Source organism: Tubulanus polymorphus, chromosome 6, assembly GCF_964204645.1.
Source record: "Tubulanus polymorphus chromosome 6, tnTubPoly1.2, whole genome shotgun sequence".
Classification (NCBI taxonomy): Eukaryota; Metazoa; Nemertea; class Palaeonemertea; order Tubulaniformes; family Tubulanidae; genus Tubulanus; species Tubulanus polymorphus.
Window position 1 is genome coordinate 12,759,947 of NC_134030.1, and position 101,059 is coordinate 12,861,005.

The following is a 101,059-nucleotide window of genomic DNA, read 5'->3' on the forward strand; positions in this document are numbered from 1 at the left end:
AATGGCTGCCAGTCAGCCATCTTGATTCTTACTTTTTAAAAATTCTTACTTTTCTAGCCCAATTTTCTGTTAAAAAGCACAACTTAGGGTTGTCAAAAGTGCGTTTAAGTGCTCATAATTTTCCTAGGGCCTAGGCTATAGCCTAACAACTATCATCGGTCGTCAAGGGATTCGAACCCACTACGCTAAAGCTGTTCCCCGAAACCCGTTGACCTCATGAGTCGTTGGAGTCGTTACTAGCCGACCAGAATCCGGTCGTACCAATCGCAACGCTTGTAACAAATGACATTAGGTCCTGTTGGTTTTCCCGTTAAATGGACCAATCAGCGAATGTTTTACCGGACAAGGAAGTATTTCGCAAATCGATATATGACGTCATGCCCAACAGCGCCGGTAATGAAATCACTCTTCGTGAGGCCAGGGGGGCTGGTGAAAGCGAGTTCGGGAGTGATACAAGACCCATAGCAAACGAGGATGTACAACTATGAACCCTGTTTTGACCTTCAGTCAGTCTTAAGTTGGTCAATACAAGACCCTGCTGTTTTACTAAAGTCTATCCCAGTGGTTATGACCGCCCGGCATTTCACTCTCAAAGAGCCAGTATCAACAACAATTTAATTGATACTGACAGCTTTAAGTGGTCAAACTCACCATGAGCATTGCTGACTCGCTGGACCCCAGCTGCTTGTTACTATGGTTACAGGCAAGAGTGAATAAAGAGCAAAACTTTTCCACACTTAATCCAAGAAAATGAAGTAATAAGCAATGAAAATTCAGTTTTGAAGTCTTGTTGCATTCAAGAGTGAATATTTTCGCTGGATGCTGAAGTCAGTGTTTACATTATGAAGTGTCAAAACCAATTTCCAAGTTGAAAGATTATATTTAGATGGTTTTTCAAGCAAAACAACAGCACTCGACTCATGAGATGATTCCAGATTATATATGCTCACACTCTGAGGAGTTAATAGATGTACAAAATCAATCAGATTGAATTTGCCACATGACATGATTATTCCAAAAATGAAACTAAAAATTCAAGAAAGGATTTTGTAAAAATATAAAAATTGGAATTTTATGTCCTTTAATGAATGGCCAGTTGATGGTATATTATTCACTCTTGAATGCAGTAGTCGCTTGACCTCAATTACTCGTATGGCTGAGTGATAGAAACCACAGGGATCCCGATATGTTAGTGTAACAACTCCTTGATGCACCGCGGTCATAACTTCTGGGATAGACTTTAAATGACCTGATGGCTAAAATGATTAATGAAAACACTGGTTAAGTGTGATAGCTTGTAAGACTATTGGAAGATGGTGCCAGCTGACAGAGCGCTTACAGAAAATTATTTTCAATGAAAATGCTATGACCTGAGGTGACTGTGGGTCACGTGAAAAAAGGTTAACAGGGTTATATTCTGCCAATGAAGAAGATCAAATGGAATAGGCCTAATGGACGTTGAGATAAAACCTATTTACTTACTTGTTCATTCTAGGATGATGCTGAATGGAATGATTTTGAGGAGGAAGATACCAAAGACTATTCCGGTTTGAGGATACAGAATTTACAATTCAGGTAGGCGATGATCTGATTTTGGACACTTAATTCAATTTGAGAATAGACTTTCTGCCTTGCTGGTTTCGATGTCCTAGAAGCCTTTGAAGACTCTTCATAATAGTCTTACATCGGTTTTTAGCCCACTTGGGACGCAAGCTATGTCGTTCTTTGTCAGTTGTCCGTCCGTTCTTCCGTATACAGGATCCATTTATCTTGTGAAGTATTGAAGATGCTTCAATATAGGCCTAATGTCTTGTTATTTGGTTTATACATGTATCTACCCTAGACACGTCTTCAGCCCAAAAACTGGCCAGGTCAGAATGAAGATAGCCACCAGGCAGCCATTGTTGTTCCCTGAAATTAGCACTCATTTTTAAAGTTCTAGAGGGAGATTTTGAAAGCCCTTTCCATATTCACATTTGGAAAATGGTGTTAATTTGAATAACGGTTTTTCTCCCCATAACGTTTTGATCTCTAAATTTCTCGCTTGTTCTCTTGTACCCCGTTATGTTAAAACGCTACATTATTCGAAGTTTCTTTGTTATTATCTGATTATCCCCTAATTTGTCCTCCTTTTTAATCACTTTAGTTTGTGACTTTGTTTTTAAAATACTTCAAATTAGCCTACCCTTAATTTGCTATTGCTTACTTAGCTAATCTTTTCCAGTCTTATTTTTACATTATTTGAATCTATATTTTACTTTCAACTTTTTAATCCTTTACTCAGTTCCTTTGTTTTCTTAATGTATAAATAGCCTGTAAAATTATCCTGTTCCCAGTAGGCCTAAGCCTGAGGATGGCTTATAGTCTTTAGCCGAAACGTTGCACAACAGGGGGGATCTAGCGAGTCAATTTGACTATATTCCTAGAAATTACTGCTCAATGATATGCCAACGAAGTAGCAAGAATTGCTCATGTAAAGCTCATTAAAAGGGGGTGTGGGGTCTTCCCCAAGAAAATTTTGGAAAATAACTTCCTTTGGAAAATAACAAGTTTTCCTTGTATCTGGGGCATTCAGATTATGTATTTCTAATAAATGTGTTGGTCAAATATTTTTCTGACTATATTCCGTAATACAGTGGAATATAGCCTTGATCCGCCCCTGCTCAAATATATAGGCCTATACTCTTCTATTCAAGAATTCTCTTTTTGGCTGAATTAGGGTGGAATCTTTCATGTTTACCTCCAGGCATATTTTGTGGTCGCAATCCATTGGCATTGCAAAATTGTAGCTCGTGACCTGTTCTATGATTGTGGTGAGTATCAAGGTCATTGGTTTCAGTAATTTATCACCAGGTGTGATGAATATTGAAATCTTTAGATTGTTGAGCATTTGGAACCACTCCCCAAGTGGGCATGGTTTCTGGCCTGCCCTAGTTTGGTAGGAAGCAACCTAGGGGCCAACATATACATGTAGGCGTACTAGGTATGTGGATCAATATATGCTACTAAGGCCATTCCAAAATGATTATCTGTTTGCTTTGCCATAACAGGACTGCCCTGGCCCAGTGAGAACGTTTTCTGGGATTCATTGAAATAATACTATTTTTGACAATAAACGGCTGACCCATTGCCGATGTATCAGCTATGTATGTTTGTTGGCTAGTCAGTTTGTGGAAAATGTGCCTCGACACAAGGCCTAGTTTATGTTTTCCAGGAAATTGGCTACGTTCCAACAAGGGCAATCATTCTAGCAACTAGGGTAAAGCTGGTAATTTTATAGAACTAAAATAGAACTGGAGTTAAAACTGTAAAATTATTCTTGATATCTACTCAAGGCTTATAAATCAAATATACTGTGCACAACACTGGTTTGTGATATTGTGTCTCATGTAAAGAAGATGATAAAATTGCTTTTATGTCTTACAATTTTGTGATAGAAAATTATTATCTACCTTACCGGCCCACCCTGAAAACATGTTACGGCGAACAGACAATTAATTTGGGATGGTCTAAGTACATAATAATGCTGATGTAGGAAACATATATGTAAACATATATTTTATAGAGATGAAGATGACTCGGAAGAGAAGGAAATCGCAGGTCAGAATGAAAACGATTTAGAAAATGGAGGAGACGCAGAAGCAAGAGAAAAGGAAAGTGGTCCTTGGAGGCTAACAGTTGAAACAACTAACCAACCTTTAGGTACAAATTATAGATGAGAAACGGGTGTTTTTGACATGGCCTATCTTTATATCGAAGATGGAATAGCAACTAAATGATTTTGCTTCTTTGCTAAGAAAAGCTGAGTACTATGTACCACTGTATGCCACCAGTGGCCCTAATATCTCCCTATTTGAGTCAGACGCACAGTGAATTTCATGTTTCACTCAAGACATTACACAACATAATGAAATTCATCTATTAGTGAGAATTCGCTCGTTTATATCATATATGATATGAAGTTTATATCATGATGTGAAGCTGTTTTGAATGGCGTAACTAGCTGTTTGAGTCACGGATTGACTATCAGAGGTGTATTTACTGTTAACATCAGACTCCGAACCATTGCACCATCACTGAATATCTACTGTGTCAAATCTTAAATTTTAGCCTACAACTGAGAGTCTTCAATTGAGAGCATTGAAACCTCAGCAAGTAAATGTTAGATGATGTTACATTCACTAATGAAACTAAGTCAAAATGCCGTCTAAGATGGCTGTTTCGTGGCCATCTTTGATTCCAGATATGTAAGGCCTACTATCGTAACCTAAATATATTTAATGGAGAGTATCAAAACATCACAACCGAAAGTTAGATTACATTATGTATCAGTAAATAAATCCAGGTCATAATGCCATCCAAGATGGTCAAATGGTGGCCATCTTTGACTCTAAAATATACATTTTGGCTTTTAACTATCAATATATTTCATATAGATCATTGATTTTATTCAGTTGATGATTTAGTATATAGGCCTATCAGTGGAAATCTAGGTCTTAACTTGCTGTAGGCGGCTGCAGTCGATTCACTGGCAAACTGCCGTAGGTGACTGTAGTCGACAGCCCGACCTATCCCACATTAAAAGTATACTTAAGTCTCATGCTCCTTGCAGCATGTTGAGACATAGCTCTTAATGCACATCGACTGCTGATACTCGAGAATCCAAACTTGGAAGTAATTTCACATTCTGATATTTTGAAGAATTTTGACATCAGAAACGTCCGGTAAATTTGATATCTTTTTAGCAGGGCTTTTGATGAAGGTTCAAACATTTGACTTATAAGCATAATTAAGGCTGAAACAGTTGATATAGAAATCTAGGGTGTTTTTATTTGTGAGTATCGACAATGTACCATGAAATTGTGAGTATTCTCACTTTCTAGGGAGTTATTTTGCACTGGACCTCCAAAAATGACCCCACCCAATAGAGTGATCGAAGGTTAAATTTTTCAGGACCATTCCATATCCATGACCACTACCATGGCTATGGAATGGTCCTGAAAAATGTACAATTTTGCATTGACAATTAACTACTGCTTCGATGCCCTGTATCCAATAGTTTGGAGGATTTAATGCATAAATTTCATTTACGTACAAATCACCTGGCACAAACAGGTGTTTTTTTAGGGCCGTGGGCTATGTACATTTTGGCCTATGACACTATGGTCAGCCTCTATTTAATATGGTCTTGAATAAAATTCTGAGCGGTGATAAGATAATTGAGTCAATAATCGATTATGCAGGGATGAGAATTTCCCGCGGATTTCGGTATTGAAAAATATCAATTTTCCAAATAGTCCGAAAATGATTTCATTTAATTGGTCTGGTGCGATTGGTAATCAGGTGAACCGTAAAAGCGTTCAGAGCCTGTTTTACTTATCGTCGCGTAAAAGTATCGCATTTCAATGCATATTCATTGCAACACTGATTTTGTATCTGAGTGTGTATGTATTTTATCGATCGGTTGCAGACACACGCGCGCACAGAAACAGGTCAGCCTCTATTTAATATGGTCTTGAATAAAATTCTGAGCGGTGATAAAATTATTGAGTCAATAATCGATTATGCAGGGATGAGAATTTCCCGCGGATTTCGGTATTGGAAAATATCAATTTTCCAAATAGTCCGAAAATGATTTCATTCAATTGGTCTGGTGCGATTGGTAATCAGGTGAACCGTAAAAGCGTTCAGTGCCTGTTTTACTTATCGTCGCGTAAAAGTATCGCATTTCAATGCATATTCATTGCAACACTGATTTTGTATCTGAGTGTGTATGTATTTTATCGATCGGTTGCAGACACGCGCGCGCACAGAAACAGTAGTAATGTACATAGGCCTAGTGACTGTTGCCGCACGTGTGTGGCGAACGCCTTCAGATATTATACATTACTGGGTGATGATTTTTAGTGAGCATTCATCGGCGCGTTTTAACTGCAATAATTCAGGGCTCGACCCGTAATGCATAAGATGCTGAATGTCATCGAATGATGATGTAGGCCTACCACATTGAAACTAGCAATTACCTTCCAAAATATAAAAGTCATTCATGGGTTCAAGATCGCGCTAAGTGTTTGGAAAACGCTTTTAACTTCTAAAATTTTCTTGGGGGAGGACCCCCAAACCCAGAAATCGCTTCGCACCTTCGCCGCTCGCGAGTGCAGCCTGTTCCCGTGTGCAACTCAACAAAAAAAACGCAGATTTTATAGGTTGGCGTTCTCATCTCTGATTATGGCTAATGGAATCATCTGATCTTATCTAGCCTATTCATCTTATCAACAGTTGCATTGTATTCATTATTTTGACAGTATTTTTGACGCCGTCTAAAACGTTACCATTATGAAACCTAAACAATGTTAACCATTCAGCATCATTTTACAAACGACAACCATAAATCGATGTGCAAAACGTCACAGGTCTACGTGTATACATACAAGCTATTTGGCAAAATATTATTGATAAAGATGTAGAATGGCTTCCTGTGATTATATAATGAGCTCTATTTGAACGTCGAAATATCATATTGCATTGAATATCAGTAGAAGACATTTTGTAATAGTAAATGATGTATGATTATATCTGAAACGGCAGGCATAAATAGAAATGATAAGTAAATCGGATTATTCGGTCAAATGTGGTCTGATTCAATTCAATTCTATATTGATCCTTATTACATATAAAATTCTGGGATGAAATTCCCAAATTTGATAAAGTTACAAATTTTAGAATAAGAAAATACAGCATACAAGACACACGCGTAATTCATACCAAATAACATAAACAAGTTATTTTAAATGACTGTCTACTTCAACCCAGACTCAAGAGGATATCGAGTGACAGCCAAACCGGGCCGGCTAGGCCACGCGATATGCTCCAAATTCATGATGAAGCATACTTCAGAAGAGCTCTTTCCTCAACCATGGAGGCAATGAAATTGCAGACCAGCTTAGAGGCAAAAGTGAATGAAGTCGGTCCCAAGTAATCAATTATTGACAATTTTCAATAAAAAACTTGAACCAGTACTGTACAGTCGAAGACCTGTATCACCTGCCAAATCTCATAATTCCCCAAATTTCTTAAAACTTCGATTTCAAATTAGCTTATCCCAAAAATTCTACTTTTTTTCGCAGGTGTCAAATAATTTATTAAGATTAATTTTCTTGGTTCTGTCAGTTATAAGATGGTAGTGAGTCGATGACGTCATTTTTATGTCAACACTTATAATTGTTGGTGGGAGTTCAGACAAAGATTTGTCAAACGAATAAATACTTTAGTCTTATTAATGCAGAGTGTGAAGTTTGGCTTTTTGGTTTACCTTTGTCAGCGATATGAAGTTGGCATTGAGCCAATTCGTGTAAAATTGCTGTACATTTTTTTATGTGAGCATTTGTTTCATTGGTTCTCGGCTTAAATAACGTATAATCGATGCAATTGAAGACATGGTGAACCTCCGTTCGATGACATGGTCAACTTTGTTGAAATTCTACGAAAACCTGTTTTTGGCAGGAAAAATCTACGCTCTTGCGTATAAAATTGTGATCTCGATTGTGAGCTCGATTGGGGGCATTGTCTCCATGAGCAAATGTGATTGGCTGTTTTATGGATATATCGGGAATTCCGGCGCCACTAAAATAGTTATGGGAAAGCCGAAAGCCATAGAATGGCGTACGTTTCATTGGACTAGGTGCCCTATACGTGCGAATTTTAAATGCTCATTGTTGGTGAGGATGTAATTATTTCACACATCCGCCATAGGTATTGTTTCATTTTAATACCCGATGATTGTTTTGATTGACATTGAAGTGTAAGCGAACATTCACTTACACGAGGCCTCCACCTGTCCGCGCAGAGTGCTACACGACACACACACAAGCTCGTACAGTACACTACTCAAGGTGATGCTGTAACGCGTGCGCGTTTGACATGAAAATAGGCTGAATTATTGTGCAGAAGATGAGCGCTGTGTTTTCTGTTCGATAGAATTTGTAATGAATTGTAATTTCTTGTGACCTGATAATATTGTAGTCGTAAATTCCAGGATTTAAAACGATCTAATAACCGATTTCTTCTGTACCGGTATTTTAACTTCCGCGGCCAACATTGGAAGAGGTTTCCATGACCCAATATTCAGCCACCCTCTGATATGTGACATCATATGAATTTTAGGCCATCCCATATTAATGGTCTGTTTGCCGTAACCCGACGGACCCGACTTCAAAGGTACCGAGTGAAAACTTTTTTTCTGGGATTCATTGAAATAAATTTTATTTTTGATATAAACGGCCGACCGACCCAGTGCCTACGTATGAGCTACGTCTTATATATGTTTGAATTCAAGTGTGCATCGTGTGATAACATGCCTTGTCAATGTGGCCTAATTTAAGTTTTCCAGGATACTGGCAGTGTTCCAATAAGCTGCCATTCATTCTCATAGTGACTATATCAAAGCTGGTAATGTAAAACCGCGCACATATTCAATGTACTGTTTCATTGTTAACATAGAGATGAGCTCTGGACGCAGTTATAATTTTAGAATAATTCTCGAAATCTACGCTATTAGACAAATTTCCCGTGCACAACGTAGATGATTTTAGCGATATTGTTTCCATGTAAAAAGGTGATAAATTTGTTTTTTTGCCCAAAAATTTAAAAAAAAAATTTTTTTCTTGCCTACCGACTCATCCTGAAAAGTTGAGTCGGTGTTACGGCAAACAGACAATTATTTTGGGATGACCTTATTTGAATATTTTTTTCATATTGTGAAACATATTTTTTTGGAAAATATGAAATAATTTCCCTGCCACGCCTACCTGTACCCTACAAACTTTTGGACGTGGACCGTAACCAAATGTATATCTTTGGTCTTATTTGACTACAAAATAATTCTTTAAGAAAGATAAAATACAATGTAAACTTGTGGAACTTTGAAGTCACGAATTAAAAAGATTTTTCAAGCAATGCCCTTACTCCAAACAACCTCTAGCTTTCAAGGTAAACCACACTTTGCCCATGGGCAATTTATTTCAACCGTGTTTTGGCCCTTGTCATCCCTAACGTTGGTATAAGCCCTTCTGATTATAAATAGCTTACCACCAACGATTAGGTAACTAACTAGATATATTATGTATTTAATGTATGTATCCGCCATACAGTATTATGTAATTGTGTTGTATCATAAAAAAAATAATATTTTTTGATACAATCAACTAACAATAGTTAACAAACATTCAGATTAAGGTATTCATTGAACAATAACAACTGTCCAATTGCCTAAGGGAATGTAGGTAAAAATGTCCCGGATAATATGTTCCTGGAACAAAATTTCCCCGGAAAAATGTCCCATAATGTAGAAAAAAATTTCCCAGTCTATCACTACTTATTTAGTAAATTTCCCACAGACCTGCCAACTGTTACGATTTTCCCATAATCGTTACGGATTGACCGTACAAATTACGGTGCAGTGGGTGTTCAAAAATACGATTTTAGTCTATTTTCAATAAGTTCTAGGGAAAACTCTATCTAGCGTTGTTACAATTCTTAAAAATATGTAAGGATTCTTTAAATATATGTCACGAAAGAAGTTAAAACATGTTGATTTTATTATCGGAAACTAAAAATAGGAGTCACTTAGCGCACGCCGCGCATTCCGATAGTTGATATACGCGTCAAGTATCCAATCAATAGCACATTTACACAGACCGCTGGCATACACGTGGCTTCCTGCATGCACTCAATACAGTACATCTATCAGCTGGCTGTCACCTGGGCAACCTTCTTCTATTGATCTATTGTATACAATACTCTCTAGCATGCCTTTTAAAGATACAGCTGTAAAAATAACAGCGACGGTTGCATGCATTGAATCATTTTTTGGAAGTAATCCGACTTAAGTTAATTTATTTGTTTATCAATCCATGATTCTGCGTTATTTATTTGTTCAAAATGAAAAATAAATTAGAAATTAATATTGGTTAACCCTTTCAGTGCGTCTACACCGCAGTGCGGTGTATAAATCAGTGGTGGATTTTGCTAGTACACCGCACTGCGGTGTATTGATGTAATTAGTAATCAGTTTTTAGATCTACTGAAAGATGGCAGCACCTGTCAAACATAGTTAAATACTAGTAACTAACGATACACCGCGCCGCGGTGTAGACGCACTATAGTGGTATTCCCGTTATTCAACACACTAGGGTGGAATTTTTCAAAATTTTCACATTATCCCCAGCACTATGGGATAATGATTAGTCAGCACTGAAAGGGTTAACAAAACGACCTCCCACCGCAAACCAGTCGCATCGGTTCTCTGCTGTAATCAGTGTGTCTGTTATAAACGGTTACCGCGATGATTTCATGGATTTAGACGTCATTTTATCTGATATAAGTGATGAACCTAATCAATAACGAACCGGGCAACAAAGAGAAGGAAGCCCACCGTTTTAAAGATGTTACACAGTAATGAATCTTTCGTAATCGTAATTTTGCATGAATCTTTCTTAATCGTAGAGCATCACACTCAATTTTTTGTACTGACTAAATGACAAGTATTATAATGTGTGGAGTTGACAATTATAATCTACACGTCTCGCCTCATGCAGGTAAGCCTGTTACAAAGGTACAATATCATATTGACAATTGAAACAAAAAACAAAAGAGTAAAGCAAAATTAAGTTAAATTAAAGGGTTTTTTCAATCCAGCGTCATTTTATATAAATTACATGCTTGTTACTGAAAAACAAAAAACAAAAGAGTAAAGCAAAATTAAAGGGTTTTTCAATCCAGCGTCATTTTATTTAAATTACATGCTTGTTACTGAAAAACTTCAGATATTACTGAAAAATTATGATATTGTTCTGATTTAGTCAGACATGAGGTTGGCAGGTCTGTTCCCATCGAAATAACACCAAAGAAAAAACTTGGTAATAGTGTAAATTGCATACTAACCATAAAAAATAATTCATTGAGTGACCATGAGAATTAAAGGCCTAGAATTTCAACAATTATTAATTTTGCCTATTGAGAAGATGGGAACTCAAACATGATATGTCAAATTTAAGAAGATTTTAAATTCATAATTCAATTCATAATACAAATAATTAAATCAAAGTAGAGCCATTTCTTTATATAATGTTAAAATTGTAATTACAATGTATATACCAAGTGTGTCCAAATTATATTTTTGGACCTGAACTGGAAGCTTTTTTCTTGTGGCGTTACACTTGAAAGAATACTGATACACTCAAGAAAATTTGTGCTGACAACATTTTTCTTGTTGGCAGGTCTGTAAGATTTTAGCTGCCAGTAGGTTAAGGGTAAGTGCCATGTAATATGGTGACTATCTGATTCAAAAATGTACATTTATTGTTATTAGGATCAACTGTGTTTATCCTTACAGAATGGTCCTGAGAGTAACTTTGTTAGCTCTGTTAGCTCTTGGCACAAATTGTAACCACTGGATATACACCACTGATATTTTGTCATTAGGTGGAAAATAGATGGTGGAATTGATATGGCGGTTTCGTTCATCAGCTCTAAGCCGTTTGGAAGTACTGGGAGAAAATGTGCAAAATTTCAATACATTTTTTCCCATTCTACTAATCGGTGCTTAAACTAGTTTTATGACATCACAGGGAAAGCCCTTCAGAAGGGCATCACTTGCAAATCCCTCTAGAAGGGCTTTCCCAGTGACATCATTATAGAGAACTGTTCTACCATACTTGTGACTCAAAGGGAAAACCCATTACCATGTATATCAACTAAGTTGAACATGCTTACTATACAGTGCACCATGATGATTTCATCTTGATCAGCTGTTTATACAATTGCAAATTTCAAATCCAAAAACAAATTGATTTTTGTGCTCAAAACAAAACGTACTCAGTTGATCCTATTGGACCCATGGTCCTTTATTAAAATTTCGCATGAGAATGTATCATGACATCATCAGAAAATGAATCTAGGTTGTATTACCATCCGAGATGGGTGACTGGTGTTCATATTTGGTTTTAAAGCTGTCCATTTTGGCCTGTATCTCTGTAGGCCTGCCTATTTTATGTAGAACATAAGTATTTCACATTCTACACAATGTTAGATGATATCATTTTCATTTATCAGGTTATGAATCAAGGTTATTATAACCATGATTCATTAATTAAGATATTCTGATAAAGATAATATCTGATAGATAATGATGGCATTATATTATAACTTATAATGTGATGCCATCCAAGACACCTGACTAGTGGCCATCTCTTTCCACAAATGTACATTTTGGCTTATAACTATGAATTTATTTCATAAAGAGCAATGGTATCATATGATTTCAGATGATGATGAGATACCCGAATACTGCATAGTAATTTTCAACAAAAAGCAATGTTTATGCCTGGGTTAGGACCTGGGTTTGGGAGGTTATTTTTGGGATGTCAGGGGGACACATCTGTTTGCAAAGCTAATGCATAAGATCTGTTTTTCTTTTCTTAATTAGAAACAGACAGTGATGTGCCAGTACCAGCTACAAGAGAGGAAGCAGTTGTGCTGAGTGGAAAGTATGTCCCTCCCGCGGCTCGATTTGCTGGTTCCATGAAAACGAGCTCCAATACTCCTGGCAAAAGAGGGAAACGTGGTGCTCCCTGCATTAAAAGTGAAGTTGATTTTCCAAGTTTAGGTGGTAGCGTCGAAGATGCAAACATGCGTAAAGAAAAGTAAGTTCATGTGATGTATGTGTATGAGAAAATAATCTTGCTTGCATTTCAGTTAAATCTAGTTTAATAACTAGTCTTCAAATTTTGATCCACCAATTTTAATCAGGGCTTCTTACAACCCGTCTATGGTAGAAATCCACTTAATTTTTCTTCATCACGCAACTCAGTATCATCATCATCATCATCATCATATGGTTATGTAGTTCGTAAACCTAATCAAGGGCGTGCCCTATAGCCGGAAACGTTTTTCCATCTGTCCACATGGTTGTTTGAAAGTGTTAATATATCATCTGCTGTGACTATCTGTGAGGGTCCTGATGTCACCATTGTACATGTATTGACAAAAATTACACAATTGAAATGACAGAATTGCATCCAGGTTTTAACATATAGTCTTGAAATTTAGCTTAGAACCCCTATTGATTTTGGAGATAATTGCCTGCAAGATGCTGGAGCGATAGCCATATGGATCTGTACACTGTTCCTATCTAATAGGATGGGGCAGTTTTGGAATAAGAATTATAGTTTTGATATAGGCCTATGTGGTATGTTGCGTATAGTAGTCTAAAATCTTGTATTGCTTGTTTTCAAGATGTCTAATTGGTGGCCTTATTGAACCTTGAAAATGCACTCTCACTATTCCTTAAAGTGCAGTTTTTGAAATGAAGTGAATACATAACTTTACAAGAGATATATAGCTTTAGAAATCTATTGATTTTGGTGATATTTGCATTCAAGATGGCTGTTTGGCAGCCATATTGGATCCTAGAAATATACTTAATCCTTATAATCATTGAATTATTTTACCCTTCTGGCATTATTTCCTCTGGCATTTTTACACCCCTGACATTTTTACCCTTGGCATTTTCACTTCTGGCATTATTACCTATGGCATTTTTACCTCTGGCATTATAACCGCGTACCGTTTAGTAGCACCTTTGATTTAGTATGTTAAATGTATAATACACAGCGTAAGGTACCTACGGATTTCGGTTGCTTCCATAGCACTCAATTTGTCAAAACCAGATTACACCAGGATCAAGGCTTTTGAGCCCTCTAAACAGTTGCATCATACTGCTGTTATGAAATGAAGAGTTGTATAATGAAGTTCATCCATTAGCCTTTATTGTTGTTATCAAATGTAATTTTCCCAATTCTCTAACACTTAACCAGCCACACTTAACACGCCATGGTGTGCATGGTGCCTCAGGACTACCAGATGTTGTGAATCAAATTATGTGTGCATGTACACTCATTTATTATCAAGGCAGGCTAACTGTTTGAATCAATCATCCTTTTCCTGAGTAATGAGGGAAAACATTTTAATTTTCTTATCTATTTTTAGAGATACTGGTTATAATCGTTATGAATCAGTCAAGAGTGGAAATCGATTGACACAGGAAAGTGATAGGTCGTTGAAATTAGAACTGGGTAATAAGTTTTCTGCTCTCACTAAAAATGATTGACATTAGTTTAGTTGTGAGTTTGATTTGTATGCAGAAGTATAAAGAGTGGACAAATAAAATCATTTACCTCATTTCATGTTATTTTCATGCTATCTTTACCTTAAGTCTCCATTAGCTACATTTTGCGAGACGTCAATGTACTTCAGGATCCAACCTTGGCCAAGTGGGCATGTCGGAAGTGGTTAGCTGCAGAATGCCCTGGTTAAGTAAATCACTATAACAGTGGCAATTATTTGAATCTGGTGAATATTCTACATACAAAGGGACTAGTCACAAATAATACATTGAATCCTAGATTGTCCGCCGTATGATTATCCACCACTCTTGCTAACGACCATATAAATGTCATGGTGCAGATTTCCTCAGTGCTGTTTAGCCCACTTGAGAAATACAAAATTACTGTTTTAAATACTAAAAGTCCACACTATGAAATCAGTCTTTGCTTATTGGTTACTGTTAGTGCTATATTCAAAGCCACCTACATGTATATGACCATATTTTAAACAACATTTAGATATTCTTCCATTTCCATTGATGACCCACTTTCCAAAAATGCATTAACTATACTTTTCTTGTGTCTTTTTTTCTAAAAGCTGCGATGGGTCTTGTGCATCATTGTATCTAAAGACTAAATACATTACAAACTCACAGTTACCTTAATGTTTGGCTTTTAAAAGTCTCTTTAGATAACAACTTTGAATTTGATGCATGCCATGTCCTCCAAGGCCAACTTGGATACAAGAGACTGGAAAATTTTCAGCATTTATAATTTTGCACTAGATAAATTGATCTTATGGAGAAACAATACTCTGCCACTTAGTATCCTATCCTAACCATTCTGAACATGGAGATACAATACTGCTGCACTCGTGTATTTATACTATAAAGCAGAAGTGATGGTATTTACCGCGACGCATTGTAGGAAAATTGATGCACTTATACATCATTTTACTGTTGCTTTATGTCAGTTTTTCCCATCATCATGTTACATATTTCAAATAGATTGGTGGTCCGAGGGGGTTACAATATGCATTTTAAGCCTGAGCTTAATTTTGGTTAAAAAAGATGTGTTCGCCATCTAACAGTAAAGTAGCGTGCTAATCATACCCAACCTAACTTTTAAAATAATCAAACCTTTAGAAAGGAGGGGTATCCCAGTACATGCCAGTATATCCAAGCCCAATATCTAAGGGAATCCTCCACCGTGTTTCGTATCTTACTCCAAGCAAAAAAAGTCCAGGGAATCTCTTATTTCATCATCAATCTGTCTCTCAGGATAAATAGATTTCATACATATAACCGAAATTCGTTACCAATCCCATTTGCAGAAATTATGGCAACGTTTATGGGGGACATCTACTTCTTCACTCTAGGTACTATTTTTGGGGTCCGGCCCTACGCATCTTCGAGCTACTAACCTTATTGTGGTCTGACGCCTGACTAGTTCCAAAACTTAAGAATAGCATTATTTTTTATACAGCTTTAGAAAGACTGGGGATACCCTAGATATACAATGCAATGTAATAGCTCTCGTCAAATTACATGGAAATACATACTAATGCACAAATCGACCATATGCGACAAAATCCAAGTTTTCTATCAATATCATCAAAGTCAAACATTCATTTCAAAATATGAATAAAACAATTATACAGCATTTTCTGAATACTTGATAGGTTTTTCACTGATGGATATAAATATATGGCTATGGATAAAAATCAGAAACACAATTTTAAAACATTTTTTGAAAAAAAATGCCTTTTTCATCACCGAATTGGCTGAAACCTTTAGATTTGGCGTTTCTTGCGCTGAAGGCCTAATTCGAATGCACCCTACTGCGTCCACAGGCCTTTGACCGGGACGAATTTTATATACCAAGTGTAGTTGTCACCAGTACTAGTTAGGAAAAATATCACAACTGGCCTCTGACAATGTCCTTTCGGTTGCCATGGTTTCAACAAAAATATGCATTTCCCCTACCCCTTTAATTCCTGACAGTATCTGGCACTAAAAAGTCAGCCAAACTAGAAAACTAAATCAAAGAAAGCTGAATTAATGTGATTATTCTGTATGGGCAAGGATGGCCTTTATGACATAAACTTATGAGCCTAGACCGAGCCTCCTATGAGAAAATATCTGACAATTCATGCCTAAATACTGACCGAAATCTGCGATTCTTGCTTTTTACAAGTAAAACTTACCAAGTCCTACCATGAAACTGATTAATATCAGCGAATTAGGTCTCAATGAATGCCTCAAGACAACTTATATGTGCAAAAGATGTATAAGATAAGAATTATTTGTGAAATTTCATCAAAACCTCAAAATTTGTCATTTTGGCGGTATTGGCTGTCATAGCTCAGACCACTATTCCAAAATCTTCTATATCTTATAGTAAAAACAAGAAATTCGAAAGTTTAGTTCATAAGCGCATAAATTCATGGGAAATCATGCTTATGGCTCATAGACATAGGCCAGCATCTTAGCTACGCGTTGAAGTGGTTTTCGCCTCACATACCCAACCTAACTTTTGAAATAATCAAACCTTTAGAAAGGAGGGGTATCCCAGTACAGGTATGCCAGTACATCCAAGTCCAATATCTAAGGGAATCCCCAACCGTGTTTGGTCCCCTTACTCCAAGCAAAAAAAGTCCATTGAATCCTTATTTCATCATCAATCTGTCTCTCAGGATCCATGGATTTCATACATATAACTGAAATTCTTTACCTATCCCATTTGCAGAAATTATGGCAACATTTATGGGGGACCTCTTCTTCACTCTAGGTACTATTTTTGGGGTCCAGCCCTACGCATCTTCGAGCTACTAACCTAATTGTGGTCTGATGCCGAACGTAATTCTGGTAGCCACCCGCGACTCAATGACCTTGATTTAAACTTGATCAATTCAAAATTTATTTATTGACGCTTTTGGTTACATGAACTGATAAGCAATATACAAATGAAATAACCGGAATAACAAGAAATCAATAATATAAAAGAGGTAACAAACAAATGCCCGTAAACCTGTCGGACTCGCGAAAGCCGGGCTCGTAAACTCTTTGACTCGGACCCGCTGAGCAATAAATTCATAGAATTGACTTTGAAATTGATTGTGGAGAAGAGAGGGAATAATTCGATAGCTCTTCCTCAAAAAGAAGAGAGAAATGTCAGAAGAAAACACAACATGGCTACTAATTGAACGCGGCCAAATTTCCGATGTTCACGGCTCGACAGTGCCTTTATAACGTGGATTTATCAAAATTCCCATGCAGTATCTGGAGATTGAAGTGAGCGGAAGGATATCATACGGATTGTATCCGCAACAGCGGTAAGGTAAGGAAGCCTTTGCACTTTTAACAAAAACTGAGTGGAAAAGGGAAAAAAAATAATCAAGCGAATCTCAATAGGGTTTTCTGTGAAGAAACAGACAACCCTAATTACTTGGCAGTTAGAAACTATATATTTGTGACCTCTTTTTCTTTGGAATTTATTAAATTCATAGTTATACTTCTACCTGCTTTATTGATACTCATTTAACTCATTTTAGGCGAATTTCTTATTTTGTGTAAACCAAATGAATCATATATTCCTTATATAGAAAGTCACTTCTGTTTATTAGATTTCAAGTTTTAGTGAAACCAGTCATAGAGAAAGTGGCAATGAACATGGATCAGACGACGATGACGTGAAAATAACTGGAACATCAACTACAGAAGTATCGGTGGCAAAACGTAAAAAAGGATTATTAGTGCGAATGAGAAACAAGTAATAAAACGTGGCGAATGGTTGACTGATGAATCAATAAATATAGCACAAAATTGCTTGGCCAACCAGTTCCCCCACATTGAAGGGCTGGAGGATACTCTATCAGGCCCCAACTTACAATTTTCTGTAGCTAATGGAGAATTTATTCAAATTCTCCATTCAGGTGGTAACCACTGGGTAGTCGTTAGTAATATCGGTTGTCAGTATGGTCATGTTAATTATAATGATACTTTATTTTTTGGACAAATTAAGAACAATGGCCAGAAACAAATATCAAATATCATGTTTGCTGATGATATGCATGTTATTTAGGTAAATGTAATGTCTGTTCAAAAGCAATCCAATGGTAATGACTGTGGTGTTTTGGCCTAGACTATAGCCACTGGTTTAGTTTTTGCGGAAGATGTGACAACTGTGACCTACGATCAGAGTCTTAGTAGGGAACAGTAATAGGGTAATTGTTGTTTCATACCAGAGGTCGAAAGGTTGAGCTCATAAAAAATAAAAAATAGATTCTCACACGCTCGAATTTATTTTTTTTTCCCACTCACTCAACCTTTCAACCTCTGATATGAAACAACACTTACCCTATTTCTCTAATAATATTCATGTATATGAACATTATATTATATTTATGAAATCAATTTTAATAAAAGATATGCATAATAAATGGAGAGTAAACAAATACACAGTGAATTCTTAAATAGAATTAAAGATACTACAAATCTCAAATCTGTAGATTATAAATTCAAAAGGTTAAATGAATTAACATAACATAAGAAATATTTAATCACTAACATTGAAACAGTTACTAATAGATATGGAAATAAATTAGTTATTCACTTAGAATATGAATGATTAAAAGGAAATAAATATAAATTCAGAACATATTTACCAGATAGATTTCATAGATTATCAAGTGAAGATATAGAAGAATTATGTTCTGGTGATTTCTATTTCATATATAAAGGTAGGAATGAAAAAGGATGTCATGATATAGATTTCGAATAAAAGAATATGTAAAATAAATGGTTGAATTAAACAAATATAGAATATTTGTTGATTCTAGAAAACTTACAAATTATAAATCTCATAATTTAGATAGAGAATTTAGAAATTGTGTTGATTTAAAATGAGTAAATATAAGTTTATGTAACTCATTTTACAATATATCGAATAAAACTATTGAACATAGAGCCTTTTTGATTTTAAATAATATAAATAAAAATGAATGGTTCTATATATATTTAAGACCAGGGTTATATAATTTAGATACATTATCTCAAGAAATTAATAGAAAAGCCTTGCACAAATTAGTTAATGATTCCGGATTTAACATGAGATTTTTAAAAAGTGATAGTTCGGATTGAATAAAGATTAGGTTCTCTCAAAGTGAAAAACATAAATTTATGGTAAAAAAACCTATAGCTAAACTGTTAGGAATTCCTCCAGATAGATCTTTTACAAATATTGATGCTACACCAAACTTTACACACATTTCTATATTTATTGCAATTTAATTGATCCTACAAAAACATTCGAAGCAACTGAAGATACAATTTGTAATTCTAGTATATTAAATATTTTACCATTAAAAATGTTAATCAATTTGGAACGCAAATAAATTATAATTTAGCTGAATGGGATTTCAAAGCTTGTATTCCACAATTTGATAATTTTAAATTAGAAATAAGAATTCATAATGGTTACTTAATTGACTTAAATAATTTTCTTGTAATTTATGAATTAGTTATAAGATGTAAAGAGTAATTTTTTTGTTATATAGATATGAAAATAACAGTAGGACCGAGTATATGTTTTGGATTTGATTTTAAACGCGAGAAAGAAATGAAATTGGATATTAATGATATAATAACACGTATTAAAAATATTGCATTTTTTAATGAAACAACATTTGATTATGAAACAACAATAAATAAAGAAATTTATAATGTAGATAAGATAACTGATTTAATTAGAAATTCTTTAAGATTTTATGAATTAGATGATGATTTTATTATTGATGATATTAAAAGAATAATAACTGAAATATATAAAAATGAAACTAATAATATTATAAATGTTGAAATTATTATAACTATGATAACTAAATATTTTGAAGGAGATTTTTTTGATAAATAAATGGATCAAAAGTGGGTAATAAATGGATTATCTAATGGAGCATTATTATCAATTGGAACTGTTGGATATACAATGATATTTAAAAAAGTATTTAAAATGGGAAGTATTAATGTTGATAGATTTGATATCAATGATATTTTAAAATTAACATTAGCAGAAACTTTACCTAATTTAACAATTGATTATTTGGAAAAACAAAAATATATTCCTATTGACGCGTAATTTTTTTACCAAATAAATGGCATCTGCAATAATTATAACTATTATAGAATCGGCAATTGTTAACGCTTTAGCATTTACTGGTGGCGGTTATTTATTTAAGCATATTGATAAAAATGGATCATTATCAGAACAAAAAAGACATAACTTAGCATTAGAGAAATATAATAAAGCAGCGGAAGAATATAGAGAAAAGAGACAAAATTATATGGATTATATTAATAAAGAATTATATAATCAGAAAATTTCAATCAGTCAATGATGCAATGAGTTTATATAACGCAGCAACAAATAAAGAAAAATTACATCCATATAAACCTACAATATCAGATTATTATACGCCAAGTAATGAACAGAAGAAATATGAAATAATTTGAATTTTAGGTGGAACAGTTATTGTTATATTTGTAGCATATAAATTTACAAATTGATTATATATTATTTTTTGTTAAATAAATGGATGATAAAGTTGATAATATTGATATTGTTCCTCACGATATCAATAAAACTAAATTAAAAAAATATTTAGAAAAAAAAGTTAAAAAGTTTAAAAGTTAAAAAGAAAAAATATTTAAAAAGCAAAATTATATATTATCTTATTATAAGTGGTTCGGTTACAATTAGTTCGGTGATAACATTTTTAGCAATATTGTCACCATTAACACCTTTAGCTATCTCAATTGGTGTGCTAGGTTTAAGTTCAAGTGTATTAAACGAAATAAGTTCAATATTAAATATAAAGTGTAATAATGAAAAAATAAAATCTAATATAAAAGAAATAAATAAATCAAAAAGTACATTAGATTATAAATTAAGTTTAAATGGTAATATAACAATTGAAGAACAAGATAAATTATTAAAAGAATGAATGCGTAATTAATTTTTAGGACGTTCGTTAGACGAACGTCTTTATGTGATCGGTTTGTCGGTTGATGACGCACTTCCGATTTGGTTGACAGACGTTTAAGGTCGTTTTAAAGCCAGTTAGTTAGAGATTTCCTCAAATTCCGCATCAGAAATGGTGTCTTCAAGTTGGGATTGAATTTGGTTAAAAATAGTTGGTTAGTTTTTGCTGTGCCCTCTTGAAAAAATGCTCTTCACGCCGTTTATGTGACATCACACGTCACGTGTTGCTTATGACGTAGAGGGTATAGTGATCGACAGAAGTGCCATTTTTAAAATCGTTGTATCGTGGATGTTAACTTTAGAGGACCGTACGAAGTCTCTTTAAAGGTGAGTGTCAACATATATGGTGACTTAACTTAATTCCTTGTGAGCGCACAGAGGCCCTGTGAGAATCTAGAGACGTTCGCAGCATTGAAAATCCCGCAATGGTCCGCTCGACGCACACACATGCTGTCAGTTTGACCTACGTGACTAAATACAGCCGCCATGAATCAGAAGCAATCCACTTCAAATTTTATGAAGTGAATATCATAATTATTATTTATCCGATATACACAAAAAAACCTTTAAGAGAAAGGTATTTGGCGTCGGATTCTGTACCGAAAATCCCGGATTGTTACACTGCATAGTTTTTTTAGTAGGGTTCTTTTGACATTCGGCCTTTAAGCCATTTGATTGACACGTGGGGCGGGGCTTGCGATCTGCCGATGACGTCAGATGTAAATAATAATATAACCACGTGCATCGCGCACATTTGTAAACAAACCTGGCAACAAATTAGATTTTTTGGCGCCAAAACTTTTTTGATTTTTTCTTTTGTCCAATGATTTTTCAACTGGAGCTTGTACAATCAAGTATTCACGTTTTATAGACTCTCTCTGAAATAATTCTTGTCCAGGGGACATGTATTGAAATATCTGTTGTTTTTGTTTTTTTTTATTTTTAGGATATAAACAGCCTAGAAAAAACATCATCTGGCAGACACACATTTGACTACAGATCATATCCTGTTATAAAATGTGTTTAATAAATATTTTACTCAAGTTTTCTTGCCATTAATACTTCCGGACTACTTTTATTTTATGGTTATCTAAGTGCAAGGCAAACATTGGTGGGGTTCCTTTGGCCCTCCGAAGATATAGGACCAAAAGGGGTATTTTATGCCATTTGAATTTATTTTTGCTTAGAAAATCTATTCAAATACTTTTTGGCGGGCACATTCAAATTCTGAAGGGTAGGACTAGTCCAACCCCTAAATACACTTGCATTCAGTCTCATGAGAACTAATTTAAAACGTTAAAACCTTCACCGGCCTCCTACTCAATTTTTTGAATAAATGTAAAACTTATGGCAGAATTTATGGTTGATTCCTCAATTTTTGAATCCCAAAGAATAATTTTTGAATTACGCAGTAGGATGACACTTGAATAGCCGGTATTCAAATTTTCCAATCAATGTGGGAGGTGTCTGGGTCTACATGCGTTTCACAAACGAACGTCCTCTTTTAAAGTTTCTTTCTAGTTTTATTATGTAAATGGGTTTTCCAAAAGCTTTCCAATATAATAAATCAATTAAAAATAATATTCCTGCAATAGATTTTAATAAAAATATTTCATATAAAAATTTAGTTTTAAATTCATTTATTAATTTAGAAATTTATGGAGTTTTTTATTTCTAGAATGGAAAATATATTTAATACATATGAAGTTACTTTTACTCGAGATGAATATAATATATGTAAAATAAAATCTAATATGAAATATTAGGAGAATCAATTAAATCTTGCTGTTTATTGTGCAACAACCGGATGTGGTATAAGTTGGAATAATCATTTAAATAATTTAGATAAAAATTTGAATTATTCTGATTTAAAATTAATTCATACAATATTTAGATTTCACACGTATTTTCAATTTAGAATTATATCAAATAAATTAGAATGTCCTTTACCTGGATCAAAATATTTTAAAGAATTGGATAAGTTTTACAAAATATGTAATGAATTTAATATAAATATAAATAATTCCGATTTTTGAGCGCATGGTAAATAACAAGGTGTTGGTGAAGAATTTGAAATAAAAAGAATTGATTATATGCATAGAGTTGGAGCTTATCATAATTATGAAATTGATAATAATAATGGTTGGATTAAATTTATTTTAGAAAATAATTAATGTTTTTCCAAACCTGGTATACAAAGAATAAATCGATCTATCAGATTATATTTGATTTGTATATTGGGATTACAGGTTGAAACAAGATCACCAATAGTTGGAAATGATAATACTTCATTTGATGCACAGAAACAATTCAAAGTAGTATTTGACGATTCTATTTATAATGATAGAAATAGATCGATTCCAGAAAATATAGTAAGATATCAAAATTATTTAGATAAATCTCATAATTAATAAACTCTTACCATTGTATAGTGTTGCTACCGTTGTATATGACATGATAATCGGATATCAGTGAGTCGCGCTGTAGGTCAGTGAATACGGTGAACAAATAGTGTTTATTTTATTGATTATACATAGGCTACGCGTAAAAGCGCGCACACGTGCCTGTGTTGTCATAGTTAACATCATAAATAGCACCACCCGTGGGTTGAATATGAACTATACGTACGAAGTGAAGGATAAATAGATGACTATTCCGCTAACTATTACGGCTAATTCGTGCTCCTTTTTTGAATAAGTAACATCTCAGGTCGTTATATGTATACTAACGTTTCTTCAGGTAAAGAAATCGCGGAAAGTACAATTTGACGGCAGTTGCCCTTTAAGGTTAGAAAAAGATATTGATGATTTAAAATATAATTTAGAATTACAGAAAGAAGAAAAAAAATTATCAAAATCATATAATTATTGTATTAATAGATTAAAAGTTATTTTTAAAGATTTGTTGACAAAACCAAATTCGAAATATCATTAAAAGATAGAATAAAATTATTATTTAAATTAGAAGGTATAACAATTCTTTCAATTCGAACAGCTGTAACTATGGTATTTACAACAATTGGTTTAGCTATATCAAATTCATTAAAATCGACACCAAGCCCTAAACCACCTGATAAACCACCAAATGATAGTTATGAATCCGAAATTTAATAAAATGAATATATTAGATTATCGGTGGTATAGAAAAATATTTATAGATTATTTCTCGAGTAATGATATAGATGATATATTGAAAATGTTAGATAACTTTAAACCAAATATAACTCATGCAATGAATTTATTTGAACTTAAATATGATGATTTTAGAGAATTTTTGAATAAACATCCATCTTAAAATGAAATCGAAAGTTATATTCCAAAAATATTTTCAAGAGCAACATTCAATAAATATAAACTCAGGAATTATGGAATTATAACAATGGAAACGCAAAGGAATGTATAGTTAGAATATTATAATCTTATAGAAAAATATGAAAATGAAAAGGATTAATTTCTATACAGAAATTTCGTATACATATTGATGTACAAGTGATATATATATATATATATATATATATATATATATATATATATATATATATATATATATATATATATATATATATATATATATATATATATATATATGTTACTTTTAACATACCAATTGGAAGAATGGTACGAGTATGAATATAATTGATAAAATAACTTAAAATCAAACTCGTACTGTTTTTAAAATGAAAAATATATATAAATTATATACGTTACACTCGTACCATTCTTCCAATTCTTCCAATTCATACACTCGTATACTTATACACAATTCTAAATTCTATCATATTTCAAATTATGATTTTATTTTATAAATTTATATTCATATGGAAATTGTAGTCTCAGTAATAATTTGGACCTTTATTACTTTTTAATTTATTCGTATATTCATCATGTAATTCAGTAGGTATAATTTCATTTTCTTCCAATGATTGTTACAAAGATTTTCTATCTTTATTGTAGAATCTTTCACAATCGAATTATATTTTTGAATTAACACCCATGTTGCTATCCCAAAATGTCTCTCAAAGAAAGCTAAATAGCATAGTTCACTTTCTCTAAATTTTGAATCATGTAAATCTGCACAATATATCTACAATAAATAATGTATTCGTTCCTTTATAAATATCTAATGCAATTCTAATACAATTATCTAAGTTATTCTTTACAGAAGTAGGATTTAATATAATAAATCTTTTATCTTTAAAAACTATATCTCTATTATACGTTTCATTCATTTCATAAGTATGGCAGAAAAATATAATATTATCAAAATGATTTTTATAAATAGTTTCTAACAAATCTAATATAAAATGTGTTTTACCACAGTTGGTTACTCCAGTAACTAACATATTATGTGGTTCAAATATAAATGAATCTTTACTATTCATTTATTTTTTTGATTTTATTTAATAAGATCCATTCATTAAATTTATCATCATACCCTTTATATTTCACCAAAGAATATTTCTTGCCATGTAATGTTTTTGCTTTTTCTATTTTGTATTCTATATCATCTGGATTTGGTACAAGTGATAATTCTTGTTCGTAAAAATATTTCTTCGTCCTTTAAATCTTCTAAACAAATGGTTTAGTTAATATAATTCTTTTAATTTTAAATATTTCTTCAGTAAAATTAGGAGTATAACCTTTGTAAAATGTTTTTCTATGTTTAGAAATTCTAACATGTTGTCCTATTTTAAATTTAGGTTCTCCGAAATCATGTGTAACAAACACACCATATAAATTATTCCAAACAACTTCTGAATTATTTCCTTTTCTAGCGTGTATAGGTTTCATATCTATAGAACTATGTTTAGAATTATTATAACCTTTCACTAAATCATCTAATACATCGATATATTTATATGTTTCATTAGCAGTAAAATATTTCCACATTCTAGTTTTCAATGTTTTATTAAATCTTTCTATAATAGATGCTTTTTTATCTGAGTGCGTTGAAAAATATTCCACATCGTTATCGGATAATAATTTTTTTAAATGTTTATTGTAAAATTCTTTACCTTCACCAAGTTGTATCTTATCCGGGATAGCTTTTTTAAATATATTTTTAAAAGCATTAGTAACTTCTATACGAGTTTTATTTCTGATTGGAATTGACCATGCGTATCTACTGAATATATCTATAACATTTAATATCCAGAAATATCCTTTATTGTATTCTTCTAAGTTTTTCATATCAATTAAATCTGCTTGCCATTGTTGATCAATATATGAAACCATAACTTTTCTTGTTAAATGATTTTTATCCATCTTCGTATGTATTTCATATGTTGGATTTTGTAACCATAATTTTAATTCACTATATTTCATATTTTCATTATCATATTGTATTTTATCCCATAATTCTGAAACACTAGAATATGATACTTCACTCTCTGGGTCATAATATAAATCTTTTAAATATTGATCTTTTTTCATCTTATTTTAATCCTTTAATGATAATTTGGATTTATTTTCAATGATTTTATCATTAGGGTTTTCTGTTATTTCACAGAAAACCCTATTGATATCCGCGTGATTATTAGGGTTTTCTGTTATTTCACAGAAAACCCTATTGATATCCGCGTGATTATTAGGGTTTTCTGTTACATCACAGAAAACCCTATTGAGATTCGCGTGTTTCTTATTATTAGGGTTTTCTGTTACATCACAGAAAACCCTATTGAGATTCGCGTGTTTCTTATTATTAGGGTTTTCTGTTACATCACAGAAAACCCTATTGAGATTCGCGTGTTTCTTATTATTATTATTATTATAATTTTTTTCCACACATTTTTTGTCAAAAGTACATAGGCTTTTTTACATTACCGCTGTTGCCGATACAATCCGTCTGATATCATTCAGCTCAGTTCGATCTACAAATACTCCATGCGAATTTTGAAGAATCAACGTTACAAAAGCACTGTCGGGCCGTAAACTTCGAAAATTGAGCCCCATTCAAAGAGCCGACATATTTTTCTAAGTCGTCTTTCCGAAATCTACCGCACGTTTCTTGTCACATCGATTATCAATTCTAGCATAAATTAACAAATTTATTACCGAAAGATTGCACAATCTGTCGCGGTTTTTTAAAAACTAATTTTAACAGTAACCCATTTTCCTCATCAAATTATATTACTGATACACAGGAAATTTACTACTTTAGATTTTAAAAGCACTGTCGAGCCGTAAACATCGACAAATCGACGTGTGTCACTACATCGTCGTTCCGGGAATCAGCTGCGAGTTTCTCTCATTCTGAGAATCAAATCGAGTACAAATTAATTTATTACTACCAGTGATTTGGCTGCGGGCGTCAAGCAGTTAATTTAGCGATACCTATTTTTCTTTACCAAATTTACCGTGTTTTTACTAAGATAAATCATAAGTGTACCGGGGAGTCGTAGGCCTAAACTAAACACGCCGAAGAGATATAGCGGAGAAAAGCTGTTATGTCGACGAGGTATCAAAATTAAAGAACATATTACTTTATTCGGCCGCGGCCCTCTTTATCAATACCATCAATACTCTATATTTCCTACAGTACATACCGATCATTGTCAAATCCACAAGGTATTTACTAAATACAAGTATATAACACACTCCTATCCGTATGCTGGACTCACACTTGACATTCGGAGTAAGCGTTCGCTGTGGGGGAAAGGAGATCGTTCGCTGTGTCGCTTGAAGTGTTTATCGAGTTTTAGGTGACCTTAAAGCTTTAGTATGGTGGCTGATAAGATAAATAACACGAATATGCAAATAAGGGCGACATTACGACAAAACTAAAATAACGCGACAAAACAATGATTTTGATTTTGTCGCCCGCGAAAATTCATTATTTTGGTTTTATCGCCCACGACAATTCATTACTTTAGTTTGATCGCCAGCGACAATGCATTATTTTGGTTTTGTCGCCCGCGACAATTCATTATTTTGGTTTTATATTTTGTTTTTGTCGCCCGCGAAATTTTTCTTTTTTGGTTTAGTCACCCGCGACAATTTAATATTTTGATTTTATCGCCCGCGACAATTCAATATTTTGGTTTTATCGCCCGCGATAATTCATTATTTTGGTTTTGTCTCCTGCGACAATTCATTATTTTGGTTTTGTCACCCGCGACAATTCAATATTTTGGTTTTGTCGCCCGCGACAATTCAATATTTTGGTTTTGTCGCCCGCGAAAATTCATTATTTTGGTTTTATCAACCGTGACAATTCAATATTTTGGTTTTATCGCCCACGATAATTCATTATTTTGGTTTTATCGCCCACGACAATTCATTATATTTGTTTTGTCGCCCGAGACAATTCATTATTTTAGTTTTATCGCCCGCGACAATTCATTATTTTGGTTTTATCGCCCGCGACAATTCATTATTTTGGTTTTGTCGCCCGCGACAATTCATTATTTTGATTTTGTCGCCCGCGACGATTCAATATTTTGTTTTTGTCGCCCGAGACGATTCATTATTTTGGTTTTATCGCCCGCGACGATTCAATATTTTTGTTTTATCGCCCGCGACAATTCATTAGTTTGGTTTTATCGCCCGCGACAATTCATTAGTTTGGTTTTGCGCCCGCGACAATTCAATATTTTGGTTTTGTCGCCCGCGACAATTATTTTTCAGTCCACTTGGGACTTTAGTCCCAGCGGGCTATTGCGTTCACTTTTCGTCCGTCCGTCCGTCCATAGACGGAATCCAGTTATTTTGGGAAGTTTTGAAGACGCTTCAAGGTAATGTCTTGATATTTGGTTTATACATGTATCTACCCTAGACACATCGTCAGCCCAAAAACTGGCCCTGTCAGATTCAAGATGGCCGACTGGCAGCCATTGTTGTTTGCCAAAATCGGCACTTTTTAAACATTTTCGAAGTTTTCGTGGGAAATTTTGAAGACGCTTTGATCAATTACCTTGATCATTCGTTTATATTTGAATCTACCAAAGGCCCATCAGCATAAGAAAATTGGGTCGATCTGACTCAAGATGGCCGTCCTATGACCTTTTTAGTGCCCAAAAATGTCAATTTTGGCCAGAATTCTAGGTCACGTAGCTTCCTACTGGTTTGCCATTTCTCATTGCAATTGCTGATGGGTATTCTTCAGAGAGGGATGTTTTATACCTGGGACAGGTATCTTTGATCAGCCAATTATGACGCAATTGGCGGCCATCTTGGTTTCATCAGTACTCATTCGTAGGTGGGAAAAAGTTTTTCCACATTAAATTGATACCTAAGCATATTGTGTTACTATATTCAATTGGAAAGTTGTAGCCCATAACGTGTTCTATGATTTTGGTGAGTTTCAAGGTCATTGGTTTTTGTATGTGGCCATCAGGGGGCGTTGAATAATACAATAACTTAGTATTGCTATATTTGTACCAAGGCATATTTTGTTACCATGATCAATTGCAAAGTTGTAGTTCATGACATCGTCTATGATTGTGGTGAGTTTTTAAGGACATTAGTTATTCCATATAGTCACCAGGGGGCGTTGAATAGTAGAATGGCTTAGTATTTCCTCATTAGATTGGTACCTAGGCATATTTTGTTACTATGATCAATTGCAAAGTTGTATTTCATGACATGTACTACGATTGGGGTCAGTTTTAAGGTCATTGGGTTTTGCATATGGTCACCAGGGGGCGTTAAATAGTAGAATAACTTAGTATTTCCATATTAAATTGGTAACGAGGCATATTTTGTTATCACAATCGATTACAAAATCATAGCTGCTGACATGTTCTATGATTGTGGTGGGTTTCAAGGTCATTGGTTTTTGTATATGGTCACTAGAGGGCGTTATGTATTGAAATTGTTAGATTGTTGAGCATTTGAAACCACTTCCCAAGTGAGCATGGTGTCCCTGGACCCCTAGTTTGGTTTTGTCGCTCGCGACAATTCATTATTTTGGTTTTGTCGCACGCAACAATTCAATATTTTGTTTTTGTCGTCCGCGACAATTCATTATTTTGGTTTTATCGCCCGCGACAATTCAATATTTTGGTTTTATCGCCCCCGACAATTCATTATTTTGGTTTTATCGCCCGTGACAATTCAATATTTTGGTTTTGTCACCCGCGACAATTCATAATTTTGGTTTTGTCACCCGTGGTTTTGTCGGAACATTAAGTTTTTTGGTCGAACAGTGTATTAAGGTCGTTTTGGAAATTTACTCGGTCTGGTATATTTTGGATTACTGTGTATGTCATTTGTCAGGACATTAAACAGAAGACGACTTAGGATACTACCTTGCGTGACTCCACTAGTTAGACCGTCTCATTCCAAGATGAGGCGTTCCGTTGATTTCGGTTACAAGTTTCCGTTCAGAGATAACTGCTGAGCCATTTGGGCGACCTATCATTGATACTGTTTCCTAATAGCCTGTTTAGTAATGGCTGATGTTGAGCCTTATCAAATGCTTTGTTGAAATCCACCGTTGAACAGGATTCTAAGACTGTGCAGAAAACCCGTTATCGCTGCTTTGCAGCTATATTTCAGGTTGGTTTGCCCTTTAATGTCAAATGATCTTGGATAATCATTTTTATGTAATTACTCTCCATTTATTTTCTTTGTTTCAAAATTAGGATGCTATGGACCAAGTAGCCGACGAATGGAATTCCCATACAATCCGAAAAATGTCTGGAAATCATATTATATCAGGAGTCCCCGCGCAACTTTATAAGTACCCTGAGCTGTTTGGTGGCGGGGATGTGCTTCGGGGACCGTTGACGCGAGCTGAAATAGATGCGTGTGCTGAAGATTGTATACTAAAGGACGATGTCACATGCAAAGATCCAGCCATACTAGATGCTGTGATGGAAATCATGCAGGATCACAATTATCATATTCCCAGCGATGCATATGATACTGTAGAACTGTACAACTTTTTGAGGCAGGAAATTAGTAGGATGCTTGTTTAAGTTCAACTTTCTAATAGTCAACTTTGTAATGTGTTGATTTTCACAATCAAAAATAAGTGGCCGATTTTATATTACTGTCTTAAATGTGCATGTATTTAGGGTGTCTGGTTTTAACAGAAACAATACAGTCCTCAGTTTCAGACAGGGGTTCATTGTACTCTGGTATCCGTTGACTTGCGTAGCCTTACAAATCTGACCAATTTTAGAGTCATACAATCAGGTTAGTCTGTATGAATGTCTGTATCAAATTTCTGAAAGCGCAAATTTCAGCCCACAATATAAGCAAAAAACAATTAATTGAATGAACCAAACTTTTTATTTGATCATGCATAGAACTGATTTGTTCAGAAAAGATCTCTACAAAACTGAAAAACGGGTCCAAAGTAGCCACTGATGATTACGAAAGAATTGATACAAAAATATAATCTATAATCATGCATACTGTTCTATAATTTCTACACTGTCAACAGATATTCTATTGAATTAACTAAACAAATTATAAGAAAGAATTAAATTTGAAAGCTGGCTTTTTCAAATTATTGTCATGAAAACAAAAATATTGCTATTAAAATACTGATTCACAACCCATCTTAAAAAACTATAATATATAAACATGCATACGCTTTTAAAATTTCAACAATGTTTATAGATATTTAATGTATAAACTAAACAAATGATAAAAAATTAATGAATTCGAAAGCGGGGTAAAAATTAAGATTGCAGGCTAGGTAGCGACTATTAATTTCGGGTCAGCCTCTGAACTCAGAGTAGTTAAGAACACAATGAAATGCATACGGTACATAACTGTGCAGTACATGATTGTGCAGTAATTGTTATGTGTTCATTTGTCCGTAAAAGACAGACAACTAAGAATCGCAGCAAGCATGTTTTGCTGAAATTCGTCGTATTCGCTTAGAACTGGTAAATGCAAAATATTGGCGCAGGTATTTGCAATAGGGTAGTTTCTTGTCCACTCATCATTTCCATCCGATGGATGTCGAAACCGTATACACACTGGTGGATCAAATCCAAGAGTTGGGGGCGTGCCAACCCTGTAGTGAATATAAGAAGGTCTTCCAGGAAACCACGTTCTGAAAAAGAAATATATGTACATGTATGTGTTTGAAACAATGCCTTAACTACTTACAAGTAATGCCAATGGATATAGATAATCAGATAAATAATGATAAGGGGAATTTGACTATGCGTACCTCCCAGATGCTCGACAAAATCATACCAATATGCTAGTGTATCAGACTCGGCCCTCCTTTTATTTGAACCTTCCGGGCTTAATTCTGGTGTCTGGAACATATCTAGTATCTGATTGGCATCAAGACTATGAATGGGTTCCAGAAAAAACCTCTCGCATGAGATTTCGGTTTTCTTGTACCGCCATTAAAAACCCTAAGGTTTCCAAACCACTTTTGAACCTGAAAAACAGAGAACATCATTACTGCAAGTGATTTCTCGAATCTCAGTTTGATTACAGTAGTTCATTTGCGGATTCATTTCAGATTTTTAACATTTTACATCTTATTAAACTCTCCATGCATTGAAAGTACAACATTTGACTGATAATTCTTTACAGTGAATTTTACTCAATGGAAAGGAGGATGGAAAAGACTTACTGTTCAATAGCAGAGTTAGTTCTTTGAAAAATGTACCAGTGTGCAACATTGCTTTCGCTTTGGACAGCTTCTTCTAGGCTGTTTATAGGAAGAAATCCTACTAGCGCTAGAATGTCAATTCCGCGACACTCCTACTGTACAGACGTACTTTCGGCGCGCTCGTTTCAATCGACCTTTAAACCAGTCTTCAACTCAGTATGGCTTTACACCAGGCGAAAGCATTTAAATACGATAATTCGATGGCTCAGGATTTCGAAAATTTCTTACTGATCCCTAAGATTAGGGTACAGTATAACAAACTTGATACTTCACAAATCTGTGAAATTCTGGCGACTGACGATACAGCTCGGCAGTGCGTTGAAAAAGTGATCGATTTCAACGCTTATAACGTAGGAGTATTCTGTGGTTCCCCGGAGAAGTGCGAAATTCTAAAAAAACACGGGATTACATTCAGAGGAGCAACGATAAATTTCCGATCGGCACTTGAAACACCAACCATTGTCAGAATCGAGGGTATTCCGGCGATCTGCCCTCATGAAGCGGTAGATAAGATGATCCGGCCATATGGAAACATTCTTACGGGATCCTATCACCCGACGATAGGAAAAACAACTTTCCAGAACGGGGAGAAACGCGTACTGGAGGTGGCAATTACATCGCCAATCCCGAGAAACATTACTCTGGATTCCAAACGTTATGGTTTACTCCTTGTACGGGTCTACTATAACGGACAGCCCGAACATTGCGCTATATGCGGACAATTTAACCATACCTGGGTTGAGTGCAATGTTACATGTACCCACCCAACCCATACACCAGATCGATGCCGTCAACTCCACTTTCGGCAGGCTGTTTCTTTACAATCGATGAAAAGAAGAAACCCAACACCAGCGGAGGCAACGGAGGAGAAGGATGAAGCGACGACAGAAGTGGATGTTGTCACTGAGGAGTCGAGGAAGAGGCCACCCTCCCCAACTGAACTGGTACAAACTCCGAAAAAATCACAAAAATCAAAGCCGCCCTCGGAAGGAGAAAGCTCACCAATACTCGACGTACAGAAGCCAACAAAAAACGAACACGAAGAAAGTGACACGGACGATACGTGCGAAGTTGCTGCAAAAACAACAAAACCAAGCACTGCGCCACCAGCACCAGTCCGAATGCAGAAAAGGAATCAAACAAAGAATGGAACTAAATCAAAGACCAAAAAAACTACTTAAGGTGAGGTATTCATAACGTTTTACTAATGTAGGCAAATGAGACATAAAATGGCGGACGTGTTAGAACGTATTAGATTACTATCACTAAATTGCAACGGCTTAGTTTACTCGAATGCTCGAATTTTTGGCATTTTTGAAAGACTTAAAAACTATGATATCATTTTACTTCAAGAAACTCACATATCGAATGACTATGAAGTACAAAAAATATTTAAGCCCTTGAGGAAAGATTTTGAAATTATATCTAATATTATAAACGAAATAAAATGTGGGGTAACCATTGGTATTCGAAAATCTTTAGACTATACAATTTTAAATAAGACTGTAGATAGACAAGGGAGATTGATATCCTTGAAAATATCCCTATTCAGCCAAATTTACAATATCGTTAACATATATGCCCCAAATAAGGAACGTGATAGGAAAATCTTCATAAGCTATATCAGTAATTATCTTAATATAAACCCTAATGAGCATACAATAATAGCCGGAGACTTTAATTGTATAGAAAGTCCCATAGATCGTGATTCAACATCCGTCAAATCATCAATACGTAGTGGTTCAGAACAATTAGCTAATTTATGTCAACAAAACAGATTAACAGACGCTTACAGACTTAAAAACCCAGACACACCAGCTTTCTCTCGAGTAGCAAAACGCAATAACAACGTCATTAAAACAAGAATAGATCGATTCTATGTATCAGACACTTTACAGCCAGACATAGAACAGGTGAAACATATCAACTCTATTCATTCCGATCACAAGATAGTCGAATTGACAATTAACACTTCTCAAGTCAAACGTGGCAAGGGATACTGGCATCTCAACAAAGAACTACTTAAAAACCCTAATTACATCACTATGATAACAGAATTTTGGAATCAATGGCAAAATCACAAACAGTTTTATGAATCGATTATTGAATGGTGGGAAGAGGGCAAAATTCAAATAAAACAAAGATCTATAAAATTTGCATTAGAACTCCGCAGAATTAAAAACAATCTTAAGAAATCATTAGAATCTGAATTATTCATTCTCGAAAAACTTTCTGATTTAGGAGTAAACACTAACCAAAATCAAATTGAATATCTTACCAAGCGTATTCGTGACTTCGACATTGAAAAAGCAAAAAGTGCAATGATAAGATCTAAAATTGAGTGGAGAGAATTTCGGGAGAAAACAAGTACCTTCTTCGCAAATTATGAAAAACAACGCGCTAAAAAGAATCACATCAGGACTCTCAAAAATAATCTGGGTGAAATTAAAACTGGTCAAAAAGACATTGAAAAAATTCAAATAAAATTTTATAAAGACTTATATAGAAAAGAAGAAACGGATTTAGGAACCCAAAATCTATTCCTGAGTAATCTACCTAAAATTTCTAATCAAAAGAAACTCTAGCATGACTCCGTAATAGATATCGATGAATTAACAAATTCAGTCAAATCTTTCCAAAATAATAAATCCCCTGGTATAGACGGACTACCTATTGAATTTTATAGAATATTTTGGCATACTCTCCAAAATGACTTTCTACAATTAGTACATGCGTGTATACAAGAAAATAGACTTTCTAAATCAATGCAAACTGGTATTATTTCATTAATTCATAAGAAAAATGACAAAACAGACTTGAAAAATTGGAGACCAATCTCATTACTATGTACAGATTACAAAATATTCACAAAAGTTCTCGCTAACAGATTAATTAACTGTCTAACAGACATAATACACCCAGACCAGACATGTAGCGTAAAGGGACGTCGAATTCAAGACAATGGTCATATCATAAGAGACTTAATTGATTACGTTAATAATGATAATTTAGAAACATTTTTAGTGACCATCGATCAAATGAAAGCTTTTGATCGTGTTGACTGGCAATATATGTTTAAAACTTTAGAATCTTTCGGTTTTGGAGGAAATCTAATTCGGTACATCAAGACTTGCTATTCAAATCCAAAATCCAGAATTAAAAGTAACGGCTTCTTAACTAAACCCTTCACCTTAGAAAGAGGCGTAAGACAGGGATGCCATATGAGCGCAATACTCTACATAATAGCAGCGGAACCATTAGCAATTAAAATACGCGAAAACAACAATATCAAAGGAGTAAAACTACCAGATGACACAGAAATTAAAATCAAACAATTTGCAGATGACACTACATTATGTCTAACCGACTTAGAATCATTGAATCAAGTCCTTACAACCTTAACTCTGTTTGAAAGAGCATCAGGTGCAAAAATTAATAAAGATAAAACTGAGTGTATGTGGATAGGATCTTGGAAAGCTAGAAACGATGAACCTTTAGACTTAAATTGGAAGAAATCAATGAAAATTTATGGAATTCATTTCGGCAATGAAAATACTGATGATTTAAACTGGAATCCGAAAATAAATAAAATTCAAAATATCATAAATCTTTGGCGCCAAACTAAATGATCTTTACATGGCAAAAAGGTTGTCATAAACTCTTTTATACTACCTATATTATGGTACACTTCCGAGATTTTTCCAATTCCAGATAAATATATCAAAATCTTTGAACCAAAAATCATCAATTTCCTATGGGATAATGGAAAACGCCTTGTCAGTAAAGACATAATACATAAAAAGATCGAACACGGAGGTCTCGACTTACAAAACATTAAATACAGACAACAAACACAGGCAACTAATTCTGTCTGACCAAAATTTAGATCCCGATGAATTACCAAAAATCTATGTACAATTTGGTAATATAGTGTGTACTATAGGAAAACTTTTATCATCTCAAATTTATCGAATTCTATTATTAAAAAATCTCCATCAAATCACACCGATAGGGCAAACCAAAATTACTGAAATGTTAAATGCTGATCTGAACTGGCCGGAAATTTGGAATGAAGTTTATAATAAACATATTGATAGACGATTTAGTGATATTCATTGGAAATTACTGCATAACACTCTGGCAACAGCTTCAAAACTAGTACTTTGGAAAATAAAAACTGATCCAAATTGTAAAATTTGTGGACGCGCGGCAACGAATGACCATGTAGTATTCTCATGCACAGAAGCACAGCAATTATATTCATCTATACAACCAATCATTCAACGCATACTAGACACACCAATAAATATCACTCAAGACATCGTCTACACAGGAATTACTAAAACAATAGAAAGAGATTTCTTCAAACGCACACTCGCGAAATACCTTTTGTTTCTCGCACAATCCATTTTACGGAAGCCCCTAGCCTAGGTGACATACGAGAAAGTTTTTTCACAATTTCGACTTATTAAGTCGAATTTCGACATAATAAGTCGAATTTCGACATAATAAGTCGAATTTCGTGTTAATTAAGTCGAATTTTGACTTAATAAGTCGAAATTCGACATAACAAGTCGAATTTCGAGTTAATTAAGTCGAATTTCGAGTTTTATTTTCATGTCGATTTTCGACTTATTAAGTCGAAATTCGACTTAATTAACACGAAATTCGACTTATTATGTCGAAATTCGACTTATTAAGTCGAAATTCGACTTCTTAAGTCGAAATTCGACTTATTATGTCGAAATTCGACTTAATAAGTCGAAATTATAAAACAAATTATCTCATATGTCACCTAGGGGCTTCCGTACCATTTTGTACAAAAATCACTACAATTTAGAACAAGGCTCTGGCCGCATGAACACAATAATTTATTTCAAAAACTCGCTAATAGATCGCCTAAACCAAGAAATCATGCTTCAACAAAACCTTCATATTTGGACTCTTAACAATGTACTTATACACCTGGATGCAAACGGACTGAACGTAGTAAACAGAATCACAATCGACACCATTAGCGTAGTCTATTAATTAAACCCAACGCCTTTTTTTATTACTTACACCTACATATCCCGACTTTGACACTTGAGGTATGTTCTGATTTAGATCGAACAGGGATGACGGTCTATCAATACGCATAGAACTGTCTGACCACTTTTGCTCTATATCATCACATACGCATTAGTTTATTAGTTTACTGTTTCTGATGTTTTGACTGTAAACTCAGTCTCATTGCCACGATAGCTGGAACGCTGCCTCCGTTTGTGACCTTAGGATAGCAAGCTCAGTCTATCTACGCGCAATGGTGACTGGAAAGTTGCCTCTTGACATCAGTCTCATTAAAAGCTACCAAAAACCTAATCGTGACAATGTAAATAAAACCCGATCAAGACTGTATATATGTAAGTGTACAAACATGTATTCAATATTCACGTGTCTGTGCCGCTTTCTTACTGACGGTCTATCAATACGCATAGCACTGTCCGTTTGATTGCGATACATTCACGGACCTAACTCACTGTATATTAGAAACACATAACTGCTCCCAGTGTAAAACTTATACTTTTAGGCAAATTCAGCACCAGATGTGAAGTACCAACTGCGCACCCCTTGACGGAGAAACCCATCCTCATTGGAGCTGCACCGTCGATGTCATACAACTACACTTCGGATACCCCAGGGCCATACTCTCATCTGGAAAATTTGCGTTTCGAAATGTGCTTTCTTCCTATCTAGTCAACACGTGGGATCATCAACTTAGAGAACTTCTACATCAACATCTACCCGAGAAAAAAAAACCACAATAAACTATCGGACTATTTACACGTAGAAAACGACCAAAAAATATAAAAATGGACAAAATGATCTTGTAATATAGCTATTTCCAGAATCTCATTGTATTAAATTAGGCAGCCAGAAAAATTCATCCCAATCAGTCGCTTGCCGGTTCAGACTGAATGGAAGATTGTTTGGATGAACCGGAACCGAATTTCCAATTATGTACTTCGATTTTAGAATATTCTGTTAACTCGACCGCCGATCACACATCTATATCTGTACTTCGTTTTCCGATTTCAAAATCAAACCCCCTGTTTCGCTCCCGGCAGGTGTGGTGGGTCTGTAAGGGACACTCAATCGAAAAATCAAACAAAATTTACCTGCCAAATAAATAAATAATGGGGACAATCCCTATTTTAAGATCAGAATGTCAATGGCATCATCTACTGCATGACGCAGAGATTCTTTGTCTGTTGCGTTAGCAAGCTACAAAATAGTAACATACCATCTTAAACTAATTTGTGAGAAGGAATTGGTTGGAACTCGCCAGCGACTCGTAAGCCAATGGCCACCACTATCGGGGCTTGAAAAACAATTCATTCAGTTTTGACACCCAAAGTAGTTTAGTCAACAGATTTTATCAAATGGTAAGGCCAAAAAAATAATGCCTTGTTTCTCATCACACTTATGCTTTTTACCATGACGAGGGCGGGCGGTTTTTATTTTTATGTACTTTTTTTTTTAAAGTAGAAATAAAAAGAACTGTTTGAATGTTTTTGAGATGCGGGAGGTGTCTTTTTATTTTTATTATAACAATGAAAATATCCCTCTGACATATTCTCTTCAGATATGCGGGAGGTAGTGTTTTTATTTCTATTTCACTGGAAAATCACTGCTTTGAACAGATATCAACATCGTGCACGAAAAATAAAAGAGAAATCGCTTCGAAATGAGAATCACGCCAGAAATCAAACCCGGAAGGCATTTGACATAGGCCTACGGTAACCGACTCCATTGATATGGGTTCGAGTCACCAGTGGTGCCGATGATATTTATACGATCAACTTTTCTCGATACGTTCACAGAGAAATAAAATGATAAAAAGATGACGATATGCTTATTATATAGATGCGGGCGGGCGGATTTTAATGTTTATAAAAACACATTTATTTTCGAGCTATGATGCGGGAGGGAGGACTTTATTTTCATCGATAATTTGCCGATAATTTTTCCGATGCGGGCGGGATTTCAAAATCATGAGAAACAAGGCATCATTTTTTTGGCCTAAAATATCAATGTAAAAACCTACCGCTTTCATTTTTGCTCTGACATCTGTGTCCGGTACATCGTCAATTTTAATCTTTGCATATCCTCCACTCACATGTTCATACATCTGTGGGTGGAGGAACTGGGGCAACGGCCCTCCATGTACCACATAGTACAACGAGTTTACCAGCAATTATATAGCGTTCCTTATCAAGAGCTACAAAGATATTAACATTGATAGGAAACGACTTGTATATCACAAATCATTTTGCATATATAACACTAACTATTGGAATCGATCGAGATTGAAGCCACTGGCAAAAGTAATTTGTTTCTGGACAAATATATATTCTTACCTTTTGCATCAAGCTCTAAAAACTTCTTATTTTCTGAGCCCGTAAACAGATTGCTCCTTGATAACTGTATCAGGGCAAGCCGGAGGAACTCTCTGGAAAGACCACCCGTGTCTATACCTTGCTCTCCATGGAATTTTACGCTCAGTAAATTATTAGCACTGAATGATTCACGGGAGAATCCTCTGTATGCCCCATCGAGCACCTTCTCTCGTGTCACGTTAATCACATTTTTTTGCCGTCTCGGTCAATTGGTGAAGAGAGTCCTCGGAGAACTTCTTCGATACTTGTTGGAATTTGATTTCTGAATAATATCGTAGGTGTGCCAGCTTGGACAAACCTATGAAAAATGAAAAACGACTGAGAAATATAACGCAACTAGGGATGCACTTGGTGAAATGCTTGAAAATCTGACAAGTTTAATATATTCAACGCCCCCTGGTAAACAAATGCAGAAATCAATGATCTTTAAACTCACCAAAATCAATCTCAGTGATGTCATGAGCTACATGTACAGTGGAACCTCGTTACAGCAAACTTCAGGAGACCAGAAAATATGTTCGTTATAACGAGGTTCCACTGTACAATTGATTGTGGTGCCAAAATATGCATAGGCCTACCCTGGTAGGTACTAACTTGAATAGTCAAATTGTATATAATTTCATTTTCAATCATAATGAAACTTGTCAAACATACGGAAGCCCCTAGGTGACAATTTTGACTTATTAAGTCGAATTTTGACATAATAAGTCGAATTTCGGGTTAATTAAGTCGAATTTCGAGTTTTATTTTCATGTCGAATTTCGACTTATTAAGTCGAATTTCGTGTTAATTAAGTCGAATTTCGAGTTTTATTTTCATGTCGAATTTCGACTTATTAAGTCGAAATTCGACTTAATTAACACGAAATTCGACTTATTATGTCGAAATTCGACTTATTATGTCGAAATTCGACTTAATAAGTCGAAATTATGAAAGAAATTATCTCATATGTCACCTAGGTACGGAAGCCCCTAGTTAGTTACCTCATCGTTGGTGGTAAAGCTTTTTATAATCGGATGGGCTTATACCATCTGTGGTTTGTGAAAATATCCGATTGTGAAACTAAACCACAGACAGGTTACTGACTAGGAAGCCCCTAGTTGACATATGAGATAATTTTTATAATAAGTCGAATTTCGACTTAATAAGTCGAAATTCGACTTAATATGTCGAAATTATGAAAAAAATTATCTCGTATGTCACCTAGGGTCTTCCGTATATAGGTGATTCAAAATTAGCGCCAAATTTCGACGAAACCGGAAATTTTTACTACACTACTCCCAAGGTCGTTGAGCTTGTCAAAGAAATAAATTTTGTTGCTCAACTTGCAGCGCTCAACATGCGAACAAATTAATACAGGCAGTTCGATACGATTATTAAACTTGGATTTGGTTGTTTCTTTTTGCGGTAGGTGCCGATCCGCAGCTTTTTGCTTATCCTGGCTTCAGATCTTCACAATTATTGTCCCATGATTGCGTAGGCCTAAGTTAGCTATATCCAAAGGGGTTTGGCGATGGGCTTGGATTTTATTTCCGGGTTGTTGATAATCTCGCGAGAATGGCGCTAAATATGAACTGCGAATAGATTCAAAATATTATAGAAATACCTTGTGTTTATATTGTTTATTTATCCGCTATTAAGTTCCGATAAACAATTGGTCGTTAAGGATCATTATCAGACGGTCGTCACGCTACTATATAAAATAACAAGGGATGAAACGCAGTTCAATTCGTGCCAGCCAGAAAGTTGGGACAGTCACGTGACAGTCGCGCTTCTTATTTGAATGAATGCAAACCCGAAGCATCTAAGATGGAAACTATGATACGAAAAATATTTGAGAATAACTTACATTCAAATGAATTGGTTTTCTATGAATTATATATTTGATCACAATTTATTCTTTATAAATTATTAATTTCATATGAATCATAATCTGACAATTGATACCGGTCTGTGAATATGTTAACTTTTCATGTTAAAGTTTTAAATGTGATGACATCATCAGAATGTCACGTGACTGTCCCAACTTTCTGGCTGGCACAACTCTGAAGGCGTTTCATCCCTTGTTCTTTTATATAGTAGCGTGACGACCGTCTGATAATGATTCTTAACGACCAATTGTTTATCGAAACTTTATAGCGGATAAATAAACAATATAAACACAAGGTATTTCTGTGATATTTCGAATTTATTCGCAGTTCATATTTAGCGCCATTCTCGCGAGATTATCAATAACCCGGAAATAAAATCCAAGCCCATCGCCAAACCCCTGTGGCTATATCCATAAAAAATTCAAATAGCTCCAATCTTACTGAAAGAAAGCTTGTTGGAATGGGGAGGGCTCAAATAACAAAATGCTTTTAAATTTTTGAATTATCTTCAGTAGTTTTTGAGATATCGCAAATTGGGTGCGATTCAAGAATAGGGGACTATAGTAATATATGTAGTGATAGTTATCAATTAAGTAATAATATTAGTAATTGATAATGATGATATATAATGATAGTGATGTATATAGTAATTAATGATAATTAGGGAACTAAACCTAACCCTAACCCTAATCCTAACCCTAATCCTAACCACTAGTCCCCTATTCTTGAATCTTACCGCAAATTGAAGTTTGAAAATTTGAGCGAAAAGTGTCTTCATGTTTCAATACACAAGAAAAACTGTGATCTAAGAAGGCAATATTATTATTATTATTAGTTTATTATATCAAAAAAATATAAATTTTTTTTATGATATGACACAATTACATGATAATGTATGGCGGGTAAATAATTCAAGTATATAAATGCATTGAATAAATAATAACTCAAGTATATAAATACATTGAATACATAATATATACCAAAGGCGATTGAAAGCCTTTCCACATAGATTTATGACATACATGGCATATATCTATGTGGTCACACTGTACATAGTTGGATTACCCATTTAATAGTTGAAGCCGAATATTAAAGGCTTTCCTAAGAAAAGTGGAAAGATTATATAATTTAGGCCTACTACTGCTGGAAATTAGGTGGATGAATTTTTCTATGTTCGGATTTGTCCAGTAAGATCTCGATATATAACTTAGTCTTAAACCATAGTATGCAGGACATATTAAAACAAAATGGTACTCGTCCTCGATTTCATTCAGATTACAACATTTGCAAATACGATTATTATAAGGTATCTTAGGTCTGGCCCAGCGTCCAGTTTCGACTAACAGATCATGACTAGAACATCTAAGCCTTGCAATCTTTGTGCGTACCTCCTTAGGTAAATCTAGATATGATTCATAGATTACTCCCTTCTTGAATTCACGAAAGTATTTTGCTTTAGATGAGTTTTGTAAAAAAGTATGCCATTGCTGTTTGAACTGATCAAGCATTCTAACCTCGATTGAGTGCAGGAACCACTTTTTGTTGTCAACTTGCTGGTCTAACCAGAATTGACCATATCCTAGGCCATTTAATAGATCTCTAACCAAAGAAGCCCAATTAATTACACGGTGATCACGTATGATATCATCTAACATTTGATTGTACATCAGCTTAGTTTCTCGGGTTTAGTTTTAAGTATATTAAGCCAATATTTCACAATTAGCATTCGATGCTGAATATGTATTGGATATTTACCAATTTCACTAAATACAAAGTTATCAGGTTAGTCAGCCAGCCAACCTTAAAAAACTATCCTAAAATTCGACGATCACGGCATTTTTTGTTACAGCTTGGCATCCGGGCTCATTTGATAGCAGAGCATGTGGGCTATCATGTGTGGTGGATGCCTTTTACAATTTTTTCGTTTTTTGGCCTACAGGGGGCGTTAAAGTCAGACATTTTGAAATTAAAACATCTTCATTTTCATTCGTCAAGGAAATACACTTTAAACTACTTTTGCTAAATAATTCGAATATCTCATCTTAGGTTTGGAGTAATTTTACAATCTAAACCTTTTCTGAGTTGGGGGATTGCAGCGCATATAGCACAACGTTAATTTTATGCATACGTTCATTTGTTACCTAGTTACAGCAGCAACAATCGTGTAATATTCACTTGAAAATAGCAATTTCATATGAAATATTCATTTTAAAGGTTATTAGCTCAAATAGTGATGTTGTTAATGTTTTTTGTTGATTATTTTGATATTTCTTTAAACTTACTTATAACTCGTATGTACTTGGTCAATATCGGGATTAACTGTTTATTGGTTTCTATGGTAACAGCAATTCAAATCTGCGTTCTTCATCCGTCAGGTACCGGTATTTTGGGCGTTGGGTCTTTCGTGACATTCCAAATGTTCTCAAACTTGCCTAAAGTCTTCGGCCATGTATTGGACCGCTTATTACTACGTCTTGCTAACAATTGAATTGCAACAATGGTAACCATTGTTGCAATTGCAGAAAAATCGCGTAATTTGTCCACATTCTTAACGTCACCAATGGATTAATTGAGGATGTGTTAATATAAAACCATATCTAATCTCTTTTCTTTAAAATTTTGAAATCATTCCATATTCGTTCACGAGTAAATTATAACTAAACGTTGTCACCATGGTAACCATACATTATATGCGTTTATTTGAAAAAATTCTTTTTTTCCCATAAGATTTTCTCCCATATCTTTTGAACCCTTTCACCGAATTTGTCGAATGAAAGCTCATTTTTGAGGCAATTCCTTGAATTTTCCTTACTTCTAGGGGATGATACTAGTTAACCTTTAGTAAAACTAATATTCCCTTAACTGCAATTTACTTTTTAGCCCACTTGGGACTTTAGTCCCAGCGGGCTATTGCGTTCACTTTTCGTGACTACTTTTCAGCCGAAAAACTGGCCCTGTAAGAATCAAGATGGCCGACTGTCAGCCATTGTTGTTCGCTAAAATCAACACTTTTTACACATTTTTGAACTTATTGAGGGAAATTTTGAAGACGCTTTGATCAATTACCTTGATCTTTCGGATGTATGTGAATACCCCCCAGGGCCCATCAGCATAACAAAAATTGGGTCGATCGGACTCAAGATGACCGTCCTATGACCTTTTTAGTGCCCAAAAATGTCAATTTTGGCCTGAATTCTGAGTGCTGTAGCTCCCTACTGGTTTGCCATTTCTCATTGCAATTTGTGATGGGTATTCATTGAAAAGGGATGTTTTATACCTGAGACAGGTATTTTTTATCAGCCAATTATGACGCAATTGGCGGCCATTTTGGTGTCATCACTACTCATTCGTAGGTGGGAAAAAGTTTTTCCACATTATATTGATACCTAAGCGTATTTTGTTACCACAATCAATTAGTAACTTGTAGCTCATAACCATGAGCTCTATGTGTGTTCTATGATTGTGGTGAGTTTCAAGGTCATTGGTTTTTGTATATGGCCACCAGGGGGCGTTTATTAATACAATATCTTAGTATTTCTATATTATATTCGTATCAATGCATATTTTGTAACCACAATCAATTGCAAAGTTGTAGTTCATGACATCATCTATGATTGTCGCAAGTTTTAAGGCCATTAGTTATTCTATATGGTCACCAGGGGGCGTTGAATAGTAGAATAACTTAGTATCTCCTTATTATATTGGTACCTAGGCATATTTTGTTACCATGATCAATTACCAAGTTATAGTTCGTGACGTGTTCTATGATTGTGGTGAGTTTCAAGGTCATTGGGTTTTGAATATGGTCACCAGGGGGCGTTGAATAGTAGAATAACTTAGTATTTCCATATTAAATTGGTAACGAGGCATATTTTGTTATCACAATCAATTACAAAATCGTAGCTGCTGACATGTTTTATGATTGTATTGAGTTTCAAGGTCATTGGTTTTTGCATATGGTCACCAGGGGGAATATTGAAATTGTAGATTGTTGAGCATTTGGAACCACTTCCCTAGTGGGCATGGTGTCCCTGGACCCCTAGTTTATCATTATCTAGGCAGTTTTTGTGGCAACAGCCACATGCAGATGTACAAGTGACATAATTCTTTCTGCATTTACAGTTGGCGCGGCTGCAATCAGTCTTGCATTTACAAGAAACCAATTCAGGACATGCTGAACATGCATTTTTGCTTGATAGTTTGCACGGGCTATATGACGTTGTAATGCATCTTTCTACTTTTGATATTGATAGGGACTCAAAGTGCCCTTTCTTGCTTTTATGGAACTAGGAACGACTGAATGTACCATTTTGTACAAAATTATCTACCTCCTCTTGTAAAAATACTTTAGCCCGAAATTTTCCATACTGCCAAATTGCATTATAATAATCTTATAAAGCATTCCAAGACGCAGTACTACAATACCAGGATTAGTGATGCAGGGTTCGGATGGAAAAGCTATGCAGAAAGTGTTTGATGAACTTCTTCTGAAAGATGTTAGTAGAAAGCTGCCAGATAGTGATGATTGGGAAGAACTTGCAAATAGATTTGCAACTTTCTTTGCTGACAAAATTGAGAGGATTAAACTATCTTTCTCAGACTCGTGTTTGGGTCCTGAAACGATGCATTTCGGAGATTGTGAGTTAGCGGAATTTGAGCCAGTCTTGGAGAAAGAGCTTGTATCAATAATAGGGTGATCGCCAAGTAAGTCATGTGAGCTTGATGCTTTGCCTACTTGGATGCTGAGAGCCATCCTACCTGCTGTCATTCCTCTCTATTTGGACATTATTAACAGACCGTTGTTGGAAGGATACGTTTCCGTGTCTATGAAGACTGTGTTGATAACCCCGCTCATTAAAAAACAGAGCTTAGATACTTCCGTTCTCAAAAACTACCGTCCAGTCAGTAACCCCCCGTTTATCTCCAAGGTACTGGAGCGTGTTGACGCTGCTCGTATAACCGCTTATATGGATGCTAACAATTTACATGATAATTACCAGTCTGTGTACAAAACCTGTCACAGCACCGAGGCAGCTCTTGTCAAGGTTCAGAGTGACATTCGTAACATGGTTGACGCTGATGGTGCTGCCATACTTTTCCTTTTAGACCTGAGTGCTGCCTTCGATACTGTGGACCATCTCATCCTTGTAAATCGACTTCAGGTAGTGCTCGGTATTCGTGGTTCAGCACTTCAGTGGTTAATATCGTACCTTGAGAATCGAACGCATCGTGTCGTTATCAACGGACATTACTCTGATTTCTGTAAAGTTGAGTATGGTGTGCCCCAAGGCTCCGTGCTGGGGCCACTATTGTTCCTCATTTATATATTGCCCTTAGTGCAGTTATTTGAGGATAGCAAAGTTTCACGTCATGGTTTTGTGGACGATGGTCAACTGTATATGGCAATCAAATGCAAATCATTGGACATCAGTAGACAAGTAAATGTTATCGAGCTTACATGTTCTCAAGTCAACAAGTGGCTTATTGACAATAAGTTGATGTGCAATGTGGATAAGTTCGAGGCAATGTTGTTTGGAACAATGCATATACTGCGTTCAATCAACATACGTAGTATTCGCGACTGACGACTTTGAGATTCCGTTATCGAATAAACCTATCCGAAATCTTGGAGTAATTTTTGATCCTCAGCTCAATATGGAGGCACATGTTAGTAGTGTTGTCTGTGCTACGTCCTATTATCTTAGGGCGATAGGTAGCATCCGGGACTACTTGTCTGATGCGGCTGCGAAACTGTTGATGCAGTCCCTAGTTTGGTAGAGGATTGACTACTGTATGCTTGGCAGGATCGTCTTTTTCTTCTCTTCATAGACTGCAATTAATACAGAACTGTGCCGCTCGTATTGTCACCAAAACAAAGAAATATGAGCATATAATACCTGTGCTTAGGTCCCTTCACTGGTTGCCTGTGAAACAGCGCAAAGAGTTCAAAGTTATTCTCCTTGTTTTTAAGTGCCTCCACTTGTTGGCTCCAGTCTACTTGAAAGATCTACTCGTTCAGTACAATCCAGTTCGTGCACTAAGATCATCATCTCAAAATTTACTGTCTCCAGCCCATTACAACCTAAGTACTTTTAGTGGACGTTCATTTACTGTAGTTGCTGCCTCCCTTTGGAATAACATTGATAACCACCTGCGTAATATTCACGATGTCAACCAGTTTAAACGTTCACTAAAACATCTACTCTTTCAACGTGCCTATATTTAGTGACTATGAACCATTGCAGTGCGCCTGTGAGCTTATCTTTTAAGAAACAGGCGCCTTATAAATGTTTATTATTATTATTATTATTATTATAATTATTATTATTATTAGCCCGAAGACCTTTTTAGTCTGCTATTGTGCCCTATATACCACTTTGACAACATTTTAATTGATTCTGGTTATTAAAACTACGTCAACGAACTTAGTAATGTGAATGGTATACGGATCACATGTCGGACACGGAATGTGGAAGGTTTTTTGAACGTTGAAAATTTGAAATGGGCAAGTTCACCTATAAGGGGGTTCCTCCAAACCCATGTACAGGCCTAAGTCTGCAGATTTAAACACGGGTCCACCGACTATCAGTCAGTGAAGAAACATGACTTTAGACAAAAAGACAAAGGAATTAGTGCAAGCTGCTTACGCTGTATAATTAAAGGTTTTCTAGAGATCGAGCAAATTATTCAAACCCTACCGCCTCAACTGCGTCATTTCGCTTATGATTTAGAAACTATTGCTGGCCAGGCCCGGGCCGTGCTTGGTCTATATAACATAGTGATAATGATTTGGGGTTTTCAGCAACAAAAATGTCCATACATTGACAAAATCAAATAGTATTATATATAAGTATTATATGAGGCCTGCCTACCTATTAGTTATAAGGCCTATTATCCACTCAAATATCTTAGAATTCCACCCTTCCTCAACTATTGAATCCCATCTTTTCCTAATCATAGAGTCTCATTCCTTCTTCATGACATTTTCAAGCCAACTCTGACAATTATTGAAGCTGTTGCAATTTCTTCATCAAAAATTGATCAGTCAAGCTACAACTATGAAATATTTCATTGACACAAGTTTTGGTGATAATGAAGTGTCTATTATTCGAAAGACAATCATTTTCACTGAACAGCATATATCCTGACAAAAATCATTCAAGACACTCCAACGTTAGAATCATTAATGTCATGCCCTAGAAGTAAAGAAAATTCAAGAAATTGCCTCAAAAATGAGCTTTCATTCGACAAATTTGGTGAAAGGGTTCAAAAGATATGGGAAAAAAAGAATTTTTTCAAATAAACGCATATAATGTATGGTTTCCATGGTGACAACGTTTAGTTATAATTTACTCGTGAACGAATATGGAATGATTTTAAAATTATAAAGAAAAAAGATTAGATATGGTTTTAGATAAACACATCCTCAATTAATCCATTGGTTACGTCAAGAATGTGGACAAATTACCCGATATTTCTGCAATTGCAACAATGGTTACCATTGTTGCAATTCAATTGTTAGCAAGACGTAGTAATAAGCGGTCCAATACATGGCCGAAGACTTTAGGCAAGTTTGAGAACATTTGGAATGTCACGAAAGACCCAACGCCCAAAATACCGGTACCTGACGGATGAAGAACGCAGATTTGAATTGCTGTTACCATAGAAACCAATAAATAGTTAATCCCGATATTGACCAAGTACATACGAGTTATAAGTAAGTTTAAAGAAATATCAAAATAATCAACAAAAAACATTAACAACATCACTATTTGAGCTAATAACCTTTAAAATGAATATTTCATATGAAATTGCTATTTTCAAGTGAATATTACACGATTGTTGCTGCTGTAACTAGGTAACAAATGAATGTATGCATAAAATTAACGTTGCGCTATATGCGCTGCAATCCCCCAACTCAGAAAAGGTTTAGATTGTAAAATTACTCCAAACCTAAGATGAGATATTCGAATTATTTAGCAAAAGTAGTTTAAAGTGTATTTCCTTGACGAATGAAAATGAAGATGTTTTAATTTCAAAATGTCTGACTTTAACGCCCCCTGTAGGCCAAAAAACGAAAAAATTGTAAAAGGCATCCACCACACATGAGAGCCCACATACTCTGCTATCAAATGAGCTCTGATGCCAAGCTGTAACAAAAAATTCTGTGATTGTCGAATTTTCCATGATTGGCTGGCTGACTAGGTGTTGAGTTTTTAACTCCCAGGAGGTATTTATAAAATTTGAGAGGGATTCTCTCTAGTTTTCTTTGTTCTTTGAAACCCCATATTTGGCAGCCATAAGTTAAGACAGGTACCACGAGGCTGTCAAAAAATTTAATGGCTAGCCTGGGTGTGACTTTTGGATACTGCAGAAGGTATTTTCTGAAATTATAGTATGCTGATACTCCCCGAGACGCCAGACTGTTGATAGTTACATTATGTTTTCCATTGAAATTGAAATCCATACCTAAGTATGTAAAACAGTTTACACTTTCTATTACTTGTCCATCAATCTTCCAAACAAAGTTTCTTACATTGACAGCTTTTCTAAAGACGACAATTTTCGTTTTTTCATAATTAATTCCGATATGCATTACATGACAGTAATTAGAAATATTATCAAGGGCACATTGAAGTCCTTCTGGCGTCTCGGCGAGTATAACCGTATCATCAGCATATAAAAATAATAAGAGTTTGAATGTACCTAAGTCGATTCCATCATAATCATTGCTTTTAACATGTTCTTCCATGTCATTGATAAAAAGATTAAAAAGAAGAGGAGATAAACACTCTCCCTGTCTTACTCCAATGTTACATACAAAGTACTCAGTGAAATTGTTATACTGCTTTACACACGATTTCGTTGTTCTATACATAGAATGTATTATTCTAAGGATTTTACCGGATAGCCCGTTACTTTGGAGTTGGTTCATCAGAATTGACCGATCAACTAAGTCAAAAGCTTTAGAAAAATCTATGAAAGCAGCATAGACTTGGTTACCCTTACTAATAAAATGATTTATAACTGAATTTAGGACAAACATTTGGTCTATGGTGCTGTATGATGGTCTAAAACCTGCTTGTGATTCTGAGAGAACTGAGAAAGCCTCACACCAGGAAGTTAATCTTGTATTTAGTATGGTTGAGAACAACTTTCCAAAAACAGACAGTATAGTAATACCTCTAAAGTTATTCGCATTAGAAGTGGGCCCCTTCTTATGGACTGGTACTATATATCCCATACTCCAACTTTCAGGGTATATGCCACTCTCAAAAATTAAATTAAATAGAATAGTTAATTGACTTAAAATCGATTCACCTGCTACAATAAATAGTTCCCCTTTCAATCCATCAATCCCAGATGACTTATTTCTTTTTAATTTCTTAATTGCACGTTGAACTTCCTCAGCACTAATTGGGCCATCCAATATATGGGCAGTCTGATCGATATTGGCATCATGTTCAACTGGGTTGTCTGCAGAGGAGAGGTTTTTGAAAGGATTAAATAAACTGTTTAAATCAGGTAGTTTACATTCAGGTGTAGAACCTTTAAATTTTGTCCACAGATCTCTATGATTATTGTTGTCTAATGAATCTAACAAATCTTGTAAATTATTGTTATCAAAATTTTCTTTCGCTTTACTTATAGATGTCTTATAGTTTATTCGAGCTTCTCTTAAAAGGATACGATTTACATTTGATGCATGCAGACGAAAGCGGCGGGATGCCCGACTAAATTGGTTTCTGGCTCTTTTACATGAGTCGTCATACCAGGATGACTTATTTTTTCTGTTGACCCTATACGAGGTGACAGAGCCATGTACATTATTCACTATTTCTTGTAGGTATTGAGAGAACTTGTCAACTGCCTTATTAATTGACTCATTACTATCAGCATGCAAGATAGCATCATTTAGTACATCAAATAATCTCTGTTGAGTATCATTAGTCTCGAGCTGTTCAACAACTACGCCTTCTCGTTGTTTACGCCACCGAAATTTCAGACATGTTGTTTGGTTTGGGCTATTATTTTGTCCGGCTGCCTCATTGGTTACTGTGTTATCATACTGTGATAACAAATTGATAGATACATGTAGCATGGCGTGATCAGAAAAAGGGAGTTCCTCCGATATATGGAAATCACATAGTTGTGAAAGTATATCATAATCACATAGTATGTAGTCAACCACACTTTTACCTAGAGGGTGATGACACGTAAATTTACCAAGGGTTTTATCACCAAATGCTCTACCATTGAGAATTAACAGACTACATCCAGCACAAAGCTCAATCAAATTTTGACCTCTTACATCCAGTCTAACTACATTATCTTGTGACACTCGTTCTACATTATAATAAGTACTATATTCAAGTAAGTTGTATACATCAAGATCGATATTGAGGTCAGGGATGTTCCCATTTTGAGGAGGGGTCAAACCAGGATGAGCATTTGTTCTTCCATTGAGGTCACCAATAATCATGACGTGACTATCTAATTGATGTGTAAGTATATTACAAGTAAGATCGTTAAAGAAATCCACTGTATTATGGTTATCACATGAGATATATATTAAACAGATTATCATATCTTTTTCAAGAGAGAAATAATTTTTACACAATTTGATCCACATGATATCAGGATGATTACTAGGGAGGGATGCTATTCCATCAGTGAATTCGCTTTTAAAGAAAAATAAAAGTCCGCCAGAATTTCGCCGTGCACGCGGACTCTTTTTCCTAACCCTTTGCAAATATGAAAAACCGTGGGGCACTGGAAAAATATTATCAGATGAATTCCAGGTCTCAGCTAACAGGATAAAATCTGATTTATTAAAGACCTGTTTCATTTCAGGTGTATCAAGTTTACATACTCTAATGCTCCTATTTCTACTAAATAAACCTTTGATATTTAAGAAACATAAGTTAAGTGAATTGTATTTGCTATCGCTACGTAAATCTACAGAATTATTTACATTACTACATTACTTGGTCGCCTCATTTATTCCGCTGTCCGTATCTAATGTAACCCGCGCATTACGCAGTTTCGAATTTCCAATGGGAAGTCTTCAATAATACGGTAACGTTTGTTTATGTCGTTGAAACGTGCGCGATGTACCATTTCTCGATCTTTGTAGTCTCGAAACGCTACAGTTATTGTTCGCTGATAATTACGATTTCCGTTCGGGTTTCTATGCGCCCGTTGAAACACCATTCTATCGACGTGTTCGCTATTAATATGTAGTGTATGCTTGAGTATATTTTTGATAACCAATTCACAGTCCTCGTTTTGTTCTTCAGGAACCCTTAGGAACACTAGATTATTTCTCCGTGACCTTGCTTCCAGTTCGATCGCTCGTTCCTCTAATTGATTAAACTGACAGTTCTCCTTAATTTGCTGAGGGATTGATGACCTTACGCTGTCTATTTCGGACATTAATTTCTTTTCGGCGTTTTCGATTTCCCTGTTAAAATCGGCACGTAATTCGCCCTTGAGTGCAGTAATCTGATGTTCCATAAATACTTGCAACTCGTTTTTCAATGAGTCTATTTTGGAGTCAATTTTGTATTCTAGCGAGGTTTTTAGGCCTCTGAATTCGCAAAGTAAAGTATTCATGGGTACCTCCGTGCTGTTCTCCGATTCAAAGCTGTTTTCATCCACTTCAGCTGGTGCTGCATCACTCGCTTCAATTGATTTCCTGACCGGGGTGTTAGTATTGGTGTCTGAGCCACTCGACCGGCCACGTTTACCTTTATTGGAGTTCTTCCCCGGTGGATTATTACCTGCCGGCATGTTGTATTCGACTCTTAAAAATCAATATGGCCGCCACTACGAGATGCTAACTGCTTCGAAATTATCGAAATTATCCTGTTATGTCCTAGTACAGACTGCCTGTTATCTCCAATGTTATCAGCGACATGACAGAGATGCTATTACATAAGTTAGTGTTAATACCTTCACTCGTGGGTTGAAGAATGCTGTTCCTAGTTGAATATAAACGGAGCGCTAACTCGCACGTCCTACATGGTCGCCGCCATTTTGTATTATATATATATTTCCTGTAAACAAACTTCAATATCTCTTAAACTAAAAGAGATAGACTAGAAATTTAAAGAGCAATACACTCATAGCACTTTCAGGTGACAGTTGAAAGACCCAAAATTTTTATCTGATCCCAAATGCCTACGGTTTCCATGGAAACCAGCCGAAAAATGGTAAAATAATGAAAATATCAATGTTTTATCAAAAGTTATCATGTATAAAGGGGATAGAATAACTAGTTATCAATAGTTTATGTTTGCCCTAAGGCCAAATAAAAAAAATTAGTTGTTTATCGTCCCCGCCCGACCCTACGAAAAATACCCGACCAAATTTTTATTTTTTTATTTTTGTGTTCTATTTTGGTTCCAATCGAAAATATTTGCCATAGCTACCGTTTCATGTCGATTGTAGGACAGTATAGCAGCAAACGAAACGATTCATCGATCGACGAAGTACGTTCACTGAATAACAAATTGAAGTCAATATTCGGTTATGGAGCGTACACAGCGTGGATTTCCGGTTGTGGAGCATATTTAGATCGATTTTAAAATCTAAGTTAATAAAGTTCTATGAATTGAATTGTATTTCTATCGCTTGTGGCGCCACACATCCAGTCGATGGAAAACATGCTTTATTTTATCAATCGTATATCATTTTCAACACTCGATCTAAAATAAAAAAAAAAAAAAAACCTCCCGGCCGACCCAAGCTTTTTGGAAAAAAGGACGATAAACAACTAATTTTTTTTATTTGGCCTAAGTTTATCTAGGAATATCTTTTATTATATAGATTATTATTATTATTAGGTTTCCATGGTAACGGCAAGAAAAAATGTGAAATATTGAGAAATATTGATATGATTTCAGATGAAATTATTTTTTTAACTTCATAATTTTTGAAATGAATAAACATGATTATCAAGGCCTGTCAGTTAGGTCTATAGCCATAGGCTCCTATTGCAAATTGATTTAAATATACCAATTTTATATATATTTGTTAAATGTATTTTAGTTAAGAAAAGCAGAAAATTAGGCTTGGCCTAGCTCAAAACGCTGAAATTTGAAATATATTCATGATATCATAGTAAAATCAATCAGGTTAGAAACATAAACCAAGCAATAGTAATAATACTACTAATAATAACTAAATAATAATCCATTTGTTTTGTTTTGAGCTAAATTTCAACAATATTTTATATATATTTCAATTTTGCTGCGTTTGGAAAATCCCCTCGGGAGCCTCACTGTTCCATCATGTGCCTCTATTTTTGCCCATCACAAGCCTCAATTCATCCCATTAGACGCCACCCTCTTTCAACAGCCGCTTTACTCACGGGAGCGTAGTGGCGGTCCGCGCGCGCAAAAAAAATTTTTTTACCCATCATTTCGCTTAATCTGTCCTAATATTCAGAAATATAGTGATGAATAATTATGAATCGGAAAATAAATACAATAATTCACCGGTAGACCGATGAATAATTGTTACATATTGATCTCATCACGAGCAACGCGGCCCATCGTCATTCAATAACAAGTGCCGGCCGCCATTTTGTATCGCTCGCTTCAACGCAAAACTTAGACATCGACTTTTCCGGCAGCGATCGCTCAGCCCTGACACGAAATAAAATCATACGGTCTTCAGTATTTGAATTTTAAGATCCTAAACCTTCCGATTCCTGATGATTCGTCGCTTATTCCAGGTCCAAAGCTGACGAATTTTGCACTTGAAAAAGGGTATTTTTCGATTTCTATTTTCTTCGACTAAAATGCGGATTTATACACTAAACCAACCCCCAAGTGATAAAGATCGAGCTTATTGGTTGATTCCGAAAGATTTCAGCTCATTTGCATTGATAGACATCTTTTATGAATGATTTTACTACGCGATATCAAAACGCGTAGTAAAAACGCGCATCACACTTTTCCTAATCAATAATGGTTGTCACAATCGATAAAGGCGCCCCGCGCGGACATGAACATACCTACCTAAGTAGGGTAAGATTCAAGAATAGGGGACTAGGTTGTAAACACAACTTATATCAACCCGCCATCTAAATAGTTACCTCCACTGTAATTTGCATTAATTACTACAACAGCCGACGATTTTTGGTCAAAGTAATAGACTACCGTTACTTAGAAACCAAAACAACCCAAACTAATCCGTCAATATACTCACAAATAAACGAACACGGCCCACCATGATGTCACACTAATTACCACCAAAAACCGTCTGACTACCATCATGTGAAGCGGGGTGTTCAGCGGGCGCAACAGAAAAACAGCCAATGATACAATTTCAACCTGTAATTTAACACCTGTTCTTTCGATAAATGGAAAACAGCATTACGGTGACAAAATCAGACACCACACAAAAATGAAGAGACAACAAATAAGGGGGCACCGCCACATTCCCAATTCACATCCCAAAGAACAAGGACTTGGTGTAGATATTCCCAACCCCCCCCCCCCCCCCCCGTACGGTACATAAAACACAATTAATACAATCATCAAATTTAATGCATCAGATTAAATAAGCAATCAAACCTACGATCATAACACACACTCCAGTACCGTACACACTCACAGTACACACTTACACTCACACTAGACACTCTCATTCTCACTCGCACTCAAACTATACACTCACTCTCACAGTACACTCACTCTCACAGTAACGTACACGCTTACAGTCACTGACACTCACAGTACACTCTCACTCAAACACTCTCACTCACTGACACTCACAGTACACACTCACCGTACACGCTCACAGTCACTCACACTCAAACACTGTCACTCACAGTACACGCCCACTCTCACCGTACACACTCACTCACAGTACACAGTACACTGTATACTGTACACTCACTCATCTTTTATCTTAATCTGTTCAACATTTTTTGAGGTGTAGTCGTAGAGCTGTAGAGTTGTCTGTACATGTACCACGTGTACCTCGACTATATATTTATATTTGCCAGTTGTTGATGTGTATAGCTGTAGAGTTGTCTGTACCAAAGCCACGTTCTCTCTTTATATTTGCCAGTTGTGGAGGTGTATAGCTGTAGAGTTGTATGTACCAAAGCCACGTTCTCTCTTTATATTTGCCAGTTGTTGAGGTGTATAGCTGTAGAGTTGTCTGTGCCAAAGCCACGTTCTCTCTTTATATTTGCCTGTTGTGGAGGTGTAGAACTGTAGAGTTGTCCGCCCCAAAGCCACGTTCTCTCTTTATATTTGCCTGTTGTGGAGGTGTAGAACTGTAGAGTTGTCCGCCCCAAAGCCACGTTCTCTCTTTCCCTTTTTGATTGCTAAGTATCGCCAGGTACCATCTATAGGGAGCTACCACCCTCTATAGTCCCCTATTCTTAAATTGCACCGTAGCGAGTTACCTTATCGTTGCTGGTAAGCTTTTAATAATCGGAAGGGCTTATACCAACGTTAGGGATGACAAGGGCCAAAACACGGTTGAAAAAAGAAACACTTCAAAAATATACTTTCTATTCACATCAGTCCACAATTAATGGCTTTATTCACAAACTAACACAGTTAACTTTCGAAATAATCCAATTTTATGTATGTTTCAAGCGATTAATCAACATTATTTTGAGAAATTAATTAATTTCTCCATTAATTTTGCCATTGGCCGCCATTTCTCTGTATTGCATTCATGTGGCATGATAGACAACGTGACCTACAAGGATTTATATAAAACTTCCAAGACGAAACGACAATTTTTATTTTTGATGGTTTTCCAACTTATATTTCAAATCTTCGTGTTTTCCATAATAAATAATGCAAAAATAAATTCTGGTTAAAGAAAAATGTGAATAAGTGTTGATTTCTTAATTTTTTGAATTTCGTCGTTTCGTTTCGTTAGTTTGTGTTGTGGTCCTGGCCTCAGTCCACAGGTGCCAGCACCCTCCACACATTTTCAAAATGGCCGCCGTTGAATCGACGTTAATTTATGGCCGATTTGCACGTGGATTAAGATAGTCAGGTGAGGTGTTATCGGTATCAAACAAACTACGAATCTGTTGTGCGTTGATTACAACAAAAATTAGACGGATATCTCAAAAAACCAGAAAATGCCAGGCAAATTACTCATGAGTCAAATTGACTCAATACGATTTCATTGAAAAATGACCTTCCCATTCCTGACTGTGGTTTGTGAAAATATCCGATCGTGAAACTAAACCACAGTCAGGTTACTGACTAAGGCCTAAGTATTTCACGTGATATCTCCATAATTAATATCGGGGACTTGAGTAGTCTAGTAAGTACCTAAAGCCGGGTAAAAGTGCAGATCCGCACTTAAACGCCTTCCTTACCCACGGGCTTTAGTTTTAAGGTTTGAGCTAGTAGTAAACATATATAAGTACGTTGTGATCCTTCGTCGAACATAATATGGCCGGGTGTGATTTCCCCTGACTCATGGTTACATCCATCAGCGACTGCAGTTTTTAGGAGGGTTTGTCTCAGTTTATCCCTGCAAAAACAGAATACTGGCCAGTAACTGATTCCCATTGTACATTAGAGTTGTGGACCGTCCCTTGAGGTGTCTCCTTAGTATTCAAGGATTTTACAGTTGTTGATGGATTCGTGGATGGATTAGTCACTTAACAATAAGCACAAATGCTCGTGTGGTGTTTTCTATGACATTTGAGGCACCTCTTGGGAGACCGGCAATCAGCAACTACATGTGATTTTTGTAAACAATTATAACACAGACGATTCTGTTCCACAATTTTACACCTTGATTCTACATCTTTAACGGTAGGTTAATCAGTAGAGTAATGCTTATTGGAACAAAAAAATATTTAATTGTAAAAGTGCTTCCTTTGTGTTGCCTGTTTTTGCCGATGACGGTACTAGATACCAATTGCAAAGCAGTACCAATACTCGTGGTATTGAGTCTATATAACATACCAGCCTCCATCACCATTACTTCTCATAGAATTGAAGCCATGAGATTCTCAATATCCCATTCACAGTCACCATGGGTTCTAGCCAAATCACGTTTAATTTCTATAGACAACTAGCAATATTGGAACTAGCATAGTGCCTTTAGAATCTGGTGATTTATTGAGGGACTCTAGACCCCTGATATATGATTCAAACTTATCATAAAACCTACGCATTGACATAACATTATAACTAGGTTCTGGAATCTCAACTAGAGAATCTATGAGCTTTTGAACAATTTTTATGTTCTTGTCCAAAACGAGCTTTGAGCAAATCGATAGCCTTTTGATAGTTTAAACCTGTAAGAAGTAAGCCTTCAACAGTTAACTTGGCGGCTCCTTGGAGAACGGATTTCAAATGAGAGAACTTCTGAATGGGACTCAGCTTATTATTGTTATGTATGCACGCTTTGAAAAGATCCCAAAATGTTTTCCATTCTAAGATATCTCCATTGAATTTCACTAAATCGATTTTCGGTAGTATAATACCCCGTTCGGCATAACCAGTGTTCTCGGCATCGAATAATTCATCTTTTCCACTATTGATACTCAATTGTTTTACAGCCAAATCTGATTCATATATCCCACAATTCAGCTTCGAAAGATATTCGTCTGATTCCATGATATACGCTTCTAACGCATCAGTTGAAGAAATGTGGCATTGTTTATCACATTCTGATCTAACTGTTGTAAGTATTGATACTTACTTACTAAATTCTCGAAAGTTGCATTTGCCTTCACAGCTGCATTTCCTCGAACATGGGCATCGCATTCTTTGAGTAAAACAGTTGCCCTTCCTCTGTTGGCTCGTCTGACGACCTTCACTTTCTCGATATCGACGTCGCTCATTTTGACTCTCGTCTCCCCGTTGCTTCTCTACTGCTTCGACTTCTATCTTCTAATGCACCAGTTTCTATCTCCATCCTAATACATTCTCATCTCGGCTGCATATCGGTTCTCTACTAATTTTGGCATTCGAGGGACCATGTCTTCACTTCATACGGCAGAGACCTAGAGAGGACTCAACACATCGTATGCTATTACAGAACTGAACTTTATTTGCATTCTGGACAAGTTTTATACAGAATATGTCACATGAGTGAACACAGTAAGCAAAGGCTTGACTTCAAATATAATAGTAGCAACAACCCTTCAGGGGCGGATCTAGAGGCAGACAATGACAAGAGCACAGAATTAAAAAAGGGCAATTCATTAGAAAAGGCACTATCCATGACAGGCGACGGCGCGAAGCGTTCGCGAGGCGTCTGAATTTTTGAATTTCAACCCATTTTAATGCAATTTCCAGGCACCTGAGACATAGAAATGACATTCTGCAACAATTCTTTAAGAGATGGGAATTTATTGATATGGAAACAATGTGATAATGAACTTTATAGAATGAAAAATTTTTTTCGCACTTTTTTCAAAGAGGGCACTCAGAGTTTGCGACAGGAGCACGTGCCCCGCTTGCTCCCGTCTAGATCCGCCCCTGCCCTTTATATCCATAACAACTGACATGAATATGTAGATAAATATATTTCATGACAGAGATACTGGGGAGATTGTTGAAGGTAGTTAAAATAAGAAGGTTGCTACACTGGATTTAGAAATCTATAGACACAAAACCGGCTTTTTAATATAGTAATGAAACAATGTGCAAGATTGGGATATGCTAATTTGAAATATCGTAAATAGGATTATCTTGAGCTGCTATATTATGGAAATACTACATAGTTTATAATATCAGAAATATACCAATGAAACGTGAAACTATGAAACACACTTTTACAATCAGTATTAACAATGAGAGATAACTGTAAATTACTCAGACTACTGAATGATATTGCCAATGACCAAAGTTTAAAGTTTAAGAAATTTTGAAACACCATTGGCAAAATTATATCCGCCGGCCCTCTTGAAAGTAGATTTTTAGCCTGGATATTGTCTCGAGATCGTCACGATTTTTGAACCAGACGCCATATTGGATGGGTAAATCTAAAGTGAAGATTTGTTTAGAATATTTGCCGTGGCAAGTTTATGAGAACTAATGACAATGTTAATAAACATTAGGCTTTCAATTAAATGATATCATTTATTTTTAATGGGGCTAAAAGCAATTAGAATCGGTATAATGAGTTCAGAAATTTGATGAACTTACATTTAATTTCATTACATATGATGAATATATCAAGAACTATCATGAAAGAACTATCATGCAAGTGGGCAATGGATAAACTTAATAGTGATAAACTTAAACTTAATAAATCAACTAAATTAATATTTCAAAACATCTTGGTAAGCTATTGTAGCCCACCTAAGTGAACGTGTATCGAATCAGACGTAGAAGCATTTTGGAGGTTTATTGAGCATCCTGTAGTCGTGTCCTCTGTGTCTTTATTTTTTAGATTAGCAATTTTATACGTATATTTACATCATCTTTATACGTATTTAGTTATAGTAATGTTTCCTAGCGCAAACTATGCTACACGCCATATATGTATCACCAGTCACGCATTGACCTTAGTTGGGAGTGCTTTCCAGCTGAAATGAGCAAACTTTGATTAATGGTTTCATTGTTTTTCTGAAAAGTTGAAAGATCAATTCTACTACAAGGGTAACATTAACTTGTTTGCAAAAATTGTTCTATTAAAATATTGAATTTCTTTCTATTTTGAATATTGGTTCAATATTCCAGTGTTGCAGAATATTTTTACTATAAGTTTGCAGTCTATGCATTTGTAAAGTTTTCTGTAGCATCAGTACTTTTAAGCCCACTTGGGACTTAGTCCCAGCGGGCTATTGCGTTCACTTTTCGTCCGTCCGTCCGTAGACGGAATCGAGTTATTTTGGGAAGTTTTGAAGACGCTTCAAGGTAACGTCTTGATATTTGGGTTACACATGTATCTACCCTAGACACATCTTCAGCCCAAAAACTGGCCCTGTCAGAATCAAGATGGCCGTCTGGCAGCCATTGTTGTTCGCCAAAATCAGCACTTTTTACACATATTTGAACTTTTTGAGGGTAATAAGATAAAATCCCACTATTTACAGATTAAAAGAATTTAAAAACAAGAATTATTTTAGATATTTTAATATTTTAGATTTAATAAATAAATTCTTGTTTTTAGATTCTTTTAATCTGTAAATAGTGGGATTTTATCTTATTATCCGTTCACCACGTTCGAGTGTGGTCATCGTTCTATTTTTTTAGGGTAATTTTGAAGACGCTTCAATCAATTACCTTGATCTTTCAGATATATGTGAATCCCCCCAGGGTTCATCAGCATAACAAAAATTAGGTCGATCGGACTCAAGATGGCCGTCCTATGACCCTTTTAGTGCCCAAAAATGTTAATTTTGGCCCGAATTCTGAGTCCTGTAGCTTCCTACTGATATGCCATTTCTCATTGCAATTTGTGATGGGTATTCTTTGGAAAGGGATGTTTTATACCTGAGACAGGTATTTTTCATCAGCCAATTATGACGCAATTGGCGGCCATTTTGGTGTCACCAGTAGTCATTCGTAAGTGGGAAAAAGTTTTTCCACATTATATTGATACCTAAGCGTATTTTGCTACCACAATCGATTAGAAAGTTGTAGCTCAATGTTTTCTATGATCGTTATGAGTTTCAAGGTAATTGGATTTCGTATATGGCCACCAGGGGAGCGTTGAATAATACAATATCTTCGCATTTCTTTATTATATTCGTACCTATGCATATTTTGTAACCACAATCAATTGGAAAGTTGTAGCTCATGACATCATCTATGATTGTTGCGAGTTTTAAGGACATTAGTTTTTCTATATGGTCACCAGGGGGCGTTGAATAGTAGAATAACTTAGTATTTCCTTATTATATTGGTACCTAGGCATATTTTGTTACCATGATCAATTGCAAAGTTGTAGTTCATGGCATGTTCTATGATTGTGGTGAGTTTAGAGGTCATTGGGTTTTGAATATGGTCACCAGGGGGCGTTGAATAGTATAATAACTTAGTATTGCCATATTAAATTGGTAACGAGGCATATTTTGTTATCACAATCCATTACAAAATCGTAGCTGCTGACATTTTCTATGACTGTGGTGAGTTCCAAGGTCATTGGTTTTTGTATATGGTCACCAGGGGGCGTTGAATATTGAAATTGTTAGATTGTTGAGCATTTGGAACCACTTCCCAAGTGGGCATGGTGTCCCTGGACCCCTAGTTGGAAAATAGGAACTTTTATTTGGCTATCTGAGGGTGAACTCCAGGGAGGTACTGGGTGCGGTAGGAGTCGGGGAGTTGTTATCAAGATTTCAGAGAGGAAGGTCCTCAAGAGGCTTCCCGAAATCTTAACGAAAATTACTTGCAGAAAGCAGGAATTATTATATTGTTAAAGTTAAAATTACTGAAACTATTTTGGATCTGAGGTTAAACTCGAGGGAGGTACTGGGTGCGGCAGGAGTCGGGGAGTTGTTATCAAAATTTCAGAGAGGAAGGTCCTCAAGAGGCTTCCCAAAATCTTAACGAAAATTACTTGCAGAGCAGGAATTATTATATTATCAAAGTTAAAATTACTGAAACTATTTTGGAGATGTTCAACTATAACTCTACATCAATTAGAGGAATATTGGAAGATATTTATTAGGCCTATCTATGATTGGATCGAGGTAGCTGACAAGAACTGGTTTGCGCAGCTGTATGTAACTTTATTTTAATTCCTAGTTATGGTAACTAAAAGTTAAGAATAACTTTTTTACATACTGTTAACCAACATGAGAGTTAACAAATATTTTTGCGCTGCGTAGTCACGCAAAGTAAAAGATGCTAAAGTACTGCGGTTATCAGTCTGAGAACTGATGAATCGTTAATTTCGCTTGGAGGAGTGACTTCACTTCCAGATTCAACTGAATGCAAAACTTCATTTCGAGATTCAACGGAATGCAAAACTTCACTTCAAAATTCAACTGAATGCAAAACTTCAGTGAGATTCAACATCGCCGGGACTTGACGCGGAATCAACTTTGATTTCAGTTAAGTGCGTTAACCGTCTGTTTGTTCGCGAGCGTTGAGCGTGGAAACTCTGCCGTAGTTAATAACTTTTTATCGCGCATTGGAGACAACGAATTCAATCGTATCGTTCACGAGGACCGTTAATTTTTATTCGACAATTGCGTGCGTACCGTATGTATTGAACTTTGAACTCTCAATCTGACTTTTCAATTTAGACTTCGCTTTAAGTTCGATATTAATCTTAATTGATTTTTTTGGGTTTCTTATTTCATTTAATTTCTAAATTCTGCAAATTACTGTTATATTTGTGCATGCTTCACTGAAAATATATATTGTTCATATCCATAGTTCAAATACTATTACATTGTCAGTGTGTCATTTAGGGATTTATTATTCGAACTCACCCGCACAGTGGCTATCTTTGGCAAGTGCGGTTACACTATTGGGGCACAGGCTATCTTAAATCATCAAAGGTAAATGCATTGAAATTGTGTGGTAATTTATATAGCAAACTGGTATAGTGTCTGATAACATCGAAGTGAGATATGCTCATCATAAATTTACCTAACTAATCCAGAAATAGATCTAATAATCTCAAAAAGTGACATATCAAAACATCAATGCATTTGATTTCTATTTAGTCAATGAAATGATGGTTAGTTTTCTATTTAATCTTCCTTGGCCTTTTTTTTCCGTAGCCATTTTTTCCTTGTCCATTTTTTCCGTTCACCATTGAAGAGTTTTTTTAGCATCTTCAGTTGATTGTTTTAATTCGTAAATCGTCGTCTGACGACAAGCTAGATTTCCTTCATTCTGATTGGCTAATTTATATTGCACATGCGCACTTAGGTGCATGACTAATTCTATAGGGTTATATCCCTGATGATATCTATGTCTCGCACGGGCATTGACAACCGTCATAAATATAAAATTGAAGACTGCTTAATGGCGTAAAAATAGCCTATTCATTGATTTTTGGCTCGCGTTAGCGAACCTATGTCAACGCTCTGGCCGATCGATAATCATGCGTACGCTAAAAGCTATTTTTAACACTCTTAAACGCAAGTTCATTAGCCTCTAATTTCACTACTAATGGGTGAATTGAACGGATTAAGCAAAAATGTATTTCGTAATTGGTTTTTAGCCCACTTGGGACTTTAGTCCCAGCGGGCTATTGCGTTCACTTTTCGTCCGTCCGTCCGTAGGCAGCTATTGTTGTTCGGCAAATTCAGCACTTTTTACACATTTTTGAATTTTTTGAGGGAAATTTTAAAGACGCTTTGATCAATTACCTTGATCTTTCATATATATTTGAATCCCCAAAGGGCCCATCTGCATAAGAAAAATTGGGTCGATCGGCTTATAACGTGTTCTATGATTTGTTGAGTTTCAAGGTCATTGGTTTTTGGTTTACCTTTGTCAGCTCTCGCGTATAAAATTGCAATGACCTCGATTGGGGGTGTCGTCTCTACGAGCGAATGGGATTGGCTGTTTTTGGGATATACGGGGAATTCCGGCGCTACTGAAATAATTATGGGAGAGCCATAGAATGGCGTACGTTTCATTGGAATAGGTGCCGTATACGTGCGAATTTCAAATGCTCATTGCACAGGGGCTTGTCACAATTTGATAATGAATGGATGATACCAGTATCCCTATATAAAAAAGAGCTAACTAAATCAACTATCTGTACATTACTTTCCCAATTCAATCGACTGTCATTTCCCGAATTTTCAACCGATTTACACGAAATAAACTCTTATACAAACTAGAAGACTTACTTTTTTCAATGAGCCTATGACTATCGCTCTACGATGAATATTTCACGTCGAAATCGCCGTTTTCCTCCAGAAAATCTGCCAAAATAACCCAGCACGGCAAATGGTTTCGACGCGGTTTACAGGCGAATGCGCGCATTAAAGTGAGGAGACCTTGTCCGTTTCAGGTATTAAACACCACAAACTATACATCAAACAACGCACAACAGTCTTATCTTTCAACTTGATGATGATTCCAGGATATTTCTAAACATTTGGAGGCGTTACAAGCACAAATTCTCGAGAAACTCTGGTAACGTAAAAGCGTGCACATATTCAATGTACTGTTTCATTTTTAACACAGAGATGATGCTCTGGACGAAGTAATAATTTTAGAATAATTCCCGAAATCTACGCTATTAGACAAATTTCCCGTCCACAACGTAGATGATTTTTACCATATTGTTTCCATGTAAAAAAGGTGATAAATTTTTTTTTTGCCCAAAAATTTTGCTAAAAAAAATTTCTACCTACTTACCGACTCATCCTGAAAAGTTGAGTCGGTGTTACAACAAACAGACAATTATTTTGGGATGGCCTTATTTGAATATTTTTTTCATATTGAGAAACATATTTTTTTTGAAAATATAAAATAGTTTCCCTGCCGCGCCTACCTGTACCCTACAAAATTTTGGACGTGGACCGTATTCAAATGTATATCTTTGGTCTTATTTGACTACAAAATAATTCTTTAAGAAAGATAAAATACAATATAAACTTGTGGAACTTTGAAGTCACGAATTAAAAAGATTTTTCAAGCAATGCCCTTATTCCAAACAACCTCTAGCTTTCAAGGTAAACCACACTTTGCCCATGGGCAGTTTATTGTATATAGCCACCAGGGGCGTTGAATAATACAATAACTTAGTATTTCTATATTATATTTGTACCTATGCATAATTTGTCACCACAATCGATTGCAAAGCTCACAATCGATTGTAGCTCATGACATGTTCTATAATTGTGGTGAGTTTTAAGGACATTAGTTATTCTATGTGGTCACCAGGGGGCGTTAAATAGTATAATAATTTAGTATTTCCTTATTAGATTGGTACACCTAGGCTATGATCAATTGCAAAGTTGTAGTTCATGACATGTTCTTTGATTTTGGTTAGTATCAAGGTCATTGGGTTTTGCATATGGTCACCAGGGGGCATTGAATAGTAGAATTACTTAGTATTTCCATATTAAATTGTTAACGAAGTATGTTTTTTTATCGCAATCAATTACAAAATCGTAGCTGCTGACATATGCTATGATTGTGGTGAGTTTCAAGGTCATTGGTTTTTATATATGGTCACCAGGGGGCGTTGAATATTGAAATTGTTAGATTGTTGAGCGTTTGAAACCACTTTCCAAGGTGTCCCTGGACCCCTAGTTTATATATTTTTTTCTTGTTTAATTTTCAGTGAAATGATTTTTTGCATACCGGTAGCCTACGTGACAAATTTTTTACTTCACACCAGTTTGGCGAGCCATTGGACCATTGGTCCTTTATTAGATATTAGTTCTGTAATTGTTATTTTTATGATACACACAGACATTACTGGGTTTGGTACTGGATAGCGCCAGTGCTTCATCTAGCCAAAAATGGAGGGGCGGTCCGCCCCGCCACCGAAAATAGCTGCCCTTGTGCCCTCCAGATGTGTCCCATGCTCGCCCTTGTGCCCTCATCACTTGCGGTAGGTCTGCCCTCCTGTCCTCGTCAGTCACGAGTAATGAGTCAGGGCTTTCAAAATAAGCCGTCGCATCCGACTGTTAGTAAGAATCCTGCGACGGCTATGAAATATCTCGCATGATATCAATGATAGTGGCTCATGTGGTCAGTGGTCATATTTAAATGTACTGTAGTCAGTGTGCATCGTGTGAAAACGTGCCTCAGACGCGTGGCCTAGATTGTTTCATTTTGAACACATCGTGATGCTCTGGATCTTCTTATCTAGACTATTAGACAAATTTTATATACACAAGGTGAAAAACTTTGTTCGGTGAACTCACAGAGAGACTTGCAGAGACAATTAGTTTGTGTAGCCTAATAGCAATAATGTGTTCTTAAGCTGGCTGCTTACCAATTACAACAGTTACTTGCCAATCACTAACACTATCGATTTAAATCAATTAATTTGATATTTCTAAGATTAAAAATATGCAATTTCATTTAGCCCTATACACTATACAGCTGGCTATTTTCGTCGATCATTTGCTTTTTGAGATTGCTTTTTTCTGCCATTTTTTGTCTGCAACTGGTTTTCCAAATAATTTTGAAAGCCCTATCTATCATTGATTCACTTTTGTTCATTGACAGGCATAGGTGTAAGGATGTACTGTGGTCAAGTGTATCACTCATGGCAAAATCAGAGTGAAACATAATATCTAGTCCTCAATTGTAGTAGGGGGTACCTCGATTCTATGCAATAGGGAACATTGCAGGTTGCCCCTAAAACGGACGTGAGTGCATTATTATATGCCCTTGCTCGAATGGAATCACGGGCACAAATGCCCTTATTTGAAATCAGCACCCTGCCCTTTTTTAATGATAGATGAAGCACTGAGCGCTGATAATGACATAAGGGTTACATGCTGAATTCAAGCCAGCGCAAATTTCTCATTTCAAGTTGATATACATGGTATTCGAAATGTTAGTTATCCCTCTTTATCTTATATGACTGTCTTTGCTGTATGGTACATTCATCAGCATGTGGTCTATGCCTTATAGGGGTTTAGGAAACACTACTGATGATCGTAGTAGTTGTGTTTTCCTTGTTGGCTAGGCCTACCGCGCTGTACTGCGCTGATTGTTTATAATTTAAGGCAAGTGTTCACTGTGGCATTAGCAGTCAGTACTCTAGCATTATATAATAAGGCAAGTGAACATTGTGGCGTTAGCAGACGGTACTTAGGAATGATTTAATACGTCAAGTGAACACTGGAGCAAGTAGTCAGTACTTAACTTTCCCATGCATTGAGTTAGATTTCCTGTCTGTGAATTTTAAGAAACATTCATTCAGGATTCAGCTCTCCTCACCTGAGCACAAGATAAGTGCTTGATTTTAAGCTGAGATGCTAAAACTTTTGCATGTCCCTTAAAAAAAACTGATCGCTGTCCTGAAAAATACAGATCTCTGTCCCTCAAAACAATTGTCAGGGGTTGGCTGCTCTGCTAAATGATTACAGTTCTGATGAAAATAATGATAACGCATAGCAAGTAGTCAGAGTGTGTTCAGAAAATGCGTGCACCTGTTATTCACTGGGTTAGTTATCTATTCAGTGAGATTATAATTAGAATTTTGATGAATTAGCACACTTGATCTTTAACTACATATGCACTTATTGAAGAAATCATGAAGGTGCCCACAGCACCATGCATCCATCTAATATGTATGTTGTTTTTATATTTAAGAGACGTACCAGAATATGGAAGGAACATCTGTCCTATCAAGACACACATTTATTCGCAATCTAAGTCCGGCTACTAAACAGCAATTGGAGACTTTTTTAGATCCCAATGATTTATGGAAAAAATTGATAATAGAAATCAAGCTTCCTGGTGGAGGGAACAAATATTCAAGTAATCATGTCAAGTAAGCGCAAGCTAATTATAATTAACCCCTATCATTCACTAAACTGCTCCTATAAGCCCTGAGGAAGTATAAGCTTAAGGAATTTTTAGCCCACTTGGGACTTAAGTCCCAGCGGGCTATTGCGTTCACTTTTCGTTCATCCATTCGTCCTGTCCGCCCTTAGACAAAATCCAGTTATTTTGGGAAGTTTTGAAGACGCTTCAATTCTTGATATTTAGGTTGAAAACGCATCTACCCTTGAAACATCTTGAGCTCCAAAACTGGCCCTGTCAGAATCAAGATGACGGACAAGCAGCCATTGTTGTTCCCCAAAATAAGCACTTTTTACACATGTTTGAACTTTTTTCGTCTTTCGTATATATTTGATTCCATCAAGGGCACATCAGCTTGAGAAATATTGGGTCGATCGGACTTAAGATGGCCGTCCTATGACCTTTTTAGTGCTCAAAAATGTCAATTTTGGCCCGAGTTCTGAGTCCTGTAGCTTCCTACTGGTTTGCCATTTCCATTGGAATTTGATGATGAGTATTCTTTAGAAAGGGATGGGATGTTTTATACCTAAGACAGGTATTTTTGATCGGCCAATTATGGCACGATTGGCAGCCATCTTGGTGTCATCAGTACTCATTCGTAGGTGGGAAAAAGTTTTTCCACATAATATTGATACCTAAGCATATTGTGTTACCACAATCAATTGGAAAGTTGTAGCTCATAACGTGTTCTATGATATTGGTGAGTTCTAAGGTGATTGTATTTTGTATATGGCCACCAGGGTGCGTTGAATAATACAATAACTTAGTATTTCTATATTATATTTGTACCTATACATATTTTGTTACCACAATCAATTGCAAAGTTGTAGCTCATGACATTGTCTATGATTTTGGTCAGTTTTAAGGACATTAGTTATTCTATATGGTTACCAGGGGTCACCATGCATTGAATAGTAGAATAACTCAGTATTTCCTTAAAAGATTGTTACCTAGGCATATTTTGTTACCATGATCAATTGCAATGTTGTAGTTCATGACATGTTCTATGATTGTGGCAAGATTCAAGGTCATTGTGTTTTGCATATGGTCACCAGGGGGTGTTGAATAATAGAATAACTTAGTATTTCCAAATTAAATTGATATTATTAAAGTTATCACAATCAATAACAAATCGTAGCTGCTGACATGTTCTATGATTGTGGTGGGTTTCAAGGTCATTGGTTTCTGTATATGGTCACCGGAGGGCATTGAATATTGAAATCTTTAGATTGTTGAGCGTTTAAAACCACTTCCCAAGTGGGCATGGTGTCCCTGGACCCCTAGTTCTATATGTCCACTCAGGGGAATGAAATTTTGAAATTTTCAGATTGTTGAGCATTTGAAAACACTTCCTAAGTGGGCATGGTGTCCCTGGACCCCTAGTTAGCTCTCGAGGAACGAGAGAGCTATTATGACGATGCCTCGAAATCGGTTGTGTATGTTGCCTGTCGTGCGAAGCACACACGTGTATGCATGCGCGCTGAACAAATAGTTCCATAATTTTAAGGCTAATATACATTTTGGTAGTAATGATTCCGGAGTGATTACGATGTATTATGAATAAATGAATTGTCATGATTAAACTATTTTTCGATTAGTGAGTTGTTTATGCATTCGTGTCTGTGCGGATGAATATAACAACAATGTAGTCAGCCGTAAGCATTCCACTTTTTTTGCTGTGTGAACGATACAGCACGTGTCGCCGGTAAGTGATCCTTTTTAGCTCTATATCACTTAGAGGCACGAAAACAGCAAAATCGTTTCTAGAGAAATAACATTGTCCTTGTGGAAAAAATAAGTTTAAAGAACCAATCAGAGCCAAGCAGCAGCTGTTCATGTTCACGTGAAACCGGTGGTCGCGGTGTCATCGTCTTAATATAATACACTATTTTACTTTCGGGTTCGTTTTACGTCTAAAATTAGCATTTCAAGTTTGATTTTTGTAAAATCTTGAATTGACTTAGTTTATGGAAGGACTTTTCAAATGCACAACAGAAAATTGATCTTTGACGATTGTGTAAGGGTTGGGTAAAATAGCGTTTTCTCAAGTCGCTGCCCTAGGCGTATATGTTGTGATATGCTAATTAGCTATGTGCTTACGAACATATTCAATTTGATTTTATTCAGCAAAAAATTATCAAACTAATTTAAGCTTTGTTCAGTATAAATCAATCTTTGAGAGGAAAAATAATTGATTTAAAGCATATGCTACTTCTTGTGTTACTTAAAAAGTCAAATTTGTACTGTGTTAATAAAACAGGAGCTCGAGAGCACTGGACCTTTGGTCCTCTAGTTCTATATGTCCACTCAGGGGAATGAAATTTTGAAATTGTCAGATTGTTGAGCATTTGAAACCACTTCCCAAGTGGGCACGAATTCCCTGGTCTACTTTGTTTTTTAGTGTTATCGAGTGTGAAGGAAACAAGAAAGAACAAAGTCCCACTAGAATTTTACTGATGGACTGGGGTACTACTAATGCAACTCTTGGGCAGCTTATCACAGCATTGGCCCACGCTAAAATTTACAGCGCTGCAGACTTCCTAAATGAAGAAGTATTACAATGTACGTATGTATCTTGTTGCAACATGCCCATGTGCCTAATACATGTTTTTATCTCAATAATGTGCTTACAATTTGTGTAAACGTATTGTGTGTTTTACTTTCACCAAGATTTGTTCATACCGGTTTAGCAAAGTATATTTAGGTGCTATCACTTTCTCTACTAAACAAATGAGAAATTTCCTAGTATTCATTCTCAAATCTACCAACTGTCTGCAAAAGCTTGTTTTTTTCTTAACATCGATTTTTATCAATTTTGCAAGGGTATCCGCTTCATGCTGAAACAAAATCTTTCATCAATTGATACAGAACCTAATGATTATCATCAGCCAAAAATGGCAGCAGTAGCTCATCTGTCTGGTACACTGTCAAGAACGGTGCGATAGATTTTGCCATTGAAACATAAGTGTGTAGCCTCGGTATCACCATGCTGGATACAGCTAGGTCTTTGTACGATACGGTTTGGATGTTGGTATATCTGCTTTCTTTGATGTCTGTAAGTGTTCCAAAAACATAACAATGAACGGTAAAATTTCAATAGCATGTTCTGCTGCTTGTGGATTGCATAGCCTCCTGAATAGATAATCATTCATGGAATTCATTTGTTCGATTTAAAGTGCTTATTTCACCACGGATTGTTTTAAAGCTAATAAAGCTAAGTTCATTGTTTTAAATCAAATCTATTGGTTGGCTTCGCTATTCATACAGCACAAAAGTTTATTATTCTTCAGTGGAACGACGCACGTGGAAATGTGTGTTTGACTACAATGACATCAGCAATCGTGGGTTTTTCACAGCAAACGCGCACCTGCTGTGTATGGTAAACTGGTGAAAATAGCCGACTTAAAAGTCTTATTTCTCAGTAATGGCTTTACTTAAATCAAAATTAGTATCACACTTATCATTTATACATATATCACATTTAGAAGTTTTACACAATATTCTATTTAGAGGGGACTTGACCTTTAAGGAAACACATTTGTAAATGTGACGGAAAATGTATCAAAAACTTAGTTATGTTTACTTATGTTTTCTTTGCATATTCTAGGCTGTGTATCTCTTATGATGATGCTATAACCTGTCAATCGAAATTACCTCAGCATGGAGCCATATTGGCTGTTTCTAAGGGTATACTAGCTGATATACTACCCTGATATACTAGCACATGGTCTTGTGGGTGTTACATATGTTGGCTATTTCATCTTGCAATAGTTCATAAAATTTCTAATTTACATTGGGTCCATCTATAGATAATTGAAGAAGTTTTGATAAGTCAAGATCACTGACAAACACTCAGTAATGGATCGAAGCATATCTTCCACTTAAGCTTGGCCAATAATGTTTGATCCATAATATGAAAACCGAATTTGGTCATAGACTCGGCATCTTACCAACATATCTGATTGTTTTGTTTGAGCCTGTTGGATTGGATAAGTTAAGACATATTCTTGGTCCTTGATATTTTTTCGCATAAGGCCTTTTATATGAGGCAAAATCCCAAAACGCAGAAGGTACGAGATTTTACGTTCACTAAATGAAAATAGTGCTCTTCTACTGTCCGGTAAACATTCCTTGACTATGTTGTTGAATCCAGAACAAGAGTTGTCGCTGCGGTAACTATTTATCAAATTTAAAGCAAACAAAATTTCCGATTTCAAGACAGCATCTTTCGAAACACATGAATCCATTGAGTGATGAAATAAAATAATATCAAGATTTCATATTTTCTTTTTGCAAACTAAACCCTTTTAATTTGGAATAAAGGTCCAATGGCCCTGTGGCTCACCATTAAATCATTTAGTGCATATATTGTCAAAAATATTATACTAAATATAAATTAATTTGGATTGAAGATGTATGAGGCTGACAATATATGCGCCTGCAGATGTGTTAGAGTTCTGTGTATACTATCATTGCCGAGTCACTGTGCTATATATAGACTCACTCAGGTGATTACTAACACCCACACCCATATACTGTAACCTATATTCGCAGGCGGCTGACTGCGGACGCGGGTATATACAAATGTACTAGCGACACAGTATAAGATTGGCCGCAATTTCACAAGTCAGAATACATCCATCCACAGAATGTCAAAAATATACAAACATATACAGACTTTTTTTTCTAGAAATAAAAAAATACCGGCTATGATTGGAAGACCCACTACGAACCCTGTCATTGGTATCGTCATACTTGCTAGTTCAGAATTGCAACTGAATTGAATAGCCTACTCGCTTATATTCGTGTCAACAAACAAATTATAAGCAAACGTACGATACCTAATCGAATAAAATGTTCGCCATTTTGTGTTGGGTTTCACATTAGGCTTTCCAATTACATCAGAGACGCTGAAATTCCTGGAATTTCCCGTATATCCCACAAACAGGCAATCACATTCATTGTAGCTCAGGTTACAAGGTCAACTCAAATAAATAGAAGCGAGGAAATTTAGGGGGTTTATAAAGTGAGGGCCTGTAGGTCGAAAAGTACCTTGATATCAGTCGAACTAAAAACGGCGACACTTCCAGGAAGGATTGAACTTTTATATATTTCAATTTCAAGCATGCAAATTGTCATATATAAAAACGTGCCATTATTAAGTGCTAAAAAGCAGGGTTTTTGCGTGTTTTTCAAGAATAAGTCCCCTAAAAATAACTCGATCACTATGAAATTTTTGTGGGCTCGAGAACTCATTAAGCCAAACCATGAAACCAAAAATCAACACAATCGGTTCAACAGCCAATGTTTGTGCCTTGTTGACACACTGGTACTCAATTCATTTTCAATGAAAACTGCTTCATCAGACCGTTTGCATAGGCAAACCTATGGTTCGCCAAAAATTATATGAAGCATATGTAGATACATTTAACTTGATGATAGTTTAGGGTAACATGCAATTGCTGTCAAAACTGTATGGTTACTACTCGTAGAACTTGAAAGCATGTTATTCAATGATGTCGTAGATTTTGTAAATTCAATCGATGCCAAATGTCATTTCCTTTTCATGTGGCTTTTTAAAGCAGCTTCTTCCATGTTACTTATACTGAAACTTTGCTGGCATTTTTAGCCCACTTGGGACTTTAGTCCCGGCGGGCTATTGTGTCCACTTTTCGTCTGTCTGTAGTCTGAAACCAATTATTTTGGGAAATATTTTGTTCATACATGTGTCTATCCAAGATACATCGTCAATTATTTTGGGAAATATTTTGTTCATACATGTGTCTATCCAAGATACATCGTCAACCCAAAAAATGGGCCATTGAGAATCAAAATAGCAGACTGGTGGCTTTTACATATGTTTGTGTCCCCCAGAGGCCCATCTGCACGAGGAAAGTTGGGTTAATCAGACTCAAGATGGCCCTCCTGTGACCTTTTTTGTGCCCGAAATGTCAATTTTGGCACAAAGTTTTTGAGGAAAATATCAGCAGGTGTTAACTTGTAGTCTCTTCACTTGAAATTGGGATCACCCGATTTTTTTTCCTGCCACCAAGGCGAGAGAAATATTGAATAATATACAATTTGTCTATTGGCACCTATGCATATTTCATAACCATGATCAATGGCAATGTTGTAGCTCATGACATGTTCAGAATCCCACAATGTACAAAGAATTTTAAAATCGAGAATTTATTTCTAAAATGAAAAATACACGACGTTTCGATCTCACATTAGAGACCATCGTCATTTTGACGATTTCGATGCCAGGGCACTTGAGAATGATATCGATGATCACGAATTACGTAGCTTCCTCGATAACCATGTCACACATTATAAACCACAGACTATAGACCACAGCACCATTTACTGAAGAATGCCTACCAAATAAAAGCATTACCACTCACACATAGATGTCAATGAATAAATAACTAAATAAATCAATGAATAAAGAAAACACTGAAACCATCACAGTCAGGTTTGAGATTATCACTAAAAACACAGGCCGAGGGTATATATACAGGGGAAAACAGGTTAATTGAGTAAAATAGTGAGTGAGTAAATAATAAGTGTTTGGCAAGGCATGAAGTAATATACTTAGAAGGACTATGACGTCATGCCAATGCTAGTAAAATGGATCGAAAGTCGAAAGAAAGCGCTGACTCTTTTCATTTTCATAGTAACTTCAAATTGTAACTCTGTTCTTGTAAAACAGTGGACTCAGCTGAAAAAAATGTGACTCAAAAATGTTTCAATACGCGTTATAGGCCTCACTTTCATTACCGGAAGTATGTATCAGTTTTCAGAACCTGTCAATTACAATCCAATAAAAATCTGTCGCTTCAAAGGTTCAGTAAGCATTTTCTTATAGATTATACACTCACTCACCTTTTCCAAGATATGCCAATAACAACAATGTGTAAAAGATTTTCAAATAGCGATTGGTTCCGTCAAACACACCTAACATATAAACCAGAGCCAAAAACAAATGAAACGTCAGTCGATTTCGATCGTCGCTTCATCTTGGTTTAATTGTGTATTGTAGGGTTGTTGCCGCTACGTGTGTTTTAAAGAAGGACAGTGAAGTTGGGAAAGGGCCAGTGAATCTTGGAAATTGTTCAATTAACTTCAAACAGTTTAGCCTAGGCGTAAATGAAATCATGCAGCATCCAGGTTTACACCATGCATGTGGAGAGGGTCAATTTGAGTAATTGGGGAAAACCCACTACCGTGTGTATTCGTGGTGATCATCATTTTGCAGTTGCGTGTGAATACTACATGTTTAGGGCTTCAAGGAGATCATGGCAGTATATTTGCCATTACATGGGCAGTGCATGCAGTGCTTCATCTAGCCAAAAATAGAGGGGCGGTCCGCCCCGCCCCCAAAAATAGCCGCCCTGGTGTCCCATACTTGCCCTTGTGCCCTCATCACTTGCCGTAGGTCCGCCCTCCTGCCCTTGTCAGTCGGCTTTCAAAATGAGCCGTCGCATCCGACTGTTAGTAAGTATCCTGCGACGGCTATGAAATATCTCGTATGATATCAACGATAGTAGCTCATGTGATCAGTGGTTATATTTAAATGTACTGCAGTCAGTGTGCATCGTGTGAAAACGTGCCTCAGACGCGTGGCCTAGTTTAAGTTTCCAGGAAAATGGCTGACTTCCAAACTACTGCCAATCATTCTAGCGACTGCCGCTGTAAACCTGGTAGTGTATATTCGATGGATTGTTTCGTTTTGAACACATCGTGATGCTCTGGATATTTTTATCTAGACTATTAGACAAATTTTACATATACAAGGTGAAAAACTCGCAGAGACAATTAGTTTGAGTAGCCTAATAGCAATAATGTGTTCTTAAGCTGGCTGCTTACCAATTATCAACAGTTACTTGCCAATCACTAACACTATCAATTTAAATCAATTAATTTGATATTTCTAAGATTAAAAATATGCAATTTCATGTGGGCCTATACACTATTGCTGGCTCTTTTTCGCTGTATCATTTGCTTTTGAGATTGCTTTTTCTACTATTTTTTGTCTGCAACTGGTTTTCCAAACTGGTTTTCCAAATCATTTTGAAAGCCCTATCAATATTGATTAACTTTTGTTCATTGACAGGCATAGGTGTAAGGATGTACTGTGGTCTAGTGTGTCACTCATGGCAAAATCAGAGTTAAACATAGCTTTAAGTCCTCAATCGTAGTAGGGGGTACCTCAATTCTATGCAATAGGGAACATTGCAGGTTGCCCCTAATACAGACATGAGTGCGTTATTATGTGCCCTTGCTCCAATGGAATCACGCACAAAAATGCTCTTATTTGAAATCAGCACCCTGCCCCTTTTTAGCCCACTTGGGATTTTAGTCCCAGCGGGCTATTGCGTTCACTTTTCGTCCGTTGTCCGTCCGTCCGTCCGTCGTCCGTCCGTCCGTACGTCCGTAGACGGAATCCAGTTATTTTGGGAAGTTTTGAAGACCCTTTAAGGTAATGTCTTGATATTTGTGTTACACATGTATCTACCCTAGACACATCTTCAGCCCAAAAACTGGCCCTGTCAGATTCAAGATGGCCGACTGGCAGCCATTGTTGTTCGCCAAAATCAGCACTTTTTACACATTTTTGAACTTTTTGAGGGAAATTTTGAAGACGCTTTTATCAATTACCTTGATCTTTCGGATATATGTGAATTCCCCCAGGGCCCATCAGCATAACAAAAATTGGGTCGATCGGACTCAAGATGGCCGTCCTATGACCTTTTTAGTGCCCAAAAATGTTATTTTTGGCCCAAATTCTGAGTCCTGTAGCTTCCTACTGGTTTATCATTTCTCATTGCAATTTGTGATGGGTATTCTTTGGAAAGGGATGTTTTATACCTGAGATAGGTATTTTTCATCAGCCTATTATGACGCAATTGGCGGCCATCTTGGTGTCAGCAGTACTCATTCTAATGGGAAAAAGTTTTTCCACATTATATTGATACCTAAGCGTATTTTGTTACCACAATCAATTATAAAGTTGTAGCTCATAACGTGTTCTATGATTGTGGTGAGTTTGAAGGTCATTGGTTTTTGTATATGGCCACCAGGGGGCGTTGAATAATACAATATCTTAGTATTTCTATATTATATTCGTATCAATGCATATTTTGTAACCACAATCAATTGCAAAGTTGTAGCTCATGACATCATCTATGATTGTGGCAAGTTTTAAGGCCATTAGTTATTCTATATGGTCACCAGGGGGCGTTGAATAGTAGAATAACTTAGTATTTCCTTATTGTATTGGTACCTAGGCATATTTTGTTACCACAATCAATTAGAAAGTTGTAGCTCATAACGTGTTCTATGATTGTGGTGAGTTTGAAGGTCATTGGTTTTTGTATATGGCCACCAGGGGGCGTTGAATAATACAATATCTTAGTATTTCTATATATTATTCGTATCAATGCATATTTTGTAACCACAATCAATTGCAAAGTTGTAGCTCATGACATCATCTATGATTGTGGCAAGTTTTAAGGCCATTAGTTATTCTATATGGTCACCAGGGGGCGTTGAATAGTAGAATAACTTAGTATTTACTTATTGTATTGGTACCTAGGCATATTTTGTTACCATGATCAATTACTAAGTTATAGGTCGTGACGTGTTCTATGATTGTGGTGAGTTTCAAGGTCATTGGGTTTTGAATATGGTCACCAGGGGGCGTTGAATAGTAGAATAACTTAGTATTTCCATATTAAAGTGGTAACGAGGCATATTTTGTTATCACAATCAATTACAAAATCGTAGCTGCTGACATGTTCTATGATTGTGGTGAGTTTCAAGGTCATTGAATTCTGTATATGGTCACCAGGGGGCGTTGAATATTGAAATTGTTAGATTGTTGAGCATTTGGAACCACTTCCCAAGTGGGCATGGTGTCCCTGGACCCCTAGTTAATGCTAGATGAAGCCCTGGGATGAGATTGAATTTGGGTCAGTTGGCACAACGAACCCTGAACTGTGCGCGCCGCCGTGGTAAACAATAAGGGCAAGCTCTCATTCTAAATCTTTAGAATATGGAGTAGGTCTAAGGCCAAAAAAAAAGATGCCTTGTTTCTCATCACACTTTTGTTTTTTACCATGACGAGGGCGGGCGGTTTTTATTTTTATGTACTTTTAAAAAAAAAAAAGTAGAAATAAAAAGAACTGTTTGAATTTTTTTTGGGGATGCGGGAGGTGTCTTTTTATTTTTATTATATCAATAAAAATATCCCTCTGACATATTTTCTTCAGATGCGGGAGGTAGTTTTTTATTTTTATTTAACTGGAAAATCACTGCTTAATCCTGAAAATGATTGGTGAATCCTGAAAATCCATTGCAACACCTCAAATAAAAAAAAGAGTAAACTTCAAAATTAAACAATAAAAACATTATATTAACCATAAAATGTTACAAAACTTAATTGAATGATTAACAAACTTGATTTATAAAATGAAATTACAAACTTAATAAAAATGAATTACAGTTTTAACATAATAATATAGATACGATTTGAGACCATCGAGAAGCAACGCCCAATATTGATGGAAAACATACAATTTGGCCTAACACTAAAGGGACATTGTCGGAATTTATGCTAGACATTGGCTTGGTTTATAAAATGAAATTACAAACTTGATAAAAATGAATTACAGAATTTTAACATAATAATGTACATATGATTTGAGACCATCTAGAGCCAAAGCCCAATATGGATGGAAAACACACATATTGGCCTAACACCTAACCCTTGTCGAAATTTATACTGGACATTGGCTCTAAATAGCTGTATATCCAGTATAAACTTTTCAACCAACAAAAATGTATAAAAATATAATATGTAAAAATGCAAATTTACTTGAAGCCCAATGTTCTACAGGCTGCAAATTAGAATCTAATTCAAGGCAATGCGTACATATAGTGTGCCAAAATTTACTTGTCAAATACTTTCCTTTTACGCTTGAGAACACGACCTAATTTTGTGTCAAAGCAGGGTTCACAGATGGGGTACAAGTCAACCGAACCAGCTGCAGTGGTGAAATCCTCCTGACCCCCACAATTGGTGCAGATATTGACAAACTGTTGACTGGAGTAATACGGGACTTCAATAGGCGATAAGCAGTTTAGATTTTTGCGTATGTATACCTTATCGCCTAACAACTTCTCATCTTCATTTTCAGATTCAAACACTATTTCTTTTATAGTGGTACCACATACATAGAGCACAGACTCCATCAACACCATAAGATTTTCCCGTTCTTTAGGCGATAGCTTTTTAGCCGAATATAAAACACGGGATTTGTCACACTCGCTACAAATAGCAATTTCACCAACATTTTTAGCAGTTTGTGCTGTAGGATTGAAGGGAATTTCATGCCCACCAGTTTTCTGGGTGCTAGATGGGGGCTTGTCGGTGGTTTTTGTACCATAAACCTCAGTAAATGGTTTGTAATGTTCCCCAGAATCATCTACCACAGGGAATGGGAGGAAATGTATTTCCTTGAAGTCGTCTGCCGGTATAGTTGAAAGGGAGCAGAGCTGGCAATCGAATGCACCACATTTTTTAAGGCAGAAACTGTATTGACCAGTCTGCCCACAGTGTTTAAGGAGATTCTTAATGACCTGGCTTTTATGTACATCCCGAGATTTAGAGTAAGGGTCTAGTTGTTCATCTAAGTCATTTACAGTTTCGAAAAATTCTCTGATTTCTTCTTCCGTAGCTGATTCCATGCATGTGAAACTCTCACCTTTAAGTTCTAATTTTTCAATGAGGGAATTCAGTAACTGCTTTGCAGGGCGGGTTGAATCTAAGAGAGCAGGGCCCATCCCATCATTTTTCTCAACAGCAGCTCTTATCTCTTTCATATTACTACACCCAGAGAGAATGTTTTCGAAACTGTCAGTAGACTCCTGCCGCATAAGACCAACACATTGTAGGGCAATATTGATAATTGACATTATGCGCTCAACTGGGTTTAACCAGCTATTATATGGTGGTGTTCTTACAGCAACCAAGAGATCAAGCTGAAATCTCAAGAAAATACACAGATACGACAACTGTACAGTTATAAAATTAAGCCTGTGGTCAGGGCCACCATCCGAATAAATAAACAGAATTGGCTTTCTAACCTGAGTATCCAATATCTTGATAATTTCAGTGGCATGTCGAATTGGGCTAGACGGTTCTAATATACTATCTTTGAGATTCACAAAGACTTGCCCAGAATAGAAACTCCCAGTGATTGAGTCTGGCACATCAATCAGCAATGTCACACTTGGAGTCAACCCAAACTTTGTGAAATCATGATCACCAACTGAAAATAGCTTATCCTTGTCTACAATTACCTGCTTACCACGATCACACGCTGCCACAGGATATCCCGGTTCACCTAATTTGATTTTATGTTTATCATCTATTGAAATAAAGACACATTTATCTCTAAACCTAATGGCCATCTCACGTTCGTATTTGTACAATGCTGATGCATAGTGAGAATCAATGTGTGAGTGCCTCACCTGCCTTTTCTGCACCATATACTTCAATTTTAACCTACCCGTGTATTGGTAGGCAGATTTTGAATATGGGTCCTTCGGCCAAAATTGAAGTCTAAGCCATTGTTCAGAAGGTATAGGTGTACCTTCTGGACAATGGCTGGAGACTTCTTTGTGTAGGTGGTGGATGGACATTGCTGTGGCAATATGGCACACAGCATCATGGCGACGATCATCTGTAACCTCGCCACAAATTTCATTTATATACTTCTCCACCTCAACCCAAAACGGCTAAAACTTGGCTTCCCGGCCTTGATTTAAGGTTCTCATATCTGCCACCAGATCTACATCCCCAGATTCCATAATAAGCCTGACACGTGAATCAATTATGGCCTGCTCTGCAGTTTCTCCAACAGACATATCACCCGAAATAAGTTTATAGATATTTCTGAATACCAGAGGTTTTAATTTTACTACAGACCCGACCATTTTTTCAACAACTTTGCGCATTTCACGTGTATGGAATTTTGGCATGTCGGCCGACAGTTTAAGGATAATATGGCTATTTGAATCTATTGTATCTTCATTTTCTGAGCATTTCCATACAAAATGCAAGGAACCAAGATTGTTTCCAGTACTGTAAGTGTACAAGACAGACCTAAATCCAACACCATACATTTTTATGCTTTTTATAACTTTGTACCTTTCTTGAGGATTTTCAGGTAGGTATTGGTTCAGAAATAGAGGTTCATTGTCACCCAATACAGTTAAAGCTTCATAAATGTCTGTCATATATTCAGCATGAATTTTGGGAAATGGCATACCATATGGCAAGTCTATAGTACTATAAGCGTCATCAACACTCCGTACTGGTTCCTGTAAACTGTGTATCCGATTCATTTCTGCTGTTCTCTTATTCAGATAATCGATATACTTGTCTAATGCCATAGCTAGGTTCTCTACCATCTCCTTCATGTGCTTCCATTGGTCATCTGTAGAAATCCATTTCTAGAATACAAAAATATTTGAATTTTGATAATCCCTTGTCAAAATTTTGTTTGTGGAATACATGACTTGCCCACAGATTTTTACATTTAATACCATGGCCCTAAAAACAGAGCAGTTTGAAATGCAATGACATAAGCCTGAAGCATCACTGAGCAAGCTGAAATAAAGGCTTGTATGTAATAAACAGGAAGTGGATAAGTCCGTCAAAGTAATACATAGAAATATAAAGTCTGCTGTCCACCATTGAATTTTAACTATTGATATAGTTCATAGTCAGTTAAAGAAAATAAAAATGCAATACAGACATCCTTGAAATAATGCCCATGACGTGTTCTTGTGTAGGAAATATTTTACATTTACAATCTTGTTTGTGAATATATTCGCTAAAGTATAATTAATTTTCTCTAACTCGGTTTTCAAATATAATTTTAAAGTATGAAAATTCAAGGGGGTTTACCTGTTGTAAAACAGTAAATAACATATCTCTAAATGATGACATCTCCGTTTCAGATAGTTGCGTACGTTTATGTTTGTGGAGCTCCGGGCGATTATACCCATTTAGTGGCTTGAGTGCTGTTGGGATTTCGCAGCTCCGAGAAGCTAATTTATCCTGAAAATAGATATAAAACATTTTAAACGTGCATATAGCTTCCATTCAAAGTCTTGTGCGAAAAGTTAGTGGACATTTTATGCTTTCCGGAAAAAACGCATTAAAACATTTTCCGCAAATTGATCACAATGAATTTTAATGTCCGAAGAGAAACAAATAGGGGTCCAGGGACACCATGCCCTCTTGGGATAAGTATAATTATACTTCAATGAAAAATGGCAAACCAGTAGGAAGCTACAGGACTCGGCTACCAGTAGGAAGCTACAGGAAAATTGACATTTTTGGGCACAAAAAAGGTCACAGGACGGCCATCTTGAGTGTGATCGACCCAATTTTTCTCATGCTGATAGGCCCTTGGGGATACAAATACATACGAAAGATCAAGATAATTGATCAAAGCATCTTCAAAATTTCCCTTGAAAACTTCAAAAATGTGTAAGTGCTGATTTTGGTGAACAATAAACGCAATAGCCCGCTGGGACTAAAGTCCCAAGTGGGCTAAAAATGAGAAGCTGGAAGACGATTTAATACAATTTCTCGTTGATTTGAAAATTTCTAAAATGGGGAGGGGGTACTGGGCAGACAGCCGTCAATTCTAAATTGAGCAACATTTTGGTTAATAGGCATATAACAACATGTATTCTCTGACCTTGTAGAATTTTATGTATAGCTTAGGCCAAAACAAAATATATGTGTGGATACTATCGCCTCCAATTTTTTTGGGGAAGGTAGGTAGGAAAATTGTTTTATTTTTTCAAAAACCTTTTATTTGAAAATGAATGGGGAACGCGCTAATGGGATAAACTTACGACATACTATAGCAAGAAAATTAACTTGCAAGTACCACTATGACTAACTTCCAAGTATATGGCCTATGGAAGTAATGTATCAGTAATACCATCACCTCAAAAGTCAAAGAATGCGAAGGGTTTTTTTCATTGCTTATTCATTATTTTCAGTCACAAAATAAGCAACGCTTAAAAACCTAAGAACCTTTACCAACAAATAAACAACATACATATTAATTCAAGAATTTTTTGATGTGTTACTTGGTAATTATAAATCATCATCACCCTTGTTTACCTTTCATCAGTATCAAAATTTTGAAGCTGAAGAAATGTGTAAAACTACGATGTATTGTACCTAGGTCTCCAAACGTTAACAAAAAAAATATCTCTTAGTTATCAATAGGACTATTTATGGCCTGTTGAATCAGAGACTACGACACTGTAAAAAATATAAGCCTTATTACAATTCAACAGAGACTAGACATAACAGACTGTCCAATGATTTATGATAGCATTTGGAGTGAAATTGGGCAACAGGTTCAATTTATGTTCGATAGATGGCGCTAGTAGTAGCTCAGCTGTCAAAATATGTGAGCTCACATGGCAGTCACATTCCGGTAATAATCCCTAAATTTCAAGACATAAAGATTGCAATCCCGGTCGATTTTGAAAAAGTTTTATCGATGACTTTTATATGTGTTGTGCATTTTCCGGATGTTTGAACATGAACAATGAAAAATGGTTACTCCAAAATTTTAGATGACGAAAATTAAGCCAATAAAATAAAATGACTCGGCGTAATTCATTTAAATCGGTGGGGAGACCGTAACCACACATACATTTTGTTTTGGCCTTAAATAAAAATCAGCAAGTTTTAAGGAAAAACAGACAGGTATAAGTCAGCTACTTACATGATTGCCGTCTAACATCCACATGACATCGGTCAATAATGTGACGAAGTTATTCCCAATCGTCAATGATGATGCTGGCCAGCCTGGTCCACCCATGGTTTTAAAGACTAGCAACACATGATTAAACAGTTCATCTTTTTTGTTTCTTATTGGATCAATCATCGGGGGCCAGGATTTTCTTGCAGCTGCAGCCATTAATGTCTGGAATGCATTCCGCTCTGCTGTACTGCTACTGGCCTTTTTTGTCTCCAAAGTATATTTTACATATATACCAAAGTCTTTTAAATCACTGATTACAGATGTCACAGGTATTGACTGGAAGTGACCTTCTAAGGTCCTAGAAATATCGGCTTTCAGTAAATCTGGACACTCTCTCTCTATATACTTCTCGTGAACGTCACGCATTTCTTCACTAACTGTCAAGTTTGAGTAAGGACCGGCCAACGCATTTTCGAAAAGTTCCATCACTGTTGACTCTGGAGATACTTGTAGAATTGGCCAACGTAGTATTGGCTTCTTTTGGAATATTATTTGAACAGATAGCAACATCTTGGACGCTATTACCACCACATTTTACCAAGAGAAATCGCTTCGAATAAGAATCACGCCAGAAATCAAGCTCCACAGCGACCTTGGCATTTGACATTTAGGCCTACGGTAACCGACTCCGTTGATATGGGTTCGAGTCACCAGTGTGGTGCCGATGATATTTATGATATTTATATTTATATATCAACTTTTCTCGATACGTTCATAGAGATATAAAATGATAAAAAGATGACGATATGCGTAATATAACGATGCGGGCGGGCGGATTTTAATTTTTATAAAAAACAAATTTATTTTCGAGCTATGATGCGGGAGGGCGGACTTTATTTTTATCGCTAATTTGCCGATGATTTTTCCGATGCGGGCGGGATTTCAAAATCATGAGAAACAAGACATCTTTTTTTTTGGCCTAAAATGAAATCTCCAAAATGCCGGTTTATGTCGTAATTATTTTTGTCTCAGGACCCAAAATAATGGCCTCGATTCAAATAGAGCACAATTTCGATTCACCAATTAGCGCTTAGGAATTTCACTATGTAGTGTCAATTACTCCTCAAAAATTTCAAGGTAAAATCCAAGTTCATCACAATACCAAATAGCTCATTTGCTGTTTATTTCCATGCATTAAATGTTGTGTTATTCTGTAGTCAAGGCTTTCATATGATGTAAGATTTGATAAGGTGGGCCACCAAAATGGTGTCCTTTTGGCCCTCCTGAAATTAATCCGAACTTACTTGGATTTGAAGTGAGCGCTCAGATCTGTCATGTTCAAACTCGATATACTCGAGAAATGGAAATAGGAGGATGTTGATTTCTGTTTGGTATTTGAGGACTTAAGTGTGTAGTTTATTGTAAGCTATTGGGTTCAAATCCCACTATAACCGTTTTCGTGCAACATACGAAAAAAGTGCCGGGCTCCTGAACAAGCTGCAACGCTCAATACATGTACTTAGCATGTAATTTACATACATAACTCAATCATTACTTAATTTGTTATGGATCAGATATTAATAAGCTGTACAGGTAATAAGCCTAAAAACCCTTGAAAGCTCATGCATGTTAATCTTACAATATGTACAGATCAGTGAAATCATTCAGCTCATGAATAATCTGTATAGTTCATGAGTAGGAAGGAGTGTATCGGGAGTTAATCCAATAATTCAATACTCAGTTGATCCGAATCTGGGTGAAAGCTATTAGAGGGGTCATCTCTATTATGTTGCCAAGTATAATTTATTGGACATCATTCTTAGATACCTTAGGAAGTGTTCATAAATGTTGTACAAAAAGTATAAAGGGGGCATCGATCTTAATCACCCTCACTATATGTACCGGAATATCGATTGTGTATATCATCTAACTTAAACAATGGTTACCATAAAACTTATTACAGCCAACTGGTTAATCGGGTCAAGGTCTGTGTGTATATTGGTAAAATTATCGTTCGAAACCTCGTAGTCTTCCATGATATCGTGATATGAACGTAATCAAGACTAAGCTATGCTAGCAATACCCCTCGGCCAAAGTATGAAGGCTCAACATATTTGAATTGAGACAATCCAATTGTAGGCTTAAGAGGAACAAGGTTCAAAATACCTATTCCACACACAAATATTCCTTTGGTGGCTATCATTTATGACCTGAGCTTGAGTGCTAATGGGTTAAGAAACATCTTTGGAACTTAAATATTTAATGGGGATTTCTGATGAATACAAAATAGAAAATAGTCAATCGATTGACAGGATCTAAGAAAATGTCATTTTTGGCATCAATCCAACATGCCACAAAAGGGAATATCTTTTTGGGATAAGAAATATGTTGGATGACAGCTGGTTACCAATGAAACATTTTCTAGATTGCTCAAGGTTGAATTAATATGTGTCTTATATAGCGCTAAATCCAGCCAGGCTGCTCAGAGCGCTTTACATTTTTCGGTATTATTACCCCGGCCAATTTTATACTCTTACATGTATCATCTTTCATGTCATCTCTCCCTGGGGAGAAGTAACACCGAGCTGCTAACAAACGCTCAGGAGTCATCTATCAGGCCAGATACCCATTTACTCCTGGGTGGAGAGAGGCAATGAGGATGAGTGTCTTGCCCGAGGACACTACGGCAATGTACGGGGTTCGAACCCACGACCTGGCTTCCCAGAGCCGAACGTTCTAACCGCTCGGCCAGACCGCTCCTTAATCTGGAAGCGCACTTAATCTGGAAGCGCGAGGTGTGCACATTCATTACAATTTGCGTAGGGTTAATCATTCAGAAAAATAGAATTCATATTCAGCATGAATGAAAATCGCGCCGGTACGTTAAAACAAATTGACCTAAAGTCTATGGCTCTACCAACTACTGTTTGCGCATTTACCACTAACTACCCTACCACGGTGTAATCTACCTATGCATCAAGGCCAATGGGTCTTTTGTTCATATAACCTATTTTATTTTTTAGGTGGACCTGTGGAAAGATAAATCGAATTGCGGCATCATTGTCAGTTTATCGAACCCATGTGCAATTCCATTCAAGTAGGGAACTAGCTTTTGTAAGCTTTAAAGCGTCTTCACATTTGAATAAAGAAAATAATTATTTGGTGCATTTGTCTCAGATTTTATGCTGTTCGTATTGGACATATCTGAGATTAAGGTGGACCCAACTCAGCTATAAAGATACTGATTATTTTGTAAGATATCTTGTGTTGTCAGGCAACTGACATTTGATCTGTGTCAAGACATAATGGTAATGTAGATGCATAGCAGATTCTTGACACCATTGACTGTTCATATATCCCATGACAATGTTAACAAAACTTTATTGCATAGAGGTACTGGAATTGACAATCGCAAGGAGTTGGACGTCGAGTGCCGGAGGGGTGGGGCACAGACAGTAGAATAATTGCTGCATTGATATTCAGTTCAGAGAATATAACCTGGATGCCACCAGGGGCCATGGACAGAATGAATGAATGAATGAATGAATGAAAACTGCATACCGGTATATACTGAAAAGGGGAAGTTTAGTAATGCAGGTGTCAATGAATGACCTGTCTGACCAGTAAGCCCTGTGAATCCGTCGCGAGGATACGTGAATCCTTCTTGTATGCCTGTCATATTGAAAATAGAAATAATCGAATGCCTCACCCAGGGTCATTCAGTGACACCTGCAGGAGTCTGACAATAATATCATTGTATCCTTGTTACCAAAGTGTGATGTACAATTCAAAGCAAATAAATTCTGAAGAAATGTGTTTGTTTTATTTTTATCTATCCATATGCCACCAGGGGCTGTGAATAACATGGTTATATACATATGCTTCATAATGATAGAGAGTTTCAAGGTCAATGGTTCTGTATATGTTCACCAGGGGGTGTTGAATATTGTATTTGCAGGCAGTCGCCAAGTGAGCATTGTACAATACTCCTGACAGTTTGCCATGGATTACTATCTTTGCAAAAACCTGAATTTATATGTTTTTAGCTCTCAAGCAGTGAGAGAGCTATTACAAGCTTGTCGGCATTGTGTCGTGTGTGTTTACCGCAAAGCAAAGCGCACGAATTTTACTGTAATTGAATTAACGAAAGATCCGGGGGTTAAATACGCTGCAAAAATTGATCCGGCAATTTTGTATTCGAGATTATTTCACATTATATTGAGTTGATAGTGATAGAAGTTGATCACAATAATATTAAAAAGATTTTTGAATAATGTTTTATTAATAAGTCGTACGGATAAATTTATTTTCCAAGGTGAATTGATATGCGGATGACTACATCAGTTGGTGTGAACGGGCACCTTTCACCCAAGGTAGTACCTTAGCGGTCTTAAATTCCTTGTTTTGTGCTAGGAAAGTCAGTGGAAGTCTTTAAATTTGAAAGGTATGCAGACAATGTCCTTGGGAGCCTTTAATTTTTCAGAGCCAACTGAAGGCAGGGTCTGAAACACGACCCCGGCCGCGGCCGCGGCCACACGTCTGAAACACGGTCCCGGCCGCGGCCGCACACGTCTTAAACACGGCCGCGGCCGCTCTTTTTTTCGTTTAAATGGTCAAATGAAAGAAAAAAGAGATTTTCTACTATCTATCTCTCTCTATATAGACTATTTCACTTTTGAACGGTTAAGCTTCAATCGACTCAACCAAACCAGATGCCTATCTATCTACCCTTTTGCTTTGCGAGGAGCTATAATCAAATTTTGATAAAATAATACATTTAGTTAGTATGAGTTTTTTTTATGTAGTGGCTATAAAATCAGTGGGAAGGCAGGAATCTGGGCCCCAGGACCACCCCCTAAATCTGCCACTGGAAAAAAGGCTTCATGGAGAATCAGATGACACTATAGACAAGAGGCTATATATTGACATAACATGCTAAACCTAAGATCCATAAACTTGAGATCCCCAAATAGGGCCTATAGTTATTTTATCATACTTGAATGAATCCTTAATATTACGTTTGCCAGACTGGCGGAGATGTTTTACAGTCTTTTGGGTTTGTTTGCGTGAAAGTAAGATTTAAGCAAAATCACCCTAAAAGGTTTGAATGCGTTTCTATGAAATGTTTCATAGTTTACAAATTAGCAAGTCGCCTTAAAATCAAGATTGTCGATTTTCTCTAAAGTTAGTTTTATCTATCTCCAGGTGACCACTCTTGATTCGCCAAGACAACAGTCTCTTTTAATCGATTTTATTCAACTAAGAAACCCCTGAGATAACGCTCCGCGTTATAGCATTACAAGTTCCACACGTAATTTACAGGCTCCTTTCATTAATTTTTCAAATTTTTTATGCATACATGCAGTATTTATGTTAATCTGACCATGGTAGTTGACAGACCGCACGAAGAAGCGGCTCAATATTTCAGGGGCCTTAGGCTTTTTTTTTGGTTCTCAGGTTAAGTAAAGACCTGCATTGAGAGTGCATTACTTTGTGCCAACAAATCAACTTTTCTACCTTAAATGTATCACCCACACAATACCCGAAAAGCTCGTATGGATAATTTACTTTGGGGAAACTGAGTTATTTACCTCCTTCGACTGGTGATTCTAATTTGGGTGAGAGTATGTTGTTGAATATTATGTATTGATCACTAGTTGATCATTGTGGGATAAAATGAACACTATTGTTTGTTTGTCCATTTTCTTAAAATCATAGCAGATAGGCATCTGGTTTGGGGCAAAATGACAGAGTCGATTGAAGCTTAAACCGTTCAAAGTCTATATTTGGACTTTTGATAGATAGTAGAAAATCTCTTTTTTCTTTCATTTGACCATTTAAATGAAAACAAAGAGCGGCCGCGGCCGTGTTTAAGACGTGTGCGGCCGCGGCCGGGACCGTGTTTCAGACCCTACCATCGGAAGGAATTTTTCAGTGGCTAGGCTTACGTCTTAAGGGTGGTCTGGGGCCCTCCCTTAGAAAAATTTTGAAAATTCAATCACCGGAGATGCGTTTTGGGACCATTTCACGGTCTCATTCACAGAAGCACGAGAAGTCGTGAGCCAACCACCTAGTACAGAGAACGACGAGCTGCTACGCGGTACAGCGTGCTTTAAAAAAAATTTTTGTTAAGCAAAAAAGTGGCCAAGGCCGCCCCTGCCGCCCCTGTTCCGACGGCCCTGTTTTTACAGTTAGACCAAAATAATTGCCAAGTTGTATGGCAGTGTGGTGTGCGTTTATTCATTTACTGCAGACGTATTGCGTGGCAACAGTCGGCGTCTTAGCCATACTATGCGAAGCACGCAAGCGTTGTCAGAACTCAGTCAGTGTCTCACACTGCACACACTACAGTAACAGCATAGGCTCGTATTGCCGTGAATACGCTTGTTTTTCATACAGTGAAATAGGTTTTTTTTGAATGAAATAAACTTTATCATAGATTTTCATCTAAGTTATTATCAGTCCAATTGCTTTTAAAAAGTCCTTGAAAGTTATATACATTGGTCTGTCCATCTTTTTGTAATATAACAGGCCATAACAAATTGATCTGACGTATTCGCCTGTTGTGATATTTTTGCTATTTTATACGATTCGGGACAAAACATTTGGTAGTAGCCCAATTTGATCTTGTCTAGCTGTTTGCCTGTGTATATAGTTTGCACTGCGATACGTGAATGGCTACTACCTTGTAAAATGAGAGCATCAATGGGCTAGGAAGGCCTCAGTTCTCTGGCTTGAATTCACGCCCAGCACGACTGTAGAATTGATGTATCTTGTGTGTACCTGTAACTCTGCCACTCATAAAGGATCGAAAAATTAATTGTTGAATTCTATAAAAAGTGTTATGGTCGATAAACCAAATTAAATCAAATGCTTTTTTTTCCGTGCCTGGATTACTCGGCAGATGCCTATCCCCATTCCAAGTGCCCCCATCCGCCATAGCTGTCCCCCATCATATCAAGAGCCTATTGCGACTCGTGCCAGATCTGTCATACTAGTCATACACGAGTGTCGTCAGTAACAAAGGTCAATAGGGGCGATCCTCGCATTTAGTTAAATGGGTTTGATACAGCAGAAAAACTTGAGAAGAGTGTTCGGGCACCAATGACCCGAGCCAGATCATCTTTTTGTCGACCGAATATTGCGGTGGCCTGGTAAACTCCGACGTCTAATCTTTAATAAAGTGGACATAAAGTGAAGAGCGTTGACAATAACAACACAAGAGCTAGGAAGAGTGAGTGATATAGAAGTCTGAGACATAGTGTCAAATGATACACGATGAATGATGTCGTTTATTTACGACAGCGCGCCAAATTGAAAATGTTGGTGTTTTCAGATACGAGATTGGTGATGTTGCGCAGGAGTGGCAACAACTACTTGTTGGGCTTTGAAATCTTTGCCGCTTCACAACAATTTGGCGCGGGATGGTCTCAGCTTGAATGGCGAGCCATCATATTCCATGGTTTTTATAAAAAACATTTTTAACCCTCAACCCAGTGACCCGCGGCTTAAACCACTCGGCCACTGCGCCTCTCATATTCCATGGTTGGCTGCATACACTCTACACGCGGCGCAAACATACAATTCTGTAGGAGTATCGCAGTATTGGAAGGCAGTGCCATGCTCCCTCCAATGGTATTGGAGGGTCACATTGTAAACTGCAGGTTGAGGCGGAGCCTTCCTCTTCATGTCGCACTTGCAACACATGTTGACCGAAACCGATGCTCACCAGGTCATTTGTACTGATGATCAGGGAGGCCATTGGCTAGGTCGAAGAGCCATTGTTGCTGTTGCATTGTCTTTGGTGCTGGCCTCACCACTGGTGATCCGGAGGAGTACCCCTCACAACGAAATCAAAGTTTTCCGGTATATCCAGCCCGGCAGCCAGCGGCGACCTTGATCGTATCTTACGAGCGAGCTCGTTCTGTTGTTCGATATTCCTGCGGATCTCCATCCTGATATTCGCTTGTTGCGCGAGAAAACTTTCATCCAGGTTCTACTCTCCTGGAGGCGGTCCTTTTTCTCGACATTGGCATTGACTGATCTGCCTCTGGGTGGGTGCGTCGATTTTTCTCCTCGGTAGTAATAGGGAATATGTTGTTTCAGGCCAAAGGTCGAAAGGTCGACCTTCAACCTTTAACCTGAAACAACATATTCCCTATTACTCTTAAAATACTCATCTAATAACTTCTAAAATCAATTTTGATAGAAAATATGTTATTAAAATGGAGAGTAAACAAATACACACTGAATTCTTAGATAGAATTAAAGATAATACATATGTAAAATCTGTAGATTATAAATTTAAGAAGTTAGCAGAATTAACAATTCATAAGAAATATCTAATTACAAATATTGATACAGTTACTAACCAATAAGGCTAAAAAAATATTTTGAAGCATAAGGTTTCCGCGAACTCTAACTCTTTTTCAAATTTAAATTTATTTTAATAAAAATTTAATATATAAATGTGCTCAAGATTAATTAAAGTTACCGCGAAAGACATGAGTAATAAATATATAAATTCAATATTATATTATTTAACTGCTAATAATAATTTAGCTGATATTTCAGGGGTAAACATAAATATTATACATAAGTATTATAAATCGGATAATAATGAATTAATTGAAATGTCAGATATATTTTGCGATAATACATGTATAATGCTATATAAAATCATGTTAGAAAAGGAAATTATTAAAGGAAATAGGACAACTTTTCTTAACGTTAATCAGAGAAAGATAACACATTATGAAATTAAGGAATGTTTTAATCAAGGAAATATCATATTGGATAACTTAGCTTTAAAAATTACACGTGTTTTAACAATTCATGATGATAATTCAAAGTCATATATCTTAAGTAGAATTAATCAAGAATTAAAATTAACAGATTATATAGCAGTATTTAAAATTTCATTATGCAATCAAAATTTAAATGAATTAATTCAGAAAATGGATACTATTGAAAAATTATTGAATGGAAAAATTACAATATATTAGATGTAGATGTTACACAAGATTTTAAAGGATCCTTTAATTCAGATGAAATAAAATCAATGTTCGAAAATAGAAAATATAAAGTTCTAAAAGAATTCTCCAATAGTTGTGTTTCAGCATTACATAAGGATGATAAAATAAAGATTTATAATAAAACAGCATGTCAATTCAAATCTCCTGGTGTAAATATAAATTTCGGTTCAAATTTAATGAGTTACATAAATTGCTATCAAGAAAGGTAGAAAGAATCATTTGAAAAATCAATTGAAACAGGATTAATTAGAATTGAAATAAGAAGTATTTCATTTGAAAAAGGATTAAAAATGATGGAGAAAAATTAAACAATACTTAAAAAAAGAAAATATTTACTATTCACCTGCATATTTACAACTTAAATGATTATTTGATGAGGTTCAACAGACTGTATGCATTTATGATTTGACTGAAAAATGCTTTTATTTCTGTTATTACGGCGATTTATTAGCAAGAAAATTTATAGGATATAAATCTAGGATTAGTAAAAATATTGAAGAGTCCTCCTTTTTACTCATTTTATCAATGTTTACAATCAAGAATATCCCATGTTTATACCTCACAATTAATCAAAATGATGATAAATCAGAATTCATTATTGAAGCAAAAAAATATATTAAAACTGAAGGAGCCTGTTATATCTTCAACTAATTCAATGTTTACAGTATTAAATAAATTAATATTTAGATTTAAATTACATGAAACAGGAATTAGATTTACAACTTTAAAAAAGAGGTACAATATCAAATCTAAACAATATCTAAATCCTTTTTATAAATTAGATGCACTTGATATTGAAGAAGATTTTGATATAAAATTATTATCTAAAAGTGAATTTAAAAGATTAGAAGAAATGAAAGAAATTAAACAATTTCAAGAAGATATCGATGAAAATAGAAATAAAATTTGTTATGAATTCAAGCAACAATTAGGTCTCGATAATGAATTATTTGAGACAGAATTTAAAAAACTTGAAATAATTCCTGAAGTAAAATTAAATGATAATTCTCCTAAAATATCTGGAATTGAAAATAATACAATTTTCGAAATTAGAGGCTTTTCAACTTAATGTAAATGTTTAACAGATCTTTATTTCAATTATATTTTAACAGATCAAGGCTTATTTGAAACTACTACTGATTTAAGAATTACTGATTAAAACATTACAATTAGATGTATTAAATGGTATTTATTTTGAATTGTCTTCGATAGAAAACACAATAAGAAAGTTACAAATAGGTGTTCATAGCCCTGATAAACACTTTATTTTATCAAAATTAGAAAAAACTATTTTCCAAGTTAAGAAAATAACACACAATCATTTTGAAATAATTGATAAAATGGATTTTGAATTGATGAAAAAGTATACTGAATATTTAAAGATTAATTCAAATGATTTCATTAATGTATGTGATATACGTAAAGAATCTGATTATTCAAGAAAAATGAAACTTAACAATATGAAAATTAAGCAATGCGAATGCTTAGAACTGTTGAAAGATAATTCTGAATATAATATTGATTTCATTAATCCTAGATATTTTAGAAATAAATTACACCATCTAATTTTAATTCATAATGATGAAAATATTTACATATCAAATGAATTTTTCGATAAAGAAATGATAAAGAATAATACTACAGAATATCAGGTGATAAAATTGATAACACACAAGCAAAAATATAATTCTCGGCGGCATAGAGAATTAGTAGTGAGTTTAATTGTTATTTGATTTGAAACATATAAAAGTTTAATATTTTAAAAATGATTATAAAATATTAAATATTTATCAATTTTTTAGTTTTTTTCTTAAATTATAAATGGATGGTTTTATTTTCAACTGGGAAAAGTGATTTGAAACATTATTGGTACACGAATTTGGTACATTTAGTCTTCCGACATTAAGTCTTTGTACATTTAGTTTCCATCCAATTAGTCTTCTGACAATTAGTCTTCCAAATTGGGACATTTAGTCTTCCTTCGTAGGTACGGTAGGTACAGTAGGGAGGTACAGTTAGTGGAAGCCTGAAACCTGGGGTTTATTATCTTAAAATACTGATAATATGGCTGAATTCTCTTCACATTTTCTTGTTACCAAAAATATATCTGAGGACAACAATAGATTAGTTGCTCTTTAGGAACTGCATAATTTGATAAGCTAGCGGGAACAAATGATTTCAGTTCACAATCATGTAGGGTTATTGTTAAATGATGCTAGATTAAAGGGAACTGTTTAATCAATTGATTAGTTATTCTTTAATCTAAGGAAACAATACATATAGCCTAAACAGGCCAATGAGTACTAATGATTTCAGTTCACATGTAGGGTTATTGTTAAAAGAGGCTAGATTAAAGGGAACTAATTAATTAGTTATTCTTTAATCTAATGAAACAATACATATAGCCTAAGCAGGCTAATGAGTACCAATGATTTCAGTTCACGTGTAGGGTTATTGTTAAAAGAGGCTAGATTAAAGGGAACTAATTAATTAATTAATTATTAAGAAGATTTTAATTCTGGAACCCCAAAAAATAAACTTAGGAAAACTCAATTTCATTTCTTACTTTTTCCCTTTTGCTCTTTAAAAATTTACTTTACATGTTATTGCTTCGCGGATGATAGCACAATATGCAAGCGCAAAGACTGTTCATGCATTATAATCAATTGATCGACTAATTAACTATTGGATAGGCTTAAATCAATAATTGTGATAAGATGTTCACGCAACTAATTGATAACTAATGAAGTGACGATATAGTCATAACTCAGACAATTTTTTTGCTTTTGATCATCATTCAATCAGTAATTTATCAGCAATTAGGCCCTACTGAATCATATATAAGGGGCTATTTTCAAATGTCATTTAGTCCAATATTTAACCCCATGCTTAAAGCACAGCTCTCAGAAGATGGAAATAATTGAAAGTACCCGAGGTGGCCAGGAGTTGTGTTACAGTGGTTACATGTATACAAAGCAATACACCAAAAAAGAAAGTATTCGCTGGGTGTGTGAAAAAGAAATGATTAATGACGAGTAAAGAAATCACTGGACCTAGAGAAACCGCAGAACATAGTCATTGTAGAGATATGACTGAAATTGAAGTAACTAAAGCAAGATTTCAAACGAAGAAACGAGCTGAAAATACGAGAGAAATTCCAATTCAAATACATTCAGAAATAATTTCAAGACTTAACAACCCAGATGTACAAAGCCGATTACCTCACGCTGATACATGCAAGAAAGTAATGCAAAGAGTTCGACGCAAGAAATATCAAAAAGATCCTGCAACCCATGATGAGCTGTTCATTACAGATACATGGTCTCTAACCCGAGAGGATGGAGAAGAGTTCCTGATGTACGATAACGCGAGCACAACATCAAGAATCATGATTTTGGCAACAGACATATGTTTGAAAAAACACTGTGAACCTGATACGTGGTTCATGGACGGAAATTTCCAGATGGCACCAACTTTGTTCGAACAGTTGTATGTAATCCATGTCCCTCTGGCTAATTCTGCTATTTCAACCGTTTATGCATTCCTTCAAAGGAAAACTCAGGAAACTTATGAAGAATTTCTCACCGTATTATGTGAAAAGTGCGATGACAAGGGACTATTTCTCTCGCCGAAAACTGTTGTGATAGATTTTGAGTTGGCAGTTCTCAATGCAACAAAATCTGTGTTTAGTGATATTGAAATAAGAGGATGCTTCTATCATTTATCCCAGTGTATATATCGTAAGATTCAAAACCTTGGACTTGCTACTATGTACAGGGACGATAAAGATTTTCAGTTATTCTGTGGATAGTTAAATGGACTGGCCTTCTTGACTGTGGATGATGTTGAATCCGGATACAATCATATACGCGAGACTGCTCCAGAAGAGGCAGCTGAGCTTGTTGATTACTTCGGCAGTAACTTTGTTTCAACGTACCGTAAAATCCGTGCTCCAGGTGGACTGTTCCGTTTAAAGCGTGTTCCCCCACAGTATCCTCCAAAGACCTGGAACATGCATACTGTTACCATAAATTCTGAGGACAGAACAAACAAGTTGTCAGAGGCTTTGAACAATAAATTCCGTATATTTGTCGGAACAAAACATCCCTCTATCTGGCGTGCTATCGAATGCTTGCAGCAGGAAAATTGCGTTGTTGAAACTCTTCTGGCACAAATGGAAGCTGGGAATCCACCGAAAAAAACGTGTCAAACGAAATTACGTTCAGCTACAAAATCGGCTGAAAAACCTCTGTGAGCAACATCGCGATGGTAAATCAAGTATAGTTCACTTTTTGCGTCGTGTTGGACGCAACCTGCGAAATTAGCGGACAAATGAATAATGAAAACTGTGCTGAAGATTGTGCTTTCTTGTATTATTGTGAATATGTTGCTGCAATATTGTAAATATCTTGTAAATATTGGTTCTTGTACATATGCAACTTAATAAAAACATTTATAAGTGAAGTGAATTTAATTTATTGTTTTTCAATCAAAGTTAGTACTATACCATACAACCATATCAACACTTAGTACAATACCATACATTAAACAATCTTAACCCATAGACTGAGTCCTATGAGCAGGTAATTAGTTATATCAGGAAGACTAATTGTCTTGGGTTGGTGATATCAAAGAGGACTAATTGTCAGAAGACCAAGTGGAAAAGACTAAATGTCCGGGAGACTAAATGTCAGAAGACTAAATGGGTGAATTCCCTCTGACACATACCATAGTATAAAAGAATAAATGAATTTATGACTTTCCTTTGTAGTATAGTTTTGTCTGACGCCATTGGTTTAATATGTTTGATACTGTGCTGGCTTTTCGTTCCCAGTTCAGCTTAGCTATGTCATCTTGTCCAAAATACATGCCGTATATTTTTATATGTTTGTTCGACCATTTAAGGTTCTAAGGACTGTCAGTTCTATTTTTGGAGGCACCTATCCTTAAACATTCCGTTTTTTGGTGGTTCACTTTAGCACCGGAAGCTTTTTCGAAATCAGATAAAACATTCCTCAATTGATTTGATGCTGGTTAAAGTTAAGGTATTGTCATCAGCAAACTGTTTCATTTTACAAATACTGTCATCCGGTAACTTAATTCCTTTAATCCTCAGCGTTACGTCTGATTTTTTTATTTGATAAAGTTTCAGCGATGATGACGTATAGCAACGCGCTCATCGGGCATCCCTGTCTAACTCCCCGTTCGAGGGAAAAGGGGGCTGTTAGGAATGAATGTAGGTAAAAATCCCCCCGGTAAATATCCCCCCGGTAAAATTCCCACAAGGTAAAAATCCCCCCAAGTAAAAATCCCCCCGGTAAAAATCCCCCCGGTAAAAATCCCCCCTAGGTAAAAATCCCCCCTGGTAAAAATCCCCCCATATCCACTTTTCTATAAAACTAGAGTAGGAAAAATTAACTTTTTACAACATTATTTAGGAATACATAAGTACATTAGATATTTTATTAAACCAAACTTACCAAGGGATTAGAACAGCCATTTCTATTGTTCAATAATTTCAAATGCCTTAAATTATCTTAGGGGTAATCACTCCGGTGCCCATAAAATCAAAGATGTTAATAACTGTAAACTAGATAATTCCGCGACTAGATAATTCTTAAGTAATAATTATTCATTTTCAACAGTGACCACTCCTAATTAGCCACTTTAGTTTAAATGACCAATTTCAATCAACTGACTCGTACCCTTAGAATAAGTATTTTGTCTCTACAGTAATTATTCTTAAATTATCTTAGGGGCAATCACTCCAGTGCCCAAAAAATCAAAGAAGTTAATAACTGTAAATCAAATGGGTTGGCTCCGTGACTAAATAACTCTTAAGTAATATTTATCCTTTTTCAACAGTGGCCACTCTTTAATTAGCAAGTAGGCTAGTTTAAATGACCGAATTCAATCAACTGACTCGTACCCCTAGAATAAGTATTTTGTCTCTACACTTATTATTCTTTATTAAACGTTTGGTAACCGTATTTAATGGATGGAATTACTATACTAGAGTTAAATAAAGCAATAAAGTGCAATAAAATTTCGAATCTATATTTTTTTAAACATAATAGCTGTTGAAAATTTTAGTGAAATCAATTATAGGGGGATTTTTACCACGGGGGATTTTTACCTAGGGGGGATTTTTACCGGGGGGATATTTACCGGGGGATTTTTACCGGGGGGATTTTAACTGGGGGGATTTTTACCTGTTACTGTTAGGAATCCATTACTTATAATTTGCGATTTAGGGTCAATATAGCACATTTTAATGTATTTGATCATATTTTCACCGATTCCGAATGCTTCAAGGGATTTAAACATAAAGGACCAGTCGACCCGATCAAAGGCCTTCATCTGGTCGATGGCTATTAAAAATGCCTCAATATTTTCATCTTCTGTGTATTGAATTATATCTCGAATTATATGGCAATTATCATGGATCCGCCTGCCTTTTACGTTGCATGTTTGACCAGGGTCAATTATATCCGTCATTACTTTGATTAACCTGTTTGTTAGAGTTTAAGTTATTATTTTATAATCATTACATAGTAATGTGATTGGTCTCCAGTTTTCTAGGCGCGCTTTTTCGTTCTTTTTGTGGATTAGCGCGATGACGCCCATCTTCATAGAATCTGGAACCGTATTTTGGTTTATACATTCACACACTACTTGATGAAAGTCACTTTGT

The 101,059-nt window shown here is 35.8% G+C and overlaps 3 protein-coding genes and 1 long non-coding RNA gene across 7 annotated transcripts in view; 3 read left to right on the forward strand and 1 right to left on the reverse strand.

Moving 5' to 3' along the window:
* LOC141907054 (protein CDV3 homolog A-like) overlaps positions 1–14,238 on the forward strand; it is a 15,236-nt gene extending 998 nt beyond the window's left edge. Inside the window, exons 2-5 of the mRNA XM_074796605.1 lie at positions 1,496–1,575; positions 3,566–3,702; positions 12,485–12,701; positions 14,047–14,238. Of these exons, the coding sequence (XP_074652706.1) occupies positions 1,496–1,575; positions 3,566–3,702; positions 12,485–12,701; positions 14,047–14,167 (555 nt within the window). The 3' untranslated portion in view covers positions 14,168–14,238. The remainder of the gene's footprint in view (positions 1–1,495; positions 1,576–3,565; positions 3,703–12,484; positions 12,702–14,046) is intronic.
* A 23,399-nt stretch (positions 14,239–37,637) lies between these two features.
* On the reverse strand, positions 37,638–40,299 carry LOC141907347 (uncharacterized). The gene is made up of 3 exons (XR_012619468.1): positions 40,187–40,299; positions 39,874–40,047; positions 37,638–38,566 (listed from the first exon to the last, which is right to left on the reverse strand). It is a non-coding gene; the product is annotated as an uncharacterized LOC141907347 (long non-coding RNA).
* Positions 40,300–41,505: 1,206 nt separating this feature from the next.
* LOC141906900 (interleukin-1 receptor-associated kinase 4-like) lies at positions 41,506–89,554 on the forward strand. 4 transcript variants are annotated; one of them, XM_074796367.1, is made up of 5 exons: positions 41,520–41,632; positions 66,037–66,161; positions 69,309–69,489; positions 71,923–72,083; positions 72,344–72,710. In XM_074796367.1, exons 3-5 carry the CDS (start codon positions 69,323–69,325, stop codon positions 72,382–72,384), a joined length of 369 nt encoding a protein of 122 aa, XP_074652468.1. In that variant the 5' UTR covers positions 41,520–41,632; positions 66,037–66,161; positions 69,309–69,322; the 3' UTR covers positions 72,385–72,710. The 4 variants fall into 4 exon arrangements, with proteins under 4 accessions (XP_074652470.1, XP_074652467.1, XP_074652468.1 ...); XM_074796368.1 differs by lacking the exon at positions 41,520–41,632 and adding an exon at positions 64,546–64,564; XM_074796369.1 differs by lacking the exons at positions 66,037–66,161; positions 72,344–72,710 and adding an exon at positions 88,354–89,554 and having other exon boundaries at positions 41,506–41,632.
* Positions 89,555–97,393: 7,839 nt separating this feature from the next.
* Positions 97,394–98,690, forward strand: LOC141907751 (uncharacterized). Its single transcript, XM_074797493.1, has 2 exons — positions 97,394–98,175; positions 98,284–98,690. The coding sequence occupies exons 1-2, from the start codon at positions 97,394–97,396 to the stop codon at positions 98,618–98,620; spliced, it is 1,119 nt and encodes a 372-aa protein (XP_074653594.1). The 3' UTR covers positions 98,621–98,690.
* Positions 98,691–101,059: the final 2,369 nt, after the last annotated feature.

What these genes read in the sequence shown, in the direction of transcription:
- LOC141906900 (XM_074796366.1), top strand. Translation starts at nt 69,323, where the DNA reads ATGGAAGGAACATCTGTCCTATCAAGACACACATTTATTCGCAATCTA. An exon ending in TATTCAAGTAATCATGTCAA is followed by an intron (nt 69,490 to 71,922) that starts GTAAGCGCAAGC and finishes TTTGTTTTTTAG; the next exon opens with TGTTATCGAGTGTGAAGGAA. An exon ending in AAATGAAGAAGTATTACAAT is followed by an intron (nt 72,084 to 72,343) that starts GTACGTATGTAT and finishes CAATTTTGCAAG; the next exon opens with GGTATCCGCTTCATGCTGAA.
- LOC141907751 (XM_074797493.1), top strand. Translation starts at nt 97,394, where the DNA reads ATGACGAGTAAAGAAATCACTGGACCTAGAGAAACCGCAGAACATAGT. An exon ending in TTTCAGTTATTCTGTGGATA is followed by an intron (nt 98,176 to 98,283) that starts GTTAAATGGACT and finishes TTACTTCGGCAG; the next exon opens with TAACTTTGTTTCAACGTACC.